The following is a 144,179-nucleotide window of genomic DNA, read 5'->3' as shown; positions in this document are numbered from 1 at the left end:
AAATCAGACTCCTCAACCCCTCCAGACACACGCAACATGCCCTCTCTGAGACAGGAAATTGGGATGGCTGGAAGAGCACGTTTCTCTTTTGAACAAAAAGTTCCTTAGTACAGACTAACTTTTGATTGACCTCAACCCAAAGCTTCGTCCAAAGTGTTGAGCGTAAGAGGGAGGGTAGGGAAGGCATAAGTCACAGTCTCATTTCAGGTGGTTAAAGCTCCTCTTTGCCTTGAACGACCTGAAACTGCATCAAACCCACCCTCACGTCCCCCCCCTCTCTCTCTCCCTCCTCTGTCCTGTTCCATCTCTCCGACCCTTCTCTCTGAGGACGCTCTCCCCCCTGGTGAAATCACTGTGATTAGCGGCGGAGCTGAAGCACTCTGTCAGCTGAGCGGGAGAGGACGGACAGTAAATACTAACTATTAGCCTCCCCGAGTGCTGGCAGGCCCCTAATCCAGCCAGGCCCAGGTGCCAGAGGGCTCATCAGGCCCCGCGTTGCTGTCAGCCAAAGCGCCAGTTTAGTGTGTCCCCCCAAACGTTACGCTGAAAGCAGCTCTGACAGGAAGGTACAGGGGAGCCAGCCTCTCCTGTCCGTCCGTCTGTCCGTCCGTCCGTCTGTCTGTCTGTCTGATGGAGGGAGAGAATGCAGGGTCCGGGGAATAGGGCAGTGTCAGGATTAATTGCCGTCTAAATTGCAAATTAATACCAATTTCTGGAAATGAATTGGTTCTGTCGATGTCCTTGTCTCTTATGTTCTCTCTCTCTCTCACTCACTCACTCACTCACTCACTTACCCAGACACACGCACACTCACTCACTAACTCACTCACTCACACACACACTCACTCACTCACACACTCACTCACTCACTCACTAACTCACTCACTCACAGACACACTCACAGACACACACACTCACTCACTCACTCACTTACCCAGATACACACACACTCACTCACTCACTAACTCACTCACTCACAGACACACTCACTCACTCACTCACAGACACACTCACTCACTCACTCACACACACACTCACTCACTCACTCACTCACACACACACTCACTCACTCACTCACTCACTCACAGACACACTCACTCACTCACTCACAGACACACTCACTCACTCACTCACTCACTCACTCACTCACTCACTCACAGACACACTCACTCACTCACTCACTCACTCACTCACTCACAGACACACTCACTCACTCACTCACTCACTCACTCACTCACTCACTCACTCACTCACTCACTCACAGACACACTCACAGACACACTCACTCACTCACTCACTCACTCACTCACTCACTCACTCACTCACAGACACACTCACTCACTCACTCACACACACACTCACTCACTCACTCACTCACTCACTCACTCACTCACAGACACACTCACTCACTCACTCACTCACTCACTCACTCACACACTCACTCACAGACACACTCACTCACTCACTCACTCACAGACACACTAACTCACTCACTAACTCACTCACTCACACACACACACACTCACTCACTCACTCACTCACTCACTCACACACTCACTCACTCACTCACTCACTCACACACACACACTCACTCACACACACACTCACTCATTTCATGTCTAACTCTCCTCTTTCTTTCTCTGACTCTGACATCCTCTCTCAATCTCTCAAGACACACTTTCTCCCTCTTTTAGTCCTCTGGTCTAAGTGTTTGTCTCTCCCTAACACCCTCTCTGTGTCCATGAGCCAGTGTGTCATTAGCAGTCCTGCTTTAGCTCTGAGTTCCTGCTCTGCCCTTCTTGACCCAATGATGAAGTAAGAACGGTATTTATTTTCCACACACACACACACTCACTTGCAAGACATGAATTGGTAGGATGAATATGAATGACTGATGACCGTGGTGGTTTCTACAGAAATGATAAATAACAAGACATACAGATATGAACAAAATATATATACAACAAATATTAACACACATGAAGAATGTTACGGCTATAACGTGAAGGTGGATCTGTCCCTTTAACTCCGTGCTGCGTTACGGTGAACATTCCATTTGCCCGTTAACAACGGTAACCATTTGAAATAGCGGAATAACTAAATGATGTAAACAATAATAATAATGAAAACAGTGAATGATTAAAACCCTACATGAACTAATATCTATACTATATACTGTTGACATGAAACAGACTAACCGCTGGTTGATAGCGGCAGCATTTTGAATAGTGCGAACTCTGCTAGATTATAGATAAAAGATTACCATTCCCCTACCATTCTGTGATTGGGCAGTGATCGGCAATCGGCCGATCATCATTTTGGTGATCGGTAATCGGTGATCGCCCCCAAAAATGCTGATCGGAGCAACACTAGTTATATCACTTGGGTGGTGTCTACACGAATACTGGCAAAACTGAGCTGGGAGCAGTTAGCGGGCGGAGCTAGGCTAGTGCTTCCCCCTTGTTGGTCAGGAAAAGCAGCGGTACGTGATGTGTTCATTCAGTTGTTCTCAGTCACTTCATCTAGGTTTACTTTGAATCATATGCAGAGTAGTCCCAGACCAAGGCACTGAGTTTGGTCCTGAGAAGTCATTAAAAATGGCCTGGTTAGAAGGGAGCGGAACCCGATGAAGCTGCACTGGGTTTCAAGGAGATTTTTAATTAATGACTGCCTTGCCAAGGAGAGTTGAGAAGAGCTGGAGTGTATTGAGCTTATTCTCCCTCACTCTCTCTCTCTTCCCCCCTCTCTCTCCCTCTCTCTCTCTCTCTCTCTCCCTCTCGCTCTCCCTCTGTCTTGAGTGCAGTAAGTGTCATACTGCGCCTATCACTGGTGGACTCACTTGAAGTCAAGAGCTCCCTTACAATACGTGTACGTGTGTGTGTGTGTGCGTGTGTGTGTGTGTGTGTGTGTGTGTGTGTGCTTGTGTGTGTGTTTGTGTGTTTGTGGGACATCAGCACTTGTTCAGTATTGGCCAGGTTGTGTCACTGGTAAGACTGTTTGTTCCACTGGAAGCGGCCGTGTTGGTGATTTATTCATGTGGAGGTCAGTGCATTGCTAATGGTTTGTTGCCAGCCCGAGCGAGGCCACAGAGAGAGCTGCAGAGGAGGCGTGGGAGGCGCAATTCTCATGCCAATTTGTATTGGTCTAATGTGTCACTGTGTCCCTCTGAGTGTGCTATCCTATTGGTCTAATGTGTCACTGTGTCCCTCTGAGTGTGCTCATTGAGTCCCTACCCAATGGCTGTGATTCCCTCCGTTTGCTGGGGAGACGGCTGCACTTCCACTCCAGTCTGAGGCCTCAGCTAGGCTCCCGCCATGGTCTCAGCTAGGCTCCCGCCATGGTCTCAGCTAGGCTCCCGCCATGGTCTCAGCTAGGCTCCCGCCATGGTCTCAGATAGGCTCCCGCCATGGTCTCAGCGACCCCCACTCAAGGGTCATGTGGTGAGACGGAGGAGCCCATGAGGAGACGACCGCAATTAGATGACACAAAGAGGAGAAATGTGCCTGGTATTCCACTGAGTGTGTTTGAAATTCAAACTTGAGCAAGAGAAAGAGTGCACACGGCATAGCTGAGAAATGTGCCATCTGGCAGGGATTTTGATAATAATATAAAGAAGAACTTAATTTCCATAACTGCTCTGGTCAGACACATTCAAGTATTCAAATACTTAATAAACTAAATTTAAAAACTCATTTTTGTATTTCTCAATTTTTCCTCCAACCCCTTGCAACTTGAGATATGAAGATAAGAACTGATATGTTTATGGTAAGGTAGTTGTAGTAGCCTAATAGTAGTCGGTGGTTGTTGGTTGTCTTCTTAAACAGATGGTCTGTGGAGCTCTGAAGTGAAGGGTTCATGTGGTTCACTGAAGCGTGTCAGTGTTTTTCCGTCTTAGTTCACAGTGGGTGTGATGCCGTGTTCTCATCGGACTAATCACAGTGTAAGTAGACTAATAGCTCAGTTAACGGACGCTTGTTTAAAGATGTATTGCTGTGTTGTAATTGGGGTTGGTTTTCTCGCTGTTCTGTGTGAATCAAACACACTCATACACACACATACAAGTGACCCAGCTCCCACACAGAGAAGTAGCGGAGGAGAGAGAATGACCGCTTTCCTTCTTTGTTCATGTTTTCAGCTTCACAGTAGTTTGCCCAGATCAGATGCTGGAGTTCACAGTGAAAATAGACTCTGGCTCTTCGGGCGAGATTGGAATGAAGTGGCGGCGCTGATCCACAGTCAGTGGCCAAGCCCAGATTGGTTCCTTCTGCTCTAAGTGAAGCTGATCCACAGTCAGTGGCCAAGCCCAGATTGGTTCCTTCTGCTCTAAGTGAAGCTGATCCACAGTCAGTGGCCAAGCCCAGATTGGTTACTTCTGCTCTAAGTGAGGCCCATCGATTCAGGTGGAAATCTCCAGCGCAGCCCTGCGCCACTGGCTGAGCCTCCACAATTACTGCCCATCAAGACACCCTGCTTATTGATCGGGAGGAGAGAGGAAAGGTTGAACCCAGGCCTCCTCCCCAACAACACCACCCCCCACCCCCAGCCTCCACTTCTCCATCTTTGTGTAAATCCATAATTCTGCCCAAAGCCCCCTGTGCAGCCTCTCTGGGAGGAGATGTGTCCTGTGAGGGCGTCAGGCTGGCCTGGGCAAGCCAGCTCATTGGGAGAACACACAGGCGAAACATGACAGATAAAAATACTCTCTGTTGTGGAAGTGCGTGGCCTTGAGGGACGGGCAGAATTGGACACCCCAGGAAGTGTGAAATGGAGTTTTTCTTTTTTAGCCAAGCCCATCTAAAACAGGGAGTGTGTGTGTGTGTGTCTCTGTGTGTGTGTGTGTGTGTGTGTGTTGTGCGGAGGGGTAGAATCTCTGACTGTAGGAAGCAAAGATAGCATGGTGGTCACACAGGGCTCTGGGGACGGGCACCAATTGTCACCGCGAGTCGCTGGTGCCTCCGTATTAATATCCCCTCCTCTCCCCCCACCCCTGGACCTCTGAGAAAGCACTCCCATCACTAGAACTGATCAAAACCGCTCTGGGAAAAAAAGCTCCTTTGTCTAGAGTTGAGCCTGAGCTTGAGCTTGGGTGGGAAAGCCCAGTGCTGGAGGACAAGAGCTGTCCCTCGCGTGGAGCTGCTTCTTGACTGGTCTTCTGTCACCTCGGTCCTATACATCTATCTGGCTCAAGCGGCTCCCAAGTCTCCCCTACAGGCAAGCCATCCTCTCATGAGCACAGCTGATGAATTATCTGTCCTTTTCTCTCTCCTTGTCATGCTCTGTAACATGTCTTCCCTGAAGCCACATAAACCTGAATCCATGCCTTTCTTCATGAACAGGTCAGATTGCAGACACTCTCAAATTGGCTTATTATATTTAGGCAGGAGTCTTTTTTATAATGGAGACACACCTGTACTTACGCGTATTCTCATGGAAATGGCACCATTTCATAACTCCCCCCCCCCCCCCCAGGTAAATTATAAGGAAACTCTCTGTTCATTCAGCTGTTTTCCATGCTACTGAAATGAGTAGATACTGATGTTTGGCAGCCAGGAGGAATTGAAAAATTGAAGAGCTCTAGTCTTTTCACAGATTCCTGGCTATGGTCAATTCCACTGTTTTGTGTTTATTGTAGGCATCTTACATTCCCCTATAGCCCAAAGCTGATGAGAGATGCTTCATCTTAATAGCATAGAGTGTCCCTTCGACCCTCAAAGGGACGTATCTGCAGGCGATGTTTAGTGCAGCGCTTTGGGGAACATTTGGAGTTATTCTGAAATGAGTCAGGAAGATCATTTGAAATCGATCTGGCAAGACAGCAACAGTCCCTTTCAGTGGGGGAAACCATCCCTCTTAGACATGTCACACTGGAAGAAACCATCCCTCTTAGACATGTCACACTGGAAGACACCAGCGCTAGTTTCATGGTCCTGGACAGATTGGTGCGGAAATATTAGTGTTCTCCTTATGTTTTGAGAAATCATTCACACTGAAGAACTCGGGACGAGGTCAAGCTCCAGTCAGATCTCTGTGGGCGTTGTATGTGTCAGAGCTCTGGACGTAAGCAGGAAGTGGTTCCCTCTCTGGGCCCATTCTGTGAATATATATATATGGATCGAATACAGCAGTTGTATCGAGTCCAGTTGTGCCCCGTCTGTAAAAACACTGCAGAATAGAGAGACTCATTACAGGTACAACCTTACAGGAATCTGAACTCATCATGCGAATGGTGGTGTATTAATCATGTTGGGGGGTGGGGGGTGTGAATGGTGTATCGCTGTGATCTGCCTCCTGTTCATCATTTATTATGATGACACATAATTGCATAAATAATAGTACAGTACGTTCAGCAGAATTTATCTCTTCATCTCACAGTATCTTTGTCCATCAGTGTCACCAGTGACATTCGTCATGTAAGACCGTGTAAGACATTTTTGACTTCACATTCGATGGTGGTTAGCAATTGCCTCCATCGTTATCCCTGAAGCTTGCTGCCGATTACATAAGCTAGGCGATGGCCTGCTGCCAATGTGTTACCTGCATTCCCTCTCTCTCTCTCTCTCTCTCTCTCTCTCTCTCTCTCTCTCTCTCTCTCTCTCTCTCTCTCACCGTGGAGGAGATGTGTGCTCTGAGCAGCTGGCAGCAAGCGGGCGCAGTCACGACAAACCCCAGGAGACGGGCACTTCTGTCTCCGTCGTCTGCTCCGTCTGTGTCGGCCTGTGAAGGGCCCCTCTTAGCAGGGGCGGATAAACATTCACTGTCACCACAGCTCACCCAGTCCTTCCCTTAATGAACTTTCCAATTAAACAAATGAGCGGTAACGTCGCTAACTCTCATCTTAAAACCCTATGCCATCTTGGATAGAAAATCCAATTAGGCGCTGCTTTACGGTAAGGGAATTTTCCCTTGCATAGTAATTGATGTGTTGCAATCAATTTGTGCTGGCTGGTTTTTTTTTTCTCCCTCTTGCTTGCTTTGTCTTTCTTTAACTTTCTTCTCTTCCTTTCCTTGTGTCTTTTTTGTCTCTCGTCCTCACACATCGATCCGGGGGGTGAGATCAAGCTTTTTTTATGCAAATGCGCGTGCGGCGTAAGCACTTCCCACCTTCCTGCGAACACGTTGGGGTTTCCTGTGTTCTGTGTTCTTTTTCCAGGGGATTCACACCCTTCGTTCCCCCCCCCTCCTTCCTCCAGTCTGTCGTTTGCGTGCTGACAGTATGCTACATACATGAGACACTGTCCAATTCCGTCTCCTGTTATTGGACAGCTGTGCGTCTCAGCTTTGGCCCCTGCAGTCGTCTCCTCTGTTGGCTGGCTGTCTGTGAGTCTGGCTGTCTGTGAGTCTGGCTGTCTGTGAGTCTGGCTGTCTGTTACCTGGCTGTCTGTTACCTGGCTGTCTGTGAGTCTGGCTGTCTGTGAGTCTGGCTGATCTGGGAGTTGGTTGAGCAGGATGCCTCCTCAGAGTTCTCCAGGGCTGATCCGCCTCTGTAAAGATTGCAGGGGTATGATGGCCATGGAGAGTTACTGCTCACAGCTCGTTAGCCTTCGCAACAAGAAAAGCTCCTGCGCCTCAACTAATTGAAGGTTCAAATAGGGCTCGATGTTGTGAAAGCCTTCAAGGTGCACGCATGAAACTCTTCTTGTTGGAGTTTGGAGAAGGCTTGTGTCAGGGCTCTGTGTGTGTGACTGGATGTCAAGGGTGCTCTCCTCTGTCCTCCAGCCTTCAGCCATCACGCTTCCTGTCCGAACTCCACTCCCATATTGAAGTGTGTGTGTGTTTGTGGGAGAATGTTTGTCAAGTCAAGTTTATTTATATAGCACATTTCATATGGCATACATAGACACAATGTGCTTTGTGTGTGTGTGTGAGTGTGAGTGTGAGTGTGTGAAGGGAACACATGCGAGGAAGATCATCCTCGTCTTCCCCCCCCCCCTCGTCCTTCTGCCAGGCTGTCTGTGGCTGAACCCGGCGGACCGTATTGTTTTGCTGGAGTGCGGCAGGGGCTTCTTCCCATGCCCAGCACTTATCAACGCTTGCTCACTGGCGGCTATGCAATCATGCAGAAGCTGTGCTCCATGATTTCGGCCCAAATGACTATTTGTCCCCCCAGGGGGCCTTGCCTTGCCTTGCCTTGCCTTGCCTTGCCGGAGCACCATCTTGGCTCTGGAACAATGAGTAACATGGATTTCAGTAGCTCTCCTACATAAAACATTCCCCTTTTGCAGCACCCGACTAGCTTGTCTGAAATGAAATTGCAAAGGGTACCAGAGGCAAACCTGCTATCAACCACAGCAGACGCAGATATTGAGCCGTGTGTGAAGCTGCATAACCGATGTGCTTTTTGCCTCCCCTTGGCTCACTAGGCGGAAGGTAGTGTATTTCTGAAGAAATAATGCTTAGCTCTTGTACCTCTACTCTTCTTGCCTCTTCTGTTTTTAGATTTCTTTTTTTGGAAGGCGCTTAATGAGTGGTCCTGTATCTGAGTTGTTTCGGCCCTGCCTGGCCCCCCTTCGCCCCACCCACTTGGTGTACCTGTGCCCCCCCCCCCCGCCCCCCTCTCTCTCTGCAGCAGGTGAGTTGGTGCTCAGGTGTGGTTGGCTCTTCCTGATTGACAGGAGAAAAAGAGGCTGCTCCCTCCTCTCCGGCGGTTCTCCCTTCCTCCAATGGCGTCTGGCTTTTGTTTTCCGTTTTGCTTGACACCCTTTAGACGCTGTCTTTCGCAACCCTTTTGTTTTTATCTTCCACTATACTGACGTTCTTGACATTCTTTATTCATCCTTCAATAAATGTCCTTATTATTTACAATCCGTAAGGCGTGCGGCCTCCCCTTCATATTGCCTGTGCTCCGAGCCAGGCGTGTGTATAACACAGTTCACCACCCTCAAGTGAAAGGGAATGATATGAACTCTGCGAGGACGTAATTACAGTTTAGTTCAAAGCGTGTGTGTGTGCGAGTCAGACACTGCTTCCCCCCAGCACCAGCCAGCGGTACCCTAAAAGGGAAACGACTCCAGGCTGTTAGCCAGATAGAATCACGGTTTACTTCCATGAGATATTTATACAGCAAAGCCTCAGCGCTTTGAAAGGATACATCTCTGGTCGGACTGTAGTCTGTGTAGACCCCCGAAAAGCAAAAGCTTAGGACAATGGTAGGAGTGATTTCAGGGACAGTTAGATGGAACATGATTTGGGACACAATGTGCTGTGAAACACCTGAATGCCATCACATCACATCACTGGTTGAAGCTGTGTCATCCTTTGTGTTTGTGTTGTGTGGGTGTACGGGCACATTGTGACAGAATTACACTGACAAAACGATGCATGCTCGGAGGTATTTGTGTTTGTACGATGTATAGGGATCCAGCAGCTTGATCTTGCACCTGGGGGGTTGTGGAGGAGTATAAGCAGAATAATGCCCTTTGTTTTACCGTCAAAACGAAGGGTATTATTATTATTTATTTTTGAGCTTTCTTATTTCTTTGCCATTTCCAGGGAGATATTATGTAAAATAACTGCATGTGTTGTTGTGGTAATCGTTTATTGGCCTCCTTTATACTCCTTACATTAAAGAAGGTATAACAAAAAGAAATGATTCATTTTATCACCTCCTGAGGTTTCATTCAGCTGACATAACTCTTGTCTTCCTGCTTTTCATGTCATCTGGGGAACAAGATGAGGCTTTAATAGTGCATTAATAGGTGGGAGTGTGTTGCCAGGGCAACCCCTGCAACCGATGTGTTATGATTAGTGAAGAACCTCACCTGCCTCTCCCATCTCCAGCTCTCCAGACCAGACTCCAATTCCATTAGGCCTTGATTGCTTTTCTGCACACGAGGTTAAGTGGAGGCATGCTGGCCCACGGGGAGATGGCAGGGAGGAAGAGAGATGGAGATGAGAGGAAGCCAGGAGTTAGATGTGGGAAATTACCCAAATCGAATATATCCCATGTATGTCATAATGTTAAAAAGGGCTTGTAAGCTGTGGAAGCACAGTTTCAGTAACAGCAAATCCAGTTGGTCTGGGACTTATTTATTTATTTATTTATTTGTTTGTCTACTCATTCACCCTCTCATGTATGTGAGAGAATATGGACACTGATCAAAGGGAAACACCCTGATCCATCCAGCAGAGTTTCACAGTCCATTCAGGAGGCTGTCATTCATGTGTTCTTCTTTTGTTGTTGTTGTTGTTGTTGTTTTGGGGTGTCAAACCCCTACGTGTGAGACGGCTAAGTGACAGGCCGCACGTTGAAAGCGAACAGTCCTTGAGCAGCAGCAGCAGCTTTAATGTCAAACACCTCCCATGCATTATTCAGCCTTTCTTGTTTAATGATAAAAACGTTTAATAATTCAGAGCCATGTGCAGGGGAAGGTGCTCCACCACGTATGGGCTGAGAGAAAGCACCCCGTGCCACTGTGAGTGTTACTCTCTGCCCTGGCCTGTCGGCAGCATGCCTTACATATTTTCATTTCATCCGACTACTTGTTTGTGTGTGATTTTTAGTCATCTTGTATCTTCAGGTTCAGAAGATATTGAGGTCTGTGGGGTTAATTAGCTCTTAGAAAGAGAGAGGTTGTGAGGTGTGTCCTTATGGGGTCCTCTTCAAGGTGCAGCATGAATGGGAAAAGAGATGGGTGTCTGCAGAATGAACTCAGTGAATGCAATTTGTATGCATTAGAAAGGACTATTGTTTCCATGGATGCTATTTTTGCTTTGTTCACAAACCAGTAAAAAAATATCTCTGGTAAAACCTTTGTATGTCATCATCTTCACCCCTTAGGAATATTTCTATTTTTTTCCCAAAGCGATGATGGAACAAGCCTGGTCTTTGCCATGCATCTTTTTTTTTTTTAGATGCTGATGAGAATCCTTTTACATCCATGGTAACACATCAGAAAAATCTCATTAGTCCTTTGAACCCTCTGAAACTCACATCTGTCATATCTTAAGAGACTTTAACCAATTAATGTAATGAAGAAGGCAGAGGGCGTCCGAAATCTCTGAGTCTGAGTGAGCCGCTCATCTATAGGTGCCAACTAGTGAAGAGTAGGCTGTGTTCACCTCTACTGTCTGAGTCTGTGAGCCGCTCATCCATAGGTGCCTATACTAGTGAAGAGTAGGCTGTGTTCACCCGCTCATCCATAGGTGCCAACTAGTGAAGAGTAGGCTGTGTTCACCTGCTCATCCATAGGTGCCAACTAGTGGAGAGTAGGCTGTGTTCACCTGCTCATCCATAGGTGTTCACCTGCTCATCTATAGGTGCCAACTAGTGAAGAGTAGGCTGTGTTCACCCGCTCATCCATAGGTGCCAACTAGTGAAGAGTAGGCTGTGTTCACCTCTACAGTCCATGTCCTTTTGGCTTCATCCTCCTTTTCTCTGTCTGTGAAGCGTGCAGTGCAGCGATTTTGCGAGGTAAAATTGATCAAATCAGGCGGAACATATTCTCTCAAGTATCTCAAACATCAACTCAACACTTAATTGCCCTCAACGAAGAGAGGGGAACTCAACTTAATGACAGAATGTAGGCTGATGGACAATGACACAGTCCACATGCTGCTTAGATACTTTGCCTACCAACTTCAGATGTATTCTTCACTTCTTAGCAGCAGATGTGCTTAAATTGTAAATGTATCACTGCTGTGTGGCATATTTCGTAAGTCCCTGACAGTTGTTATGAAGCCCCTACTCAAAAAGAGTAATCTACATGCTTCCACACTAAACAATTACTGGCCCATATTCAATCCACCATTTGTTGTCAAAATCATTGAAAAAGTAGTTTATAGTTAATCAACTAACCATCAAATGGCCATTTTGATAACGTCCAGTCAGGTGTCCGTGCTAATCACAGCACTGAAACAGCTCTCATCAAGGTTGAAACTCTCATTAATGACATATGCCTCAATACCGATACTGGCAAAACATCATCCCTAGTGTTATTGGACCTTAGTGCAGCCTTTCACACGGTCGATCATAATATATTAGTGAGTGACCGCCGCGGCCAGCCCACGAGTTGGGATGTGGGCTTGGTGATGGAGGTGGAAAAGAATTTGCAGGAGCAGTGGTTTCCGTTTAAAACAATGCAAAAATATTTATTTGGGGTCCAGGTTGATGGATTTAGCAATAGCAACAACAATAAACAAAACAAAATACTTTAAACAAAACAAGATTACAAACAATAAAATGTAGCTAAACAGTATTTACCTTGAGAAACAGCTCTACCTCACAGCAGGAGAGCTGTCCTTCTCTCTCACCCACACACAAGGGAACTGAGCTCCCCTCTTAAACAGGCCTACCTATTACCATTAATTGGCCTAATAGGGCTGACCCATGAATATGGGGAAGCATAGCACATCTAGCTCATTATTCACAAAACGAATTCATTCATGCAATGTATATTCAATAACATATGTCAATATGATCAAATGAACACCCATTTAATCCAATGGCAAATAACCTCAGAATACATAGTAATTACATATAGGAAATGTGGACAACAAACACCCCTGTAACAAAATGCCCCACTCCCTCCCCAAGTGGTACGATGTAAAAGTGCTAGTAAGTGTGTGAGTAAGTATGTTTAACCGGTTTATGGACGCTATAGAAATATAAATGGCAAATGGATGATGACAAAAGTGGGTACCCATTATAATTCAGCAACAGCAGATGTTTAGGAAAATATTACCATGTATTAACTATATTATATATATTTATCGCCGTGGGGGGGAATGTGAGGAGAGACATCCAGACACAGAAGGACTTAAAGTAAACACCTTGATGTCTTAATAGATTGCTATCTCAGTTTTATTAATCATGTGAAAGCAATAACTAAATAAGCTTTTTACCATCTCAAAAAGCAGCCAAACGTAGAGGCCTTTTGTCAAAACATGAGTTAACACTTCCTAAAAAGACCATCAAACATCTGCTAGAGTTCTTACAAAAAATGAAAATAACTGACCACATTACTCCAATAGTGAAGTCATTAGACTGGCGTCCAGTAAAGTCACAGAATTTAGACTTCATAGCACTGCTGCTTGTTTTAAAAACCACTTAAAAGGGACAGGACCAAATTAGCGCTCAGATATGTTTCAGCTGTACCTGCCAGACCTCTCAGATCACTGGAGAACAATCTGTTGGTAATACCTTCTGTCAGAACTAAACATGGTGAAGTGGCCTTTAGCTGCCATGCTGCTCAGCTGTGGAACCAATCTCCTGATGACATCTAGCTAATGTGCTCCAACTGAAGCCAGTTTCAAATCTAGACTGAAGACCCCACTCTTCATCGATGCGTTCTGATCAAATGCTCTCTATTATTTATTAATTCAGTTTTTCTATGTTCTTTAGAATGTACTTTCTACATTCGTTTAACTCTTATTTTATTCAGCTTTTATTCTATTTTATGGACTTTGTATTTTTTTTGTTTCATTATGTTCTTTACTTTCTTGTAATTATATTTTATCTTTTCACTTTTGTCTTTATCTTCCCTTTGGATCTTCCTTTTGCACATTGAATTGCTTCTGTGTATGAAATGTGCTAAATAAATAAACTTTGCCTTGCCTATAACCGCTTCCCATTTAGACAGCAGTGCGGCTATGGCTATGGCTTATTGTCTCTACCTTCTCTTCTCTTCTCTTCTCTTCTCGTCTCTTCTCGTCTCATTATCTGCCCCCAGTTCAAGGAGATGTTTCCTCATGTGTATAAGGCCAACCCCAGGCCTGGGGCTTTATGTGTAGCAGGTGATTCATGCCTCGTGCTACACAGCTCTTTCGCTGAGGATTTAGATGAAAACGTATCAATCAGGCCTATTGAGAGCGCCCCATATAACCCAGCTCTCCTCCTCCCTTTCTCCTCCTTCCAGCCTTTCTCTTCTGCCAGTGTGCTTCTCCCCTTGAGAAGCTGTAGAGTTCTACACAGGGCCCTGCTTAACACGCAACTCACCTCTGAAATCATCCTGGTTGAAGGTTTTTTTTAATAAATATCCTTTCTAAGGACCGTGATCATTTTACATTGATAAGGCCAGGACAACCTGTTTCAGGTCATATCGCAAACTCCCATGGTGGAGATGGCCTCGTATGTTAGCAGCTGCTGTAGATCAGCCAATGCTCAGGAGACTGCAGTATCGCTCTGGACACCAGCCTATAGCGTTCTTCTTCTCCTAAATCACCACAGATCCTGGAGAACATGGCTACACATTGTTTCTTAATGTACGTGTCTTACAGGGTTTGCTAATATAGGACATCGCCCCCCAGGCTATAAATCAGTGACTTGTGTTTTATAGGACATAACTCGTTTTTTGGTATGGGGATCTCTTACTTTACTCGTGCAGCTAAGAGAACATATATGGCCTCCATCTGCCAGTAGCACATGTAGAAATGGGTTTTCTAGACTGATAGTTGCTCCAGGTAATACCCACGAAGGAAGACCAGCAGCTCCAGTCTCATCTCCTTGCCAGTAGAGTGCATATTACATTATGATGCCTCCAGCAGCAAGGGAAGATCCAATTATTCCCCAATATTCCCACTTGGTAAATGCATGTAGTCTCGTCTTCTGATGCACTCCAGAAAGAGAACATGCAGACAGAGGCCCTTGCATGCCAATGGAAAGATGTTATTTGAATACGTGTAATTCTTATGTATGGTATCTGCTCAATAAGGAAGGCATTATCAGAGCGTTTGTTAGAATTTCATATAGGCTCGTTTATTGTGTTTTATGGTTTACGCCACAGGGGTGCTGTGCAATAAGTTAGAATGTGTGCAGTGCAATATTGCAGAGCTTCATAAATCTGAGAAGGAGAGACGACCTTTTCTAATTGTACTGTGGAAACAAATAAACTGGTCTTGAGTCAAATCTACTTCCTATTGGACCAACCCAGCTTCTCTTGTCCAATCCGGTGCATTCTTGCCCAGTTCCCATTGGGCATCATTTCCTATTAAATTTTTCATAATATTTCCTAACCCCTAACCCTTTTTTGAGGATTTCTGATCAATTGGTTTATTTACTTGAGCTTCTCTCATATTTTTTTTTCGTGTAGTCCTGTCTCTTTTTTTTCGTGCAGCCCTGACTTAATTAAGGTATCTCATTAAGAGCTTTCTAATTGGCCATAAATGTTAGCTTGTTCTCGCCCCTCAAAATTGTAATCAGGCTGGTGTGCTTGATTTAGGAAACCTGCTGGTGTTTAAAGTTAATGAGCTGGGAATACATGAAAAAGGTCTTCTGCAGTCAGACGTTTGGTTTTGAGTAGACAATAAACAACATGTTTACACACTCACAGGCTTATATCTCCTGAAGACATTTTAAAGCAGACGCATCCACACACAAATGAACAACTGCCTTGTCTTTGCATTGTTAGCATAAGAAGCTATAAACTGATGCTCAACCCTCTCAAGAATTATTCCCATGAAAAATAATTTAAGAAAAATTCATAAAGCCACCACGTCTGCCTTTTGTTTGAAATTCTGGTCACCTCCGGAGTCAGACGGGGGGGGGGGTGACTGAAATGGCATCAGAGCCAAATTAAAGTTCCTTAACAGCAGGTGAGGTGAACTTTAGTGAAGTGTGCAGTGTTGAAATTAACTCTCCTCCCTCCTCCTCTTCCCCTCCCAACAAAGGAACGGGCGCTGTCTGCTGCCCCCTTCATGGAGTTCTACAAGGATGACGTCATCCACTACATGTGCCCGCTGTCCCGTCAGAACAGCTTCTTTGTGCCCGAGGTCCGCCTGGTCGAGAAGAAGGAAGAGGGGTCGGACGATGATGGAAGTACGGATGTCACAGGTACAGTAGATGTCTCTCACTGCCCTGATTCTGGTTTTTTTTTTATCATCTGAACAACACTTTCTTTGGTATTATGTGCAACACACGACAACAAACTTCACAAACCACTCAATAATAGCTAGGCGCAGCATTAACTGTACCAGCGTGAGGTTCCTGTCAGTGGTGGAACAGGTACGGCGTGAAAAGACTGTTTGAGTAGATGTAGCTCAGAAATGTGTGCTTTTGTTCCTGTCATCCAACACCTCTATCCAGAATGACTCACAACTGAGGTAGCAGTCAATTCCAACCCACACACACATACACACACACACACATACACACACACACACACACGCGTAGAAACTTCAATGATGTATAGTGCCAGAAAACCATCTCCATTATTCTGTTAGAAAACGAGTGTTGGAAACAGACAGGGTAGATACAAGTGAACACCATTCCAGTTAGTGGGTGTGAGTGTCCAAAATGAGAGCATTTTTCTTCCCGTCTCCCACGCCGGCCCACTGTGCAGGTGGCATCACTTGTGTGGTGTACGGGCCACTGTAATTGCTCTGTCACGGCCGGTGCACGCCTCCAAGAGCGGTTAGCGCAGCAGCGGCGGCGGCTAGCACTGGGCCTCTGCTCTGATCGTTCTCTGAGGGATAGCGGGGCAGCAGACAGAGACGGAGGGGCCTGGTGAGCAGGTGGTGTTTTCGAAGATGCGCCGAAGGCGGCTGGGTAGGGAGGAAGGGTGTCGTGGGTGTCGGGGGGCCAGGAGATGAGCTGGGATCTCTAGACTGACTCATGGACGCGGCCGGCTTCTGACAGCGGCACAACAGAGGTGAAGAGTTCTGGCACGCTGCTTGGTATGCCTGTGACAAGAGTCCCATGACAAACAGTTAACATTTGTACGGGCTGGAACACAAAACACTCCTCTCTGTTCCCAGTGCCCAGTGTGTTGGTGACAGAGAGGTAGTCTGGTTCATGAGTCCTCTCTGTTCCTCTCTGTTCCCAGTGCCCAGTGTGTTGGTGACAGAGAGGTAGTCTGGTTCATGAGTCCTCTCTGTTCCCAGTGCCCAGTGTGTTGGTGACAGAGAGGTAGTCTGGCTCATGAGTCCTCTCTGTTCCCAGTGCCCAGTGTGTTGGTGACAGAGAGGTAGTCTGGTTCATGAGTCCTCTCTGTTCCTCTCTGTTCCCAGTGCCCAGTGTGTTGGTGACAGAGAGGTAGTCTGGTTCATGAGTCCTCTCTGTTCCCAGTGCCCAGTGTGTTGCTGACAGAGAGGTAGTCTGGTTCATGAGTCCTCTCTGTTCCCAGTGCCCTGTGTGTTGCTGACAGAGATGTAGTGTGGTTCATGAGTCCTCTCTGTTCCCAGTGCCCTGTGTGTTGCTGACAGAGATGTAGTCTGGTTCATGAGTCCTCTCTGTTCCTCTCTGTTCCCAGTGCCCAGTGTGTTGGTGACAGAGAGGTAGTCTGGTTCATGAGTCCTCTCTGTTCCCAGTGCCCAGTGTGTTGGTGACAGAGAGGTAGTCTGGTTCATGAGTCCTCTCTGTTCCCAGTGCCCTGTGTGTTGCTGACAGAGATGTAGTCTGGTTCATGAGTCCTCTCTGTTCCCAGTGCCCAGTGTGTTGCTGACAGAGATGTAGTGTGGTTCATGAGTCCTCTCTGTTCCCAGTGCCCAGTGTGTTGGTGACAGAGAGGTAGTCTGGTTCATGAGTCCTCTCTGTTCCTCTCTGTTCCCAGTGCCCAGTGTGTTGGTGACAGAGAGGTAGTCTGGTTCATGAGTCCTCTCTGTTCCCAGTGCCCTGTGTGTTGCTGACAGAGATGTAGTGTGGTTCATGAGTCCTCTCTGTTCCCAGTGCCTAGTGTGTTGCTGACAGACATGTAGTGCGGTTCATGAGTCCTGCGTGTAATCGGTGTCAGGGTTTCCGGCGGCTGTTTATCAGTGTCTGCAGCCCGGGCATAGGAGGCAGCCAGCCACCCTCACTGCCACAGCGCCTCTGCTTATCTCTGTCAGAGAGCTGCCCTGGGCTTCAGCCTGTGTTGGCCTGGCTCCAGGTGGGGGGGATGAAGGAGATCTCGTTATTTATGATGAGATCTATTAATCAGCTTCTGAGAGCACTCTGGTATTATTGACCACCTTTAGTAATGGAGTCAAATGCTCCTGAACCAAATCCAATGGAGGTCAATTAGATGGAGATGATTCATTCAAAAGCAGAAAATCAACTCATGTAAAGACTGAAAAAGGTAGACCATTCAGGTAGACCATTTTTTTCAGTCACAGGAAATATAATCTCGTGGCACAGCCGTACATTTATGAGGCCGCTTATCAAGCTAGAAGAATTGTAGATCACAAGCTTTCAGAGGTAGAGAATTGCCACTGAACTGTAATGCTTATTTCCATAATGGCCTGAATGGAAGCAAGTTAAGAATGACAGTTACAACAATGAATGTTTTGCGAATGTTTTTTTTTTGATTTGCAAAGAAGCAGTATATTTATTTGTATTTATGCAACACTAAGACACTAAGATATTAGTTTGGGCCCAAGTTCCGTCAGTCTTATGTTCAGCAGATTGCATCACATCAACACGATTTTCTGACAATCATGTTGCACAGTACACAAATAACCTTGGCATACCTGACTCACTCTGCCTCTGCTTGCTCACCGTTTGTGCCCAAAAGATCAGTACTGTTTTGTTTTCTTGGATAGTTTGGGTTTGTGTACAAGCTGTGGCAAGCTGTGGCAATGTACTGTATGTCCTTTGGGCTTATTGACTCGGGGAAAAGCACCAGCTTACATCCATCCTGGGCATTAGCCAACTGGCTGGAGTCAGAATATAGTGGCATTCTACTATTCATTTGGATTAGTTTTGCTTAATGACACTGCTGTCTGTGTGGGTAACGGTCCCACGCGCTGTGAATCAGGGTTCATGGTGAAGTGTCGAGAGGGCCAAGGGCTTCGTGACCACATGCAGTATGCCACTCCACTCCACTCCACGTCACTTCACTCACAGGTCACCCCTCACAGGTCACAGGTCAGCCCTGTTCAGCTCACTCCTCCAGCCCTTCTCGGCTCAAACATGGAGCGGTCGCTCACCTCCCATCTCAGGTCAACAGTGCTGTGTTCATGCCCTGCCCAGGCCTGTGTTATTTCAGCCTCTACACGTCATATATCAGATTTGTGGACTATTTTATGCGTGTCAAAACTATACGCACAATAAAGCACTGTATGGGGTCAGCAGCACTGTTTGTGCTTCTTCGTGTGAATGGGAGCCGTTCGATCCAAACGCCGCCCTTTCACCATGCGTGTTCCTGAACTCAGAGTGTGTGTGTGTGTGTGTGTGTGTGTGTGTGTGTGTGTGTGTGTGTGTGTGTGTGTGTGTGTGTGTGTGTGTGTGTGCGCGTGTTCCTGAACTCAGATTTATGTGCGGCTCAGGCGGTCGGGGGTGCGAAACGACTGGCTTGAGAGATTGATGGTTGACTGGGCGTGTGTGTGTGTGCGTGTGTGTGTGTGTGTGTAGTCCACTGCAGAGTCTGGCCCAGCCATCACTCCAGTGGGACAGCGGTTAAGCCCACGGAGCCTTCTCCTGGAGCTGCCCACCACAGCGCTCTCTTAATTAGAGTCCGATCAATCACAGCCGGCTGGCCAGCCGCTTCTGACAGGTGTGGGCTGTGACTCCGGCCGAACCATTTGGGAGATTGCTCAGGAACACGGCACGGCTCCTAGGCTCTGTATTACATTTTTTTTTTTTTACCAAATTCCGTTTTATTTATCACAGATTCTGTGTCGGTTTATACGTTCAATCAAAACATTTTCTCAGGACATAGGCTACTTTGCTTTTACACACATTTGTATATCTGTCTAGGTGGTAACATCTTTGACGTGCCTGTGTTGTGAGGCAGGCAGAAATGTTGCAAATAAACACTGTTTCCGTGACATGGATGCTGTCCACTGATATCGACTGAAATGTTAAATCATGACGATGGTGTCCGCCATGCAATGTTGCCGTTGTTTCTCTTCTTCGATGGCTTAGTTAATCTTTCACACACACACACACACACACACACACACACGCGCGCGCGCGCACACGCCCGCCCGCCCGCCCGCCCGCCCGCCCGCCCGCCCCGCCCGCCCGCACGCACGCACGCACGCACGCACGCACGCACGCACGCACGCACGCACGCACGCACGCACGCACGCACGCACGCACGCACGCACACACACACACACACACACACACACACACACACACACACACACACACACACACACACACACACACACACACACACACACACACACACACACACACACACACACACACACACACACACACACACACACACACACACACAGACACTCATTTCTAAAAAATTACAATTCATTATGCTGTGATGAATGCTGCCTATTTTATCTGCAGTTGTCTTGTTGATCCAGTAAGTCAAACCTCCATGCATCAACCAGACTTGATTGAGTCCTGCAGACTGAAGCAGAGCTAATTGTTTTCTATTAAGTGAAGGAGGTGCAACACGCACACAGCAGATAAGGAGAGGTGGAGGGACATTTCAATGGACCAGTGAAGGGGGGAATGTCTTTCCTCTCAGGAAATGTCTTTCCCCCTCAGGCCTTCCTATGGGGGATGGACGGTCAGCCAAATAAACTAACAAACAGACTATTTTCATTTGTAGTTCCACGTTGGTGGAACGAACTGCCTAGTACTACCAGAGCAGGGGCGTCCCTCTCTACCTTCAAGAAGCTTTTGAAGACCCAACTCTTCAGAGAGCACCTCCCCTCCTAACTGGCACCTGACTAGCGCTTAACTTGCACTTCAGCAGTTACATTCCTGCACCTCTTTTTCCTCTTTTCTAGGTTGTTGTTTTTCTAATTCTCATGTAAAGTAGTATTTATTGTTACACCATGCTTTTTTATTGCTCTTAGCTTGATTGTTCTCTCCCTTGTACGTCGCTTTGGACAAAAGCGTCTGCTAAATGACTAAATGTAAATGTAAATGTAAACAACTACTGGAAGTCAACAGCTCATCTCAGCACACTGAAACAACTCTCTTATGCAGTTTTATATGAATATCTTGTTCATATTAATGCCTTGTAGTCAAACTCACTTGAGCACAAGTTAAATATGTGCCTTTTGTGGCTCTGGAGGAGAATGAAGTGGAATCCCAGCCGTGTGTGTGAAGTACAGTGTGTGTGGGCCCGGAGAAAAGATTGAACAGCAGCCAGCAGGGTAGCAGTTTAATCAGATCTCCGTCTATTTATTCTTAATCAGGGCATAATTACATAACTATCAAGCTGCACCCTCCAGTGTAATTACATGGCAATTAGTTGTGAGTGACTCAGAATAACCAAGGTCAGCGGCAGGGGTGAAAACATTCTGTAGATGTCAAGGTGTTGGCGGGGTAGACGTGCGAGCTGGAACGTTCCCTCTAATTCAGTTATGCGGATGAAGCCACACTTCATTAAAGTGAGACCAAGATGATTTTCAAATGTAAACAGCCCCCACCCCCCCCCCAAAAAAAACAAACAACACACACAAACACACACACATACACAAACACAAACACACACACACATACACAGGTCTGTCTCTCTGTCTCTCTGTCTCTCTCTCACTCTCACACACAGACACACACACACACACACAGCCCAGACAAACTTGTGATTGCTCAGTTCTGATAATGACCCCAGCTCATTAGAGGCTCAGTGTGTGATGTGTGGAGTGAGGCATCATTACTCCACGGGGCCGATCCCAGATGATAAACCCCTGCGCATTTAGTGGCCGGCCAGATCCCGTCTGCTGTGTCCAGGTCGGCACGGCCGTGTCCGTATCTGCAGCTGCCTGGCTGTTTGTTAGCGCCAAGACGCAGACGTTGAAGAGGATTGGCGTTCTTCTCTCATGATCTCGTCTCCTGCCGTCGTTTCATCTCTGGGCAGCCAGCCCGCCTGAGAAAGCTCAACCTGCTCTGTCCGTCACTGGCAGCCTCTAATTACCTCCACCACTCTGCCTTAGAGCTGGGCTCCGCCGTCTCCAGCAGCTTTTTAAGAACAAGCGCCTTGGTTCTGGGCTAATAATCCCACAGGGCCCAATTTAGCAGCTAATTCAGGCAAATGTTATCTAAGAGACTTTCCAAGGCACAGTCTGCCTCAATTTAGGAGCTTTGTCATGACTTATTTCCACTTTTTCTCAGCGGTGAAAGCAGTCCAGTTTTTGTCAGAAGCCCTCTCCTCGGGGGTCCTCCTCCCCATCTCCTCTCAATAGATCAATTACGTTGGCAGAGCCCACTCCCCGCTTCTACGCCGGACTTGCCAGTTTTCTGGCACTGGTGAGGAAGGGGAAACACGGCATGGGATGGGCACCTGCTTTGTACCGCTGACAGAAAGGTGCTGGTGCTGAAGCCAGAAGGTGGGGTAGTTGCTGGTTGTGGGGAAGTCGTGAGCGGCGCGCGTGTACCATGGAGGCTGGCCTGGCTGGAGGAGAGGAGAGCTGGGATCCCAGGGTGTTGTTGAGGGCCATAAATAACCCGTGGAAGTCCTCATGCGGGCGGGCGGGAGGGCAAGCTCAGAACTGTTGAGAGCAAAAGCTAATAATTAGATCTGGGGGAAGAGGAGAAGGGGGTGGGTCCCTGTGTCCTGAATAAGCTGTGTGTGTGTGTGTGTGTGTGTGTGTGTGTGTGTGTGTGTGTGTGTGTGTGTGTGTGTCGCTCTCATCTGACCCTCATATAACACTCTTGGATGTGAAAATGAATGAGTGTTTACATCTCCCCGTCTGTGGTGGGAGATGGTGGTGAGGTGATAACCAAGTTGGGGAGCGTCTGGTCCCCAGGGTCAGGGGGTGTCTGGTCCCCAGGGTTCAGGGGTGTCTGGTCCTCAGGATCAAGGATCAGGGGGCCCCGTGCCCAGAGCAGAGAAGGATGGGTCTGGGCCAGTCGTCCGTCCACCCCCCCCCCCCCCCCAGCTCCTCTGCCTCTCACACCCCCAAACTCAATGCCCATGCACAACCATCAATGATTGATGCCCTTTCCAAAACACTCTGGGCCATATTCATCAAATGCAGCGGTAACAATATGACATCTCGCAAAACCGTGCTGCCTAGTAATGTAAGAGCAGGTTCGGGTTCCCATTGGAGTGATTTAATGCATCAGGGATCTTATTAGCGGCCCTTTCGTGAAGGTGAAAGCCAATGGAAATAGACTTGGTAATGAATGAATGTGCAAGATGAATGCTTACTGAACATCTGCTTCTGTCACCAAAAAACTAAACAGATGTCTGAACATCCAACAGAGGCCAACTATATTGTTTGGTAATGAACCTGTTTCTGTTGTCCATCAGCCTAAATCTACATTTCTCACACCAACCTTTTGTGGCAGGCAGCCTAGTCCGCCTCCAGCCTCCTCCACCTCTAGCATACTCATACAACTCATACACTCTTAATCTCATCCACTTGCCTTGTAGGTCAGTTGTTTAATTAAAAGAATAATGTATTGGTTACACCTCTCTTCTCCTCTCTTCTCCTCTCTTCTCTCTTCCTTGTGTGGCCCAACATGTCTGAAAGTGTTCTAAGGAAGGAAATATGTTCCGTTCCGGCTTCAGAGATTGACCTCAAATCTGTAATGTTTGTACGTATATAGTGTGATCGTGTGCTTTATTGAACTGCTCATGGCATAAGCAAATGAAAACAGATAAGCACTAACTTGCAAGGAAATAAAGGCTGATAAGCCACATTTAAAACTAGAACATTTGGTATGGTGGTGTGTGTGTGTGTGTGTGTGTGTGTGTGTGTGTGTGTGTGTGTGTGTGTGTGTGTGTGTGTGTGTGTGTGTGTGTGTGTGTGTGTGTGTGTGTGTGTGTGTGTGTGTGTGTGTGTGTGTGTGTGTGTGTGTGAACTTATTTTCAGATAAAAGATCTTGATTGTTTGAAACGCTAGCTCTTCTAATGATCTTGTGTTAATATGATTGAGTTTACCCCTATTGCTGCCTTTCGCCCGTTGCCGTCTGTTTGCCGCTCTTATGGAGAAGTTCATTCTCCTGCTGCTCTGCTGTTGGCTCTGCCTGAATGACATTTAGAGGTGTTGTGGTGGTGGAGGTGAGAGCGGTGCGCAGCTATGTCTCCCTCGTGCTAATCACTTTTGAAAAGGTCTCACGTATTTGCCCGCCTATTTTCAGTGCCTCCATTTATGCACAATGACTCCAGAAGCCGGGCGTAATTGAGATGCCACTGCTAATTTGCAGCGAGAGGCGCGGTAGGTGCCGTCATACCTCCTCTGCCAAAATGATACAGACAGGAAGTTGAGAGGGTCAGCGGCGTTTGGTGTAGGATAGGATCTAAAGGTTATTGCTTTTCCCAGAGACCATTTGAAACCTTTGGTTGGTAAACACGTCGACTTGCCTGGTTATTGGTGTCAGTGACACAACCGCATCTTGGCCATCGGTCCAGAGAAGTGTCATCATTACATACTAAAGAGAGAAAAATAGCTCTGCTTTTTTTATAGCAATGAGCAAAACATCCGCTCCTCAGGCACAAATAAAATATATTATAAAATATGTTAAAGAAGAGAACTTTGAAGTGTCATTGACAGTGGACAGCTTTGTCCGCACGAGGCGGAAGATGGGAGATTGTACAAAGACCTAAATAAATAAAAGGAGAGGGAGAGAGTGAGTGAGTGAGAGAGAGAGAGAGAGAGAGAGAGAGAGAGAGATAGAAGCTTGCATCCACTTCACGGATGATTTGTCTCTGATGAGGTCATTGAGGTTTTTGTATATTTCTTTTTTTCTCTCACTCTGTGTCTAACTCATTTCAAGAGACTTAAGTACATTATCCTCACATCGTTGTACCCGGAGTCCAGGAGGAAGTCTAACTCCTATGTCCAATGAGCTGCTGGCAGGCACACTCACCACCTCGTCCATTGAAACTCTGTCTGTTTCAGTGTTCTATTGAAAGGTTTGTACCAGCCGTGCTAACCAGCTAGAGGGCCAGCCGTGGGCAGATCATTTGTGACATGTCCAGAGAGGTCTTTGAAGACATGGCTTTGTCACTCCCAGACGAGGAGGTACAGACTTAATTGGCCACAGAAGGAAGTCCGTTAGTAACCTATTGAGCAAACTACACCCACCGTGTTGTTGTTGGGTAGGACCGATATATTGAATGCTGGCCACAGTCTCGCCCATCTTTAAGCACTGGCAGTTGGCGTATATATCCTGAATGTGTGTGAATATGTTTGCTCTTGACTGACAGACTGTATGTATGAATGTATCGGCTTGCTTCTTATTCTCTCTACTTCTCCTCCCTCCCCTGGCTGGGCTCAAGCAGACGCCTGTCTTTATTTAGCTAAGCTCTGCTCAAGGTTTCTTCCCGTTAAAACATAGTTCTTCCTTGCCAACGCCGCTTGTGTCCTTGCTCTGGTGGGCTCAGGCCTTGGGCTCCGTTGTTAGTCAGTTGTTAATGTTAATGCTGCTATGTACATGAATAAAATGAAATGAAATTGAATTCAGTGAGGCTTACAGAAACCTACCGTACATACCACAGCTGTCGGGACAGGAAAATCCCTTTTAAAACATTTAGTTTGATTGTCTCCCAAGATGGTCCGTCAGTGATGTTAAGTTTATATGAAGGTTAAAGCAATTATGCAGCATATGAATTTAGTATTTTCATTTCGTGTGTATTGCGAGTTTGAGGCATATTGCAATGCGTGGAAGTCATAAAAGGACCAGTATTTGTATTTGGCTCTAGCCAATAGCTCTGAGTCCTGTAGCCGAGTCGTTAGACTCTTAGTTTTGTTATGTAAAGTGGAGGGAAATTAGGAGCTGCGCTTGGCAGCCGTGTATAAGGACGTTGTGTGAACCATGAATAATCAGCACACAGTTGTTGAAGTAATCCATTAACATGAATTTCACCCCTTAAAACCCCAGCATGAGTCAATCCAACAAAATGATGGATTATTAGCTGTCACCAAGACTCGTTCAACACTCAGCACACACTCACATATTGTCTCTCTGTCACACACACACACACACACACACACACACACACACACACACACAATAGATCTTTTCAGTCCACAAAGCTGAAGTACCGCATCACATCTGATTGTGCTCGACTGTGAGTTTTCTACACACCTAATCTTTTCTCGTTTGACCGAGAGGAATCTGGACATTTATCAAATAATCAGGATTCGCATATCTTTGAAAGATGATATGTTTACTGGGCTGAAATGATATCCCAGTCAAGGTTCTGAGTGCAAATGAACATTTTGTGAAAATGATTATAAGAAAATTTAAACCGAAGTGACAAACTGACTTGCTCCCTGAAGGATTATGATGGATTCCGTAGGAGCTGGTTTGCTCTTTCATCTAGTCGTTGTTCTAAATGCCTGGGTTGGGCGGCCGTGTTTCAGCCCTGTTATGGGAGTTTACCAGTGTGTGTCTGGGCCCCTCGTGACCCCTCGTGAGCCCTCTGAAGGTCTTACTGGGCCCTTTCTTCAGCCACTCTCAATAGCCACCAGAAGCTTTGAGCAGCTGAATAGGGACCTGATGTCCTGAGACCCAACAGATCAGCTGGCATGAGGTTGAAGAAGGATGTGGGGAGGTCGTGGGATAGGCACACAAACTCACGCCTCCATGGCTCATGATTAGGGAGAGAGAACAAATGGCACTGAGTTTTTTGTTTTTATTTTTATTTATTTTTGGGATGGGGACGTGGTGTTTTCCTGTGGTAGGTTTGCTGTTCACATGGACAGCATATGCAACCAACAGTCCCTCTGTACCAGCAGTGATCATGTGATTGGGACTCTCCGTGCTGGGCTTGAGTCCCCCTCAGTGGGTATGAAGTGCTGAGTGTATTTGGCACATGGTTGTGGGAGTCTCCAGGGACTTGGAATGGATGGAAGTTTTTTTTATGGAGCAATTATGCTGCTCACCTGGCTAGCGTGCCAAGAAGCAGCAGAGATTCCCCCAATTATACTGTCTCGCATGGGGGTAATTTTGTAACACTGTTGGGCTCATATTCATATGAGGACTATCAGGTGCTTGCTAATTAAGTCACTCGGTAATTACTACAGCCAAAGGTTAATGAAGACTTGAGAAAGACAGGAAGAATAGGTGGGGAATAGATCTTTCTAAATGTTTTTCTGTATAAATCACATGCCATTGGTTTCAGATCATTGTTGAAAGTATATGCTATATGAATTTTTACTTCTGTGCGTCATGTATATGTGTGATTAAATTAAATAGGTGTCTTCAGGGGGTAAAGCTGAGTAGTAGGATCAACTCAGGTAGTCTTGAGGTACCATGGAGGAGATTTAAGAACTCTGACCTAATATCTGTGACGTTTTGGCAGAAATTGCTGCCATTTCTGATTTTCTCATGCTTGTGACTTGACTAGTGATTAGCAGTAACTTTAGCTCTCAACTCTGAAGGATGCAATCCTCTGAGCTTTGCTGATGTTAAAGGGAACCTTCGGGATTTTAGATTTTAAAACCAGCAACCGTAAAAAAAACGATAACCACTAAATAAATAGGGCCTAGGATGAAAAATGCCAAAGTTTGCCTTAAACGCTGTTAGCACACCTCTCCCGCCCCCTCTCCTCTGATGCTTTCAGGTGGTGACTCCAACAGTGAGAGCAGCTATGGCAGCCGCGCCGTCCCAACCGAGAGCAGGGAGACTTCACTGGCCCCCTCCACCATCCCAGAGGAGGAGCAGGAGGCGCAGGAGGAGCAGGGGGAGCAGGGGGACCGGGCCGAACACAGCGAGCGCGGGTCCGACGCCTCCGTGGGCAGCGGCTCATCCTTCGAGGAGCTGGGCCTGGAGGAGGAGGAGGAGGAGGAGGAGGAGGTGGTGGTAGAGGAGAAGAAGAGGGAGGACGAGCCGAGAGAGGAGGAGGGCTCGCCAAACAAGGCCGCCGCACCAGAGGAGAAGGAGCCTGCGGTCGACGGAGAGGAGTAGATGGAGGGAGCGGCGGGAGGGTGGGGGGTTGTGGGGGTTGTGGGGGGTTGTGGGAGATGTCCACGTTCTTGACTTCAGTAGTGGCAATGGATCGGTTTTTATGTCGAGAGAGATTACCTCTTTTTCTGTTTGTTTGTGTGTGGGTGGGTGGGGTAGCATTGGGAGGGGGGGGGGGGGGGGGGGGCTGGTTTTATTTTTATCCATGTGAGAGGGTGTGGATGAATCAGTAGCCATGCTTTCATCCTGACAGGCAGTACTATTTCTTTGTCAAGACTCGTGTAGAGAGAAGGGGCAAGAACCAGTCATTAGCTGATCAACTTAAAAGAACGAGTGAGGGTAAACGTGTTAAAAAAAAAAACTTCACTTCACTTTGTTAGTTGTTGGTTACAATATTGGACATGAACAAATTCTTGCTCAAAAAGGTTAGATTTGCCTAAAATATGTTAATGGTTTATTTTTTTTTTGCTGTGATGCATAATGTGGAACTGATTCCATCATAACAGAAAAATTAGCATCATTATACTATACATGACATTATTGTGTGTGTGTGTGGTCTAATTTTTGGCCCTGAATGAACTGACAATGAGTACAAGGCAGTTGTGCCCACCATAGACATATACACACACACACACACACACACACACACACACACACACACACACACACACACACACACACATATATATATATATATATATATATATATATATATATATATATATATATGTCTATGGTGCCCACTGCATCTGAGATGGACTCTGCTGCTACTGCACAATGTCTCAACTATAAAGAGAGGGTGCAGATCAGGTAGAACAAGCCTACACTTTACTGGTGGGAAGTGTCTGACTATGTTGCAGCATCTATTGAAAACATACCTAAATTAATATGAATAATTATAATAATTGTATTTTTGTGATTGTGATGATGAAGAGGTAATCAAAGCGTTATTATCAGACTGATTCTGAGACCCCCTGCCTTGCTCATATGTCTAATTAGTCAGGCCTTTAATGACGAAAGGGACGCAGAAATTAAGGGCTATTGTTTCGTTTTCCTTTTCTCTGGCTTTGTCTTATGTTAGCACATTTTATACGTCTCATGTATTGCCACAAGATGTCCATCCTGGAGAACGGACTCTTGTCAACCAGTTGCATGAAACAATATCTAGTATAATCAATCAAAAAAATGTTTGTAATACTGCTTTTAAGTATTTTCTTATTTTTTAATTTTCATTGTTGTATATTGTCTTTAATAAATATCTATTACGCTGAATATTCATTAAACAGGCATATCCAGAAGCTGTCTATTCCTGAACACCTTCTTCTGACTGACTGGAAGACTTGAATTCATTCCAAATGTTGCAGTGTACACACACACACACACTCCTCTGTCATCTCCAAACACAGCACAAAGAACAGATGGTCAGAGGTCAAAGCCTGAGAGCGGTTCTCCCCACCGATCTGATGGTTTGGCCGGGGATAGAGGGGTTGGTCTCCTCTGATGGCCTATAACCTGGGCCCTCAGCACGGGATGGTTCTGCCCTCTCACAGTTCACCTTTTGAGTTTTGGAGGCAGCCATGGGAGTTGGTTCTAGTTTGGGGTGTGGAGGGCTTCAGAAGTATTTGGAACTGTGTTGTGCAGACTTGCAGTGCAGTGTGTTGGTTGTAAATAAGTATGTTTTTTCCCTCTCCCTTTGCCTTCTGATATGTTTTTATAAAGTTGATGTTCAGATTCGCTCAATATTCTGAGATTCCAGTGGGCAAATTGCTAAATGTCTATTGCTAAATAATGTGTCTATTTCTCTATAATAAACATTTCTTTCCTTGTGATTTTTTTGTCTTGTTTGGTGATCCATTTGGTCGCAAGTCCCACTTTTAGATAAACGTATAATGAATGTTTTTTTTAAATGTAAAGACTCTGCGTGTATAGAGTTAACCGGATGACCCGTTCAATCTACAGATGTAATCGCCTAAAAAAAGGCATTTCGACCACACACTGTGAATTCTCTTTATAGTTCTTCTTCATAACTCTTGAAAGCCTTTGAGAGCCTCGCCGTCCCAAAGAGTAGAGTATAAATTGGCCAAATTGCCCTTCTTCTGCCTTCACTCACTGTAATACCATGTTGGTTATCTCCCTGTGCACGATAGCGCCTCTTACTCCCCCCCCCCCCCGAATAATGTGTTCATATAGGGAGAGCACACAGCATGGGGATCCACAAACAAAACAATCATGGTTATGCACAGATCATTTCCTCCTGGCCGTCCCTGAACAGCAGAGGCCCATTTCAAAAGTTCGATTCATGTAGGACACTGAGTTAGGTAGAGGGACCCATTCATACAATGTCTAAATGTTCAATGGCTGTTCAATGTTTCGATGCAAAAGCCTTGTGTCTTTTCTTTCTTTGTGGAAGTGGCCGTTCTTCAGGGCACCCTGAAGATGAGAGCGATGTTCCTGATGAGGTCTGGGATCAATACAGGCCACACAATGGATAAGTCCCTCCGATGAATACAGGCTGTTTCCTAAAGATGAGCAATTGTGCTGCTTTGAAAATCAATGAAGCTTACTTTGGCTTTGCGGCACTTATGTCCTCTTGTAGTAGTTTGGTATTGACTGTGTTAGCAATGCATAATCATTAGTGACTGCCTGGCAGACGTCTCAGTGAGGACTGTTAGCTCAACTGCAAGGAGAAAAGACTAAATTAACTTTACTCACACTGAAGTTTCACAATGCAAACTCGAGATTAAGCTTTATATGCTCAGGTCGCTGGTATGCAAGGCATATATTTTCCGTCGATTGTCGCGACGTGGACTCAGTTATGAGAATGGTGAAAAAGCCTCATATATGGAGCACCATAGTATCTAGGGAACTTCGCAATACATGATGCATTGTTTTGGCGCAGTGGGACACAATTATTAAAATTAACCGATTTGAAGGGGGAATGAAAGACATTCAAGAATGTCCGCCAGGAAGCTGCTGGGAAACGCAAGGCTTGTGTCTGTGTTGAAGCACTTTTGACAACATCAATGGACGTGCAGTTCGTTCACAACTGCCAAAACTGTTATGGCTGCTCAATGGAACCAGTCAAGTAGGCCTACAACTCCACTGTTGAAATGAGATCGTCCGTCTTCACAGACTTTTATCTTTTCTTTATATCGTGATCAGGAGAAAGCAAGGTTACACGCAGGTTAGGGCCTCACCGTGGCGAACGCATGTTTTTAAATCTCTCTAAGGAGTTCGATTATGAGGTGGACGTGGGCTTCATCTATCTCTGAATCATATTACAGGCCAATTGAGAGCTTTGGCTAACGTGTGCTGCCTCCCGATAATGCTGTCGGCGCACATGGATTGTAACCACTGCTCTGTACGTGCCATAATATTTTGTTGTGCTGTTAAAATGATTTCTCTTGCAAGGTTGTCTCGTAGGCCTGTGTGTTCAACTGGTAATTATAGCCTCTAAAGAAATACTGATCAGTCAGTGGTTTAGCACAGTTTCCTACTACGGAGCCTCTGCATGGGTAGCTCTCCGTGGTACTTACGGCGCCGGAGTGCAGCTCCAGACCTGCGCTGAGCTCAGTTCCCACAGTGCAAAGGTGTTGATTTTCTGTCGTTGTGCTTGGATTGAAAACTGAGTTTAGTCATACCCACGGGAGACAGGTTTAGGAAATCGCGTTCCCGAACGTGAAAAATTGTATGCACAGTCTTTATGCTACATCCCATAATTTTGCACTCTCAGCTGCTCGTCGGGGTCCTGTTCCTCCCGTCGGGATTTCTTTTCCTATACTGACCGGCGGACCATACATTATCCCTTACTAAAGTCATAAAAATGAGTGGCGTGGTAGTATATGGCTATAAGGCAGTCTATTTGGCCTATGGTGCAAGATGTGAATACAGCATTGACTGCGTCCACCTGTGCTTTTCAGCTTATCAGCTTTTCCGGTTGCAGGTTGTGAAATATTTAGAAGCTTAAATTGTGTATTTTAGGGAGGTAGTTGTTTTTTCACTATAGTCCGCTTGATGATCCCACACCGTTCTCTTTCTCTTCGCAACTGGAATGTGAATTGGGAGAAAGGGGAGAGGTCAGAACACATATCGTGTTCATTTGGAGGCCCGTGGTTACCCTCTTGGGGGGGAATACTCAATCTCCCTGGCAAGAGGAGTCATGTTAGAACTTGTATGTGGACCTGAAATAGAAAATGATTTATGTTCCTGAAATACACCCAGAAACCGTGTGCAAACGAGTCATTACGTCGGACATCTGTCATTCCGGTTACATACCGAGGGTTTCGCCACTTCATTAATAACGCATTTAAAAGCGACAACAGGATAATAGACATAGACCTTTTTAAGAGGTAGAGCGAAGATCGTTATTAAAATTAGTATTATTATGCTATTTGAAGTATACACTGGATTATCTGGTTGTTGGTATAGCAGGAAACTATTGTTTAATACATTTTTGTCAGTCTACCCAAACCTCATCAATCATTCAAGAAATTATGTGTAATTCGAATATCTGATCTCGAATTCCAGGCTGTTGATTTATTGGTCACTTAACTTAGAGGATATGTGGATGCACGGTACTCTTAGCTCTGACGGCTGTTCAACGAACGTGTAATCTACCTGTTTTGGGAAGACTTGATAACGCGTTATAATTGAAGAATACGTATCTTGGTCGCTGTGAAAATTATTTGCGTAAAAGGTTTTTTCCCGCCTTTCTACCACACAGATGTAACACCTCAATTTAACTCTCAGGTTGTGCTGAAGGCGTCGCGCGAAGCTTGCGGATGCAGTCGTCCGAACATTGTCAGTTTAAGGAAAGAATGCCTAGTTAATACTGCATAAAGATTTTGTCCTTTAATGAACACGAATGCCTATTAATAGTTTTGCACTTTTATTCTGTCAAGGAATCCTTTACTGCACGCCATTCACTTTCAGTACCACAGACAGCTCTCTGTGCGCGTGCAGAATCTCCGTGAAGCGCAAAACTTCAGCAGTTGAAAAAACGCACTGCTGCCACCAACATGCCGCGATATACTAGCAGTGCTTCAACAGAGTAATCTGTCGTATAACCACAGAGACTACCTGAACGTTTACCTACAAGATCTGAAAACTTGGATTGTTTTTGGAAGTGAGATACCAGACCTAACAGGTAAGAATAGGCTACGTACGTATGGACAGTATGCTTTAGGTTGTTTTTATTATGTGGATTCCACGGTATGTTGGCAAGAACTTGCATGGCGAGGTGTAATCAACACAAACCAAATAACAAAATGCATGGACATATTAAACAATATATTATGTTGTATTGTATTTTGAGTATGGTAATACCTTAGTTCTCAATGTAATTGCTCTTTAGCGGTAAGACATAGGCTACTCGTGTTGTACATTTGAACGGTATATCTGTTTAAAGCAAACAAAAGGTTAAGATATAGATGAAAGCTAGTGTATGGTCATATTGAGAGAGAGATTTAAAAAAAATAATAAGGTAATTATGTGCTAACATAAAAACAAAACAGCTTTTGTTGTGGCAGGGGTGTGTCATTCCAAAATATTTGTATAGGCACTGGACAAAACTAAAGTAATTTACGCGGAAACTCAGATAAGTTTGAATTGTTTACATCGAGCTGTGCTGAAATCATAAGTCTTATTTAAAGCCCGCATGTCATAACGTTTGAATGTGTTATCATTTCCCCTATTCACACTTTGACACAGTAACGCTTTTGGTGGGCGCGCAAAGCAACAGCAATTATCTGTTCCGTTTACCATGCACCTGGCACTGAAGTTAAGTTCGTTTTGGTGATGCCATGTTTTGAACAAGGGTGTTGCAAATCTAGAATATTCTTCGTCTGATTTGAGATGTATCAACATCGTGTTTTCCACCTTACAATTTAAACGTTAGGTCGACAGAGATTGGAGGCGTATGGTAATGTCTTCAATTCCTCAAAGGAACACTTACACGATCTATGAGTACCCTGTTACACCTGTTTATTATGCAACATTCTGACATGCAAAAGTGCATGCCACTCCAGGCACACAACAAGAAAGTGCAGAACAAATGCATCCAAATCAATCACATTTCATTAGTTATCAATTAAATATCTTAAATGTTGGTCCAACATGTAATCAAATAACGGCGTATCAGACTACTTTGAAAGTCTACACCATGTGCACTATAACTGAGCTCCCTCACTGACTTGATGGATGCTTTGTTGTGGAAGCGGTTCATAGTGTCAGTATGGAAGAGGAGAATGTATGTCTGGTTGAGTGGGGGGTTGTGCTTCAATGTTTTCTTTTATCCTCATGCGTGTCCATGGTCTCCTATTCTGAACAAGGAAAATGGTATCACCCTTCTGCTTCCTCCATATTTGAAATCTCGTGTGTTGTTTGCCAGCAACCAGCAGAAGAAGTGGCCTCAATCTAAGGTTTTAGTAACTGGTGTATTTAGTTACCAATCAATAACATACCATATGATTTTGACTTGCAATATGCAATTTTATTTTGTTATCACACATTTATCTGTGCATATAAGATGCAATGTTTTATTGCCTATACCAGTCTGTAAACTCAATTGGATAGTTGCTCTCGCCAAATTTGTGTAATTACTTTTCTTGTCTCCTGGTCTTGTCTCTTACACATTTGACCTTAACATAGAAATCAATGATAACTCAATCCAGGAATTCAACAGAGATTTTCCTGTTTTAAAATGATATTGTCAACAGCAACATTGACACACAATGTCATCTGTCTGTAACAGCTTGGGGTGGAAATCATCAGAAACCTTTTTTACCGGAAAATATTTAGAATAAAAAAGAGCTCTGTAGGATTCAGAGCTAACGCAGGACGTCTGGTTCCCGACAGCCAAGATTGTTGATTGTGCTTTAAATAATTCACAGCTTCTGCCGAGGAGCCGCATGTGCTCTTATCTTCTCCTCTTGAAGCCGGGGACGCTGGGCAAGCTGCAGCCCCATGTGCTACGCTCCATTGGCCCTAGTGGAATCAACTTCACCTGTCTGAGTACGCCACAGCACAGCACAGCACGGCACGGCACGGCACGGCACAGCACAGCACAGCACAGAACAGAACAGCACACCACACCACACCACACCACACCACACCACACCACACCACAGCACAGCACAGCACAGCACAGAACAGCACAGAACAGAACAGCACACCACACCACACCACACCACACCACACCACACCACAGCACAGCACAGCACAGCACAGCACAGCACAGAACGCCACACCACACCACACCACAGCACAGCACAGCACAGCACAGTACAGCACAGCACAGCACAGCACAGCACAGCACAGAACGCCACACCACACCACACCACAGCACAGCACAGCACAGCACTACCACAGCACAGCACAGCACAGCACAGCACAGCACAGCACAGAATGCCACACCACAGCACAGCACAGCACAGCACAGCACAGCACAGCACAGCACAGAACAGAACAGAACAGAACAGAACAGAACAGAACAGCACACCACACCACACCACACCACACCACAGCACACCACAGCACAGCACAGCACAGCACAGCACAGCACAGCACAGCACAGCACAGCACAGCAGCCCCTCCCCATGTCTGTGTAAAGCGCATTCACAGGGACGAGAGGAGGCGTATGGAGAGGGCCGTGAGCCACCGTGCCACAATCCCCTCCAGTCCATCCAGTGGTCTCACCTCACAGGAGCACAGCTGGGCTGACACATCTGGACACGTGCATGGTGGTGTCATGGGACATATTACTAGATACCTCCACATACACACTTCTGTGCACACATGCCGCGTGGCAGCACGGTGGGCTCTCCTCCTGCGCCATCACGAGCCCTGGGTGTCTGAGTGCCCGTGGGCAGCGGAGGTTGATTAAAACTGCCCAGCTGCTGAGCCCTGGCAGTGGCCGTCTGAACTGAACAGCCACAGGTCACACTGTTGGCCACACGTGGGGCCAGTAATGAAAACCCCCTATGAGTCCCTGTGGTGGCTCTGGAGATAGGGAGGACGCGTGGGGCGCTCAGCTGCCTGTTGAGGTGTGCTTGGACAATACACAGATCCCAATCCCATGCATCAGAGTCTCAGCCTTTGATGGGTAAAAGTGTGGCATGGAATCTTAAACGGCGTTGATTAGTCTCTGTGTGCCTTAACTCCTCTCTACCATTGGCCGTCAGCGGCTGATTACCTGGACATTCTTTCATGTCCTCATTATGAAAATAGGAGGTATTTCATACCGATGGAAGACGTTCGTTTTTTTCTTTGACTTGGCAGTGATCAAACTCTGGGCCATAAGTCTTTCAAGCTCGAGTCTTGATTGAGCGCTGAACAAAACATCGTGAAGCTTGCATCTCCCTCTCAGAGACGGACGTCAGCAGCTTAAGGTAATATGCCACCCCGAGTATCTCCACATCTACTGCACGCGCTCGCTCGCCCCCTGCACACACGCAGGTGCCCCTGAGCCCCATCCTGTCTTCATTACAGCATGAGCCGCCTGTGAAGACTCCACGGCTTACAGCCACAGCTTAATGGCCACTGACACACAAGATCTTATCCTGCCCTCTGTTTTATGAGCTACGGGCCGGCCCTAATCAAATGAGCTACATGATTAATCGCCTTGGCCATATCAAACAGTCACTGCCACTGACACCCTTTTACCTGTTCTCCGCGCCGGAGTGATTTTAAACTCCGTTCTGTGGGCTTGTCTGTGAGCAGACAGCATCGTCTGCCTTCCCTATCTGCACACCTCTGCTGCTCTCCCGGAGCAGATGGCGTCAGCCGTCGCTTACTGGTGTGCGATGGATTTTCTCGGGTTATCTGAGTGTGACGGACGTATGTGTGCTATTTGACAAATGCGTCGTGAGCCTGTTCCACCAACATCCCGGATACAGAGTTTTCGCAGAGACTGCGAGATGCGTTTACGGATAAAGCAAATGATTTCATTCTGTGTATTGGTTTTGGTTTGAGGTTTATGGTGTGATTGCTGTTACCTGCATCTCTCTATCTCTCTCATCGGTGCCTCTGGAGTACAATACAACATATGGCATGTTTCCTCTGGAATGCCGTATATGGCACTAATCAGGAAGCTTTGGGACTAGAACACCCCCCTGGGAGCTACAGAATAAGTCCCCTTTATAGGTGTGTGCATGTGTGTGTGTGTACATGAGAAATATAGATAGATAGATAGATAGAGAGAGAGAGAGAGCGAGAGAGAGAGAGCGAGAGAGGAGGAGGAGGAGGTAGCAAAACACCCTCTGCAATCAGCCTTAAACCATTTTTCCAGCAGTGCAAGGGAAACCCAGCATCTTGCCTCATTGTCGTCACAGATGAGTGTGCAATGAATAATGTATAGCTGTAAAAAAAAAAAAAAAGAACAAAAAAAAGCTCTTATTGGTGGTTAGAGAAAGGAAAGCACAGAGGCTTCTGCACAGGCTGTGCATCCATCAGCCTGTCAGAGCGCATCATGATAGCAGCGCTAATGAGATAGCAGACAGAGACAGACACAAGGAGTGAGTGGACTCTATGACTCTAATGAGCACAGAGACAGACACAGAGACAGAGACAGACACAGAGACAGACACAGAGACAGACACAGACACAGAGACAGACACAGAGACAGACACAGAGACAGAGACAAGGAGTGAGTGGACTCTATGAATCTAATGAGCACAGAGACAGACACAGACACAGACACAGAGACAGACACAGAGACAGACACAGAGACAGAGACAGAGACAGACACAGAGACAGACACAGAGACAGACACAAGGAGTGAGTGGACTCTATGAATCTAATGAGCACAGAGACAGACACAGAGACAGACAGAGACAAGGAGTCAGTGGACTCTATGAATCTAATGAGCACAGAGACAGACACAGACACAGAGACAGACACAGAGACAGACACAGAGACAGACACAAGGAGTGAGTGGACTCTATGAATCTAATGAGCACAGAGACAGACACAGAGACAGACAGAGACAAGGAGTCAGTGGACTCTATGAATCTAATGAGCACAGAGACAGACACAGAGACAGACACAGACACAGAGACAGAGACAAGGAGTGAGTGGACTCTATGAATCTAATGAGCACAGAGACAGACACAGACACAGAGACAGACACAGAGACAGAGACAGAGACAGACACAGAGACAGACACAGAGACAGAGACAGAGACAGACACAGAGACAAGGAGTCAGTGGAGTCTATGAATCTAATGAGCACAGAGACAGACACAGAGACAGACACAGAGACAGAGACAAGGAGTGAGTGGACTCTATGAATCTAATGAGCACAGAGACAGACACAGAGACAGACACAGAGACAGACACAAGGAGTCAGTGGACTCTATGAATCTAATGAGCACAGAGACAGACTCAAGGAGCGAGTGGACTCTATGAATCTTTCATCACGTGGAGCTGGAGTAAAGTGTAATTAGTGTCTGCGTGCTGCAGGAAGTGTTCTATCGCTCTGATGAGGGGTTTCCCCCAGTCAGGCATAGTAGTGTGTGTGTGTGTGTGTGTGTGTGTGTGTGTTTGTGTGTGTGTGTGAGTGTGTGTGTGCGTGAGTGTGTGTGTGTGTGTGTGTGTGTGTGTGTGTGTGTGTGAGTGTGTGTGTGTGTGTGTGAGTGTTCGTGTGTGTGTGTGTGTAGGAGGGTGGGTAGTTGAGTGCGGGTGTCTCGGTGGGCGTAAAGGTGATTTGGTGGTGTGACATGGACATATATGAGTTTTGAACTGTGAATCATAACCAGGTTTATCATGATGACAGCCCTCAGCCTAATCTCCCACTCAGTCTCGGCCAACAGCGCAGCGAGGCCATACCTCCACTCTCCTGCCAGTCCGCCTGCTGTGAGTGACAGCCTCCCTAATTGCTGTTCCGCTTGTTTTCACGGCTGCACTGAACCCCTTATTTGCGTGGCCAAGTTTGTCAGCTGACACATTTAAAGAAGCAGCTGCATATGTGCGCTGATTGGTTTGGTTAATAACGTCTCGAGCAGACGGCATATTCCACATTTGACACAGGGCACATTTCAGAGCAGTCAGGGAAAACAACGGCAGCTCATGTTTGTGTGGGGGTGAAGCTGAAGACAGGTACATCTCAACTCCTTATTATGTCCAGGAGTATTTCAGTCGAACTGACGACTACACTGGATGCCAGAAAGAGAAAATGTGTCTTTGGACCCTGTTCAAATGATTTTCTGGTGAGAGAGGCGGTACATAGTACACAGGCAGTTGTTAGGGAAGGATTTGTGTGGATGAGGAGCAAAAAAAAAAGACTTGTCAGGCTGCCACTGTGTCTGCAGGGGTACTGCAGGAGACTGATTACGAGAATTGAAGTTGTTAATTTCAGCTTGCATTGTTTTCAGATTGAATTGCTGCTGGGGCAGGCTTTGGCACAGCAGCCCCTAGAAGAATGTTTGGCCCCCCCCCAAAAAAGATGCAGTCGTTTTGCTCAGGCCACAGTGAAGAATTTGCCGCGTGCATAAACGGGCGACTAATGAAATTGAAATGACTGAATTTCCATGCAGATTTGATTTGAAAAATCGTATGAAATTCTCATGTCATTTTCATCAGGGCTGGGAGTTGCTGGTGCTGCTGCTGCTGCTGCTGTAGTTGTCCGCGGTGGGGCACAGCTATATCACATGGGCTCTCACCACATTTCAGCTCCCCCACCACGGTGACTCCATATCTGGAGCTATTTACAGTAGACGGGCAATGTGGACACACCTGCCTTTTCCCATTCACACGTTCACTTTCCTTTCCCATTCACACGGTGGCCCCAGTGCAGCCCTCTCCTGATGGGAACAGATCCAGGTTTGGAGCTGGTTAATAAGGGGGTCCCTCCGAGGCATTCCATGCTGCATATAGATGACCTCCACACGACGGAGAGGCGGCCTGAGCACCTGCACCAGCGGGGCTATTACCATATTAACGCTGCTCTTTAGATCTGGGAGCGATTGGAAATCCTCAAAACACATTAACACCTTGTGAGGGTCGCACCTCTTGCAATTTGTTCACATGGAAAATGCATGGATACACACACACACACACACACACACACACACACACACACACACACACACACACACACACACTGGACCGGACACACATCACATACATCGCACAGACACCCACACGCACCACCCCACCCCCCACCCCATACACACACACCACACACACACACACACACATGTGCACACACTTTTCTGCATTCTTTTGCACTGCATGCATTGAGCAGTCGAGGGAGCTGGCAGCCTTCGCACACTCAAATTAAAGAGACCATCTGGTGAAGTGGAAAACACACACACACACACACACACACACACACACACACACACACACACACACACACACGGACACACACACACACACACACACACACACACACACACACACACACACACACACACACGAACACACACATGAATGTACGCATGCGTGCACACACAAAGCAAAATCTTCCAGCTCTTTGAAGAGAACAATTAACATAGACTCTGGCCAGAAATCATTTGGAGAGATGTATGGCTTGACTTGAAGAACGCTACTAAACTCGTGTGGCCAGTATTCTCACGTGACACAGTGGAGAAGAGTGCTCTGGATGAACTGTGCAGGACACTGTAAAGACTATGTTTTTAGTCGATAGGCCTGTTCAATGAATGGTGTCTTAGGGGAGCTGAGAGAGCTCTGTGGCTTTTCATTTGAGGGTGTTAGGGGGAGAGCTGACTCCTAGATTCCTCTATGTCGGGTGATCGGCCTGAGCAGAGTAAGAGTGAGAGTGAGAGTGAGAGTGAGAGTGAGAATAGTAGAACAAAATCAGGAGAAAGGCAGAGAAGCAAAGTGGAGGAGAGTAAAGGGGAGTCTCCTGGCCTGCAGAGCGGCCTCTCCTGGGAGCTGTCTCTGACGATAAGAGAGAAGCTTTCTGTGGCAGTCAGGGAGGCAGGAGAGGAAGCTGTCAGGGAATTTTTTCACCCTTTATCAGGACTGTATTAAACCTCAGAATTAAGACACACACAAGCAAGGATATAATAAATAATTGACTTTTACTCTGGCAAAGAGGAGTGCAGTGGGTTCAGACCGCTGTTACCACATACACTGCCTCTCTAGTAAAATGCCTGACCCTTTATTCAAGAAAATATCACAGAACACAGACATGACACTCCCATGGTCGTATCCTCTCGTCCCTGGTTCCCAGAGATAAGAATGTTTACCTAAAACCCCCAAAACTCTGGGTCTTACAACAATAAATCAGTCTTAACCTAAATATATCATGACACCTCTGAGTTCCAAATCTCCCTTTCTCACAGATAGAATTCCTCTCCTGAGAACAAAAGAATCATCTTAGTCTTCCATTTAACAAACTAATATCACATATCATGATAATAATTATATAGCATATTTCTTTCACAGAAGCTTTCTGTGGCAGTCAGGGAGGCAGGAGAGGAAGCTTTTGTCAAGCTTCTGAGGAGCCACCAGGCCAACAGGATCGCTGCATATCAAAGCCAGCACAGCAAGCTAGCTATCTCTCCTCGTCAGCTGCTATGAATGATGACACATTAAGTCATATCACAGTAACCAGGTTAAACTAATACACTGTCAACTGTTTTCAATATCTATTTCAGAAAATGAATGTGCATTGTATAGAGGCATCCCAGACTCATGAAATTGTGCTGCATGTTACTTCATGACTATGCTTGTGCAGTAGAATTTGCATTGACTTTCGGCTGGAGTAACTGGAGGTGTTCCTTCTGGTGGTGTTGGAGAAGGGTGTAGTTATGAATTTGAAGTGTATAGACACACGGCTCATTTTTAGAACACTGATTCCCACTGATTGACCTGCCAAACATTCTGGGCATCCAAACTCTTGTCAGCTGAGGTGCTTTCAGACGGTATTCCAGTACAAACTGACCTGAGATCAGATGTGGTGCTGAGGGCTTTCAGACGGTATTCCAGTACAAACTGAGCTGAGATCAGATGTGGTGCTGAGGTGCTTTCAGACGGTATCCCAGTGCAAACTGAGCTGAGATCATCAGATGTGGTGCTGAGGTGCTTACAGACGGTATTCCAGTACAAACTGAGCTGAGATCAGAGGCTGTAGGACCTGGGACATGTGTGTGTCAAATAGCTCAAGGTTTCTCAGCATGAGGTGTGATCACACAAGCTCAACATTAAATGGAACAGAAAGCACGCCATTAAATATTCAACATTAGCCCTCTTAGCTGTAGCGTAGTGCTGAGCAAACAAACCTTGAGGAGTAATAAATCAACTTTAAATGACTGTTTGCAATTTGCGCCTTGGGTTATCACTCCGAGGTCTTACGGTCGTCTGCCACTCAAGGGGAGCTCTTGCATTCTGATGCACCCACAGGACCTAGCCAGCGCTCCACTGGCCACGCTAATGGACGGTTGCCGTGGACACTTCCCCGTGTGTTTACTGCGTCACGTTAACATCACGTAACAAACTTCTTTTCAAATAAAATATGGGGACTCTCAGTATTGGTTTGCTGTTGTCAACAAGCAGCTGTGTGTATTTCCCTCTTGCTCAAGGGAGTTTGTGTATCTCAGTGTTATCTCATTACAGGAATTACAGGGATGTTAAATGAATTAACATCTCTAAATGAAAACATTCATCACTGTTGACATTAATATTGGCATCAACCCATGCTTTATTAGAAATAGATACTGTATCTCCTCTGTATATTAGGCTGCTTAGCCGGCACTCTGGATTAAAGGGTCCTCTGCCAGAGCCCAAACTGAGGGACATCCATTAACCCTTTATGGTCAGGGAGAGTGGTGTGGGAGAAGCATGTTGTAGAAAGATACGGCCAATTTACAGCAGGCTCTCCAGTGCTCCCTCCGGAGCCTCTCGCTGGTCAGACTGGCCCACTTGTCCTCCTTGCCCACCCTTCCTCTCCACACTCCTCTATCTGGCCCTGGCAGGTTTCCATGGAAACAAAGCCTTGGGAGAGAGAGAGAGGATGGTGGAGGGAGAGAGGGGGGCCTTAATGAGTGCTAGAATGTGTCTCGGTCAGATGAACACATATATCTTAGTACAGTTTGTGTGTGTGTGTGTGTGTGTATGTGTGTGAGTGTGTGTGTGTGTGTGTGTGTGTGTGTGTGTTTGTGAGTGAGAGAGAGTGAGAGGCGTGAAGGAGAGAGAGAGAGAGAGAGAGAGAGAGAAAGAGAGAGAGAGAGAGAGAGAGAGAGAGAGAGAGAGAGAGAGAGGCCAGCCTCTGTGGGATGCCAGGATAGTGAGCAGTGAGGTTTACACAAAACCCTCGGGGCTTTGGACCAAATCCTGTGCAGGGGTGGATCTTGAGGAAGTTGACACTCCACTCCTACCTGTGTCTTAAGGTATGAAACACCAGCCCTGAACCTGAAAAAGCCTGCAGCCCTCTGTTCCTTAGTGCAATATACTGTATATCCATCAGAAGCACACAGGACAAAGGCCCTTTATATTTTTATTACATTTTCCCAAGACATACAAAATAGATAAGTTAATGTAGTATGTACCACTTTGCAATACCGGGTGCAGAAATAAGCAGTCATGGATACGAAAGCACTAACATATGAGTCATGACGAACTAAGTTATACAGTAACGCTTGACACGTGTATTTTTTTCATTATTTTTTTAATAAAAAAATTTCCAAGAGATAAAAATAAACAAATGAACATAATCTCTCAAATGAAATGTCTGCGCCCGCATCCAGTGATTGCACACAACATGAACAAAGAGTTTGAATGGCAGCTAGTGCTTTGTAGTTTTGCAGTATTCTGTAATGTTCTGCTGATTGCTGATCAGTTGTACAAGCATCCAGATGCCAGTTCCAGTGATTCACCTCTGGGGAGAAGTGGTGGGTGGAGTCAGAGTCTGACCATTTTGAATAGCCAGTCCCCCTGACCATCTCTCTGTGGCCCTAGGCTGTTTGACATCAGTCCATTTGCTCTTTGTGTCGGGCTCTTGTTGTCTCGAGGGACGGCACCAGTGCAAATGAGAGCAGCTGAGTGGCACAGTCAGGAGAGCTGTGAGCTGACAGCATTCAGGATGACCTCGTGTGTGTCAGCCATTCTCAAGTGGCCTTGGCTGAGATGCATGCTGGACTGCACGTCTGTGGGCGGATGCAGAGGTTGCAGCTGAGATGCGCGCTGGCATGCAGATGTTCTGGAGGGGGAAGCGCATATGACTCTCCAGAATAGAGACAAACACACCAACCCAGAGAAGATTTAGGGACACCAAAACCATTGGGGTTTATGCCACTTTGTGTGTGTGTGTGTGCGTGCGTGCGTGCGTGCGTGCGTGTGTGTGTTTGAGTGTGTGAGTGTGTGTATTCATCTGTTCCTTGGGTGTATGTGGGAACATGTTAAACAGGGATGACTGGAAGTTTATTTATTTTTATATGCGATTGTCAAGAGTGATATAAATCAGATTGGTTTCTGTGTGGTGCTTTAAGTGTAGTTATGTTTACTCGTCTGTGTGTATGTGTTTGCCTTTGTGTCTGTGGGTGTATTTGTGTGTGGGTGTATTTGTGTGTGCATCTGTGCAAGTGTGTGTATGTGTGAGTGTGCATTTGAGCGTGTGGGTATGTTTACTTGTACACTCTGTGATTGAACCGCTAGAGAATGAAGAATGTGGGGTCTGGACAGGAGGTGAGACAGGAACACAGTCACATGTGAGGTGAGACAGGAGCACAGTCACATGTGAGGTCTGGAGGACAGACAGGAGCACAGTCACATGTGAGGTCTGGAGGTTAGACAGGAGCACAGTCACATGTGAGGTGAGACAGGAGGACAGTCACATGTGAGGTGAGACAGGAGGACAGACAGGAGCACAGTCACATGTGAGGTCTGGACAGGAGCACAGTCACATGTGAGGTCTGGAGGTGAGACAGGAGGACAGACAGGAGCACAGTCACATGTGAGGTGAGACAGGAGCACAGACAGGAGCACAGTCACATGTGAGGTTAGACAGGAGGACAGTCACATGTGCCCTGAGGCCAGGGGTGAGGACTGGACACGCCCTCTGCCATCAGTGCCATTCACAAGCAGAGGGGGGAGTCACAGCCTGGACTGAAGCACCAGGCACTGGCATTGTAATCCTACAATTTCATATCTAAAACATGCATAGGGACTGAGGAGTTGTGGCAGACAAGGCAATCAAACTGGCAATCTCTCTTTCTCTTTCTCGCTCAATCTTTCTCTCTATCTGTCTCTTTCCCTCTCCATATATATATATCTGTATGTATATCCTTGGTATATGCACAATCTGACTGTCTTCCTCTGAAATTCATATTAGCTTCACTGAAATGGCTGCTTTGCAATTATAAAAAAAACATATAAAAACAACAGTTGGAAGAAACAAATTTGTATGTATGTAAGGCAGAAGGTCTCTCTGACTCTTTCCGTAATACCCAGCATCCTTCACAGACCTCAGGGGGAAAACAGCCTTATCATTCAGCCTCACACATCACTCTTGCTGTTTGCCAACCCGTCTCTCCGTCTGACACAGACTTGTGTGTATTACTCCACTCTCTGTGATGTACAACTGAGAGGCGCCACCATTATGAATTTCCCACTGAATGCGACAGAAGGATTATGGGAACGCGAGTTTATGAAGTATTTCCTCCTCATAAATACTGCAATAGCACACAAGAGGACTTGGCAAGCCAGTCAGCCTTCATGCATATTGCATACATCATTTGTCATTGAATGAAGTACCCAAGCAGTGTTTATTTGGCTCTTAGTTATGCCATTTCCATCAAGGTTTACTAGCAAACATGAGCATTTCTCAAACTGCTTTATAACCCAGTGTACATCAGATAATGTAAAATTGCACATTAAATAAAACAATACGAACCACAAATAATGATAAACAACAATTATTTGTCTTATACAAACAACAATGGAAGTCAGACGCACAGCTGTCCCTGTGTGTGGCAGTGCAGAGGCAGACAAAAGGCCTTATTGTGTTTTGAGCCACACACTGACTGAAGCTACTCCTGTTTGATCCACAGAGGCTGTGATCTCCAAAACCTGAAAAGAAGAAGATGTCACCGATGGAGATAGCCTCGGCCTGGGCAGAAACACAGCGTCTTTAAAGTCAGGCTGCGACACACACCCGGCAATCTCATCCCTAGAATAAGAAGGAGGGACAGAGGAGGTGGGAGCAGGACGAGACAGAGGCGACTGCAGTGAGGAGCAGAGGAGGAAGGACTGACCCGACCTGCCCGACCCGACCCGACCCGACCCGACCGACCCAGCCTGCCCTGCCCTGCCCTGCCCTGCAGACATGATGGCCGGGAGGTCGCCGCGGTTCAGAGTGGCGCCTGTGAGCTGGCTGCTCCACACGGAGCTGCTGCTGCTGCTGCTGCTGCTGGCCACACCCCGGAGTCGCTGGCCCTGCCCGGCTACAGCTCCGACCCCAAGCGCGAGATTGTGGTGGAGGGGGACCTGGTGATCGGCGGCCTGTTCCCCGTGCACCAGAAGGGGGAGGGCATGGAGGACTGCGGCCGCATCAACGCCCAGCGTGGCATCCAGCGTCTGGAGGCCATGCTGTTGGCACTGGACGAGATCAACCGTGACGATCGCATCCTGCCCGGGCTCACCCTCGGCGCTCACATCCTGGACACCTGCTCCAAGGACACCTACGCGCTGGAGCAGTCGCTGGAGTTCGTGCGCGCCTCGCTCACCAAGGTGGACGACAGCGAGTACACCTGCCCGGATGGGTCCTACGCCCTCCACGACGACGTGGCCCTGGCCATCTCTGGAGTCATAGGCGGCTCCTACAGTGACGTATCCATTCAGGTACGAGCTCACACGCATCCTCTGATGGGTTAGGGTTTATTGTTGTTGTGTTCATGTGAAGTTGCCATATATTTAACACAATCTTTTTTTTTTTTTTATTCGATTTCGCTCCGTGGTGCATGTGTACCACATTAAGGACATCCTATTATTTTGATAAGCGCCCCCACATTTCTTTTCTACAGCACGTCTAAATGTGTAGGAGAAATTAAGCCAATCAAAATGTTTCGCTCCCGTGATCAGCCCTGCACTAGCTGAATGCTGATGCGCATTAGGCCCCGTGGAACGCCGATCGGGCCCAGCGGGCGTGACGGAGCTCACGGAGAAGGGGAACATGATACCGACGGGATGGCCACATAGTAACAGGCGACGGGGCGACAGTGGTACAGGAGGTAGAGAAGTCGTTTAGAAATCAGAAGGTTGTTAGTTCAATTCCCTGTCGAAGCGTCCTTGAGCAAGACACTGAATACCCTAATTGCTCCTGATGTGCAGTGTGCCATCAGTGTAAATGTAAAAAATGTGTATACATCCTTGTAAGTCGCTTTGGATAAAAGCGTCTGCTAAATGACTAAATGTAATGTAAATGTAAAGCAGGCACATGTGGCTGATCCAACTGTACACTGAGGAGCCTTACTGTGCCTTACTGAGAAGCACGCGCGGCACGTTACCGTACCGGTCGCCCGTATGCTTGGCGGAGCTAATTTAGTGCGCGCTCCGTTCAGAGAGCCTCCTTTGCCGTCGGCAATTCACACTGGCAGTCAGTCTGTCAAACGCAGACATCTCACAGATGTTGGAGACCAGGAGGAGGAGGAGGGGGCGGTGGAGACGGAGGGATGGAAGCTGCAGGGGTGTGATGCGATAACTAGTGACAGCATCATTGCCTTTGCTTTGGCTCCTCAAAGCGACTTGATGAAAGCCCTGGCCCGTTGTCACAGTGGGTTCCCAACAATGGCTTTGTCGATATGTTGTACGTGCGAGCGATTCCGTAACACCTCAAGTGGAGTGCAGACCCTGGAAGAGACTCACAGAGACAGGGAGGTTGGCTACCAGGATCTGACAATGGTGTTGGCTGCCGGCGGACAGAGGCGCTGACTTACTACAGACACACAGTATCACACTAGAAGGTTAGGGAGGGTCCATGCTGGAAAAACCACACGGGCTGTTTGGAGATGACCTTTTGTGGACGCTCAGAGGCAACGGCAAGGCAGCTCCTCACAGGGCCTTGGCATAGCTGTAAGAGGTGATGACTGGCCTCTGTCTTTCAGCTTTACAGCCATGATAGCTGCAGGGCAGGGGCAGGGGGATGGGGGAGCTTTAATAATGCAGTGGACCACGGCACGCATCTCTGTGAGTGTGTGTGTGTGCGTGCGTGTGTGTGTGTGTGTGTGTGTGTGTGTGTGTTTGTGTGTATGTGGTGTGTGTGTGTGGTGTGGTGTGTGTGTGTGTGTGTATGTGTGTTGTGTTGTGTTGTGTGTGTGTGTGTGTTGTGTGTGTGTGTGTGTGTGTGTGTTGTTGTCTGTCTGTGTATATGTGTGGTGTGTGTGTGTGTGTGTGTGTGTGTGTGTGTGTGTGTGTGTGTGTGTGTGTTGTGTGTGTGTGTGTGTGTGTGTGTGTGTCTGTGTGTGTGTGTTGTGTGTGTGTGTGTGTGTGTGTGTGTGTGTGTGTGTGTGTGTGTGTGTGTGTGTGTGTGTGTGTGTGTGTGTGTGTGTGTGTGTTGTGTGTGTGTGTGTGTGTGTGTGTGTGTGTGTGTGTGTGCACGCGCGTCAGAAGGGAGGCTGTTACTTCCACTGTGTGTGTTCACTCTGTGATGTCCAAGCGGAGAGAGCTCTGTTCTGGTAGATGTGAGTGCAGAGCATAAGCAGTGGCATGAATCCCAGTCTTCTGTGACAGATGTGTCACTTCATGAATGCAGAGCAATGCCTCCTCTTCAGTCCCAGACTGCGTTCCCCCCGCTCCATCATCCCGCCGCCTGCAGTGTCATCTCAGCAGCGGCCCCCAGAGCAGGGGAGACGTGACTCTGCACTGAGCTGCCTCACAGGCACGGGGGGGGGGGGGGGGGGGCAGGCCGCCGCCTCAGGCTCTCTCTCTCTCTTCAGCCCCAGAGTCCAGAGCTCCGAGGCAGCCTCATTAAAAAGAACCAGCAGACAGGCTAACAGGTAGAACTAGAGCACAAAGAAAGAAGAAAAGAGACAGGGAGGGAGGGTGGGAGAGAGAGAGAGAGAGAGAGAGAGGGAGGGAGAGAGACAGAGAGAGAGACATACCTGTACTTTGGACACTGAAAGAACAATGCCACACAAAAAGGTTGACAAATAAGATATCATTTTTGTTAAGGGTTTTTCTCACGAGCCTCTCCTCGAGAGGAAAAACAAGTCCTTGTCTGACAGACATTTTGGAAGGTGTCTGTGCCCTCCTGAGTCTCGCAATGGCTATTATTCTGTCGGTGGATGACGCTGAAATGTGTTCTATCCTATGTTAGTAGTATTGATTTGGAGTCATTTCTCCTTCTGCATGTACCAACACACATCGTCGTTTTACTGAACATTTCCATGTTCAGTTTCAATTGGTTCCATGTAGTGATTCAATTTCATTTGAATCTTTAACCAACTGAAATAATCTCTTCTTCTTCTTCTTCTTCTTCTTCTCTACTTATCCGTCTTCTCTGAGCTCCAATCATTTTTAACGGTTTTTATTTTGCTGCTGCTTTCTGCTAGATGTGGACGATTTATATGTTACATTTCAACGCTGAATATCCTCACATCATTCTGATGCTAATTAACACTCCATGCTTTAGCTAATTCTAGCCTGGAAATTGGAATGAGTAGATTGGACAGACTGATTTGCTTGAGGCAGCTTCTAATGTATTCATACCCAGAGCTATCGTCAGGTCTGATAATGGGGCTTTAACTTCCTTCCCCCTCTGGTGATGGCATGAATAGAGCGATGTGAGACATGGCTGCCTGAGCCACCCGGCCCCTCTCACCTTCCCTGCACCGCTGCTGCAGAAGCAGCCACAGTCCAGGTGTGTGAAGAGCTCCTCGTCCTGCCTCCCTCTGCTTTTTGTGGAGCTAGAGGAAGCTGAGGAAGATGTTTTCAGATTGACATGGAAAAATATCTTAACGTACTTAATTATGCATATGAACAGAAACATTGTGCATACACTTGACAGCTGTACGACACTGCAGAGCAGACAGGTGGTGAGAGATCTTTCCTCTGACGTGGCGCCGAGGCAAGAGGGCTGTGGGTGCAACGCTGGGCTCCTGGGCATCGCCCCCAGGCTGCTCTGCCATTGGCTGTGTGGCTGTGAGGCACAAAGGCACCCACGTTGCCATGCCGACACAAACTGAGGGCGGTGCGGGGGCCAGTGGGTGGAGCCTCAGACGTCTGTCATAGGGCTCTATAGGTGTGGTTGAGATTCATCACCAGTACAGAAGATGAAAACAAATAACATTGTTATGTGATTCCATGGCAGATATATGCGCCAACTTATAGCCATCTGGAGACTTCGAAATATGCCTAGTTTAATTCAAATGAAATGAATGTATATCATTATATCAGTATATCATTAATGCCCTCATGAAGCTAATGTATGAATGTGAACACTGCGTCTATTAAAATAATAACCCCAACAACATTTATGGGCAAATAGCTTTAGCTTCCTGTGGCGCTGCATTTTAGTTGTAGGGTTAAACCGTTCCGAGTGTAATGTGAGAAAGTGTCGAATATGTACCTCAAACCACTATTTGCAGAAGGATATTGGAGAGAGTCCACTATTGCCCCTTCAAATGACGTATTCCTTCCTCTTGTCATACGTTACCCTTGTGTAAATGAACCAAAAAAAGTTGTTTATGTTGCATTAAACATTGAGGTGCTCAGAATAGACATAGCTTGCACAGTCGGGGTCTGAGACAGCCTTACACCATCAAACATCAGACACTCCATGTTAATTGGTAACGCTCTGTGTTCTGCAATTACAGTGAAGAACATCTAGCCCTGGAGCTTTCCAGTAATTAATTCATGGCTGAAAACTCCAGCTCTTTTCTGCTCTGTTCATGCCCAGACCTGGACAGGCTTCTTGTGATGAGAGTGAGTCATTTGCTCGAGTGTGTCTGCCACAGCAGCTCCGCTGAGCGCCCCCAGCGCTGTGTGAAGTGCCAGGGACTGTGGAGTGGAATTTGAAAAAATCCAAAACATTGCCATTTTTATTTGTTCCTTTTTTTTTATGTGAAGCTGAGTTCTTGGCCTTTGTCACTGCAGCCAGTTGTCATCACAAAGCTGCTGATTTATTTCCTTATCTCAGTGAAAAGGTGTGACAGCTACTGAGATCCTGGTGCTCTACTGTGATAAATCTGTTGCCATGACTGCTCGTAGGTTTTTAGTCCTGCTTTGACATTCTGAGTGAGACGGCATCCTTTTCACCTCCACTTAAATGCCTTCAAACTGAGATGTTTCACATTTCCTCATGCTCCGAGATGAAATTGGCTTTATTTTCTCTGCCATTCAAAAAAAAAAAAAATCACACCTGCAATTTTGGTTAAGAAGTAAAGATAGACCTCACAATCCCCTCCGTCGAATGATGGCTGTTTGCACTCGAAAGGTATCACTGTAAATTCCCCAGTATTTCGTGGAGTCACTCAATGTGATCAAAGAGCCAGAATGCACTTTTGTGCTTTAAAGATATTTATGCTCACAACATATTTGATTCACCCACATATACTTTGGTAACAAACAGGGGAATCAAATGCAGTGAATTATTATATGGTATTTTTCTTTGTGATCACCAGATCTGTGGTGTTTTGTATATTAATATTTGAATGGAAGAGAAAGAGCAAGACGAGATCAAACAGAAAAGTTAATGAGACTTCATTGACATGCAATCATCTATTCTGTGCATTAAGAACAGTGACTCATAAACTGATCTATAGTAGATTCATTTCGGTCGTGACATGGCAAACCCCCTTTCATGAGTTATGCATTGAAATGGACATTCATGGAGGCCCTTTCAGAAAAAGGTACAATAATTATTGGGATAATCACTAAGTTTCATGTGAATCCATAATTCATAAGTAAAAGTATAGAATGTGCGCCCTCCAGTAATAAATAATTTACAAGTGATTGGATAATTCAGGGTCTTTAGCAGACTTTAATACTGGAGTCTCTCTCACAATATACATCCATTGTGAGTGTCAAAGTTTTTCCCTCTCTTGCATTCACTATGAATCCCTTCACAGTCTACACACTGGAAAAGCACAATGCACCTTACTATCCACAGTTTCACTCAAAGGGCCACTCGTTCCTAAATGAAGATATCCGGGTGACATTGGTAGTCGAGCCGATTGGAAAGTTGCTCTGATATTATCCATATGCATTTGCATTCTCCTCATGTGGATGTGTGAAACACAGAGGAGGGAAGACAGACAGATGGAAACGGGTGCAGTTGGTGCAGTTGTTGCTTTGCAGTGCTGGACTGGTAGTGAGTGAGTCCTCGGCTGGGTGGCAGGTGACTGTGCTGCCAGAGCTGGAGGTTGCTGCCTCCTAAAGAGCGTCTTTAAGTGTGGTCGTCCAGCGCCCCCCCCCCCCCCCCCCTGCCACTGCTGGGTGGATCAGTGTTTGAGAAGAGAGATGTTCTCCTCCTGCCAGCCACTGCTGGGTGGATCAGTGTTTGAGTAGAGAGATGTTCTCCTCCCCCTGCCACTGCTGGGTGGATCAGTGTTTGAGTAGAGAGATGTTCCCCCTGCCAGCCACTGCTGGGTGGATCAGTGTTTGAGAAGAGAGATGTTCTCCTCCTCCTGCCACTGCTGGGTGGATCAGTGTTTGATTAGAGAGATGTTCTCCCCCCGCTGTCTAACCGGGTCACTCCTCCACCTGCTGGAACACACTAAGGAGGTTGCTTAGCAACCAAACTCTACCGAGCTGAGCCGTAGACGGGATCTTTAAAGTCGTTGTGGCGAAACCTGTCGACCACACACACCTCTACACACGATGGAGAGGCTCGGCTTAAACGCCAGCATGGTAGTGGGCAGTGGCGTGTGTGTGTTGTGCTGTGTGTTCTTCGCATGGGCACATGAGTTATGTGCAGCGAGGCCCCAGCCTGCAGCTCGGGGGATATTGTGTTATTGCTGCAGGAGCTCACTGAGAAAGCCTTCTGGGAAGAGCAGATGGGCTTTTCATGTTGAAAAAATCATGACATCTCCATGAGGTAGGGCTGCTGTGATCTGGAAGAGAGGCTGTTTATTCTCTCTCTCTCTCTCTCTCTCTCTCTCTCTCTCTCTCTCTCTCTCTCTCTCTCGCTTTCTCGCTTTCTGTTAGTCTTTTCATGTGTACTAGGTCACAACCTCAACAAAAAGCTGTCTAACATCTAAGCCGAACAGCAAATACATGGCCTGCATATAGAACATAAAGATGCTTGTGCAATGGCTTGATGCATACTTCATGTATAGGCTGAATCATCCGACTGTCTTGAGCACCACATGCACCCGGCTCTTTGTGTATCCGGTCATACTTACAGGAACCTCTGCCACATGGCAGCAACTGAATCCCATCTCAGCAGGAAGCGCAGCAGCAGCAGCAGCAGCAGCAAGCATAACTTCTTAGAGCACTCCAACACCATTTCATGGAATTTTCACATCAAAGGTTCTAGACAATGAGAAGACCACAATAGTGATGGTGGTTACTGTGCTGCACCTGTTGTCTACCACTGGTCACTGCTTCCTCTCAGAATACTAATGACTTGGGCTTTCTAGCGGTGGACAGTTGCCACTCTCCACTCTCTGTGGTCTGAGACAATGAGACAGTTGCACTCTCCACTCTCTGTGGTCTGAGACAATGAGACATCCACTAATATGTGGCCACTGAGCCTGCACTGTCTGTCCACCAACTGTGGAAAGCCACTTATTCATCAGAGATGCCCCTCTCACATATAACAGAAAACCCTTCCTGATAGCCCAAACTCTAGCTCTCTTGATGGAATCTGGAGGAATGATCGCTCTGACTTCCTTAGGGAACAGTTGTTCCTGGCCCTACATTTGTTTTGTTGCACCAGGGACATGAAGTACCTCAGCCAATCATTGTAGAGCTTGAGCCTGTGATGTCATTCACACATGCGGGAGGACAGATGCATTCCAATGCAAACTGCCACTAGCCACTTGTAAATCCACACCCCTAACAAACTCAATACAGTGAAAGCAGTATAACGGGTATAGCACAAGGGTTGTAGTTTAATGCTTTATTTGACTTTTGTAAAGATTTGGAGAAAGCATTGTTAGCTAGCTAACTGGCTATATCAGGCATTGAGGGTTACTCCAAGCAGTGTTGGTGGTAGAGTGGTTAGCATGTTGTTAATTAGTTGACCTGGGTTTGATTCCCAGTCAATTAAATAAAATAAAAACCAAAGAGGAAGTGAGGCAGGGAGTCTCTGAGCGTGGTGGCCTACACGTGGGATTGTGTTTAATGCAATTTACATGCGTCACTTCAATGGAATTGTGTATGTACTGTATGTATAAAGTAAGGTACCACTACAGTGTGCTTAATAGCTTTACGCTGTATCTTTAGACCTTTTGTTCATATGTCCTTGTACTAAAACCTTTCCCATTCATATAAGTGTGTCTCTGTCTTGAGGAATGAGCACAAAGCACTAAATGGTTATGAAAGTATAAGCTGGGGTATAAGGAAGGACAGAAATGGTTCAAGAAAGGGAGAAATGGAAAAGACATCAAAGATATCCTTTCCAGGCCTTTCCTAACTCACATAGCAGGCAGCCCAGTGAGGCCATGGAAGTGTATGCTGCTGATATGTGTAGATTAGTGAAAGAAGCTTTCCCAGGCTTTGAACCAAAGGCCACTGAATATATATGAAACGCACACATTTTTGGATCAAGAGCTTCAGGTTAAGTGTCATGAGAGAGGGGTGATGGGGGATGGGGGGGATCTCACCACCCAAGTGGAGCGTGCCTGTCAGGCTGCTAAAGTACTGCCACCGAACCCATCTCCACTTGGGTTAGGGTCTGTCAGGCTGCTAAAGTACTGCCACCGTCCGAACCCATCTCCACTTGGGTTAGGGTCTGTCAGGCTGCTAAAGTACTGCCACCGTCCGAACCCATCTCCACTTGGGTTAGGGTCTGTCAGGCTGCTAAAGTACTGCCACCGAACCCATCTCCACTTGGGTTAGGGTCTGTCAGGCTGCTAGAGTACTGCCACCGAACCCATCTCCACTTGGGTTAGGGTCTGTCAGGCTGCTAAAGTACTGCCACCGTCCGAACCCATCTCCACTTGGGTTAGGGTCTGTCAGGCTGCTAAAGTACTGCCATCAGGCACAGCTCAGTCAGTCAACACAATCTCAGACAGTAATGTACCTCTCCACGAGGATGTACAAGATCAAGATCAAGGACACTGTTAGAGCCTTAAGCAAAGACTTAACTGATCTGAAACGGACACCCAACGTCCACAACCTGAGATCTGGCCATAGTGCATACTCTCCTGCCCGCTCTCAGAGGTCCCCTTACCATGCGGGAGGCGTCCGGGTCGTCCCACAGCAGCACAGAGGCAGGCTCATAGTTTTTCACGAACCAGTCAGATGGGTTTTCGCCGTCGGTCACCGGACTCATATCACAAGTGTCCTGCATGCCATGGTATGGACAAACCCAGAGAGTTTTCTCATGCACATCCTGTTGGGCACTGGTTCAAGCATTTCATTTAACAGTGAGAATTTAAGAAAGACACTCCCATCATTGAACAGAAGGTCTCTCAAAAATAATTGTATTGAAGTCGGTGACTGGGCAAAATTTGGACACAAATGGTCAGCCAGACCCTCCTTGTCTGCCGGTATTCACACCTTTCATATCTAGGTAGACCCCATGCTGCTCACCTTTCCTATCACCTATTCTGTGCACCACAGAAATGACACCAGACAGCTGTGCTGCATTGATCTCTGAGTGCACCACCATACCTCCCTTTTGGGAAATGCACTGTACAGTCAAGCTGATCCCTTCTGCTGCTAAGCTGTATGCACCAAATGGAGACAGTGGCCTGCTTGAGCCTTACTAGATGGACTGGGATGGGACTGCACTCGTCTCGCACGCACACTTGCAAGTGCAGACGATGGTCTCAGGCAATGAGATCAGTGCAGATAAGACCTGTCAATATTATCACAGTCTTTACTTTTGTTTGGCAGCCTTTCAGATTCCCAGTTTAGTTTAGCACAAAATTAACACAGATTCAGCACCACCAACCAGAAAGCGTGCCTACCGCCCCTTTTCTCATATACAATCTGTGATCCAGTCAAAAGCAGATGGCATGCTGGCACAAGACATCATAGAGGTTAGCCATAGTCCATGGTGCGGGAAAAAAGATGGGAATTGGCATTTCTGTATTGACTACAGGGGCTTAAATTCAGTTACGGTTAAGAACACACACGCTTTGCCCAGAACTGACGACTTTCTAGATGCGCCGTCCGGTTCTTCTGTGTTTAGCATCATGAATCAGGTTACTGGCACGTGCAGCTTGATGAACAAGCCAAAGGGAAAACGGCATTCACCACCGGACGCTCTCTCTATCACTCTCTCTAAGTCATGCCTATGGGACTGGTCAATGGACCTCCAACTTTCCAACATCTTATGCAACTGGTACTACAGGGGCTATTCTGGAATACATGCTTGGTGTACCTTTCGATGACATAATTGTCTACAGTAAAACTAGAGTATTTGTTGCACTTAAAAGAGGTGTTTGACCGTCTCAGACGCCATGTGACCCAAGCAAACTTGTATGGGTCAATCTTTCAGATTCCAGATTCTTTCAGAGTGCCGCGACGCCTTCATCCACCCTCAGTGGAAATTGGGGTGGATTACAACCTTCAAGACCAGCTAGACTCCAGGGCCAAACCTAAGGCAGTTCACCATAATTGCCTGAAGCCTTACCATTCTCCATGGTCAAACACTTTGGTCCCCACCACTCCTGAGCACCACGCCGAGCCCACCGGTGACCCTCCACAGCCCACCGCACTTCACTCAGCTTCACGGCCTTATGTTTGCCAGGCTCCACAGGCTTGTGAGCCTATGGCATGTGGCCCCACATCTCCAGCAGTGGACAGGGCTCCATCTTATATATGTCTGATCTCATCTAAGGAAGTGGTATAGATAGAAAATATGAGGGGTCCAAGTACCGATCCCTGGGGTACACCAGTGGAGAGGTGATGAGATTTTGATTGTTGTCTCTGTCAAGAAACAGTGACTGAACATCCACTGAGAAACAATTGATTGTTTGTTTTCCAAACAAAATAACAGAATGACACATAATAACTAAAATGGACATTTTAAACTAACTTCAGTGGGGAAATCTTGAGTGTATCCTTCTGCATGTCGATATTAAGTTGTGAGACATTTAAAATAGATGTTTAGCAGTTAATTATATCAGCTGATCTTCTCTACTACTACTGTAAGGGCAGCCAAAATGTTACCAATGACGGAAAACACCGGGTTTGTACATATCTGAACCTTGGGGACAGTGGTAAATATAGCAGAAAATACAATTAATCTGACTATGATTAAATGACCTACAATATTACCAAGCAGTTGTTAGGGGTCATGGCATGGCTAATGAGATGTTATATTATAAACCTGAATGCGTGAGACAGAACACAACCTAACACCTACAATGAATGAATGATACAAATGGTGTGATAGTGTAAGACAGCAGGGAAACAGGAAATCCCGTAAGGTCAAAGATAGGAGATGAGAAGCAGCCGAAAGAGATGAAGAGACAAAACACTCTAAAGTGCTTGGTTTTGTACATCACAACTCATTGCTATGCATTTGCCACAAGCCAATTCCTTAAGGCTGCATTCTGTCCCCGATGCCCTAAGATAACATTACAATGGGCTAATCAAATTATGCAACTATGGCAGGTACTTCATTCAGGCTGCTGCCTGATCACATCATTAGGATCAATTCAAGACCAAATATGAATATGTATCATTTATATATGCATTTGCACATAACTCGAGGTCCTCTCTGTGACAGTAGGGGAGGATGGCTGTAGCAAACAACTAAGAGCTAAAGAAATGTAGGATATAGTTATTAGTTTCCAGGTTTAGAAACTGTGGTGTGAGCACTGACTTTTGATCCCCTGGCCAAATAGGTGTCTATTTTCCAGATTGAATCATTCCCAGAGTGAACTTTGCCTTACACTACTAATATACAGCAAGCAGGCAAAGGTTATTGCTTCTCTAACTCTTTTATTGGCTATGCCTCTCAATTTGTGAAGGTGCTCATCTTCATGAAAATACCCATAGTTTTAACTCAATAGCTTCAGATATTCATATGCTCTCTGGAACAACGTCAATATGTCATTCCTGGGAATGCAGAAATTGTGGTGACACAGTGACATGTATGCTGTCCCTGGGACGGAATGAATGTGTTGTTCCAGGACCTACTCATGTGCCGTTCCAGGATCTAAAAGTGCTGTGAAAAAAGCAGGCCATTCCTCTCCTTCCTGATACCCCAGCTTTAACTACCATTTACAGCTCTGTGTTCATTCCTCAAGACAGAGGTACATTGGTATGAACAGAAAGGTTTTTATTACAGGAAATATTAACAAAAAAAAGGTCTAACAGTACAGCGTAACGCTATTAAGCACACTGTAGTGGCACCTTACTGTGTACATAGTTCCCTTGAAGTGGCCGTTAAAAGCCACTAGACTCATGGACTCCCTGCCTCACTTCCTATTTGTTGCATTAGGTGGGAATTGAACCCAGCATCTACTACTTACTACGTAACCACTATACCACCAACACTGCTTAGAATTGCTGTTCCCTCAATTCTTAATATAGCCAGTTAGTTAGCTAACAACGCTATCTCAAATTCTTTCCAGAAGTCAAGTAAAGCATTACACAGCATGAACCTACAACCACGCCGCTATACTCGTTGTACCGCTTTCGCAGTATTGTGTTTGTTAGGCGTGGATTTACATCGGCAGTTTGCATGGAATGCATCGGTCCTCCCGCATGTGAATGACATCACAGGCTCAAGCTCTACAACGATTGGCTTAGGTACTTCATGTTCCTGGTACAACAAAATGATGTAGGGCCAGGAACAACTGTTCCCTGCAACCCTGAAGGAATATCCCACAGCAGGAGTTTGAGCTGCTCCCTGCTGCTCCCTGAAGTCAGACAAACACAGTTGTGGATAAGACACGCTGTCTGGAAATGGCGTTGATTGCAGCTAATTAAAACAAAAATTAGGAGAATCCTTAAGCTTACCGATATTCTCACAGACTGATGATTTTTAGGCAGTGAATGTGGTTCAAACTTACCGCTGTAATCACATAGAGCTAACTAACTGAAGATGTAAAGGGGTAGGGGTAGACTCACACATCTGCAGCCTGGCAGGAGGAAACAGAAGAAATGTAAACCTAGAGCAGCTTCAATGAGAGTTTTCCTCTCCAGCTGTTATCTGCAATATGCGATTAGTCTGAGGAGATACTCTCAATGATAGCACAACAGATACATTTCTGGAATTAATGCATTCAAATGCGTCCTTTCTTTTTCTAGTAAGAATAAGGAGACTGGGCTGTCGGCTAGGTAAGATAGATTTGCATTTCATGGTTGCAGAATGGAATGAGGAATGAGACAAGGTTGAGATTAACTGTAATATTAATGCTGGATTTAAAACCACTGATAGATAGAGGTGGGGGTTGGTGTTAAAGCATCATGCAGTGTATATTTCTGACATTTAAGACTCCTTTTTACCGCTCAAGTACTACACTAAACTCTCAGGAGAGGCACTTTGGGTTCTGTGATTTTTCATCAATAGGCCACTTCCATGTCCTCTACACAGGAGAAAACAAGATCATGTCAGGCGAAAGGAGGTTAGGGAAAAAGCATACATTTTATTCTTTAAAGAAAGACTAAAGGAAATACAAACTTTTTAAAAACACCTCCTCTAAAGTAAATATGTAGCACCTTTAGCATGACTACTATAGGTACAAATCTTTTAGCATTTCTGAATGTCAATGATTGTTGTATTGCATTCAAAAAAGTCTCTCATTCTCTGCCATCCCTCTGTTGGCAGCTACCTGCTAGCAAGATGAAATGGGCTGTCAAGACAACTCATGTTAGATGCAGGTGTTTTTATTTTTGGATTCTGTCTTTTGACAATGAACCCATAGTTAAGATCACGTCTGTGGAGGATGGAAACCTCAAGGGAAACCTTTCTTGACAGTACACCCCCCCCCCCTCCCTCCCACACACACACACTCTTCCATTTACCAGAGACAACCCTTTCTCTCAGAACTATTTCTATGGAAACAAACATAAAAAAGTATGATCAGCCAGTGTAGCTTTTTTTTGTCTGCCTTGGGAATGAAAAGCTGAACCAACACAGGCGGAACAACACAGTAGGCTATACTGTAGCTGTGTGCAGATGAGATTCCGCTAATACCCGAGGACGCATTTCTCGAGAATTTTCTCACATTTTCTTCTTCACAGATTCATTATTGCTGAAGAATGTACACATTTGTATTATCTCTCTCTCTCTCTCTCTCTCTCCCTCTCTCTCTCGCGCTCTCTCTCTCTCTCTCTCTCGCGCGCGCGCGCGCTCTCTCTCTCTCTCTCTCTCTCTCTCTCTCTCGCGCGCGCGCTCTCGCTCTCTCTCTCTCTCTCTCTCTCTCTCTCCCTCTCTCCCTCTCTCTCTCTCTCTCAAGAAACTGATCATCATTAATCACTTTAAGCTATAACTACATTTTAGTGACATTTAATTACAAAGTACACAAGTATTTGTATAGAACTCTGTCATGCCATGCCCTCAAACAAGGAAGGAGGAGGAGTTAAGTGTGTGTTCCTGTTCCAGTCTGGAATGTGGTAATGGTTCTGTGATTGCAGGGTATACTGCAAAGAAGACTGCACTGATAGTTAAGAGCCTGGACACTCCATCAATCTAACGCTATAGTAGTGTACTGTAGTGCTACTATATTATCACATGGATATTTAGCTCTAGCTGGTTGCAATGTCCGTAGATAGTTTACAGATTCTATTCAGAATCCAGTATGCATTTTTATCAAAAGACTTACCACTGCTTTGTATGCTCACACAGTGTCAGGGCCAAGCAGTATTACCCGGTGGTATTACCTATTTTTGGATCCGGTTACAGGTTCTGTTGTGCCATAACTCTGCATGAGCAGGAAAAAAAAACAGATTGGTTTAAGATTTAGAAATCACAAATTCGAAAATATAGCCTAGGTATTTCACGTGTAACAAAAAAAAGACCCAGCCTATAGACTACAAAGAAAAGTCATGAATCAGATTTGAATAAAATCCGATTACGATGAGCATATTACACTATTTGCTACTCCTGTAAATATGATCATGACCTGTCACTCTCTATTCTCATTTTCACATCAGGGGGTGAATTGCTAGACAGGCAACAGCACCAGATGCTATGAGACAGCCTTGTGAATGTGGAGTCCACAGTGACTCCATGATCTTATTAGCCAATCAGAAACATGACAATGTGTGAGGCAGGCTGTTTGAGTGTAGGAATGAGAGCTATGAAATGCCTCTGTGACCAGGCAGGAGCTAATCATCGGGATGTTAACGCTTTTTCGGCTTATTGCACTTATTTCCCACAAACCACTCCTGATTTACTAAATATAGTCTGTTTGTTTTTTGGGGGAGGCAACAATGTTTCTTATTATGTCAAGATAAAATGCGCACACTCTTCATATTAAATATCTGTTTTAAAGTGTGGATGTCACTGTTTTAAACTGATATCGTTACACTTTTCAATCAGTCTGACAATTATGTCGTGATAGACAAGTGTGAATCTTTTTCTGTTGATGCAGGTGGCAAACTTGCTTCGTCTGTTCCAGATCCCTCAAATAAGCTATGCCTCAACTAGCGCTAAACTGAGTGACAAATCTCGGTATGACTTCTTTGCTCGCACTGTTCCACCTGACTTCTACCAGGCCAAAGCCATAGCGGAGATCTTACGCTTCTTCAACTGGACCTACGTATCCACCGTGGCCTCAGAGGGGGACTATGGTGAGACAGGTATCGATGCCTTCCAGCAGGAGGCTCGGGCACTCCAGATCTGTATTGCCATTTCGGCCAAGGTGAGCCGCTCCATGGACCGCTACAGCTACGAGAATGTGATTCGCTCTCTGCAACAGAAGTCCAACGCCAAAGTAGTGATCCTGTTCACACGCAGTGAGGATGCACGCGAGCTGCTTGTGGCTGCCACGCGCATGAACGTCACCTTCATCTGGGTGGCAAGTGACGGCTGGGGCGCTCAGGAGAGTGTGGTGAGAGGCAGCGAGACGGCAGCAAACGGGGCCTTCACCATCGAGCTGGCCTCCTATCCTCTTCCCCAGTTTACCGAGTATTTCACCAGCCTGAACCCTTACAACAACACCCGAAATCCATGGTTCCGAGAGTTCTGGGAGCACAACTTTCAGTGCAGCCTCCACAACGTGAGCTGCGCAAAGCACTCCCTCAAAGACAGCAAATTCGAACAAGAGTCGAAGATTCATGTTTGTAGTGAATGCAGTCTATGCCATGGCACACGCCTTGCATAACATGAGACAGGCTGTGTGCCTCAACACCACTAAGGTCTGCAGTGCTATGAAACCAGGCAACGGCCGCAAGTTCTACAAGGACTACATTCTGAAGACCAAATTCGATGGTGAGTATCTGTGTGTGGAACAGGGAATTATCCTGTGGTCTCGTCTGCTTGTACTGTATGGCTGGGTTACCTCTGATCAGTAGCACAATATTCACATAAGTACCAAGAGGGAGTGACCATTTTTTTGAACATTAATTGTATTGTAATATTGTGAAATATCATATTGTAAATATTAGGGTTAGGGCATTAAAGGAATCCTGAGCACACATCTCTCCATGTTTTATGACTAACTGCTGTTCTTTTGAATGGAGCATGAGGGCATGATGGTGGAGAGTGAGGTGCATCAGATGCAGACTGGGTGCTGTAGATCAGTGGGTCAAGAGAGAGCACAGATAACTAGGGGTGGGAATCTCTTGGCACCTCACGATTCGATTCGATTCCGATTCAGAGGTCAACGATTCGATTCTAAACCGATTATCGATTCTAAACCGATTATCGATACTAAACTGATTATCGATTATCAATTCTAAACCGATAAAATGATTATCGATGCATCTCGATTTTTAAAACATTTGAGTTTGCTACTCAGAGTCTCAAATCACTTCCTACTTTGTGTTTGATAATTAAAGAAAGTCAACAGATGAATTACCTTCTCTATTTTTTTATTAGAGAAAAAGCTTTTCCTTGTCACAATTATGACTTTCTATGAACAATGCAATAATCGATGCTGCTTGCATTTCAACACAAAACGGATGTGTAAAAAAAAAAAAAAAACATCAAATGCAGAATCACTAGCAAAATCAGGTCCACCATTATTTCCACTTTTGCCATTAGGAAAGGTATACCACCCCGGCCTATCAATGAGCCTATTCTTGGATTTTTGATGTGTTCCTTGTGCAGCATACAAGACACAGTATGCAGATAGATATAATACATGCATCTGTTTATATATAGATGTAACTATTAAAATGCTATTCTGTATTTGTGCATTTTACATACTTTAATACAAGATGGGTTGACAAGATTATCAGGATTATCTTGTTGCATTTGCCTTCCTCTGATGATTGCACCGCCATACAAGATTGATCGGGGCGTCTAAAAGCCTCTAATTCATTCCTCAATAGCCCCTCAGCAACTAACAAATTGAATAACATCAGTGAGAACTACACACAAATAAACGCCTGCAGGGAATTTTGGATTAATTTAGGTTTTTTTTTTCATTTTGCGTCACATGATAAGGTTGCATTATAGCCATAATTATCATGCTTGCAAACAGCCTTGTCACACTCCAGGCGAGAAAAAGGATTTGGCCCCAAAAACATGAATATCTCCGTCACAGACATCAGTGAGGTACTTAGCAGGGGAAAAAAAAGCATAACCTTGTCAGATGCTATCCTCTCAGAAGCAACTGCCTTGAATTATGCATGCTCCCTTTTGTGTGTAGCACATTCTCCATGTTCAGAGGCTTTTGTCTAAATCCTTTAGCATTACCGCAAGTGGGCCAACACCCCCATCCCTTGTTTTAATACTATAGAGCTTGGATTTACTGTTTGACGCAGCAGCAGCATCTCCACACATAGGTCCCTGCAGACTATGCTTACAAAGACCATTCCATCCTTGTATGTGAGATGTTTGCTGGGTCTCAGACCTGCCAGGCTGGTCCAGCCATCCATCTCAAATAGCTTCATGCTGGATGCAATCACGTTTGACTGAATGGATATAGAAAAGGCAAATATTTTCTAAGATGATTGAGAGAAAAAGCAGAGGCCATGATTCTGTTTTTGTTGACAAATTAGCCTTAATCTTTCTCCCAAACGGACTTAATTTTCAGTAGTTCAATATGTACAAACTTGAGAGGGAATTATTTTGCTGGTGGAGCACTACATAAAGTTATTCGCCGAAAGTTTGTACGCAAGGGAAGTAATCGAATTTATTTGTTCCAATTTAAACTTGGGAAGAGCTTTGTTTGAAAAAAGAGACAGAAAAAAGAGAAGCTAGTAGAAGGCAATGAGAACGGATTAAATCAAAGAGTGCGGACAGCTCTGTGAGCCTCCTCTCTGGCTCCTGTTTTTGTAAACCTAGGTGCAATCCATTGTGTCTAATGCTTTAGTCAAGCAGTCCTGGGAATATCCAGGGCTGTTTAACTAATCTTAGTTGTTAGGTGTAAGAAACACGGTGTCCCTCTTGATCATGTCTGTTTTATAGACATTACTTCACGTATCTGTATTGTTCCTGAACTACAGTAACCCGATTCACCTACTGCCTGAATTGAACTAGTAAAAAAATAGTTAGTTGTGTGTGTTACTCACTAATCACTTATCAAGAGTGTAAAGATTGTTTTTTTAGGTCAGAATGAAGAAGTAACTGATGAATTCTCCAAACTCCAAACCTTTTGATGTGTTTGATATAGTGTGTCTTACTGACGCCTGTGGATCTTCTGTCTTCACATGCAGCCCCGTTCCGACCAGCAGCCAGCGATCACGTTGTTCGGTTTGATGCCGTCGGTGACAGCTTGGGCCGCTATAATATCTTCCACTACCACAAGGAGGATGGCAAGTACATGTACCAGAAGGTGGGCTACTGGGCCCAGAGCCTGACCCTCAACACCAGCCTGATTCCATGGGAGAGCCAGGCGGTGCCCACCTCCCAGTGCAGCGACCCATGCCGCAAGAACGAGATCAAGAGCATGCAGCCGGGCGACGTGTGCTGCTGGATCTGCATCCCCTGCCAGGCGTACCAGTACCTGAGGGACGAGTTCACCTGCGCGGACTGCAGCTTCGGCCAGTGGCCCCTGGCCAACCTGACGGGTTGCTACGACCTGCCGGAGGAGTACATCCGCTGGGAGGACGCGTGGGCGGTGGGCCCGGTGACCATCTCCTGCCTGGGCATCATGTGCACGCTGTTTGTGGTGGGGCTGTTCTTCAAGCACAACGACACGCCGGTGGTGAAGGCGTCGGGCCGCGAGGTCTCCTACATCCTGCTCCTGGGCGTGCTCATGTGCTACGCCATGACCTTCATCTACATCGCCAAGCCGTCGGCGGCCGTGTGCACGCTGCGGCGCCTGGGCCTGGGCACGTCCTTCGCCGTCTGCTACTCGGCGCTGCTCACCAAGACCAACCGCATCTCGCGCATCTTCAACGGCGTGAAGGGCGCCGGGGCGCAGCGGCCCCGCTTCATCAGCCCCACCTCGCAGGTGGCCATCTGCGCGGCGCTCATCTCCTGCCAGCTGCTGGTGGCCATGGGCTGGCTCCTGGTGGAGACGCCGGGCGTCCGGAAGGAGGTGACCCCGGAGCGGCGCAACGTGGTCACGCTCAAGTGCAACAGCAAGGACTCCAGCATGCTGGTGTCGCTCACCTACAACTGCGTGCTCATCATCCTGTGCACCGTCTACGCCTTCAAGACCCGCAAGTGCCCCGAGAACTTCAACGAGGCCAAGTTCATCGGCTTCACCATGTACACCACCTGCATCATCTGGCTGGCCTTCCAGCCCATCTTCTACGTCACCGCCAGTGACTACAGGGTGAGTTTGTTGTTTTGGTTTTTTTTCTTGGTCCAAATAGCAGGATTTATTTATAACCTTCTGGTGCTCTTTACTGACAGCTGGATGGATAGTATGAGCTGCCAGCTCTGCCTGCGGTTGACTGTGCGTGTGACAGTTGTACGGAAACATGTTTAACAAGGAATTTTCATCTAGGCTTTCCAGAGTGAAGCTGATGGCAGCTTGCGCTCCAGTGATACAACAGTATCTCTTTGGTGTGGTTGTTTTGGGGTTTCCAAAGCTGATCTCAGATCATTGTGTTTATGAAACGGTTGCCATGGGGGGGGAGATCCTTTGCAGTATGTTTGTTTGATTTCCAGCAGAGAGTGAATAGCATCAGAACTGTTTCCGAATGAAATGAAGAAACAATATTGCTAAAAATCTCTGTAGTTTAAATAATATATTGCTTTAAATAATGCATTACTTGAAATAACTGAGAATTTTCTCTCATGTATTTGCAGTATCCACATGAAGTGTGAGTTTGCCTTACTGAATCTTTTTGTGTGGTACCTGCAGATTTAGATGACAGATAGAGAGATCCCTTTGATGGGCTGTCTTTAGTACTGATAAAAGGAGTAGCTTGCTTTTCATGTGGCTGGGAAATGTGTTCCAGTAGAGAACAAAGGACCGGGAGACATGCTATCCTGGCAAATGACTGGATTATATGAGTGGAGCGACAAATTCTGACGGAACGTCTTTGAAAATGGTTACTTCGTGGCCACTGCCATTCATGTCACGTTGAGGAAATACATTTATGTTTTTCAGATTCATATACAAGACCCTAAAGGATTTCAGTACATTAAAAGCTATTCAGAGTAATTTAATAACAGCCATAGCTTGGTTTTGAATCAATTGTATTTATCATACTTTTTACAGCCTAGATGTATGTATGCATGTATGTGTGTGTGTGTGTATGTGAGTGTGTTTGTGTGTGTGTGTGTGTGTGTGTAAGAGAGAGAGAGAGAGAGAGAGAGAGAGAGAGAGAGAGAGAGAGCAAGTGAGTGTGTGAGCATGCATGCATAAGTAGGTGTGTGAGTGTGAATTTCTGAGGTGGGGCAGGTCGATGGGCAGGGGGTTTCTACAGCCTCGGGGGAGCGTGTCTGAGGGGCAAATCAGCTGTTGCACACAGCCAGAAAGGCTCACTATCACATCCTGTGGAAGCTTAACGTCTGATAATGAACACTTGAAGCCACACAACTCAGCCTCATGAATACTAAGAATCTTAATACCAAATTTGATATTAAAGTGAGGGAAGAAGAATGACTAGAGAGAGGATGGGGGAAAAGACAGTGGAGGACTATGATAAGAGAAAGATAGAGACAGAAAGTGTGTGAGAGAGAGACAGAGAGAGAGAGAGAGAGAGAGAGAGAATGAGAGAGAATGAGACTCCCAAGGGCCCCATCTTTTGTCCATAGAGGTATTGGCTCCGTGGAGGTTGAGTGCAGGCATGAGAGGAGGTGGGGAGGGAGGGGGGGGAGGTGGAGGAGGAGGTGGTAGAGGCACAGGATGTTCCTGGCTGCTCTCCTCTCCTCTCACTGAGGGCTGTGTGGACTGGAGTGTGAAGAGGAAGGACTGAACTCCAGCTGTGGCCTGTGCTTTGGGACTAAGGTGTGCCCCGGCAGTAGCAGTAGCATCAGGCTGGCCTAGAACTCATGCACTTGAAAGGGATTGGAAAGAGGTAGAACCTATAAATAATCACTCGTATCAGATCTGCCAAACAAGGACAAATGAACCATACCCAACTACTCATACTCTAAATACCTTTTTGAAAGAAATGCAACAAAACCTTGATATGACCCCTGTAAAGTGTGCATTTTAAAACCATGTGTCTAACCCTGTGTGATAGCTGTGTCAGTGTTAAAACCATGTGTCTAACCCTGTGTGATAGCTGTGTCAGTGTTAAAACCATGTGTCTAACCCTGTGTGATAGCTGTGTCAGTGTTAAAACCATGTGTCTAACCCTGTGTGATAGCTGTGTCAGTGTTAAAACCATGTGTCTAACCCTGTGTGATAGTTGTGTCCATTTTAAAACCATGTGTCTAACCCTGTGTGATAGTTGTGTCCATTTTAAAACCATGTGTCTAACCCTGTGTGATAGTTGTGTCCATTTTAAAACCATGTGTCTAACCCTGTGTGATAGTTGTGTCCATTATAAAACCATGTGTTTAAACCCTGTGTGATAGTTGTGTCCATTTTAAAACCATGTGTCTAACCCTGTGTGATAGTTGTGTCCATTTTAAAACCATGTGTTTAAACCCTGTGTGATAGTTGTGTCCATTTTAAAACCATGTGTCTAACCCTGTGTGATAGTTGTGTCCATTTTAAAACCATGTGTTTAAACCCTGTGTGATAGTTGTGTCCATTTTAAAACCATGTGTTTAAACCCTGTGTGATAGTTGTGTCCATTTTAAAACCATGTGTTTAGACCCTGTGTGATAGTTGTGTCAATTTTAAAACCATGTGTTTAAACCCTGTGTGATAGTTGTGTCCATTATAAAACCATGTGTTTAAACCCTGTATAATCGTTGTGTCCATGACCAAGAGACAAAGGAGGGATTCTTCTACTAAGAGAAATGACATCCGTCTCATTTTTTTAAGGAACCAGTGATTTGATGAAAAATGAATATTGATGGAAGTCAAGGGCTGTTTTTCATATTTAATGTCTAATATATATGCAGCTCCAGAGTGTCTTTAAGTATGAAAACTGAATATCTAAGAGCACAGCACCAGTAAGGCTGTGTGCTCTGACTCACTCAAATACTGACTGTTTTTTTCTTTTTTTGATCTTGTCAAAAAAAAAAAATGGAATAATTTTCTTGGTTCACCTTGTCCTGTCTGTCTGCCTGCCTGCATTTCAGGTATTTCAGTAAGTGACATCTGGCATGTCATAGCTTGCCTGATGCGTTTTGAAAGTCACTGTCTGTATCGCATTGTGATGCCTGGAGGACTAGATTCTAATTCTATCATCTGGCATAACTCAACTCGTTTGATTGACACTTGATGTGAGAGAGACACACTGGTGTCAGAGTACTTCTAGTCACAAGGATGGGTGTGATAGAAAACACCCTTAAGGAGAGAGACAATGGCACCGGGTATCCGCTCACAGAGGCTTACGCGCGTTCCATGCTCCCATCCAGATGCCCTTGACTGAGAAATATTTATGAGTGTTCTCATGACATGCAAATGGAATAAACACACAAAATAGTCGGAGAAGATAAGAGTAGGCACAGACGGTGCACAGACGGATGGCTGAAGACAAGATGGCACTCATCGAAGGGCATTTTTAAGGGTGATTCAGAATGTAATTTTGGACAAGGTGTTCCAAAGCGCAGAGAAGCACTCAGACTGAAACACTCTTATGAATGCAGTTCTGGGCGGCTTGTCCAATATTTGTTCCTTGTTGAGGAAGTAACAACCCTTACTGGAAAGTCAGACAAACCCTGAGCGTATGGCTCCTCGTTAGAAAACATCCTCTGCATTATTAAAAGCACTTACACATATTCTTACGCAATACCGTTCTCTTAGAAATGGCTTGGGGTCTATTTTTAGGCAAAAATGGAAACAACTTGAAACAACTATGGGTTCAAACCATGATCTCAGTGTTAAGAGAGCGAGACACTCTCCCCACGAGGCTAAATGGTCACAGCTGCAGACCTCAGCCCTGCTAGAGTGACTCTGTTGGGTTTGCCAGGGAGGCTGAGTAGTGCATTACCCGTAACTTGACCGACTTCACTCGGGGAGTTTCTGTCAGCGCTGTTGGTCAAGTTCCATGAGATGAGTGAAACTACCCCTACTAATTCGTTCTAAAAACGTTCTTGTAACGTCCCCATTTAGTTGTTGGAACATTGATTTTTGTCCGTTTTTTGTCACGTTTTGGCAGCCTTATTTAGAAAAACATCACCAAAAACATTTCAATTTCAATTAACAGGCCTTTTCTTAACGTTCCCCATTACATTCTAAAAACGTAATCTTTAGGAGAATATTGTCTTAGCATTTCATTGCATTTGTAACACTGACTTACATATGGCTTGGTTGTTGCAAGAATCTTTCTGGATGGACTCTCTGTGCGCTACATAGTCTAATGCCTATATTAGGATGCAGGGGAACCACCTCATTTACTTACCATAGCTACCTGCTGAGCACTATGCTCCGAGGAGGGAATGCTGGGAGATGAAAATGATAATAAAAACTAATGGCTAAAATAACAGAAAATCTCCTGCTGAGAAACCTGCATTCAGTAGATACAGAATCACTGATCAGTGTGGTAGCTTATAGAACCCAAAACACAAGACATATTCTTTCCTGGGGCTTTGAGGGATGCTAACAGTTCCCACACCCAGTACAGGTTTGTCTCCAGACTCACTCCCACCGTCCCTGTGCCCTGCAGGTGCAGACCACCACCATGTGCATCTCCGTCAGTCTGAGTGGCTCCGTCGTGCTGGGCTGCCTCTTTGCTCCTAAGGTCCACATCATCCTGTTCCAGCCGCAGAAGAACATCACAACGCTCAGAGTGGCCACCACCCGCTTCAGCGTGACCACGGGACCTGGGTTCCAGCTTCTCACAAGGTAGCGCCTTCATTCGCCACAGCTTTGTAGTCATTGTAATCATCACCATCATTGTTAACATCAAAATGCAACATTACAGCTGCACCCACCGGCATCATCACGACCACCGTCATCGTCATCCCCATCACCACCACCATCATCATCATCATCATCGCCATCATGATCATCATTATTTTTCACAATTGCAATTTAATTTTAATTCCTTTACCATTTTTGTTTGAAATCTCTAGTCATGAGTGGAAATCTGTAATAATCTTCATTAAAGACTGAATGACTATTTAAGATCAGTCAGAATACTCCCTATACATGACATAAGATTCTTGGTCCGCCCCATGGGATATATTGACACAGCTCGTCTCCAACCACTCACCATCAACGTCATATTTTCAGAGGCTACCTCTCAACCCACTCTGCCATCAGCTGCAGTCTTGCTGAGGAAGCTTATTTAGTCTGTCAGGACCAGCGTAGACATAACCACTTAATTACAGTTTCAGAGTTGTCTTTGCAGTGCTGTCACTGAACCATCACAGACCAACATATATTCACACACACACACACAAGACTGAAACTGTATCCTTCCTTCCTTCCTCTCCTCTCTTGCTGTCCTTTCCCTCTCTCTTGCATTATGGATGTGCCCCCTCTCCTGCCCATAATGTGCCATTATGGATGTGCCCCCCTCTCCTGCCCCTCTCTCAGCGGCAGCCTCCATCCCTGTGCCAACGGTGTGCAATGGCCGAGAGGTGGTGGACTCCACAACGTCCTCATTGTAGAAGCTGAAACCATCTTCCTCTGCCAGACATGGTATACAGAGTTATAGAAGTGCTAGTCAAGAATCTGGTGTTATTTTATTGAAACGGTTAGACCGGAGACCATCCTGAATTATGTTGTCCTCAGCGTGCTGTGAGTACAATGTCCCCAATTCTGTTTTTCTTTTCTCTGACTAGTAGATATGATAAATGAGATGCCAATAAAGATCAGTATACCCCCTTTCTTATTATCAAAAAAGGTCAATGATTATTTGAGACATGGAGTCAATTATAGTAAATCTGTTCAATGTACAATATACAAGATGTTTTTAATGTAGATTTTGGTGAAACCAGTTTGTGCTTTTCTTGTAATTTATGTAAATAAATAAAATGTGTTTTTTATGAATATGAGTGAAGTTTAGACTGTTGCGTCTTTCTTTTGGTTTGCTGGTATGTCGGGGGAGTGCTCTAACTTCGGTCACTGTTTACTGAAATCTGGCTATCTGATAGATAGAACATTGATATTCTGTTTACTGAAACCTGGCTATCTGATAGAACATTGTTATTTTAAAGCCCGTTGGCTAAATTACTAACTGGAAAAGTGCAGCCTGTTTCAGTAAAGACAATATCTTCCTCTTATAGTTCTTATTGAGTGGCTTTCATTGCTGGTGAATAGTGAAACCTGGGACATTTAATTAGTCATTTTCATCCCCACAAAGGCCGCTGGAGGGGGATCCATGAGAATCTCCTTCAACACTCCGCTTCTGAAAGCCTCTCAAGTGTTGACATTTTCAGTCACTTAACAGCCTGACATTTTCTACAAGCCACACTGGTCTGCCATGGCTACATCAGAGCAAGTTAATGATAGAAAAGTTAATGATTAGCAAGAGGGCCTCACCCTCTCCGTAGCACACCTCAGATTTGGCACCGGAGCCAAGGCATTGGAAACTGCTTGGGTTCTTCCTGTTTAGTTCAAATTCTTAGTCACAAGTTCGGAGTTTTTCAAGAGTTCATGCGTTTGACTTTATAATGCTTTGTGGATCTGCCAAGCCGCCTGACCAGCCGGAACCTCACTGGCCCGTTCACATCGGCGGCGGCCACCAAGGCCAAAGGGGAGCTCACACCACACTGGAGGATTACACACTACGACATAACTGATTTGGCATCCGGAGAAATCTAAGAACATGCATACCTGTCGGTGAAGTCACTGAACACACTGAAGTGTTAGGCTGGAGCTCCACCTAGTGGGCATATGTAGTTATAACAACTCCTGGCCGGCTGGCTGAACAAATCCTTTGATTCTAATCCTGATAGAGGTGAAATCTTCAGTGAGATCAAATTTCCTGATTTCAGTCTGTTTGGATTATGTGATATATTATTAGCTCACAATCTACATGTATCAGTGTCTACCCTGCTAATGAAGCCAGACATTAACATGGACATGCCTTGCAGTAGCATGAATAGAAGGGGGGGGGGGGGATCGTACACATATACTACTGGTCAACCACTGGTCAACCACTGGTAAGACCACAGTGCCCAGCTGTCTGAACATTAATACATCACAAGCAAACCCAAACCAAGTCTAGCTGTCCAGCACATAGCAATAGACAAGGCATGTTACTTGTGAGACATATCTCTCTAACTTAATCATCTTGATCATCATTTCTACTTGATCTAAATGATGATCTTTTTTTTTGGGTGCAGAGCAGAATCTGAGGTTTGCGCCTCATTTTGAACAAGAAATGCTTTCTAGGTTCTGGATCTCGTTAGTTTTAAATTGTACATTTCTTTTACATTAGTGTTTTGTGTTGACCTTGATGAATGGCCAAGCCCTCTATACAACATTACCCGTCTGTATTTCTGTATTTGCAGGAAATAGAAATTGGTAGTACAAATGATGAGACACATTAAACAGATTTCTTTTCAAGAGACCTAATGAGGTATTTATTTAAAAAGACAAATACGGTCGACTACATCATCTGTACAAGGTGACATAGAGTAAACAATGTTACCCCGTGCACAATGCACAGTCAACATACAGTACAGCCCCATTATCTAACCTTGTTGTTGCTCAGAAACAAATCCATAAAAAGACTAGATAAAATCTTGCCATTGTGAGAGCTAAATGCATTGATTTGCATGCAGGCATTTGCCATATGCAAACAAAGGCGTGTTTTTTTTCAGACTTTACGGCTTTTGATTGGACACAGTCTGTGGGCTTGAAGACCCAGCAACTAAATCCAAAAACCGGAAGTAAGTTTCTGAATTAAGTTAGCTGCAACAGCCATTGGACAACCCTATTTTCAGGGCATCCGCCATAATAGTGTTCGGAGATCACCATTCTTCCTTAAAGGTAGGTGTGCATTTCAGCACATATCAGACTGCATATGAATCGCTATGTGCAGCAGAACTACATTACTGTTACGGGTGTAGCTCTCCGAGCTAGCTGAACGTCGCTTAACAGCTTGGTAACTCGGAAAATATGTAATACAAACGATAACATTTAACCAGGGAATCGTATCATTCGTGTGTTACAGAAAACTTCTTTAGGAAATGCTTATCAGTTTGTTTAGCTTTGGTGCAGTTTGCCTGTACGTATAGCTGTCAGTGCGGTTGTTGTGTAATGACGTCATACCGTGCAGGTCCAGACAAGCCCAGCTACTGACCAATCGATTCATATATTACGAGAAATCAGTAAGTCATCCTTCCTCGAGTCCAGCCAGACACGTGAAGAACCAAAGACTAAATATAGATAATACTGACACATAGTGCCACACCTTTTGGTAACTTTGTTATTGACATTATGTAATAGTAGGCCTAACAAACTCCAGAATTGTTTGAAGGATACTTTTATGTAAGAGTGACAAAAGAACAGAACTCGAAAGACTATGTGGCTGAAGACTTCCATTGAATTGGCAAAAGACAAACCTTGACACGAATAAAAGACATTAGCTTCATACTGTGAATGTCATGAGGTTGAATAAGTTCATGGCATGGCAGCTGCATACACTGAATTCAGCTAATATGCAAACATATGGTGTGAAATATGACAGATGGCACAGCAAATGACATAACTCTCTTTTACCACATCTGTTGCTGACTAGAAACCTTTTATTAGTTAAATAATGCCACCAGCTTTAGTATGTGACACAAGCCTTGTAAAACCTGTAGGCTATACAGTATGATCCCTTAGTTGGCCTGTGTATGATATTGTTAACCTGAGCATCACTATGACAATCTGAAGCTGACATCAAAACTGATGGTATGACATGGCCAAAACATGTTATCTACTGTTGTCTATTGCATTTCACATGTGATGAGCCATAGTCAACTAATGCTTTATATGGGCACAATGATATAGGCTTAGTTACTGAAAAAAAGAAAGAAGCATGCCACCAAAGAGAAAAGCAGCCGCATCCTCCAAGGCTCGGGGAAAGAAGATCAAGGAGGAACAAGAGGCTCCCAAGGACGCCTTCCAAACTGCCAAAGAAGCTTTGAAATCAGCAGCACCACTGGAGAAATCTCAAAGGAATGTTGATAGCCACTGTGACTTACCAGCTGAGGTGAGTGTGCTTCTACTGTGTGGAGGCTCTACTCTAGTATCATCTTTTGTTCTGGACAGAAGACATCTTCATGGAGATGGGGACATTTAAGTCACATGATACAGAAAAAGCATTTGTGTGAAATAATCATGGTAGCGCTTCATCACAAATGTTCATTTCAGATATGCGTGCATATACATATCCAGTCATTCAGAGTTCTGTATACTGATACTGTCCTTGTTGCCGAGCAGTTTCTATCTTGAGTGTTTGTTGGGCCAATTCATGGTCTCATATAGTACAGGCTATAAGGTGGTGTATTTTAAGGTAGTGATGAGAAAGCTAATCAGTGATCTTTGCTTGATCTGCTCCTTTACAGGTAGTTGAAGACTACGATTGCATGCTCAATCAGACCAATATTGGCAATAATAACAACAAGTTCTACGTCATTCAAGTCCTAAAATCAACACAAGGGTACATTTGTTGGACAAGATGGGGGAGAGTGGTAAGTTAAATGCTTTTTTCTAGAATATTGTTTTTTTTTTTTACAACAAATGAAGGCGCTAGAGAAGAATTCCTTAAAGAAAGTCTGAAGTTTGAGTCACTGAAGCCTGTTGCCTTTCTTTTACTAAGGGGGAGGTAGGTGCCTCCAAACCTGGTCACTTCCCAGAAAAGGAAAAGGCAATAAAAGAATTTGAGAAGAAGTTTAAAGAGAAAACAAAGAACAACTGGAGTGAGCGCCAGACTTTTATCACTTACCCGGGAAAGTACACCCTGATTGAAGTGGATGGGGATGATGATGCTGAGGTGAAGGTATGGACCCTGAGTCATTTGGCTTTAGTGGTGAACCAAAATCTATTTTTGAACTGGTCTTTATGAAGAATGGCTATTTACTTGTGTTAGGAGACCTACTCTGTGTTTGGTTCCTCTAACGTTCTAAGTCATTGTACAGGTGGATACTGTTGATGCGGCCCAACCCAAAGTGCCAAGCAATGCCCTTCCCTGCACCTTGGATGTTCCTACGCAGGAGCTGATTGACCTGATCTTCAGCAAGCAAATGTTCCAGGAAGCCATGGAAGCCATGAACCTGGGTGGGAACCCTCTTTATTGTTTTAACGGGAACGCCATGGAATGCCATGATCCCTTTATGACAACACCCCACCTACCAACCCCACCTACTACCAGTTTAACAAGCTTTGAACTTGGAATTTTGAAATGAATGTATTCAAACACTGCCTGTGTGTGTGAATGTTGCCTAAATGCAAACATTCCATAGGTCAAGTGCTCCTTTACAATGCAGTTGATTTTTCTTCTTTCATAATTAAGTCACTGCAATTTCAGCCTTGCTATTCCACATAAAGCTGGAAAGATAGTAACAGTGTTACTACATTGTAAATGTACACGCCAGCCCCAATACCACAGTGTGCTGCCAATAGTTGGTTGGTTGGACTGTAACAGAGTTACCTAATCAGCATCTGGTCGAATAGCCAGCGTAAAAATTATTAATCAACATTAGTGTTGTACCATATGTCACCAGGGTAAATGTCACTATATATCACTATTAGTATTAGTGAAACCAGAACCTGAGTAAGCTTTTCATATTGTGTGTGTAGTCTACTGTCGCTTAAGATTATGAACAAAGGCTGTTAATGCTCTTTTGCCTTCCTACACTCCTATATAGCTTCAATGGCTTTACCACTAAGTTTCCTGATTGGTCAATACAGACAGACCAAGTCTTAGCTGTTGAGTACAGAGGCCAGGCGAATGGATATTTTTTTCTCTATTATCCTGATTTCCTGTCAGAATGAAAAGCTAGGTATCTAAACTATTCAACTAAAATCCCTCTTACAGTTGACAATGTTCTGATGTAAAATCACACAGACATCAAGAAGATGCCTTTAGGAAAGCTCAGCAAGAGTCAGATTGCGAAGGGCTTCGAGGTGATAGAAGAGCTTGAGGCGGCGGTGAAGAGTGGCTCTAACCAGAAGAGCCTGGAGGAGCTCTCGTCCCGCTTCTTCACCATAGTCCCCCACAACTTCGGCCGATGTAGGCCACCCGTCATCATGGATGCCGAGGTCATTGAAAAGAAGAAGGAGATGCTCCTGGTAAGATGGTTTTGCCCCTGCCTTTTGTTTATCAAGAGCTGCCTGTCCAGTTAGTGGAATGTTAGAACCATTGAGACACTATTTGGCCCATGTCAAATCAGGAAAAAAAGCACTGGAAAAAAACATAAACCTTCAAAATCATAAAAATCTTTTTCTGCTCGTCAGGCAAATCCTATTGATAACCCAATTCTTCTTTGTCTGTTTAAAAATGTTTAATGGAATGTTTATCTGACATCTGTAATAGGTTCTTGCTGATATTGAAGTGGCCCAGAGTCTGCAGGCAGAGTCGGGGAAGCCTCAGGAGGTGGAGACGGTGCCTCATCCTTTAGACAAGGACTATCAGTCTCTAAATTGCACCCTCAGCTCATTAAAAAGCGATACAGAGGAATTTAAGGTAGGAATTCACATATGTATATGTAATGATATTTTGTCAAATTAATTTTGATATGGTCATGGGAATGTGAGATCTATAGACACGCCATTCCAATCACCTGGCTGTTAGCTAGTTAGCTAGTTAGCTTGGTAGTTTTAGACAAAAACTATAAAGCCACTTTAGTGGAGCATTCAAGATTTTTTTTTATGGTTTCTACTTTGTGGGTAGATCCAAAAAAAGTTTTTCTGTACAGGGATATTGTTGATATTATAACCTGTTCGAAATGTCTAAATGTTTGCTACTGATAGCTGAAACACATAAAGGTCCTCTGCAGAAATGACCTTAGGCAGTGTAACAATTATACATCTTATTTAGGTCATTCAGAAATACTTGGATGCCACAGCAGGACGCTACAGGAATCCTGAGATTGTGGATGTATGGAAAGTGGACAGAGAAACAGAGGTGAGGATTGGGCTTTTCCACAGGCCACAGCATTTCTGTGCCACGTGGGCAATCAGGTGGGTCACTAACGCCACCGCAGGGCAATCAGGTGGGTCATTAACGCCACCGCAGGGCAATTAGGTGGGTCACTAATGGCCGGAGGGAGAGCTGTTGACCTACCAGCTGATTTCACCAGGTGGCACCTCTTCAAGCAGGGGACAGAATTAGCCACTTTGGACAGTGTTTGAAATGATTGCCTGTACATTATAGGCACCTTTTGGTTTACATTCAATCAGTTAGCATCTCACGCCTGAATGTTCACAGGCCAAGCGTTTCAAGAAGCATGACCATCTGGAGAACCGGCGACTTCTCTGGCACGGCACCAATGTGGCTGTGGTGGCTGCCATCTTGAAGGGCGGCCTGCGTATCATGCCACACTCCGGAGGCCGCGTGGGCAAAGGCCTCTACTTTGCCTCTGAGAACTGCAAGTCAGCCAGTTATGGTCAGTGAACAAATCTTAAGCAATCACACCCTTGACACGTTGTTCTGATACTGGGAAAATCAGGGATAGGTATTAGCTTCAAGCTTATTCTCCACTACACATACATTGCTCATGTCAATTAACTAGCATTCAACTTGCTGCAAATACAGTTTCAGATGATGTCCACCAGCCCTGTTTTCATGCTCTCACAACACATGTCTCCATCACAGACTGACCCTGTTTTTGTGGCTTTCATATGCGTTTCACACCACCTTTTACCCAGTAAATAGACAGCACCATATATTTCAATATATCGGCTATACGTTGTTACAGCACTCACACTTTCACTGCTGTTTGCCCCTCCACCCCTGGCTCATTGTTTACAGAGGTGAATGAGATTAATTGGGCTGATGAACAGATCACTTGTTGCTGTCGGCTTGCACCATTTTTCATATCATCTAGTACAAACAATAAATGGCCCACATATTTCTTCACAAGAACTGACAGGGGAGCCATAAAGAAGCTGGTAAAAATCTGTTGTACAGATAATATATGTACGTGGAACATGGAACACACACACAACTCTCATATTGTCACACGCGTCTTCGTGGTGCTTGAGGTCCTTAAGTCAACATATTCACTAAATATTGTTACGTTACTGACACTTTAGACATAGCAATCAGATATGTTATTTTTGTATGAAATGGTCTGTGATGCCATCCCCTTGATGTGAAGGTTTTTGCTCTTTGCAGTCTCTACTTCCCAGGGCTTTGGATTGATGTTCCTCAATGAGGTGGCCTTGGGTAAGGAGCATACCATCACCAGTGATGACAGTTCCTTGAAAAAGCCCCCTCCAGGCTTCGACTCTGTTGTGGCCAGAGGCTCCCAAGAACCAGGTGGGATCACATGACCATACTCCTTCTCCCCAATAGCAGACATAATTTACAGTGATCCATCCAGTTCCCTAGTTGCCTGATATGGATGTGATGTGGCATCCCCTGGGCCAGAGCCTACAAGCCTGTGCTCCAGTACACCTCCCACCAATCACAGATGCTCCAGTACACATCCCACCCAATCACAGATGCTCCAGTACACCTCCCACCAATCACAGATGCTCCAGTACACATCCCACCAATCACAGATGCTCCAGTACACATCCCACCCTAACCCTAACCCACCAATCACAGATGCTCCAGTACACATCCCACCCTAACCCACCAATCACAGATGCTCCAGTACACATCCCACCCTAACCCTAACCCACCAATCACAGATGCTCCAGTACACATCCCACCAATCACAGATGCCTGGATGGGCCTCATCACTGACTCATGTCATGACCAAAGTCAATGTGACATCATTAAGTAGAGAAGTCAATCATTTCAGTGGTATAATTGATCTCGACGTCCAAATCGAATGTTGTCCATCCCTTTGTCTTATCCTGTAAAGAAGCTTCATTCCTCAGACACATGCATGTGCACACTGTCTTAGGGGCATTGTGCAGATCTAGAGGAAGTGATAAATTAGCCATTTATTTACATGGCACTTGCTCAGGTTGCACATTCTGCCGAGGAAGTATGCGAATGAGACGCCTATTGTTGCTTCACGTATAGGCAGTTCCAAAGTACAACACTTGAGCCAATAAACTGACTTGTATTTAGAGTTCCAGTAGAATCACAGAGAATCACTGTGCTGACCGCCATGCTGATCAGCTGAGGAAGCATGCTGTTCACAAGTATGTCTCTGATTGAGTTCAGATAAGATCACTGTCCTGTTGAACAGGGCTTTAAGTGCTTTGAAGGGATGCATTTCTTGAGGTAACTAACCCCTATATAACAAGGCTATGATGCTGAGAAACATGTCAGATAGAGAAAATGACATCACTGCAGATGAGGCTCATCCACTCATACATTGGTCAGCTGATCAGAATCAGAATCAGAATTCTTTTAATGGCCAAGTATATTTACATATACAGGAAATTATCTTGGTGGTTGGTGCATAGGACATAAAACACATAACATAACAACAAAATAGCAAAAACAAGAATAAAAGACAAATACAGAATATTAGATAATAATAAATAATTGTGAATTGGAATTGGCAAACCCAGAGTCAGTGTGATGCAGGGGGCTTGTTTGTGAGCACCACTGCCGTGGGGAAAAAACTGTTCAGGTGGCGCGGTCTTTATAGCCCGGAACCTTCTGCCAGATGGGAGTCTTTGGAATAGGTGGTGACCGGGATGGGAAGGATCAGCGATGATCTTGCATGCTCTCTTGCTGGTCCTGGAGTGGAACAGGTCTAGGAGAGACGGCAGGTCGCAGCTGACATGAATTATATCCTTGCTAGTCTCTTAGCCACCTAGGCTCATCACAGGCACTAGTAGAACCTGGAGAGCAGCACTAACCGTTTCAGTTGATAACAAGTGTAGCGCTCCCTTCGCTACTCTAAGTGATTAGCTAAGGGAGAATAGCTTAAAGTTCATATATATCTAGTTAATATTATGGGTCCCTGTTCCCTTGTGAATATAAATAAAACCCAACACAATGGCTTTATCTAGCGAATTATTATTATTATTATTATCAAATATCATATATAATACAAACAAACATTTAGAAAACTGATTCATAAACTCATAGTTGCCGACAAAAGGTCGCTTTCAAAATTAATATACACGTTGATAAACAAAACATATACCCACTCCAACAAAGCTACAACTAACCTGGTAGGCGGTTAGCTTACCTGTTAGCTAGCTACAATGTTAAAGCTACCCCAAAACACACCCAATGTCCCCAACGTTACCGTAGCAGGTAAACACTCTCCTAACCCCCAAACGTAGCAGGCCTGGGTCGTCGCTAGCGTGCGTTGTGGCCGAAAACTTACTGGCCGCTTCACTATAGTCAGCAGCAAAAAGAAAAGACGTCACTCTACCTTGGGGTGGATGAATATTCGCCGACCAGTATGTGATTTCTCCGGTCAGTATGGATTCTCTCTGGTTATCGTCAGTGTCCCGTCAGGGATTGTTTTGCCAACAAGCCCAATAGTCCACACAACGAACGCAAAGTCCTATGGAAAAAACCGTGTTGCCTTCCTTGTCCTCCACGTCATACCTGGGGTTTCCTCTCTCAGGATTACAGACGCTTTCTTCCCTCTCCCGTTCTCACCCAATCAGCATTAATTAGATCCTCCACCAATCAGCACTCACTGACATAACTGGTTACTCGCCAGACTAGCACAGAAAAGATTAATAAGCAGTGTGGTATTTGCAGTTCCATACATTAAGCGAAACATATCAACAGCAGCAATAGAAACAATAAAACACACAACAGGTAGCAAAATAAATATCTTATGACAATAAACATATGTATTTTTAACCCTGTTACACAAGGATAATCCATATCAGGAATGCTGCCTCCCTGCCCTCCTCTCTTTCTGTCCCTCACCTGGGCCAGTCTCAGCCAGAGGGCTCTCCCCATTGGAGCTGAGCTCTGCCAGTCTCAGCCAGAGGGCTCTCCCCATTGGAGCTGAGCTCTGCCAGTCTCAGCCAGAGGGCTCTCCCCATTGGAGCTGAGCTCTGCCAGTCTCAACCAGAGGGCTCTCCCCATTGGAGCTGAGCTCTGCTCAGGTGTTCTCCCTGTACAAAGGGAGTGGCAGGCTAATGACGATAATAAGCAATCATGATTGATATTTTACAGGAATATACAAGTTGGAAATGGCATTATTTGACTTATAATAAATACCACAATACATTTTAGTGGTCTACATCATGGGGAAGTCTGAATATTCCCTTTACTGCCAGATCATAATGAAGGTTTACTGTAAATTGTAAATTGTCCTGTTTGTACATTTCTGAGTCCATTTCTATAAATACATTTCTGAAATATGTAATCACCATGCTGTAGGGCCGATGAAAGACTGCTGTCATTGTTGTTGTTTTCTTGTTGTTGTTGTTGCCTTCATTCAGATCCTTCCAAGGACATCTCCATCACTCTGGATGGCAAGGAAGTGGCCGTTCCTCATGGCCCTGCCATACCGCAGTCTAAATACGATGACAGCTACTTCTCCAACAGCGAGTACCTGGTTTACCAGGAGAGCCAGTGCTGCATGCGCTATCTCCTCAAGCTCAAAATGTAGCGAGCGCTCTCGTCCCAACACAGGAGAATGAGGAGGAACATCTTCAATTACCTGCTCTGTTTTCCAGTCCTCTGTGCCTTGCCTCTTCATATCTAATGATTATGATCATTATTTTTTATTTCATTTAGCTACTGGCTTAAGTGCAATATTTACCTGTGTTAGCTCACTATGTCTTCCAGCAAAGCCTGGTGTGTGTGAAGGATGAAGAGTTATGTATCTCACTGACATGTGTTCTCATACTGCTCCCTGTATAGTCAAACTGAATACTGAGCAAAGCTTACAAAGTTTGATGGTATATGGCTGCTTGATATTTGTCTAGCCTTATGCTGAATGAAAGATAGTTCTCTCTCTTTTTTTTTGTAATTTGTTGTGGTACAACAAGTTTGCAGGAAGACCTATACGATTGTATGCATGGGTTTATGCTTAAGGGTTGTGTGATGTATAATAGAGTTGAATCAACCTGTCCCCTGATGACACCTGAGATGTCTGGTTCACAGTGGTAAGTTCATGGGGTACCAGAGAATGCTTGTTCAAAGAGACCTGAAGATGGCACTGTTGAGGTCCATTAAACTGTTAAACCAATGTGATGCCGTCTGATCAATCCTTAAAACCAGGACTGGATTTTTAGCACAGGAATCACATTCTGCAGTCTACATCAAGCTATGTTTTCAGTTTAGGAACTGTGGAGCAAACTCCATTTAATGTGTGTCTCTGTGTAACCTCATCTTTCTCATGTGATGTCAGTGTTGGGGCCAGTGGGGGGAGGGAGGGGGGGGGGGGGGCAGAGCTCTCACATGTTGCACTGTAATAGCATTCCTCTGGCACCAGGACATTAGGTCATAAAACATGTTTTTCATGCACTTACCAAATGTATGCATTGTACTGCACAGCGCCGGAGTAGACAAAATGATTACGTGACTGCTGTTGATTAGTGTGGCACTGTCTTTGAAGTTGAGATTAATTAGTGATGAATAGAGAATATCTATGTAAAGTTAGTATTTTCATCAAATTCGTCGGCCCCCGAAGCAGGGAACTCACAAAAAATGGCTTCCATAATAAATTTGCAGTCATGAGCTTGAAATTGGTATCAGTTACTTGGTGCACTCTAGGACCCAGGGGACATCTGGCTGTCAAGGGGACAGAGGAGCATGTGTCTATCTGAGAGAGGAGGAAAAAAATCACCAAGGCACACAATGTGTGACAGTCACTGCCATACACAGTGGTGATCGGTGAGGGAAGAGACGACGAGAGATGAGGGGAAAGGGAGAGAGAGAGAGAGAGAGAGAGCATCTTCACAGGTCCCCCACACTTCCCCAGGGTTGCAGGCGTTCTCCTCGCTGGTGTGAGTGTTGATCAACACAGCAGTGGGCTTCTCCTCCTCCTGGCTTCTAACCTTATCTGAGCCTGTCAGGCAGAGCCTCACAGATACCAGCATCAGGACAGGCTTTGTGTGCCAAACCATCCTAGGCTGCTGCTGCTCAGGCCCTCACCGTGTGCCTGGCTGAGGGGGCCATCCGGCAGAGCCGTCCTCTCTGATCTTTTATCACTCCAGCGCAGGTACGCCGCTCAGCTCTGTGACCATACGGCCAATGGACTGACCTTGGGAAGTTTTCTTAACCTGGAAAAGAATTGGAAACTTCACTCTTAAACAGTAGCTTTTCTGGACATGCGGAACCTTGCAGTGCTCTCAAGGGATAGGAGATGGGAGAGGTAAGAGAATGAATCCATCTACGTGTTCCAGTAGACACCAATACAGATTACGCCTTGGCCTTCAGATTGTTGTTTACCAAATAATACAAATATATACAACATAATATACAAATGATCGTGCAACATTCATACTGTGCTTCATTCACGTTTATGTTGTACACTGATAATGCATATAGAATAGAATAGAATAGAATAGAAAAGCCTTTATTGTCATTGTATTTATACAACGAAATTTTGAGTGCTTCTCCTGTTGGTGTGACGAGGGACAACATATAACACAACAACAACATATAACATAACAATACTACAACTATCCAAAAACAGTAGGAACAGCCCCCCAAAATATATATATATACATTAAGAGTAGAACAAAGTGCAGTGGCATAGACTAAAGTACTACAATAAATACATCAATTAATACAGCTTTGTTTATGCACATGTGTAAGGTGACTGAGATGGTATGTGACTTGTAGTCAATAAAGTGCTTAGTGTTTAGTATATATAGAACATACATTGATAATACATATAGAAAGGATATTCTCATTATGATTCTCACATTGTCACATGCTATTCACTCTTCCTTTTGGAGTATTATTTTGTATGAAATGTGAAAAGGTTCAAAGGTTTCCTTTTGAAGAGGTTTTTGTTTCTCTGGTCAATATGTTGTCACAAGGGTCTGTTGTATTGAGCAGATGTGTGGTGGCAACTGGAAAGCTAGAGTGGCCTTGAGAAAGGCAGGTCATGGGTTGGAATAGGATGACCTGGGGACAATCATGTACGAATCATGTACGACCACATCACCGAGAGGAAGAGACCAACCTACCCACTCACATTATTGGTTACAGAAGGTCAATGACCCTTCAGTGCGAAAACATATTATTCTAGAGCCGGGTGAAAGCAATTGACAATTGACTGGAGAGGGAGATAGGGTTGTTTTTTCAGTTCCCTCTTGAGAGACACAGAATAGAACACCTACGGTGTCTCCCTCTGGATTTGGCCTTGATGACAAGATAAAACATGGGCCCATTGATCAACCTGTGGACCCTTATGCATTAGAGTGCCGTATTCTTCACGGAGTTGATCTAAATGGTAAATGGTGCTATGAGCTTGAAGGTAGCACAGCATTTGCATTCACAGAGTTCTGAAGGCCGCATGCTTTTATTGTTAGAAATGATTCAGAGGATGAATATCTTCGAATATCAAGCCAGTATTAACGTGTGAAACAGTCAGCCAGAAATCCAGTAAGTATTACATATTTTTGGCAGTAATGTTCTAGATGATGAGCTAAACATGAGGCCACACTTACATAACATAGATATTATGGCTTTAAAAGACAACAAGCCCTCCACTGTCCCCTTGCCTGGCCGAGATCATTTACATTTATGAAGTACAAGTATTTTATTCGTCACATACAACAAATGTAGTGAAATGTAAAAAGGTCTATGCTCCACACTGCGCAAAAATAAAATAAAATAAAATAGAATAACACATCAGAGTTCCACAGAAACACTGGCATATATCACATCAGAGTTCCACACAAACACTGGCATACATCACATCAGAGTTCCACACAAACACTGGCATATATCACATCAGAGTTCCACACAAACACTGGCATACATCACATCAGAGTTCCACACAAACACTGGCATATATCACATCAGAGTTCCACACAAACACTGGCATACATCACATCAGAGTTCCACACAAACACTGGCATACATCACATCAGAGTTCCACACAAACACTGGCATACATCACATCAGAGTTCCACACAAACACTGGCATACATCACATCAGAGTTCCACACAAACACTGGCATATATCATAGAACAGAATATATAGGTACCATGGATTGTTCATGCATAGGTGACATCGTAAATTATTGTAAATTATTCATAAATTAATTATTATAAATAATGTATTTATTTGGTGTGCAAATGAAGGTCAATAAAACACCGTGACCATAATTAACTACTACAAAATAATAAGAATAATGAGTAATTTTCATGTCATGGTAGACTTCAAAATAGCACCCAATGCCAATGAAGTATCAAAGGTATCATTCTTATCTTGTGTAACAGTAACTGAACTCTTCTCACCCATAACCATGTTGTCCTGCTCAGGACATCTATTCTGCTTGTCTGCCTCATTCAGCGTCCAATTTCATCTCACATTGTGCACTTCAAACACTTTACGTCTCTCCTAGATTCTACACCAAAATGCCAAGTGTATTTCAGCTATGGAATGGTACTGTAAAATACCCCATACCATCATTGAAAATACGCAAAGTAAAGATCTGCTCTAAGGAGAGCTGTCTATTATACTAGACGTTAAATCTCTTTTCATATAGATAACCACACTTTTCTCTGGCTCACCTGGTCCTGTAGAAAGGCTTTGCTCAAATGGAAGTTAAAATATATATATTTTTAAATGGTATCATGATATTTGATTCATTGCCAGTGGTGGAAAGTGTTTTCATTTAAGGTTTTTTTTTATTTCCAGGTATCCATCCAAATAAGTGTTGAGCAGGGGATGTGGAGAGGGAAGCACTGTGATGGGGGCGTGTGAGGCGCTGGCCATATTCTGAACAATGGAGAATGCTGGGGCCGGTCCAATGCAGAGCCCCGTGACCCACCCCTCAGTGCCAAATGCCACGTCCAGCCTGTGGGTGCCCACGCGCCCCACGCCCCCCAGCATGGAGGTGGTCACCACCTCCGAGTCCCAGATCAAGGACCTGGTGGGGCTCTTCTGCATGGTGACGCTCAACCTGGCCGCCCTGCTGGGCAACACGGGCGTCATGGTGGCCATCGCCAGGGCCCCGCACATGAAGAAGTTTGCCTTCGTGTGCCACCTGTGCGCAGTGGACCTGCTGTGCGCCGTGCTGCTGATGCCCCTGGGCATCATCTCCAGCTCCACCTACTTCGGCACGGTGTCCTTCACGGTGCTGGAGTGCCAGGTGTACATCTTCCTCAACGTGTTCCTCATCTGCGCCTCCATCCTCACGGTCACGGCCATCAGTGTGGAGCGCTACTACTACATCGTGCACCCCATGCGCTACGAGGTCAAAATGACCCTCAACCTGGCCGTGGGGGTCATGGTCCTCATCTGGGTGAAGTCCATCCTGCTGGCCTTGGTGACGCTCTTCGGCTGGCCCGCTTACGGCCACCAGAGCTCCATCGCGGCGGCCCACTGCTCCCTGCACTGGAGTCACAGCCGCCTGAGGAAGGTGTTCGCCGTGCTCTTCAGCGTGCTGTGTTTCCTGCTGCCCGCCGTGGTCATCTTCGCCGTCTACTGCAGCGTCTACAAGGTGGCGCGCACGGCCGCACGGCAGCGCGTCGCCATGCCCACCTGGGCCGCCAGCGCGGCCAAGAGCCGCTCGGACTCCATCAGCAGCCAGACCACCATCATCACCACCACCACGCGCAACCTTCCCCAGAGGCTCTCCCCGGGGCGGGTGTTCGGCGGTGGGAAGGCGGCCCTCACGCTGGTGGTCATCGTGGGCCAGTTCCTCCTCTGCTGGCTGCCGTACTTCGCCTTCCACCTGCAGCTGTCCCTCACGGCTCCGCTCCAGAGCCCCGGGGACATCGAGGAGGTGGTGACCTGGCTGGCCTACTCCTCCTTCGCCGTCAACCCCTTCTTCTACGGCATGCTCAACCGGCAGATCCGGGAGGAGCTGGTGAAGCTGCGGCGCTGCTGCACCAGCGGGCCGGTGGACCTGGGCGCCTCCAGCCACGAGGGCTCGCTCCAGGAGAACTTCCTCCAGTTCATCCAGAGGACCAGCAGCAGCAGCGTGGAGAGGGGCTCCAGCTGCACCCCCTCCAGCCGCAGGAACACGCTGGACCAGGGGGTCAGGATCCCTGGCCAGATCCCAGAGGAGTACGGCTAACAGGCTGGTTGTGACATGTTGTTTTTGATGTCACTGAATGCCAAGGTGCCCACCAACGTTTTGTTGGGATTCGTTCAGACAACCAATCATAGGTCACACAGGACATCACAAAGTTTGCTTCATGTGAATTCTTTTAAAACTCTTTCATGAATCTGACTTCATATGTGAATTATGTTCAGAGCATGTTGTGGAGCGCTATAAAGCAATTCTACATTGAGGACCTCATACTGTAAAATCTCTCATTCACCCAAGGATGAAATGTGCTGTCCTATATAAGACACCGGGACCATTTGATTTTTTTGTGCATATTATCATAACCTTTTAGAGCATTAATATAGCCTGTAGAGTATACTGTTCACAGACCAAACTGCCAGCTAATATGCAATTCCCCTGTAGTAACACTGTTATTCATCCATAACAACTATCAGCTCTCATTATGTTTACCTCTGAACGAAGCTTTTCTTCTCTGATGAACTGAAGTTAAACATTTGATTCATTTAAACTATTACCACCTCAGTGTTCAATGACTAACCAAACACTGTACGTATCGCAAGGGAAGCTGTTTCTTAAGGAACATTCAAAATGTTTCTTTTCAGACGTCACCGTTGAGATGAATTGAAACAAATATTATGAACCTGCTCTAAACATATGAAATGATACATGTTTTATTTATTGATGCCTTTGTCAAACACTTTATCTATTATTTATTAAACAAATATAAATGAAAGACAGATATGTAGTATCCCTTATAAATGTCAGCAGCCCCCTTGCCATCTGTTCCCTATCACCAGTGCTGTTCCCACTCCCACGCTGTAGTGCTGAGGGCCTGTTTAGGAGGATCCCTGACTTCAGAGGTGACGCCAGCAGTCTGACTACTCCCCACTGGCCTTGAGCGCGACCAACTGCCTAGCTAGGCTCTGCCTCGCATCAAAACTCTGAAAGTGGAGGGACAATGCAAGGCCCCTCTTTCTAGTTTCAGCAGAAGTGTAGGGCCTATGTTGCAAATCAGTCTCCCTGTTTGCATGTGTGTGTGTGTGAGTGTGTGTGTGAGTGTGTGTGTGAGTGAGTGTGTGTGAGTGAGTGTGTGTGTGTTCATGTGTGTGTGTGTGTGAGTGTGTGTGTGTGTGAGTGAGTGTGTGTGAGTGAGTGTGTGTGTGTGTGCAGTGTGTGTGTGTGTGTGTGTGTGCGTGTGTAGTGTGTGTGTGTGTGTGTAAGCTGCTGAGGGACAGAGGAAATCATTAGCGAGCAATGAAAGTGCCCTGAGAGATAGTACTGTGTCATTTTATGGTCCTTTCCTATTTGTGTAGCACCCCTGGTAAATAGAGACCCAAAATCTGGAGCATGAGCGTTTGTCCACAGCAAACATTGATGATGGCCTTCTTGCACTCTTTCTGGCGTCTTCAGCCTTACCTCAGCATACGCGGCCGTTACATAACTTGGGTTGTATGCTTTGTCCTATGGTTTGCATCACCTGTGACCGGTACACAGTGTAGAGGACAAAGCTTAAACTGGTGTGGGACACACACACACACTCTCACTCACACACACACTCTCTCTCTCTCTCTCACACACACACACACACACACACACACACACACACACACACACATTTCCCCTGCAGATTACTGGTTCATCCAGGGATTTACCCTCCACAAGCATGAAATGAGAGAAACCCTCACTGTGATCCTGGATTATCAGACAACTTCACTATTCACAAGTCTCTCTCTCTCTCTCTCTCTCTGATGATTTAAATGTTTTTTTCCTAATTCAGTACATAATTCATAAGTCTTACTTTCATAAATGTGTGCTGCTGGGGGTCTGCATGTTTAATGGGTTTACAGGGACCATCTAAACATGTATAGAAATGTTTCTATTCTATTCTAAAACCTATTGGACCGGAAAATCTCCATGGGTTTTTGGATTGTGCCTTGAAAGCTTCTTTGTTTTACCACTCATAGAATACTGAATCATCATATAGTCAAACAATACATTTTACTACATGTTGCTTGACATAGGTTTTTGACTTACACAACTTTAATTGACAGTGGCTGTGACAAAACAAATTAACTGGTTTCCCCCAAAAATTACCTATTGTTTTTGTGTGGCTTTGAACTTCAAACTGTGTGTGACATTTCAGTTGTTGATTAGATCTTGTGATGTCCAGATGTAAAAGGTTGTTGTTGTTTTTGTCAGTGTTTCAGACAGCTCCTTGGAGGTGATTGATCTGGACGCGAGTGTTGCTATGGTTACTGGCTGCTGTTGTTTTTTGTAAAACAGGCATCTAAGCTTTGGGTTCACCTCTACAGGCAATAAAACAAATTGAGACATTTTAGACACCAGGAATTGTGTGTGTGTGTGTACGTGTGTGTGTGTGTGTATGTGTGTGTGTGTGTGTGTGTGTGTGTGTGTTTGTGTGTGTGTGTGTGTGTGTATATGTGTGTGTGTGTGTGTGTGTGAAAGAGAGACTGTATAATGTGATCAGGCATTCATAAACTTGAGTGTCCCTATCAGGATCAAAACAGAGCCAGACCAAAATAGCAACTGATTGGACAGGAGACATTGTGCTGAAGATTAAAGGCAAATGATTAAAGGGAGAGATAAGCAGTGGATGACCACACAGAAGACTTGAACCAGCCGATCCGTTTAGGGAGCAAAGCCAAGTAAAGCCATTCTGATGTTCCACGGCTAAAGAAACAGCTGGAGAGGCAGGTGTGACTGGCGGAACACTGCACTCTGAATTCGCATATCACATCCACTTAAGCCGCGGGGGTAGCCAAGGGGAAGCTCTTCTATCAGGCATTTGTCTGAGAGTTTTAAGTGGATCACCGTTTTATCTGGGGTGCGTCTGTTCATTTTTCTGCAAAACTGTGCTCATGGAGTTAATCATTCTCAGCCGCGGGTTAGTGTGTACTGTACTCTGATCTTACAGCTTTTAGACCCTCAGTAGCACGCGACCTTCATGTGCAGACGTCCTTCTTGGCAAGATGTTCAACTGAACCCCAAGTGGGCCCTTTTGCTCAGCTAATTGTTTCTAATTAAGGAAATGAGTTGAGTGCTCTTATTATGGCCCAAACTCTGCACACGGTTCAGCTTGAGACTGACATTGAGCTGTATGTGGGCACCGTGCAGGTAGATCAAAGGATCACGCCTTTAATGCACTCAGAAGTGTCAACAGACTGAGACCAGAAGAGAGTGTATTTCTCCATTAGAGTGGTAGACACAACAGGGAGCCATCGGTATAAGGTGTATTTCCCCATCAGTTCCTTCAATCAACACAACAATCAACACAATAAATTGCATGCAACAATGAACACAATAAATTGACCGTCTAGATAATATTAATCTAGTAGACAGTGGTAATAGGCTATCAATAGCACATGTTGAATTGTACTGCTCATTGTCACCAGATGTGATCCACCATCACTTCCTGCGTGTCTTAAAGCAGCACAATGGAGGAATTGCCAATCGGTAACGAGATGCTAGCGGCTAAACCTAGCGAAACCTGTTGAAATTTGATTACTTTGACATTATGACAAACTAGTGAGTCAACAACTTTTCTAACACAGTCAAACATTCAGCAAGTGCAACACAAGACAAAGCAAGACAGCAAACAAGTGACTTACTAGTCCGGCAGAGAGTAGTACCCGGGCGGCTTCCCGAAACCTACATAGCGCAGTAATATGCCTACGGACCCTGGTATGGCAATAGCACAGAGGCCATTCTCCATATTAAACGTAATTGTAGCGCCCCCATTTTTTTTAAGCTGTTATTTTAAGGTAAAATTGCTATTCCTAACCCTAACACTGAAGTACAATTGCTACATAGCCTACTGTTACTTTAAGTGATATTTGTGCGTTATAGACACCACCCCAATCATGCCATGAAACATGTAAGGTTTCTACCGGTGGTTTTCCTAGTGTTTCAGTATATTATAAATGTTTCTGGTCCTTCAGTAGGTGAAGCTGGGTGGCCTGTTGAGCTCAACTGCCTCAAAATGTCCCTTTTAATGGTGTGTGATATTATCAAATAACAGCTTTGGATGTGAATATCAGGAGTTAAAAGAAGAAAGCAGATTCCTGACTGGGTAAACTGACTCCGACCTGTCCCAACCTTTTCCCCTGGGCTATCTGAGAGGGATTAGCATTTTTTTTCCAGCAAACTGAAAAAATCCTTCCCCACGAACACAGTCAAGGCTGACACCGACTATTAATAGAGCAGGGAAAGTCATCTGGTAATGGGTCCAAAGGTTGAAGAAAGCAGATTTTCCTAAAAGCACATTGGGAAATGTAGTGTGCCTGTGCAGGTCAGGAGAAGCTGTCATCAGTGTATAGGCGGAGACACCATCCATCCACACGGCTTCCCCCCACCGTGGCTGTTTCTGCTTGAACTCTCGGTGGAGCCTCGGTGACTGACGTGGTGATGAGGTGCGGAGCCCACTCATGGAGATGAGAGCCTCGCTGAGGTCAAGCAGGACTGAAGCCTGAGCGCACATTAATGGAGCTCGACGCTCGGTTGCTAGGGTGCCACAATGCATAGACTGACAGTGACCAGTCTCCAAAAAGGTCACTGACACATGGAACTGACCAACCACAATGATTGAAAAAAATGGGTTCTAAAAAAATTTCTTTCTCCATTTCCCCTTCCCAATTATTTCTTTTTTGACGATCTGTCCTTTGTGCTTCTTTTTAGCTCGAGCTGATTTGTGATGTGTGTGTTATTTACATGATAATACTGGAATACAACAACAACAACAACAACAACATAAAGAAGAATACTTGTGGTAACCCCTGACAACGATGAGAAATAAAGAGAATACACAGAAATAATAACAGCCTCCAGAAGATGGAGGACAAGACGCATAACCACAAAGGGGAAGGGGCGTTTAATGAGGAGACGTGATCCATTCAGAGGAGCGGGAAGTGGCGAGGAAGCTTTGGACAGCGCTGAATCGGTGGATGCTATTATCTTTTCGGCATCTGCCAGGTGATGGAGAATGTTTTGTAGTCGTGCCGAACACAGGAACCGATGGCACTTGAACCCTATTCAACCCACTCATAAGCTGCATGATTGAGTCTGTGTGTCCTTGCTCTGACCTTTCACCTCTACACAGTCTGTCATTTGCTGAAGCAGAGATGGAGGACTACACAGTGTCTACACACAGCATTTCATCAAAGATTCAACATTACAAATTACAGTCACAAAAATGAAAACGCATATGTTTTAGTATTGCTCTATCTATGCCATCAACAAAGTAGGATTGTCATTTTGTAGGGTGGAAGGCAGTCTTGATGTGTATATTGAGGTCACAAATGGAAATCAGTGTGTGTGTGTGTGTGTGTGTGTGTGTGTGTGTGTGTGTGTGTGTGTGTGTGTGTGTGTGTGTCAGAGAGAGAAAGAGAAAGAGAGAGAGCGAGAGCGAGAGTGAGAGTGAGGGAGGTGTTTTTTACAGGGCTTGTAGATAGCATGATCAAATATTGAACCTTATTCCAAGCTTGGCCAGCAGAGAGTGCTGTGGAGCTTAGGATGAGGTGCAGGCTGAGTCGGCTTTCAGTGTGGAATAGCCAAGCTGCCACAGACATAGAACCATCAGCCCTATTAGGATACACAGAAGCCGAAGCACTTTGCTTTTGATCATCTAAAGAGGGATGTAGTTGCAGTAAATCACCGCAAAAAAAGGATTTTAAACATCATGACTTAGCAGAATGTAACTACATTTGAAGCAATAAACAGTGTTCTGTGAGAGATGTCTGATATACTCACAAACTCCTCCTGCACCAGTAGAAGTATTTCACCATCCTCGAGGTACATGCTCAGCCGCATTATGTTCAGGACACTAATTGCTTTCCACAGTCTGGTGTTTCTCACGGAAGCCCTAATGAATTATTGGAGCGGCTCGGCGGGCTGTGTCGTGAGTGACGGCAGCTGTGAGCACAGAGTGGCACATTCTGGAGGGCAGTGGACTCATGCTTCCACTATGTCCCACTCTGGTGTGAGGGACCTGGCTCTCTCAGAGAGAGAGACGAGTGGAAATGACCTCTGTGAGACTAAGCTGCAAGTCACCTACTGGTCTCCTTAGTTGCCTTCCCTTCATGCCTGATCACCAACGCCTCAACGCACGCAGCCATGGACAAGACGGACTCTCCGGTGGAGACCAGGATTGACCTGGAGTGCATTGAGCAGCAGCTGGGGACGGAGCTCTGGGAGCAGCCAGGGGTGTACCCGGCCGCAGAGGCAGAGACGGCCCTGGAGGAGCAGAGTGAGGGACAGGGGGAGGAGGGCACTGACGGAGACACCACGTCCTCTCCCAGCAGCGTCCAGGTTCTGGTGAAGGACAGGGACCCTAAGGGGGTCAACAAATGCCTTAAGGTAATGTACCTCACCTCCCACTGTAGCCAATAGCCATGGCAGTAACAGAATAACAGTGTTGTATTTATTGTCTAAAAACATGGGGAATTAAGGTATATTGCTGACACAACACAAAACAGAGCCAGGGTTATCTTTTAGCCTCCTAACATAGGATAAAGCTTGTAACTTGGTAACTTGGTAATTATGAGAGGCTGAATAGGCACTCGAGGTATGGAGCTATAGTGCCCTCTAGCTGCAGATTACAGCACTACAGGTTTTGGTCTCATTTTTTATGTGACTAGATTTAAAATGATGTTTCTGATCTCAGACTCGGTTGGTTACTTACTGTCGTGGAATAAGAAGCCCCTGATCTGGGGAATGTGCACTGTGTCTCTCTCCCTCAGTCAAGCAGTCTCATCACTGATAATCATCGCCTCTTTCTTTGGCATTTCCATCAGGAACAATCACTGTAAATTCTCTAAGGCAAGTTAGAGAATAGTTCTTTGCGATTCTGTGATCACGGCGCTGATGGTAAACACCTGTTCCTACAGGTCACCTTTGAGGACGTGATTGCGGAGCCGCCGTCCGTGCGCAGCTTTGATAAGGTCTGGCTGGGGAGCCACGCCACGTTTGAGGTGTCGCGGCTATGGTTCTACCGTCTCATATCTCTTCTGCTGGCTGTGCCCGTGTCACTGATTGCAGGCATTCTGTTTGCCATCCTCAGCTGCCTTCATATATGGTGAGCTCAATTTCAATGAGAGTATGAGATTAAACAGAGCTTTTTTCTTTGCTCTTAATACATGGAAATAGAATGCAAATGGAAAAAACTCTTCAGCTAGAAATGCTTTTTTGCTGCATGCTAGTATAATGAACGGAGAGTTTTATGGGTTATTACAGAAAACAAAATGGAAAATGAAATATTTTTGGGTGAGAGACTGTATAATGGTGAAACGTGAGAGACTGTATAATGGTGATAATTAGACGGTGGAATTAACAATAGCTCGTTAATAATCGAACAGAAACATGTGTGGTGACGTGTTAAGAGCGTGTTTCTCTGCTCCTTTATCATGCCTGTTGTGATGACAACACTGACTGACATTGACTGTGAATAGAAAACAGGCCTCGGCCTCGGCAAGATTTCCATTCTAATTGCATTTCAAAGCCACATCCCCTGGCGACTCAAACACACCTCTCCTCTCCTCTCCTCTCCTCTCCACTGTGTCCAGGCTGATCATGCCCTGTGTGCAGCTCTTCCTCATCAACATGCACTGGATCAAGGTGGTGTGGGGGAGCGTCCTGGACATCGCCATCGCTCCTCTCTTCAGCAGCGTGGGCAAGTGCTGTGGAGCTATAAACATCCACCTGGCCAAGGACTGAAGCCCTGCACCCCCTCTCTCTCTCTCTCCCTCCGTCTCTCTCTCTCTATCACTCTCTCTCTCTCTCTCTCTCTCTCACACACACATACAAACATACAAAAACACACACACACACACATACACATACACACACACACAATTATGTTATATAAACCACATTTATCACGTATCAGAAATCCTGTAATTAAGTGAGCTAGTTTCTTAAATTGTCAATCTTAGTGAGAAATGACTGAGCCATGGACATCAAACACACTGCTAATGTCAGGCTATGCCTCTGTAGATAAGAGAATATTAAATAACATCGGCCATCATCTGCTGACTTATTCATGGACACTTTAAAGGCAAAATGTGATCAAATGTCTAACAGATCTACTGTACTTTGAGACCATTCTTTTTGAACCACTGCAAGACTGTTAACTTTTGAACATTTCTTGCCGTTCAAGTGTGACATAAAACTAGGGGCTGTCCTCTGGAGAATGACCCTTCTCTGACCTCCAAGTGCAAAAGCCCATTAAAGAAAGTTTGTGAAACACCTTTGCAACCTCTAACTTCCAGTGTCAATTACACATTACATACGCGGATGCACACACACGCACACACACACACACACACACACACACACACACACACACACACACACGCTCAACCATACACAAGGGAAGTTCTAAAAGGGGGTGAAAGTGAAATTGACCCAGCTGACAACAGGTGGGTGGTCTGATTGGGTGGTCAGTGGAGCATGCTGACCAGATAGGAACAATGGCCAGTCCAACTTCCCCATCAGACACGGAGAGAATAGATCGAGCTTGAGAGGACCAGGCCTGAAGAAACCCCTCCAGATATCCTCCCGAGCAGACATGTCCTGGTCTAATCGAATGAATTTCATCCCATTTCATTCTGTTATCTGTATTGTTTTAGCTCCAAGACGTTTACATTTGAGATTTTATTTAATCCACACATTTATTTTCTGTGTGTGTTATTACTTAAGATATTGTTGTGTGTTAACTTAATGTTGACTTACATTATTGGTCTTTGTTTACTGAGGGCTAGATAGGTGCTCTATACCCTTTCCCAAGGGTCCGTGACATTGTTTTTCAGTAGCAATTCAGTGTGGTAGGCCTCTGGGTTCTGTCCTTAAGGGAGTGCTAAGATTGTGAAGGCACATACAGTAGAGCTACCCACAAACTATGTGATAGTTCTGTCCAAAGGACATACTGATTACTATGACTTTGCATTTTGTTTACATTTTGTTGGTGGTGAAAGTGTTTTCATGACATCTCTCCTCACTCTTTGACAGTTCACACACAGAACAGCAGGGATAGAAGTAAAGAATGAAAGCATCTATTATTATATTAACTGTTGGAAAATACGAAATAATATCAATGTAAAACAATAATAGCAAAATAAAATTCTGATAATGAATCTCTCTGTCTCAGTCTGCCGGTCTGTCTGCCTGCCTGTCTGCCTGCCTGTCTGGTTATTTGTGGCTACTAGTTAAGAGACAAGAGCGCCTCTTCCCAGCTCACTTTACTGTATTGACATAAACAGCAGACACACACATACGCATGCTTATCCTGCCCTCTGGAAGATATTTCTGTAGCCTTCTCCCTGCGGGGCCGCGCCCCACCCTCATTCACAGGCCCCTGGCAACGTTTGTGTAATGAGGTTAGCTCAGCTCCGCCTCGGCCCATGAGACATTCCTCCGCTCCCCTCGACTCCTGTCGTCTCTCCTCAGTCTCATCGAGACCCTGATTATGCCCAATTTGCCTGCATTAAAATGTAATGTGATCCCATGAAACCCAATCAGTGGCACTTTGACACAGCACAATTACTGTTGCTATTATTGTCACGATGACACGTAATGTTGCTTAAAAAGGAATGAATTCATCAACCGTTAAGGATAAAGCGTGTTCTGACTAAACACGTGTGCATGTTGCCTCTCACTGACAGACATGCGGTGCACATCCATGCTGTGTGGTCAGGTAACATGCATCAAAGGTCTATTAAGAGAGCGGCAGAGGAAGTCTAAAGATTGAGTTTAATAGGTGGTTTAGACTTATCATGAGTTATGTCTCACTATGGTCTCGGTTTATCCAAAACCGCTATTTTAAGACCAGGCTCATTCCAAGCAGTTAAGATAAACCTAAATATATTTTTAATTCCTCCTACCTCCAGATTTATACTGTCTCTATCCGGAAATGGCCTCTTCTTCGGATACTGCTGGCGTCCTCCACTTTATAATGTAGTGGTATATGACTTCTTTCGGGGCTCAGTAAAGTTTGTTCAGGAAGAAGAACGGGTCTTTCTGTCACCAACTCTTCATTAAAAGTGCTGAAAAGGAGTCTGGTTCATTTTAGAAACAAGCAGTCCAGCAATCCATTTCATCTACAGCTCAGGGCACTTTCATTTATCACTGGTCCAATGTAGCACCGTCAGACACGACAAAGCACTAACTCAGGGAACAGTCAGCTGAAATCAAAGGGACATTTCACAATAACGTCTACCTGAATAGACCGAATACCTCATCAAAGTTGTGGCAGAGAGTTTTTCATGAAACCCTCATGTTTCATAAAAACAGTGTCTGCCAAATCAGCGACGGCAAATCAGTGGGCGGTCGAGAACAGATCATCAATAAGTCCAATTTCAGGAGGATCTGTTGATGAAGAAATATTGTGGGTGTCGTATTCAACCGAGGTTCCACATAGGTGGGGGTGAATCATTCATCAGTCTTCGAGCTGCTGCATATAGGCCTGTCAGGGATGCCACTGGCTCATTTCTCAAACCTGGATATCGGCAATCACCATTAAATACCTCAGGTTTTATTATACAAACCTTTTAGTCTTCAGATTTACTTTAGATAAACTTCAGATTTTCAACCTCAACCTGAATGTTCTTCCTTTGGGATGAAATAGTGACTAATGAAAGTGTCTGTATAATAGCCTATATAAGCCTGCTGTAGTGTGAAGGATAGTGACATATGCATTAGTTCCTGAGTCTAGGAGTGGACTGTCACCTGATCCCCTGACTATGGAGAATCCACATGACTTTGATCAACTGTGGTGTCAGGCTAAGGCTAGGGCCAGGGGAGGAGGTGATGATGATTCATATAACATCGACTTAACACGCATGGAACTGCTGCTGATCAGGATCAGTCAGTGTTAATCACTCTTGTAATAGATCAATCACTAGGAAATACACATCTCCTGAGCCTATTGATATTCATCTTCTCTTCCCCTAAAAAAAAACGAAATTGGCCCTTTGTTTGGAAATGGACTCCGTGAAATCCATGCACAAATTCATCTTATGTTCCCTGACAAATCCTCCAGAAATGTTAATGTCTTCTGTTTCATGGTGAATCTGTTGCAGTTAAGGATTGTCACGGTCACAAAGGCAAATTATAAGACTGAATTAAAAATAAGAATAGAGGTGAATACCAAATTGCAAAGTTGAATCATTAAACTATACCAAACATTGAAGAATAAGATAATGGAAGCTGTAGGGAAATATGATTGCTTTCATCAGATACAAATACAACTAAATATCCTTTGCAAATGGAAATGGAAGCCGCCCCACATACAAATCCATGAAATGCTGCTGGATCATTGCGAAGATCTGTGATGCATTGTCTGGATTCTTTTAGGGAGAGAGCTTCCACTGGTAGTGCCGTGGCCAAACAAAACTTATTTTAGGGAGAGAGCTTCCACTGGTGGCCAAACAAGACTTCTGAGCGGAAAGTAATGCCACTGTGCAACTCCTGCCTGCTCAACCCAACAGGACAGTGTGAAATGTGACACAGCCATGGGTTCCCCTTTAAGATGTGCTTTTACTCCTTCTCTCTTTCCCTCTCTCTTCCCCTCTCTCTTTCCCTTTTTCTCTTTCCCTCTCTCTTTCCCTCTCTCTTTCCCTCTCTCTTTCCCTCTCTCTTTCCCTCTCTTTCCCTCTCTCTTCCCCTCTCTTTCCCTCTCTCTTTCCCTCTCTCTTCCCCTCTCTCTTTCTCTCTCTCTTCCCCTCTCTCTGTGTGAGCCCCTATGTCTGAACTCTAACAGGTCCCTTGGGCGGAGACTATACAGGAGCTCTTCTGACAGGAGGCCTGCCTTGAGCAGCTGTCCACTGGCATTCCACAAGTGTCGTCACACCAGTGTCACACCAGTGCCGAGAAGTAGGGGGGGGGGGGGGGGGGGGGGGCAGGGGTCCACGGGGTCTGCACACACACACACACTGCTACCCAGCGCTTCACTCTTTCACTTCTCTCGGTGCCCGGATCCCCACGTCTCTCTCTCTCTCTCTCTCTCTTTCTCTCCCCGTTCCTCTCCTCTCCTCTCCTCCCTGCTCCGGGCTCACGGCCACGCCATGGCGGACCAGTACAACATCCACGAGGAGAAGTACGTGAACGAGAGCCACACCAAGGAGATAGACCTGGTCAACCGGGACCCCAAGCAGATCAATGAAGATGTCGTGAAGGTACGCAGTGGAGACACTTAGAAACGTTCTCATACATCATGGCCTCCTTCTGTGGCAGACAGAAAAGACGGTAAAGAGTCAAAAGCTCATGGTTGCCAAGGGCTGCGGACCACTGTGTATCTGAGGTTTGTGTGATATGTGCCAAAAATAGCCCCGAGGCCTACTTCTCCAGCCAGCTCACGGCACGGTAGGGTTTATTTCTGGAAAGGGGGTAAAAGGGTGTGTCAAATGGATTAGGCCATTTCATATCTAGTTTCCCCATTTTGTTGTGGTGTTTTCGATTTTGAAAGCAAAGCATCAGAAAATAGGAAAGTTGAGGGTTCAACTTAGCCATGCTGCTACTAGTGTCATGGGGAAGATGTTCTTTGGATGAGTCATACCTTGAATGTTCTACCTCCCTTGAAGCCTGTTAAACTGCTCTGAACAAGCAATCACTGTAATGGGGGAGTTTCTTTTGGCTACCATGTGTACTGTTTAAATATTTTAAAGCTTCATAATGCTTGTGCCACAAGCTACGTTATATCCGAGACATTAGGCATATTGTGCTGAAGAGTTACAAGGATATTACAATCCATGCCATTTTCTTATTCTTGTTTGAAGTTCATGTGTGGAGTTACCAAAGCAAGTTAAACAATTTAATTGACCTCTTTATGCTGCTGCTCATCTCCAAAATAAATAATTGATGGTATTACTGAACAATATTTGTGGTAAAGTTAGTGTATGTTGTTTGTGAAACTGTCATGAGAATGCATATGATGCAACAGTGCCCCCTGCTGAAATGCTTAGAGGTGAACTCTGAGGGCGTGGTAAACGGATAAAGCTTGCAATGCTACCTGATAAAACAAGTGTGAGATTTTGTCATCTGAAATAGACATTTTTTTTATTTTTAAATCTAGAACTACCATCGTAGTTTATTATGGACCTCTAGTTTCTATACCACTAAGAAATACCAAAAGAAAACAGTTTTTGCCAATCTTGTCTGTCAGATATGTAATATGTTCTACTGATGCCCAGGTGGACTTTGAGGATGTGATTGCTGAGCCAGACGGAACCCACAGTCTGGATGGAGTCTGGAAGGCCAGCTACACCACCTTCACCGTCTCCAAGTACTGGTGCTACCGCGTGCTGTCGGCCGTCTTCGGCGTGCCGGTGGCCCTGATCTGGGGCTTCCTGTTTGCCTGCATCTCCTTCTGCCACATCTGGGCCGTCATGCCGTGCATCAAGAGCTGCCTGATCGAGTCCCAGTGCCTGAGCCGGATCTACTCGCTCTGCATCCACACCTTCTGCGACCCTCTCTTCGAAGCCTTGGGCAAGGTCTGCAGCAACGTGCGCGTGGTCGTCCGTAAGGAGGTGTAGGAGCCTCGAGGGGGGGGACAGCGGGAGTGTTTACAGGTCTGTTTGGGGGGCACAAACAGCAGCAGTGCATCCCTCTCCATGCTCCTTCTCTCCCAGCATCCTTCCTTCCTTCCCCCTTTTTCTCCCCATTATGCCTTAACCCCCCCCTGTGCAACCTGCCCCTGACATGCCTCAGATCTTCTGTTGCCCTGTGATGGCCCCTTGGTCAGTCCCATTAAGTGCAACTTGAAGCTCTGGGACACAACCACGCGTGGAGGCCATACTGAGAAAGAAAAGAAAAGCTCTCGTCATTGAGGTGACAGGACTTGCAGCAGTGAGCGTGACTCTCTGTGTGAATGACAAAACAGCATGCTGACGACAGACGCTGTGCTGTCGTGTCAATTGTCTGTGACACCCCGTGAGATTGCTTGAAGACACAGTATGATGACATGATGCAGTATCAGACGATGTGTGTTCTCACTTCTTGACAGTAGTCGTTTAGCTAGTCCCATGTAACCAAGACTCTTACAGTATTAGTATAAGAATGAAAGCAATGTTGTCTTTTTAACACTGAGGCAGAAACACATGATTCTACCATTCAATTTCCTTTTGTATATTTAAATAAATGAATTCTAAATATGTGATCCTGATCCATCTTTGATATCTTTTCACAGTGACATTTAAAACATTCATTCATGACATGCTGACTTTTATTATTTTGTCATATTTATTTTTATTACACTTCTGAAAAAGAAACTTTACCATCCATAGACTTTGACTCAATTGGCACATACATTTTTATTTTCAATAAATAAGAGCTACATCTACACAGTTTTAATTATATCACACTAAATTGAAAATGACCATATTGTTTTCAGAGAAAAAAAGTCAGTAGCCTAATAAAAGAAAAGGTGAAATGCACACCTTACAAACTTAGGTGAATCTTTTTTGTAAAATAAGTAACCGACGTAATAAAAGAATCCCAAAACATTGCTAATACTGTCATATATTATATGTGGACCAAGGTTTCAAGTCTGTGTGTTAAGGCAATTCATTAGTCATTTCATAGTCCGACAATCTATCTTTATACAATACAGATAAATAAGAATAGAAATTGTGTGATGTCATATTTTTCTGTGAAGTGTAAACATATTTCTATATCTTCTGTGTGCTTATAGCAAATCTCAGAGGAATCCAAAAAGGCCGATTTAGTTCAGAGTTGTGATAACATGTCTAGTATAAATATTGAAATATATTACACAGATTCTTCTATACACATTCCTTCATCAGCTCCTACATTTATTTCATGGAAAAAGAATGTGACAAACTCTTTCCTTTGCTCTCTGGAAAAAAGAAAACAAGAATTAGTGAGTAGACTTGTCACATTTGGTCTATCTTGTAATGTTTGTACATTCCAATGTGTGACGTGGTGATGTCACGTATGGCATGGGTTCACAAGGTGAGGCCAAACAGCCGTGGACACTACAGACACGTCATGAGGCCACATGTGGGTGAAATGCATTAAAGAACCTTCTTCTTCCGTGGACTAACAGTTTTTTCTTCTTAAAGGCCCTTGCTTTTTACGGCACAGAGAGATTGGGGCCCTTGTGCGGGACATGACTACAGCACGGCTTGAAGCAATTTACAAGGGGGTCATATGACCAAATCAGAACTGGAAAGTTCACCCACATGTGAAGACACACACATGTCCAGAGACCTACCAAAATATATACTGTACACACCCAATCAATAATTGCTGCCCCCTCCAGGAAAGCAATAAAGAAAGAAAAATCAAGAATGTCACCACATTTGACCACACTAGTTACGGTAGGTCTCAGACCAGGTTTACGGAACGCAAGAAGATGTCACACAGACGGGTGAGAGGATGGGTGAGGAGGTGGCTCGATGAGTCGGGGGAGGGGAGCTGCAGGGGCGTGACTCCCCTCGGCGCGTTTGCCGTGATGGGGCTGACTTGGGATGGTAGTGAGGGAGAGAGAGCACCTGGAGCTGGACCAGGAGCTACACTACGTGGTGGAGGTCTGAGTGATGCTCCGCTGGCTGCTGGTGCTTTTGATGACGTACGTGGAGGAGTTGCTCTTGCGGCTGGAGTCCTGGTCTCGCTCGCAGCGGCACTGCGCGGACTTCAAGTAGTTGGCCGGGCAGCAGAGGAGCGTCTGCCGCAGGTCGTGGAACAGGTGGCCCGCGAAGAACATGTAGATCCAGGGGTTGCAGCAGCTGTTCAGGCTGCCCAGGAGCATGGAGATGATGAAAGGCATGGCTAAGACAGGAGACAGGGGACAGGGAGACATTTCACAGACCCTACATCAATGTCATATTTAATGGTTCATTTAAAATCATTTTCTTTACACATGTCAAGCCAAAATTGTCACGCTATCCATTCGCTCCTCAGACTAGTACTGAGTTGTTAGACACAAAGATGTGTGCAAGGCATTGGCTGCTCATTTGGCTGAGTCATTAGGGAACGTTACTGAAATGACAAAGGACGTTGAAATGCCCCTGATGCAGTGGCCCCGGTGTGGTGTATCCCTGTGTGGCAGCACTCCATCGTGCCTGTGGTTCCTGGGGGGGGGGGGGGGGGGGGGTGATGTGACATTTACACCGCAGTCACTCCGACGCTCAGCCGGCATTTGTCACAATAGGTTCAGATGAACAAAATTGGTAGGTGACCCACATTTGACCTCTTCCTGCTGTTCGCTAATTTAATTTCCGTTTAACCATCCCTCTCTCTCGCCACAAAGTTATTACACCATAATGTTAAAGGACATTCAGATTGATGACATTACACAGCTCTTCCACTGATTATGAGGTTATGTACTGGCTGATAATGAAATTCTACATGGGGCCTTTAGAATACATATAGCAAATACAAAAACATGTTAATTCATCTCTTGAAGGAGTTATTTAGGAGCTATTAGTGATAATCTATGACCTCTCTATGCTTTCCACGCAATAATCCATTGTTAATAATATCTATTTTACCTATTGTATATTTACTTTTATTCACTTTTCAATCTTAATTGATAGATCATCTGTTAATTGGCAGTAATAATAAGATATTGAAAACAAACAACATTCCTTTAACATTCTTCTACCAGGCTGTTTGTGGCAATCTGTTGGTGGCAGCGGCATCAGAGCCAGCGAAAATAAGGAACTTTGAAACAAATTGATGAAGAAGGCATGGCTCTGTGCTGGGGACGGCTCTGGAGTCCCTAGAGTTGGTTGTGGAGAGAAGGGTGTTGCAGAAGCTGCTAAAACATAATGGACAAGACTACACACCCCTACACAACCTACTGGTCAGACAACAGAGTGTCTTCAGTCAGCTCTACTGCAGTAAGGACTCGTACAGGAGGTCCCTCCTGCCCGCTCCAATAGCCTTCTACAATGAGTCCCATACGTGCCAGGAGAGGAGGAAACGCACAAAGCACATTTTACACTCAATTTGCAAATTAACAGAGATACAGTATCTTGTCTTAAAGTTAAATCCTGATTTTATCCTAGATATTATTTTATCCAGTATAGTAGTTGTTGTATATACAGTATATATAAATACACCACTACTACTATACTAGATACAATTATAAATAAATACAATTAAATCAGGATTTCACTTTAAGGGATATGTATATGTATATACAATATATATATATATTGTAATTCTGTGTCTTTTTACCTGCCTGTGTGTGTTTTGTAAGTTATGTGTTTATTGTAATTTATGTCAATTGCTGCTGCAGCACTAAAAATGTCCCTTTGGGGATAAATAAAGTACTCTATCTAAAAATGTCCCTTTGGGGATAAATAAAGTACTCTATCTAAAAATCTCTGGGTATTCTTGAGCGTAATGACTACTTTGCATGATCACCTGCATCGTCAGCCCTCATATGCTGCTAGATGTTAAATTGAGTCATCACCATTTATGCGGTTTTATCCTTCATGTCCTGGACACAATCCCTAAGGACAAAAGGAAAATAGCCCCCACAAATTGCAGGTAAATCAGAATAAAAGGTGGCAAGGGTATTCCAAATGTCTCCTTGCCTGGAGCTGTCAAGCATTATGCTGACAAATGACTGTAGTCTGACGATGGCTGGAGGCTCCTTAGCCACTCTTGGAGGAGCTGATGTCTTCACTGACATTTCAAGTCATATTTTATGAGGGTAATGTGAAAGACGACGTGAAGGTTCATAAACAGAAGTCTGTACTTTGGTCCAAAGTCCACATTTGGCCTTGGTCATATTTGCCATGACCAGTAGTGTGTACCTGCTCTGTGTACTTTTGAAAAAGGAAGGCCTCACATACAGACAGTTCCCTGACAGACCATGTGATGGAGATCATTTCCAAACACTGTTAATGACTTAAGAATATAATAATCAAGTGCCTTGTATTATTAATTACCTTATATGAATCATGTGTAAGCAGGAACATGGCTTTTCTGTGTTTCTGCGTGTATGTAACTTAGAATATTAGGTGCCACTTAGTCTGCAAAACTTCCATCCTTGCCTCGGACGTCAGAAATCCACCACGTGGTTATCTCTGCTGAACGCTCAACTTCTGTCTATATAAACCTTCACTTTCAGCCTTGTGCTGGGAGTGAGCCCGATTGCAATTGTTGTTTGTCTAATAAATATACTTATATGCAGCTCCGGAGTCCTGAGGTAACTAGGGTGAATTTTCACCTATCACCATGGTATACACACAATGACTGCAAAAATGTCACCCATTCTAGCACGAGTCATCAAACAGACTTGAGAGTGGATCCTAAAAATAAGCATACCTGTGAACCACAACCATGGGACTTTTTGTTTGACTTAAACCATCGTCAGCGTATACAGAGATGCACAATATACAGGGGCAGGACTGCAGATTGATTTGGTTTTGTTTGAAGCCCTTTATAAATATAGTGACTCATCTTGAAGGAGAATGGAAAGAATCAACACCATGACAAGAGGATGAAATAAGATGAATGGATGGAGCGATGGATGTTTGGCATCTAACCCTCTTCCCCCCCCCCCCACTTACAATATGAACTAGCACTAGGACTGGAATCCTACAGTACACAAACTGCCACATAGTTAATAAGTGTGTGTGTGTGTGTGTGTGTGTGTGCGTGTGTGTGTGTGTGTGTGTGTGTGTGTGTGTGCGTGTGTGTGTGTGTGTGTGTGTGTGTGTGTGTGTGTGTGTGTGTATGTGTGTGTGTGTGTGTGTGTGTGTGTGTGTGTGTGTGTGTCTGTGTGTGTGGATAGACAGCAATATTTGATGTGTAGAGTATGCGTTGTGTGCAAGGATGTGTGCACATTCCACCCATACAAGTCCACTCTCTCGTATCTAAACAGTTAATCGCTCAGAAACTGGAGTCAGCAACTCAAAGTAAATAGGGAAAAGAAATGCTCTTGTTGCTGTGATCAAATATTTTGCTTCAGGATGCTATTCTAGCCTCCTGTTTCTGCTGAGCTTTAGACTTAGGCGGAAAACAGGAAGCCAACGCAGGAGCCTTGTCTTTTCTGTTGGGTCTGCAGTTTGATGCATTAGCAGACCGGGGCGAAATCATTACCCTCTTCAGATGTTCCTTAGAGAGTTCGTAGAAACTGTTTTCACGGCATATACCGTTTGACAACTACTTGCCAAATGCGCCTTAACATAAGGTATTTTAATGAAGGACACAAAATATACAAGATAGCTTTTTTTTATAAAAGGCAGGACTTGAATAACGCAGTGTGGGGCCTCCCCTCCCTAACCACATGAATCACTCGCTCAACTTGACTTTGTGTGTTTTCCATTCCAACATGTCCTTCTGGGTTTGGGCTTTTTATTCTTAACCCACAGAGAGAGACTTGATCATTTCCTTAAGTTTCTCACGCTTAAATATAATATCTTCTCAACTGAGGTTCGTTTGAAAGGCATGTCTTTGCCAAACCCACCGTGGATAGGCACTGTTGTGCTGCACTAATTTACCACAATTCAGTGGATGGATGCACTTTGGGATACCATTTAATCTTAAAACTGGGGGTTTTGTGTTCATTTGAGAACTTATTTGTTAGAGCCATTGAAAACATAATGGCAATGTTGGCAACAGTTCCTATTCTCAGGTCTTGAATATGGTCTAAAACTGCACACATAATGATGGTCTCATTATGTGCTCTTACCGTTGATTGGTTTAGATTCTAGGTTTATTCAGTGTATTCCTGCACATACTGTTAATCTACCACAACAGAATTGGTATAGATTCTAGGTTTATTCAGTGTATTGCTGAACATACTGTTAATCTACCACAACAGAATTGGTTTAGATTCTAGGTTTATTCAGTGTATTGCTGAACATACTGTTAATCTACCACAACAGAATTGGTTTAGATTCTAGGTTTATTCAGTGTATTCCTGCACATACTGTTAATCTACCACCACAGGATTGGTTTAGATTTGGTTTGCAGCTTCCAGAGATTTCTGTGAGATTCACTCCAAAAACACACATAATTATTTGTGCCTGCAGTATATGAGATGAGGCTATCAAATAATTACACTACAGCCTTCATTCAATTGCAATGAAGAAAACTCATTATACACTTAAACAATTGTACTCTTGATAACAGTCTCATTATTTAATAGCAAAACCTTGTGATGTCAATTGTCTGTGGCTAATTTCCTGCTTCTTTCACATAACTTTTGGATGGTCCCTTCTACAGTATTATATCCAGCCTTGTGCTCAATAGGGATCTTAAAGTTCACCATGCAGGCTTCAGAGGTCACAGAGGGGTGACCAAGATGTTTCCTTTCCTCACTCCTGCGGTTTTCTCTCAACTCTCAGGCAGCTAAAGGATCAGTGAGTCAGGCAGACCAGACTAACATAAACAACTAGACAGCCACTCTGCTACAGGGATGGAGAAAGGGGAAGGTAGGTTGACAAGGGGGATGCACTTTGGTCATTTTGCTAACAAGAGGGATGACCCCCCCCCCCCCTCCCCCAAATCACCTAACTGCCAATATACACTAACTGCAAAAGAGATTCTAAGATGTCTTAACATGCAAAGTAATTGACAATAAAGCTACTTTGACTTGACTTTGACATAAGAGGCAGTTGGAGTGTAAGCAATGTTTAACAGTATGTGTTTCAGACTGCAAATGGCATAAAACTGATACAGACTTGGTGCATGATATGGAAAATAAATGGTAAGGCCTCCTGCATCCTCCAGGCATACAAGGCGGAAGGGTTATCATTCAGAATGTGTCAAATTCAAAGTTTCAAACTTCACTAATCAGACCAATTTGTTTAAAAGTGTGGAAAAATTAAAGGATTGGTATTATTGCAGCTATCTATCCTGCTGCGAGCATAATGGAACTCTGTTGATGTGGACAGATCATTTATTTCAAGACGTGAGCATAATACATACTGAGGAGGGGCAACATTTGGTGTTGTCATGGGGATTCAGATCGATTAATGAGGAAAATGTGAGTTTGTGTTCACAGCGCATTAAATGATTACGACCGAACCCCTCGTTAAAAAGGTTCCGTCTGATGCTCAAACGTACAGTGACCAGAAGCAAACCACTCGAATTGTGACAGATGTGAAGAGTTTAGGTGCCGTGCAAACGGCGCGGTTCACTCGATGCCTGATGACACCAACCAGTAGGCTACGCACTCAGCGGCTCACACACCCTCCAAAATCTCTAGAGGCTCTGGTATTGTATTAATAGGCCTAGATCACAGCAATTAAATCACTAACGTTATTAGCGTTATTAACGTTATCACATTGCATTTGCTATGGCGGTGTGACGAAGCGCGAGACTGAACCTTTCTGATCAATATAGGGGAGAGTGGGGTAAGATGAGCCGGTGGGTAAGTTCACCCACCACCTGTATCAGGGCAAATATACACAATGTTTGTCGTGTGGCCCTACATTTAGTTGCATTCTCCATTTTCATCTCCCCGCGGAAGAAAGAACTCCGTGGATGAAGTGGTAGCCTGAGCCTATTTCTTCACACACACACACACTTTGGTTTTTGCCTGTGAGAGTGTTTTTGGCATATCAGGTATAATCAGTCTCACATAAAAAGTAATGTATCTACATTTTGAAAAGTTATATATATAGATATGTTGATGAACTGACAGTGTGTAAAAACGTGAGTGAAACAGCACAAGTGTCTGGGTTGCTAGACTAGGCACTTTCCCCAAAATGGTGGCTGTGGGGCTAAAGTGGGGCTAAATAAGCCAGAGCGTTGGGGGTAAGATGAACCAGCGGTTTACACGAAGTTACGTCAAATACGTGGTTAAATTAGTGTTGCATCCTAATAATGAATAACTGACATTATAGCCTATATTTCATATTTTAGATGTAACATAATAGCGGTCATGCCACGTAGGCCTACAGAAGATGAACAGGTAGGTGCTCCATAGTGCTTGAAGCCCTATAGTTTTAGTTTACCTCCTTATGGATGACGCGAGGCATCGCTCTTAATATTCAGATTCAATATTGGGTGTGTATATTATGTATGAAGCATCGCTCTTAATATTCAGATTCAATATTGGTGTGTATATTATGTTTAAAGCATCGCTCTTAATATTCAGATTCAATATTGGTGTGTATGTTATGTTTGAAGCCGAACACATTTGCAATTATGCCAAACATAGGGTTGAGAGTCTACACTGAAAGTGAAAAACAAATCATCTGTGGATGTTCTTGAAAATAATAAAAGTTTCATTCAATTTAATATGTCTTTTTCTTAAACAAACCATCTCCAGGCTTCAGAACTGTAGAAACATAAGTTTTAGGCTAATATTTATTTCCTGAACACCAATAGAATGAGCAAAATGGGGGATATTATCGTTTAAAAATATGGTTAATATAATGTTTTTTCTCAAATGGCTCGATTTACCCTGTCAGCTGGGTCAATTTACCCCTAACATGGGCGAAGACCACTTTTGGTTGGGACCCCATATTGTGTTGTTTATTTGAGCTAGGCACACTGCCAAGGTTTGAATTGATTGCACACATCCTGACATTGTGTTGCATGAATTCGTTTGATTTCAGCCTCATATTACCTAGGCTACTGGTCGACTGCAGTAAAAAAAAAAAAAAAAAAACAGCCCCACTCTTCCCTATACCTCCAAGACTCTTGACGCAGGCTACGTCATTTCCGGTAAGTAGGCCTAATATGTATTGTCAATTTAAGACGCAGGCCAAGCCTCATTAATTTCAGTCCCACACCTATCTCAATGAACAAACTAAAGGGCGCACAAACTGGGTTGTATGCATTGCACATCACGTACACCACATAAACGGACGGTAAAACATGTAAACATGTTTAATTATACTGCTAGAGATTTGGTGTATATGTTACTACAATCTCTACGATAATTTCATTAAAGAAACCCGAATCTATACACATTCGTTTGTTCATCCTATTTGAAACTATGGTTAAGCAACTCAGACAAGACTATGAGGAACAATGCGTATACAAAAATAGAATACATTAGGAGTCAATGTTACAAAGATTTTAAGGAACTTAGGCTAGATATGAGCAAGACTTTTCAACGCTCAATATGCGCACACACGCTCCTCGAAACTGCTGAACAGCAAGATAACTTACCCTCCCTCGGAGCCGCTGGATCCCACGCAGACCACATCTGCACGAAGAAAAACGGCGTCCAACAAACGATATAAGCCAAGACAATGACAAAAGTCATTTTCACGGTGGTGATCTTTGCTTTTGAAATCAGCTTCACGCTACTCACTCTTGCAAGCACGTTTCCTTTTGATGTCTTTGGAGTAAGCGTGATACAGTGGTCTTTCTTGGTTTTCATTCTAAAATTTTGCCATATTTTAAAGCTAATTAGTCCATAGCAGATACTCAATATAGCTACTGGTATTATATAGATGGTTAGGCTAATCCAAGTGATGTATGCCTTGGCACCCCAGGGCTGCACAAAGTCACCCCAACAGTCATATACTCCGGGTCCAACTTCTTTCAAGGAGAAAATGCACACTTGAGGAATACTGAACAATAGGCTCAGGACCCATGACAAAACGACATAAAGTCGGTCCTTTCGCCTGTGCAAAGAACGGAGTGGCAGGCAGATTGCTAAACACCTGTCTATAGACATCAATACAAGCATATAGGTAGATGCAAACATGCCAACTACCTGCAGGTATTTGACTAACCTGCAAAGAATATCTGGTCCATAAAAGCGAAAAGTTATGTCCCAAATAAGTTGAGGCAAGACCTGAAATATTGCAACTACAAGATCCGCAATACTAAGATGCTTCATGAAGTAGTACATTCGCGACTGAGTGTGTTTGGTTGTATGAATAGCAACCAAGACGCAAAGGTTACCGGCTAGAGCTAGAAATAAGACCAGGGCGAGAACCGCCACCTCCACCTTGGCCGCTTCTTCATTCCGCTTCAAGGGGTTCACTGTGTGGTTCCCCGCTTCAGTCGCGTTACTGAAGGATGCGTTCTTCCATGTCTCGTTGACGGACCAAAAGTCATTCAAGATATCCTCCATGATGTCCGAACCGTGTATTCAATTACTCTTCATGGAATAGCTACAAAATATAGTTAGTCCTCAGCCATGGTAGGGCATATGCAAAAAGCAGTATCCTTATTCCATGCAGTCAAACAGGTGTGAAGACAGAACGTCCGACCAGTGTGTCCCACCACCGTTCGCGCAAATGAGTCTTTTTGTTTCTCTCCAGTCACTTGAAGCGTCACTTCTTCACTCCATCCCGCCAGTCAGAAAAACAATAACAATACTGGATCTTGGATACAAATGGGGAAATCGTTTACAATGAGTGGCGCATCGGCAATCATCAGTGAAATATAAAATGTAATGTAACCTACACAGAGACACTTTTGTTATTTTCAGAGTGTCTAAAATCACCTTCTAAAAAGACTACACCTACAGTACTCATTGTGCGCCTATTGGCACTCGACTAATTGCAGTGAAATGGCACACTTGCCAGGGACGGATAGGTTTTGAATGAAAATAAAGCATCCAACTAACTCCACACCTTGCCTCCAGAGACTGCACAACGTCGCGACTTCCCATTCACGCATACTTGTAGGGGACTACGCAAAAGAGTGAGACTTCCACATTATCTCCGCTAGGTGTCCTTGTGCGCCACTGAAGGACTCAAACGCCGTGTATTATGGTCACAGGTCCAGTCAATTGCTGACCAAATCATATTTTAAAATTACTTTTCAGTCGATGGCCTGGGAATATTAATTTTATGCAGATTAATCTACAGCCAAATTGAATTGTGATCAGACAGAACAATACATTTAGTGTGAGCTGATTATGATGATCAATCATGTTCCTTCTGTCAGTATTCCACTGGCCTATTCACCATTAAAACATGACTCATCGGCATTCAAGTTTCCCATTTCGTCATTTCATATCTGCTTTTGTGGACAGAAAACGAGAGATTTCTACCGGTAACTGGGATTAGATATTGTCCCTACGCGTCACATGAACTAAGGTAGTTTTCAAGAGCAAATTAAATATAAGGTTAGTTTTACCATCTGCATATCAGGATCGTGTCGCTATGGGCCGACGAAAACTTATTTGTATGCCCCTGACGGACACGATCGCTATTGTTTGCGTCATCATTACATCTCTGCAGACAGTCTCCACCCTGGAGTTAAAGAGAATTACTGAAAGTCACTGCTCTCCCGAAATAGACGCAGACCTAAGAAAGGGGAATGACGATCACCCTTGCAGTGGAGCGCACCAGCACTACGGTCCATCTGTCAACATGTTTTCCTCTTTAATCACACCTTCGCTGATTAATGACCCAAAAAATAGGTTTGAAAAAATTATGTTGGAAAGATATCCCTATTAGAATCAAATAGACTGACCGCATGCAGGGGATCCGTTGAATTCCATAAATGAACATTGAATGAAGTTAATGAAATCCACACAAATAACACAAAAATGAAGTCCACTTTCACGATGTGTGGTCACATTCCAGATATGGTTCAGTGACTAAATAAAATGCAGATAATGGAAAAAAGACCCGAGAAACACCTCAAATATGTGTGAAGGACCTCACACATGAGCTTTCGTAGCATAGCCGCTTCTCTTCTGACACACAGCTGTGGAATTCTCATCTCACCTCAATGTGTGATAAGCTGCATTTCAGAACACACTGCAAGGTGACAAATCTCTCAACATGAACACCTTTCTTTTTACAGCCCAAGACAACTACATGCAGCTCCATAAATCCATCAGTCATTCCCTCAAGCTTGTACTGATGAGAGTAGCACTTCCACAGAAAGCTGTGAAATCTCTTTAGTGTGCATTGAACCACATTACATTTAAATTTGAGGGACCTAATAGAACATGCCTTTTCCCCTTCAACTACAAGATACTGGTGTTCTGCAATACACAACAACTACCTTGGAATTGGGATTTAGTTTTATAAACAGTGGGGGACTTACCGGATTCGTCCCACTCATTTGATTTAGCCTTACAGATGACAAGATAAGTATAACATGTTTACAGAGGACTGCCCACTGTGTTTGCCACTGTGAGAAAGTTCGAGCCAGCACTGACATGCCAAGTGGCTGCTAGTATTCCTGCTACTGGTACTAGAAAGCATTAGTACCGAGGCAGAAAGAAAACACATCCCTAAAGAGCTGAGAGATCTCCCACCTCAAAGGCCTGTAACTTACAGACGTCAGGCATGGGTCAGTGGGGCACATCATAAGCAGCCTGCCGCTCTTTGGTCTGTCACGGTGTCACAGAAGCACAGGCGACATCTTGTTATCCGACAAACATCCTGTTTGGGCAAGAGTGCTGTGGCTGTCCAGCTCTCTCAAACAATAACAGGACACGGCCTCCTCATGGGCCCCTCTTGTTTCCTCTCTTTCATGTGTGGCCTTGAGTTCTACAGAGGTGTGTGTCTGACTTTAGAAACATAAGGCATGTGTGGCCTTGAGTTCTACAGAGGTGTGTGTCTGACTTTAGAAACATAGGCATGTGTGGGGTTGAGTTCTACAGAGGTGTGTGTCTGACTTTAGAAACATAGGCATGTGTGGGGTTGAGTTCTACAGAGGTGTGTGTCTGACTTTAGAAACATAAGGCATGTTTGGGGTTGAGTTCTACAGAGGTGTGTGTCTGACTTTAGAAACATAAGGCATGTGTGGCCTTGAGTTCTACAGAGGTGTGTGTCTGACTTTAGAAACATAAGGCATGTTTGGGGTTGAGTTATGTGTCTGACTTTAGGAACATAAGGCATGTTTGGGGTTGAGTTATACAGAGGTCTGACTTTAGAAACATAAGGCATGTTTGGGGTTGAGTTCTACAGAGGTGTGTGTCTGACTTTAGAAACATAGGCATGTGTGGCCTTGAGTTCTACAGAGGTGTGTGTCTGACTTTAGAAACATAAGGCATGTTTGGGGTTGAGTTCTACAGAGGTGTGTGTCTGACTTTAGAAACATAGGCATGTGTGGCCTTGAGTTCTACAGAGGTGTGTGTCTGACTTTAGAAACATAGGCATGTGTGGCCTTGAGTTCTACAGAGGTGTGTGTCTGACTTTAGAAACATAGGGCATGTGTGGGGTTGAGTTATGTGTCTGACTTTAGAAACATAGGCATGTGTGGGGTTGAGTTCTACAGAGGTGTGCGTCTGACTTTAGAAACATAAGGCACGTGTGGCCTTGAGTTCTACAGAGGTGTGTGTCTGACTTGAGAAACATAGGGCATGTGTGGGGTTGAGTTATACAGAGGTGTGTGTCTGACTTTAGAAACATAAGGCATGTGTGGCCTTGAGTTCTACAGAGGTGTGTGTCTGACTTGAGAAACATAAGGCATGTGTGGCCTTGAGTTCTACAGAGGTGTGTGTCTGACTTTAGAAACATAAGGCATGTTTGGGGTTCAGTTCTACAGAGGTGTGTGTCTGACTTTAGAAACATAAGATATGTGTGGGGTTGAGTTCTACAGAGGTGTGTGTCTGACTTTAGAAACATAAGGCATGTGTGGCCTTGAGTTCTACAGAGGTCTGACTTTAGAAACATAGGCATGTGTGGGGTTGAGTTCTACAGAGGTGTGTGTCTGACTTTAGGAACATAAGGCATGTTTGGGGTTGAGTTATACAGAGGTATGCGTCTGACTTTAGAAACATAAGGCATGTTTGGGGTTGAGTTCTACAGAGGTGTGTGTCTGACTTTAGAAACATAAGGCATGTGTGGCCTTGAGTTCTACAGAGGTGTGTGTCTGACTTTAGAAACATAAGGCATGTTTGGGGTTGAGTTCTACAGAGGTCTGACTTTAGAAACATAGGGCATGTGTGGCCTTGAGTTCTACAGAGGTGTGTGTCTGACTTTAGAAACATAAGGCATGTTTGGAGCTCCAGGAGTGTCTTTTCTACTGTGGCTTTAAGTGCATTAAGAAAGTTCAAGCCAGCACTGACATGCAAAAAGAAACATACTGGTGCATCCGATTAGAATATTTTCAACAGAATTCTAAAGGGTGTTTTCCTCTCAGTATTAACTTCAACATGGCCATTCAACAGGGACAGCAATCCCCCCAAATAAAAGAGGAATCAAATTATCCTGATCGACTATAACTCCCAATGTACTGTTATCGAGAGCTCTGTAATCCGGTGATTATGCACATATTCTTATCGCACAGGCCTCATTAGGGGCCTAGATCATGTCAGCCAATAATAATTAGGTTTTCTGTATTGAGACTCGCTGCCAAGTGAGTAACAACAACCTAACAAAACATTTGGTCCCTTGATGGGATTTGGAGAAATCTAAATGCACAGATTTGTTTTATATTCAACAGATGTTGTTTCATGCTGACTCACCTGCCAATGGACCCCAGATGAGAAAAAAAAGATGTTTGAATCAAATAGCTGGCTGCATTAGGCAAGGGCCCTCCTGGAACACATGTGCCTATGGATAGGCTTTTCTTACTCTATCTTGTTTGAATTACAATTGATGTGTGTCAGGCAACCCAATATGCTCCTTGTGTTCAATTTCACACAATTCACATGAAGGGGCAATAATATGTGACTAGACATGGCAATACAATGGTTATGTTCAAAGCCCCAGATGCTACAGTATAGCCAACTGTTAGTGACCTGACCTCATCACCATACAGGCTAGTGATGTAGTGGACTGATTGCACTCCGAGAAAAGGGAGGCCATATAAATCTATTTGAGAGGCTCCACATTTTGCTGCTAAAATGATTATCAAACACAGTCTCCATTGTGAAAAACTAGGTGTAGCTTTGCCACTTTAGCTAAAAGCATCCTCATAATGAAAAAATGTAAATGCAGAAAGCTGTGAATATGGCGCTTGATGGTGGGCTTCCTATTTTTTATCAGTGAAAAGAAGCACTCAGCAAGATGAAAGGTAATATGACGCAAGTGATGCAGCCAAGTAGCGCTTGTTTAAACATCCCTCTTTATTGTCTCAAGAGCGTGTGTCAACATGTGGGCACGGATGTTATCCGTCCAGCCGAGTACAGAATCAAGCAGCCGGCACCCGCAAAACCTGGTTATCGCTTTCTGTTTTCCGATGATGCGCGGTCGATGACTGCACGTGCCTCGGCTATTTGGTCTGTACCTGTCCAGTCTCAACAGACAACGAGTCTGACCAGGAAACAGCCACAGCTGTCCATGTGGCCGTGGTCCCTTATCAACACTCTCTCTCTCACACACACGTGTTTGCCTCTCTCCCACAAATCTTTCTTCAGCAGAACAAATTGCTGGTCATTAACTCTTACACAATTAGATGCAGTCAGACAAACAATTTCTGCCCTAAAAGCTTCCCCATTTTTAATCTCCATTTGCCGTTTTCCCCCCATAAAGGAGGTACTGATTTAATAACAAACTCACAAAAGCCATGAATCTCGGTGGCGGTGAGGATCAGGTCGACCTTCAGTCCACTCTCACCACTCCCCACCACTCCTGGTGGAGCCCAGTTTGAGGACTGGGAGCTTTTGTTTGGGGAATGCAGAGTGGCCCTCACAGCCAAAGCCTGGGCAAGGACACTCAGCGTGCTTGAAGAGACAAGCTGTACTCCCTGCTAATGGACAGAGTGGGCACAGAGCTTTCTAGCCAAAGTCCATGAACTTTTTGCCTTTGGACATTTGCCATTTGTGACAGAGAGGAGGGGTATGTATTTTGTATTTGAGGTGATTGACAGTTCAGTTTGTGTGTGTGTGTGTGTGTGGGGGGGGGGTAGACTGAAGTTGCTGCAATAACAATGAGAATGGAGTTCATAACATACATGTCAATGTAATGTAAAGAAAACAACAATGAGAAACACTTCTTTGAGTATTATGGGTCATCTCTCAGTCATTTGGAGCCTAGTCTGCACATATTCCTGTTCTTAATGTCTGTTTTTCTCTGTATGTTATAGATTTAGAGTTTAATCATTTAGGTCTGTTGCCTGCTCTGGTCCCTGAAGCCAATAATAACCCCCTTCAGGAACAGATTCTTTGGGAACACTTTGACCCGTCCACTATATGATGATGTAAATGGAGCTCAAAGTGAAGGTCACTTACGTTAGAAGCAAATCGAAAACGTAACCTAGGGGTCCACAGAGATATTGGTTGCATTCAGCCTTCAAGGTGTAGCCTGCCTCACCCACCTGGAGGCCACGTGATTACTGGCCAGGTCTCTTGTGCGTGGAGATGGAGAGAAGTGGACTTTCATTATAAAAGTTCACCAAGGTGTAGCAGTAGTCTTCGAAACACTTCTAAAAGGGGACTATATTTCCACAGGATTTCTCGTTATTGAAGTTGAACCTCTTATTTTAGTTTAGCTTGCTTTGTGGAAGTAACACAAAAAGTGTGAGAGTGAAATTCATTTTTTTTGTTTGGTAGTACACTGAATGAAAGCAAAACGATTTGCAATGGAAAACGCAGCCTGCCTACATGTTGCATTGGCTTGAATTTCCATAACTTCACTGATAGAGTGATGCTTCCGGTTGAATCCTGTGTCAGACACAATTTAATGACCTCCTTATCTCCTGTGATCTTACTCTATATGAGTATCCACATGAATAATTCATTACGTGGTGAATAATGACATGTAATATGGCAACTCTGGTGGAGTCAGAGAGATTTGTCACTGCAAAAGTGCAAAATAAAATGTCCGACTTTCATTTGTCCATCCCAAGAGTGATAGCCATTGTAGATAGCACAGAAATACAAAACACTATCCAATGAATGTGTTTAATCTTTTGACACAGTAACTTTGTTTATGCATTACTTGCTTATGCTTTCAAATGTAAGAGTTTTTATTATGCCAGAAGGAGTGAATGGTATTTATTTTTGCGAACCCATTGAGGTCACTGGATTAGTGTTGTGCACTAAGTCCCTCTCTCTTGGAGCCTGTGGCCAGTGGACCTGTTTCCCATGCTCAGATCCAGGCTCAGGGAGTAGATTGGTTACACTGGCAGGACCGAAGAAGAAATACCTTTTTATGATTTTCAGAAGGTCACTTTCAATGGAGTAATTACGTATAAAATTGTGTACAAACCTTGAAAAGCAGACGATACATTGCATCATCAGAACCATGATGGAATAATTGCACATTCCTTTTTTCAATTAAGTTAAAGCTGCTGGAACACATTTGAGCTCACAGCTGATCAGATCTGTAAACCTTTTTATGCAATTGTAGGAGCACGTTAGGTTATCAGACATCACTCCCCCCCCCCCACTACCTCAATCCTCCTCACCTCTCCAAAAGGTTATTCTTTAATTTGTTTTTGGGGGTTAGGAAAATAGCACCAGGATTGCTCATAGATGCCAGATCAGAGGATTTATATCAAAAATAAGGGTTTTGTTTGTTCTTGCATACGGTTCCCTCTCCGATTTAAATGAACTGGGATAGCCAGAATAACAGCAAAGCATCCAAGAACAAGAAGATCTCCACCATAATCCTTGGATCTTACAAACTGCCTGTCTTTGGAGTTGCAAGATGGTATTTTTGAAGAGAGGCTTGGTTGTGTTGTGCCAGTCAGTATGCTGTGGCTCTCTCTCAGAGACAGCAAAGAGAATAATGGAGTGGTGGCTGTTCAAAATGTGGCGTAGTTCAGGAGGTCCATGTGTACCAATTATATTTTACATTTTCTTTGGGGCGGGTGGATTGGAATTATGGTGGTGACCGGTCACCTCATCTTTATTCAAAAGAACATGAAATGCCAGTCTGTTTAATCTTACGTTCTTAAAACACATTTAATCCTCTTACTCTGTGAAACATAGCTTATTACCCAGATACAGCCCATAGGTAAAGCAGTGCTCAAAGAAATCTTGCGGAGGAGGGCTTAAGCTCTCTCTCAGCACTTTTTGTCCAGTTCCCCATTTCAGTGGGAGTCATTATCAGCAGAAGAGGGGAAACTAAGCCAAACCGCCCCTGACAGCTTACATAACGGGTAAGACACAACCCCAATCAGTAGAGTTAGAAAGACATTCTGGATAATTGTTGTAGATGTTATGTTTTTCTTATAGAGTTTTAATCAGGGAGATCAACTCTGATTAATCTTCTTTTACATCCCAATTAGAATGAAGGTAAAATGACAAAGACACTTGGATGAACACACAGACATCTTGGTAGACATCTTGGTAGACAACTCAGATATGCAACTAAGCAAAACGGAAGACTTGTTAGTGCTCTGCAATAGTTGCAAGATGTCCCAACTCTGATGGATGAGATAAAGAGGATGGTGGAAGATATGATACGCCTGAGGTGTGTGGAGCTGGTGTCTGACTGAAGGCTTCATTCTCAAGGGGGCAGTTTCTCAGACAGGGTGTAAATACATTGTGACAGTTGTTGTGCTCCATCCAGAACAGGTACTCTAAGACTAAATAGTGGCTTTTTTTGTGAAAAACATCTTAACTTGTGATTATTTATCTTTTGATAATGGCAAATAGATATTTTGCTAGTGTGGATTAGTGAGTTTCAGTGGAGTGAGGTTGTTTTTAAAACCTTAATGAATCCAGGAAAACCTAAAACAGTGAAATTATAATCTGCTATCTGTAAATATTTTTTAAAAGTCTATTTGGATAAAAGAGTCTGTAAAACACAAAACCATAGCCATAAACTCACCTGATGAAGGAATTGACAATGTTGTTGGTACCCCCTGGTTTAAAGCTCCCTAGGAAAGGTGTTTGTGTGTTTAGAAACAGAAAATGTATTTTATTTTGATAAATGTGACCTGCATATCACATAAATTAAATTTAGATTAGGATAAATCTAGGTCTCTTCAAATCCATTATTCTAAATGTATTCTGAATTGGAGCTAGTCTTGGTGAAATGTGTAATTTTAGTTAAAGACAAAGCTCCGTCCATGTCTCTGTGAAATGTGTCATTTTAGTTAAAGACAAAGCTCCATCCATGTCTGGAAAAAAAACACCCTGAGGGTTTCTACCTCCTGACTTCCTGAAAGATTAAAAATGTGGTTCCATTTCCCAGTGTCCAGTCCACTTGTGCTTGTACTTATTACATTCTTAGGACTGGGTGTTTTCAGCCCGCTGGTGTCTTTGGTCTGTCCAACTAAACACACTGTGCAAGCCCTTACATGGCCGATATATATGTGAGGGGCGACAGTGGTACAGTAGGTAGAGAAGTCGTTTAGTGATCAGAAGGTTGCTAGTTCGATTCCCTGTCGAAGTGTCCTTGAGCAAGACACTGAACCCCTAATTGCTCCTGATGTGCAGTGTGCCATCAGTGTAAATGTAAAATGTGTATACATTGTGAGTAGCATTGGATAAAAGCGTCTGCTAAATGACTAAATGTAAATATATCTGTAATCTTGTGTGCCCCTGGTGCATACTGTCCTCATGTGGAGGGTCTGTGAGTACTTCCCCAGCATGAATGCCAGTTAGCAGGGCTGGAGTGGAGTGCCATTCTTCATCATGTTAGTGTATGTGGCACCTGACCAGCTGCATTGTGGTGCTATGATTAATTACTAGCACTGTGTCACTCGGATGGACAAACACGGCTTGTGGGCCAGGGGACGTGAGTGACCAAGAATCAATTCAACAGGTCCCCACCATTTCCACTGATATGTCAAGTATTCCCTCATTTACAGGAAACTTGGCAACCTAACTACATCAGGAGATAGCTCCATGCAGGCAGACCATAGGCTGTGCTCTGCTGACAGTTAGGTCATAGAGAGAGCAATTTAGTCCTTTACCATACAGACCAGATCTACAGTGGTAGATACAGACCAGATCTACAGTGGTAGATACAGACCAGATCTACAGTGGTAGATACAGACCAGATCTACAGTGGTAGATACAGACCAGATCTACTGTGGCAGATACAGACCAGGTCTACTGTGGCAGATACAGACCAGGTCTACTGTGGTAGATACAGACCAGATCTACTGTGGCAGATACAGACCAGATCTAGATACAGACCAGGTCTACTGTGGCAGATAGGAGGCAAATATGATGTGCTGAAAGGCCACTAAGCACTCTCTAACTCAAGTCTGCTCTGAAAGTGATATGGTGGGCTAGCCCAACTCCATCGCATATTCCTGCAGAGACAAGGTAGGAACGCTAAAAAAAAAACAGTCCATTATAATACTGTTCAGCATCCCCAATAGCTCATAGAACTGTGGTTTCAGTCATAACCTATTCTTTGCAGGTAGTGTTCAGAAGGTTGTTTAAAAAAAAAGATTGATTGAAATCATCGGAATGTCTTGTTAACCCTCGCTGGCACATCCCTCTGTTGTCTTTAACTTCAGACCACATTCCTGACATGTTCACTCTCATCTTTCACCCATCCATCCATCCATCCATCCATCCTTTTGTTTCCCTGTTTCATTTGTTTGTTCATTTTCTCTCCCTTCCCAATCGCTGGCCATGTTTATTATCACATGGTGCTTCTCTTGGTTCTTGATGTACTTCCCCTAGGAACACACACACACACACACACACACACACACACACACACACACACACACACACACACACACACACACACACACACACACACACATTATTGTTCTCCTCTCTGATTACAAGGCTAGTTTGGCCTGCAGCAATTATTCATTGCTCATCCTGAAGATAAGAATCCAGTAAAAATTCAATAAAGGGCACATGCATTGATGTCCAAGAAATAACAACTATCATTTGATTCTTTGAACGGGAACTTCAAAGGACAGGAACACTGAAATGTAGAAATGAAATAAATATGTGACTTGGTCTGGAATTTGGCTATAGTTTCTGTAATTCAGAATAATACAATAATAAAAAATGGCAAAGATTGAAACTCTCATATAGCCTATTACCTGTTTTTAATTAAAATAATGATAAAAAAAATTGTGCTTGCACTAACGGGGTTCAGGCTCTGGGCTCTGTAAAGCGCCTAGAGACAATTGTATTGTTATGGCGCTATATAAATAAAATTGAATTGAATTGAATTAAAAAACAGAAGTTGCATAGATAATATTTTACCAGTTAAACATATGTATTTATTTGATCAGAGCTCTTGTTTAGAATGAATCAAATCTGGCTGGGTCAAATACAGCCTCATTATTGGCTATGCATCATTCCATTCTTTGGATCGGTTCATGTGAGCCCTGTGTCCTTTGTATTCATTATTAGGCTAGATATCCCTTCTAATAAATAGGCTAAGTGATAGACCCTGAGCATATTATATAGTTATATATAACTTATAGTTAGTATAGTATCTATGTATATATAGTTAGAATAAGTAAGTCTAATATGAACTCATCACCAGGTTAGTTAGGTTAGGTAATTAACAGGCTAATATGCTCTAAGAGCACTGCCACACTTAATTTGCCCATACTTAGTGATTCAGGGTTCTTGTTCTGTTTTTTTCCCCTCAACAAAAGCAGCCTTGTGTCCTTTCTAGTGTCCTTGTCCTTTGCTGTAACGCTGCGTTCCCAACACTCTGGGAGCCAACGCTGTAACCGGTTATTTCACTGAAACACAACAATAAAAAAAGGCAAATACATGTAGGCATGAAAGCCATGACCCTCTTATGGACTTCTGTGAACGCTACACGTGCTCTTTTAATGAGTAACAAACGATGATGTCACATGGGGTTTCAGTCCATGCAAAAGTAAACATTGAAAAAAATAGCCATCTGTTTTGTGTCCTGATAGCAGTGACAGTATCATCACTTTTTAGTTCACTATTGTCAACCAATACACAATGCACAATTCAAATATTCCGTAATGACCTCTGCCGACTCTAAAAACAGATACATCTGTTTGGATTAAATTATAAATGTATAATAATTCCCTTTAATAACTACAGTACTATTTCATGATCTTTGAGCACTGTGCTGCATAGTCCTACTGTAGATACAGCAACAACATTTTGAATGTGCATGAGTTCACAATTGAGACATTGGTTGTTTTTTTTACACTGCTCATGTGACCTGTAATTATTGACAGAATAATCTTTATCTATAGAACATTTCAAACTCCATGTTACGAAGTGCTTCTCAGAGGCAGCAATAGAGTGATAAAATCATCAGAAAACAATTAGGTAGGCTATTATTTAAAAAAAACCGATACAGTGGTCCAGCAATACAGAGTAAAACATTTTTTTTTTAAATGCATATTCACGTGAGTAAACAGACATTCACAAATATTGTACCCACTTTACTGCATAAGCCCATTGTCCAGGTGTACATCAGAATCCAACCACACATTAGCCTGTCACTTCCACCACTTGAATCTACAGGCCATATGATTTGCACTGTGGTGCAGGTGTTCTGACAATGGACTGCAGCCACAGAAATGAGTGGGGTTAAGCTATACAGGACTACCATCTGTGTGCTCAATCAGACACAAGTATCATAGTGACCCATGAAAAAAAAATCTGCAGCACTCATCATTATATGAATATTTCACTGAGTGAGGGTATTAGGGCTAACTGTTAGCAGGTCTTAGTTTCCTGTTAGAAATTGTGTAAGCTGCCTAGATATCAAAAATAATAAATATCATAAATACTTTTCTGTTTAATGAAGTATGAAAATGTTCTCAAAAAGCCCAACAAAGCCCTCCCTCTTGGAAAGCTATTTTCCTCACCACTGTGTTACATGGCCAGTGGTTTTAGCATTGCCATTATTTTCATTCTAATTATTTTAAAAGGTATTAGAGTTAAGGTGAGCCAATTGAAATCCCTGTTACAACTGCTCAAAGACTCTTTAAATGGTAATACTGTGAAACTAGCGGCCCTGAAGCCATTCTCGTGCTAATCTGATATAGTTGTGTCAAAAAGAACTTCATCTTTGACAAATGAAAGGGTTACATATTTTTTGAATGCCTTGAACCTGTGCTATAGTGCCTAAAGGAACAAGAGAAAGAAAAACATACACAGCGCGTTTCAGAGCGTCAATACTGCCGTCGCTTAACCCTTAGCATGTGTAGCCCAAGGGTTAGCTATAGTACATAGACCAGCGGTAGCACTGATGAATAGAGATTGAACGGGCTGTTATGAGGGGAGACGGGGCTCTCCTCCTCCTCCACCACCTGACCCCCCCCCCTTAACAGGGCGCTCCAAGGCATTTAGCACCCAGCTGGAGTGCTGATGGCAGACCTGTTTGGTATGTGCTCAGTGACACGGGTCCATTCCGTGCCCCTGCATAGAGCCAGAAGTAAACAGAGCAGGAAGGAGTCTGGTGTGTGTGTGTGTGCGTGTGTGTATACGTGGGTGTGTGTGTGTGTGTGTGTGTGTACGTGTGTGTGTGTGCGTGCGTTTATACGTGTGTGTGTGTGTTTGTGTGTACGTGTGTATACGTGTGTGTGTGTTGGTGTGTATGTGTGTGTGTGTGTGTGTGTGTGTGTGTGTGTGTGTGTGTGTGTGTGTGTGTGTGTGCGCGCGTGTATGTGTGTGTGCATGGGTGTGTGTGTGTGTGTGTACGTGCGTGTGTGTGTGTGTGTGTGTGTGTGTGTGTGTGTGTGGTTTTGGATATTAGTTGTTTGGAGTGAGAGTGAGTGAAAGATTAAATATGAATATAAGGAACGAGAGAGAGTCAGAGAGACAGAGACCGACAGAATACCTTATGTCTGTCAATGAAAAATATTCATCTCATTCTAGCATTCACTGAAAATGTGGGCGTTCGTTCTTACACTGCCAGTGAATACCAATTGAAATGGGCAGCAGAAATATATAATAGTTAGGAACATTTCAGCCAAAAGGATGCAGTCTAGTTGTCCCCATGGAGAGGTCTGACAGGGAGGCTGTAAGGGTGGGGGTGGGTGGGTATCTCGAAGGCGGCAATGCTAAGTTTGAGGATAATGAGCCTCGTTTGGGAGCGTGCTAATTAGACCCACAGGGCTCAAACTAAATCCCTAATGGTATATATATATACTGTATATATATATAGATCAAGATCTGCTACTGCTGTTGTCAGGTCTAAAGGCCTAACACACCTGACGAGCAGAGTGTTGTACCTCCGTCTGAAGAAGGCTGGGGGTAGGGTGGGTTGGAGCTAACCGGAGGAGGTTGGACACGCACAGGAGCCATGGGGGACTCCTTGGTGTCTCTGGCCAGGCTGGAATGCTGGAGCATCTCACAGCTCTCTGGTTCAATACTGAACCTCACCCTTCCTTTTAGGGCCTCTGAGGTCCAGTGCATGGATTGGATTCTAGTTCTAGAATGGAGAAATACATTTGCAGTAGATGCCATGAAACTGCAAGCAGGTATAGTCTGGCCCAGACAGTGGCTGTGTGCCGTCTCCAGCTCTATGCAGGGGTTAGGGGGATGGGCCAGCATGCTTAATGAATTTGACCACCACAAAATCTGTTGTGGGAGAGTACATTCTATTAAGGCATATGCACCCAAAACTTCTGAAAATCACAAGTGGTTAAAGCCGGCACTTTATGAATGTAATGTTCTCTCCCAGCGGACGTTTCCATTTTAGCCTTCAGTATTACAACACACTCAGTGTTCTGAACTCATTCAGCAAAAGTGCTGATGATACAATTTCCCCCCCCCCGAGGTTCTACTACCCTCTTTACAATCCCCATGACGACCAAAAGGTGCTGAAATCAGATTGGCTCATTAAAAGCCAGCATCGCTGTTGAGCGTTTTACACAAAGTTTCAGAAAAGAGAAAGTGAATTATGATGACGCAGAAACAATGTGGTGTGCGCAATGCAAATCAGGTGTCAAGGCCTGGCCAACAGTACTGCTGTTTCACTTGTAAAATATCAATGAATATTACGCACACACTCCCCCTATGCGCCATGCTGTAGTAACCAGGAGAAGGTGTCAGTGTAAAACCTTGACAGTTTCCCTTTAGGCACACCCACACACATACCTGACTGCAGACCGCTGGGAGAGGTTATTGATAGTGTTAGGTAGAGCTCTTTCAAATGCCTGGGAAACATCAATAAATAAGTTGAAACTCATGGTTTTTCCGAATGTTTCTCTTGCAGCGACCGCATAAATCTCTCCAGACTACAAACAGCACCTGACCAACAGATCGTCGGGGGCAAAGCGGTTATCGGAGTCATCTCACCAAGCAAGAACAACCTCACAAACCTCTGATTTATGGCCTTTTTTCATCTGCAGGAAAAAGACGGTTGTCAAGGTCAAGGTGGATGAGTTTCAAATTAAATTAAGATTCCGATGAAATATCAGGTCTGCAGAAAATCATAAAACCAGACTGCTTCCAATCCTTATCCCTCCTGACAGAACTGTTGGTGGGGAAGTTTTCCCGGTATCCAAACAGCGCAGGCAGATTGAGGAGTGAGTGGGTGTCATCACTGCCTCACTGGTTCCGCACTGTTTAAAATTCACATTATTTTTCTCAGTTATTTATAATGTGAATTTTAAACAGTCCATGATAACACTGTGAAACCAGTTATGCATGTGCAGGCCACACACGCAGGGCGCACACACACACACACACACACACACAGAGACACAGACACACACACACACACATACACACATTCTTCAGCTGCCTCCCCTGATGCACGCCCCTGAGCTGACTGATCATAGAGAATTCCTACAGTGACTGTTTATGTGCCCTGCATACAGACCTGATCAAACTCTGTACATTTAAATTCTTTTTTTTTCTTCTTTTTTTTTTTTAATCAAATCATTATGAACAGACATAGACCTACACTGACACTAAATGTAGTGGTGCCATCATTCTGTGTCATCATGTGAAACAGAATATTCATCCCTAGTTTCCTTAGCAGAGTGGCTGTAACAGGAAGCCATAAAAAATACCATTAAGACCCTTATTGGACTAAAAATAGGCCCCTGTGGTAATAAATCCAATGGCTCTCTGGGAACAGGTTTTTCTCCTCAACTCATAATTTGGACCCTTTTTCCAAAAAAAGAATTCCATGAAAGGTATTAAGCAGACACACTCTCAAGACCTGAGCATTGCACTGTTGAGAAGAAATAAAAGCAAATAAAAGTGCATTTTAATCAAGTTTTCTATCCAAAAACAAACAGTCTCCTATTTTTTTAGCTGATAAAGATCAGAATGATATGACTGTGTCCGTGAGCTGACATTCACAAACCCGGAGGAACATGTCAGTTTTGATGGACTCCTCTGAGTATTATTCAGTGTTTCATGATACATAATCCACTAAATAACTGAATGCACCAGCTGTGCACCCAGCCAAAGCAAACCCCCGAGCAATCCAGCCAGCAATTACTGGAGTTGTCCTGGCAACAGGCTTCCAAACTCTTCCAACACCAGAGCACACCTCAAAACCAGACATCTGTGGTCAGGACAAAAGTGAAAAGAAAAGAACCTCCATGCAAGAGTTCAATGTGAAAAATGATGAGGATGTTTGCATAATTGACATACTGGACATAAAAAAAATTAAGAGAGTGTTGAATAGGTTAGACAGAGGTGCCGAATACTGATTTGAAGTTCAGAGGATCTGAATTAAATCAGGTGTCCACCCTCATGTGCTGTCGAGACGGAATTTAATTGTGCAAAACTAATTTTCCTGTCCACTGCAAAAATGTGAAGTCTTTTAGCTGGTAGGAAAATGGAATTGCCAATCCCAAGTGAAATGTCCAGTTCATGAGCCTCGAGCTCATCTCATAGTTGAGGCAGAAATGTGAAGCCGTTACGAGGCAATACTGAAACCAACAGCATCATCATCATCCAGGGCCAAATTTCACTGCGGAGACTCTGTGGTGCCTGACCCCTTGTAGTGGCCAAAAGACTATGGCCGAATGGTTGCACACACGAAGATCTGTGTGAAATCGCCAGTTTGAAGCCAACATCCTCTGATGGGTTTATGTTTATTATGGGAACAGAACAGAAACCCTCTGACAAGAGTGAGAACTTCCTTCCTTCTCATTTAATTGGTTCCTTCTGTGCTAAAGTCTCATTCAGAACTAGTGGTTATTTCACATAAGAGCCCATCGAATAAAGAGTACTTCCCTTCAAACTCAACCTATTGTTGATACGAAACACAGGCTGAACCTTACTATTTAGATTTTTACACTTTTTGAAGAGCCAGAAAGACACTAACAGCAAGAGGGTCATGAGCATTTCTAAACGTATAGACAATGGCAGAAAAGGAAATAATGAACAGTCTTTTATTCAGATTAGTCTAAAATTAATCAGAATTAATCATCATATTTTAAAATCTCCCAGTATGCAGGAGGCAAGAAACCCCAGTCTTTTACAATGTGTAAAGTATTATGCATTGTGCCTGTGTACTTCCCTGATGATGCAGCTGCAAAAGAAATCAATGAATGTGTTCCAAGCATCTTTTACATCAACAGCCATTTGCATGATACATTACTGTAATAAAGATCATTCCAGGAGTCTGAGACGTTGAGCTCTCTCATTGTGAATGTGTGTGTTTGTGCTTGAGTATTAAAAGAAAACAACGCACTTGTCTGAAGAACTGCTTATGTTTAAACATAAGGCACATCCAGGAACAAGATAAGGTTAAACATAAACCAGCATGAAGCCGCCTAGGACCACCCAACCACAGACACAAACACAAAGTCAGAGAGAGAGAGAGAGATAACTGCCAAGGGTATGGCCAGAGTTCCCTCTTATTAAAGGAATATATACCTAGCAAGGTCTGAAGTGAATCTCCTGTTCAGCAAATGATCTTTTAAAAACACACCAATACATTCACCAGATGTAATGCATTTGGCACTCAAAATAATGTTAGGGAATAGGTGCCTCTTGAACCAGTCAGGTAAATATGAAAGCGTGTGGCAGGACAGGCAGGTCAGAAGAACCATTTTTTTCTTCAAAGAGGTGACTCACTCTGAAGTCGGATTTCAAAATATAATAAAGAAATGTCAAAGCAGACCTTGGACGTGGAATGGTAGAAGATCATTTAAGAATGCATGTACATGTACTCAAGCATACATCTCTCAACCGGTTTCCACGTTTCCCTAACGTCAATAAAAAACAGAAACCATATTTCAGTGGGTATAAATGCCCTGAACAACTATTTTGAACCAGAAAGATTCCTAGTCGAGATATAAAATGTAATACTTCTACAACCAAACCTGGTCAAATCAAAGAGCACCTGTGTGTACTCCATGTAATAATGCTCTCCCTGCGGTCCTCCCATCACTGATCTGGCTAAGGACTCCCCATCATATCTGCCAAAACACCTGGTCCCACTTATCATATAGCAGATAGCAGACCAGATGTGGCCAACACAGTCTTTCTTTCCATCTTCTCCTCTCCAACACACAGACACTTATGCACTGACACAGGTGGTGCACTCACACAAACAGTCACACACACACACACACACACACACACACACACACACACACACACACACACACACACACACACACACACACACACACACACACACGCTGCAGGAACAAACTTGAGAGAACAACACAAATGATGTTACAGATATGACAACCTGGACGGTCAAATCCCACTCAGCACAGACAGGGAACGGGAGCACAGGCTGTGCAATGGGGGCACCAAATTGAAAAAAAAATGAATCGCGTCTGATTTATATCGGAGTAAGAGAAAACGTTGCACTACGACTGCAAACAACAAACAGCCATTTGTTCCGAGCCATTGTGTCCCTAAGCTGGAGGGACTGATAAGGGACCTATATCATGGAGGTGATTAGTAACACTATGGGGTACAACGTACACTAGCCAGTAAAGCTTAGCTCCCAGCCAGAGCTGTCGGTTATCAACAACAAATCTTTATTTTGCATAGTATGTGCTCCTGCCTATCAGTAGTAATAGATTGTTGGTATGGTTTATGCTTTTAGGGCACCATTCCAAACAAAACAAATCACTCTGTTTTAGATTTATGGCCATCTGCTGTATGAGCGAGGAAAATGTACCGTAATGATTCAAGCGTGAAAGTAAACTTGATTATGAACTACAAATCACTCCTAATGCAGATAGGGATTCTCTTTACTCAGCTGGATAGAGCCTCATCGGGTGTAGTTGTAATGGCAGAAGAGTTCATGGATGTTAATTAACATTTGAATAGTGAATGGAGTTGGGCAATTAATGACTTGTGAAACTCCGTGGGTATGCCAGTAATTGGTTGGCACTCCAACAAAATAGATCGGCACGACCAGAGTATTGTCTCCTGCTCTCTCTCTAACTCCTTAAGTCCAATAACACTCTCCGCAGGGCGGTCATGGAAGGTGTTGATAGTGTTGATTAGATCACTAATGAACCTCTAAAAATGATGTCAGAAAAATGTCATCTGAGTAACTCTGTGTCTCCCTGGCATCGGGACCGAAGTGACTAATAAGAATGAAAATGTTGCTCCACAATAGAAGACAGCGTGTGTGTGTGTGTGTGTGTGTGTGTGTGTGTGTGTGTGTGTGTGTGTGTGTGTGTGTGTGTGTGTGTGTGTGTGTGTGTGTGTGTGTGTGTGTGTGTGTGTGTGTGTGTGTGTGTGCGTGTGCGTGTGCGTGCGTGTGCGTGCGTGTGTAGGGCGCTAACTCATTAAGGCAGCAGCATACCACAGGCAGACCGCTGAATAACCCCATTCTAAGAGGGCTATGAAAGGACAGCTGTGCCGCCAGGCTGAGAAAAGGGGTCCTACCTCCTCGGAAAGTGAATGAGCACATCGGTGCATTTTTCCATGATGATGGCACAGCAGCTGACCAAGCTCCACCAGTTGGCTATGCAGCAAACCCCCTTTACCCCCCTCGGACAGACATCCCCTGCTTTCCCTGGTACGTACCCATCAACCCTTTGGACAATTTCCTTCTCTTTGTACCTGTAGAAACACACTCTTTGTGTCTCTTTCTCTCTCTCTCTCTCTCTTTCCCTTTTTCAGTTTTTTCCCTCCATGTTGCGCTTCATGACATGGCGACGGAGAGGGGTGAGACGTGACGTGACGAGTGAGCAGAGCCACCCACAGACACATCTGTCATCAAGTGGCGCGCCAAGGGGACGCTCCCTGTCACCTCCCCCGTGCCCCGGATACCCGCTCACCTCAAACAGAACAACAACGGCTCCAAAAACAGAAGCAAAAGCGAGGACAATCAGCCTCGGCTGAGCCCACCCGTTGTCAAATTAGTTTCGCGCCAAATACTTCAAGGCAAAGTGGAAAAAGAAAAAAAAAGGGAAAAGGCAAAGTGAAAAGAGAAAACCATGCCCAAACCATCTTCACGGCTCAAAACGAGAGAGAAAAAAATTATGAAAAACATTTCAAGACTTTTCTACCATTTTCACACACACACACACACACGCGCGCATATATTTGCTGTTGCAGGGGACTACGGTGATGTATTTATATATTTTCTGTCTAAGCTCAACTGACTTACACTGGGGGAATGAAACTGGGGTTGTTTACAACTGGTATTAAAATGCATTTTGGGTGATGGGAATGCAATGGGATAATGCTTGACCACATGAAATGCACTCGAGACGCATTTGAGGACGGGTTGTGATCCGATCAGAGGTGGACACGGACACATCGTGACCGCACTGAACACAAGCGTAAATGCAATTGCATTGTCAATCCACATATAGCAACTAAGTGGGCAGAAATACGTAATCGTGCAGGACTGTTCCTAACCAGTAGGGTTTTAAAAAAAAAAAGCAAGCAAGCACAATAACACAGCTTCACAAATGGCTACCATCTTCTTCTATCTTTTTTTTCCCACACAAATGAGAGGAGGATGTTAAAGGAGCTGGACACAGCGATTGGATCTCAATAATCGGATCTCAGTGTGGACATTGGGGGCCACATTAACATCAGGTGTAAATGTAATCTGGTTCAAATCATATATCTAGATCCAATCTGGGATATGAGACGCATTTTAAATTCCAGCTGTAAATAGGCCTAATAGATACTTAAGAGTTTAGCGCAAAACAATCCAACTATCCATGACACAGAATTGGCTCACTTCACAGTCAATGTCTCTCTGTGTATGTATGTGTGTGTATAGACAATCACAGTTAAGGTGATTGCATGAGAGGAGATGGCAGGAAACAGAGTCTGATAAAGTTTCCGTCAGGCTGCTAATTAACCTCCTGCTCTGCTCTTGGGTAGGTCGAAGGTCGAAGGCTTCCTGCATCTCCTGCGGACTCACCAGCCTCCAGATGAGTGACCGTGCAGCACTTCAAGAGATGGCACAAATAATTGAATCCTACTTTCCTTGATGGCACACTTCACTGGGAGTGTGTTTCTTCAACATGTCTTGCCTCTCTGTCAATTTTCTACACTTGTACTACCACCACCTTACTAGAATGAGCCTGTGATTAAGTGCTGATACCGGCGGGAAGGGATCTTTTCTGATAATGACCCAGTGGGTACTGAAAGAGGAACCCCTATGGTAGGATGAGCGTATTCAGGCACACTCAAAGACGCTGCTGGTTCAGAGCTCATTGAGCGGATCTGGCTTTAGAGATGAATCACTGACACAGCCAGAGACACGGCCATTTACAAAAAGCTTTGATGACCAGTTGGCATTCTTCTAATACTGCTGAGCCCAGAGAAGCATGCTGACGATCTGGTGGAGTTGGGTTTGATGAGGTCAATTGTGCCTGTGAGTCTGAGTCATCCTGCTGATGGTCTAGGAACATCTCACTGGCAAGGACGCTTTTACAAACAAACAGGCTTAATGAAGACTATTGAATATAGCCACATGGATTTCCTGCAAACAGCCACTGATCTTTTTATTTTCCAACAGGAAACTCTTCCAGTGCACATCAAGGGGCATCGTGACGGGATGCAACGCAGGCGATCGCCCGGGGCCCTGAGCTGGAAGAGGGCCCCCGAGGACAGCTGATTATGTTAGTCCACAGCAACAACAATTCCGTGAGAACCCCCTTGAAATTTTACGATTTTTGGGCAGGAAACCACAATGACAAGTCCAAAACCCCCCTACGGGGTCCCCATGCTATTAGCTTGCTAGGAGCGTCAGAACTAGGTTACAGCATGGCAACACTGTGAAACACAACTGCCTGTCATACTACTCAAAATGAAGGCGCAGAGATAGGTATGGCAACGGTTTAATTTGTCACTGCAGATAAATGGGTTGTCAACTCCAGGAACAACAACATCTAGCTAGCCAGTGACTTATTAGTAAGCTATAAAGGTTGGAAACGATGAAGTGAGGAATTTGCATTCTTGTCCTAGCTGCTACATTATTTCCAACACTGTCATGTGTTTTTAATAACATGTGTTTAATGCGTAAACGGCAGGTGTTGTATGTACTATGGTTATTCAGGTTTCACCGTGCACAAAGCTTTAGCATTACCTTAGGATGTAGCCAAGGCTGTGGATTAAGAATTTCATGAAGCTCTTATAAATAAGCATATTGGCGGATGTGAACTGTGCTAGCATCGTTCTCTCCAAACCAACAGAAATAAAATTCTGTACTTTCAAACATTCACTTGAACGGATACCCTTTCTAGATGTGTAGATGGTGGGGGGGTCAGGATGCTCAGACTTGCACGGAAACGCCGTGAGTCCCTAGAGACGCCCCTGCATCATAAATAGACATTTTAGCCCATAGATGCCAGACATGCCATACTTTATGATTCCAAGCCTATACAGTCTGATATTTGCTTCACTTCTGTTTAATGTTTTAGGGGGTGATGTATCCTTATGCAGAAGATAGCAGACACAAATAGGGTCATGAAAAACCTGGAATTAAAACTTCTAATCAGCTAAAGGCCCTGCTGAGGTTTTGGATGAATTTAGTTGGAGCCGATCCAACACTGGAACCCAGTGAAAGCCAAAGACAACAAACGATAGGGAGAGAGGACTGTCAGGACTTCCAGGCAGGACAGTGGATACCTTGAGAAAACAGAGGATCTAAGACAAAAGAATCTCACCGAGGTCACGGAGCCGTGTGCCTCCAGAAGAACACATACGAAGGCACCAGAAGTCTATTATCACTAGGGTTGAGCCTCCTTAATTCAACCTGATGCAGTTCCTGTGAAAGGTCAAAGGAGATGAAACAGAGCCGTGTTAAGCTGCACACAAGCCGGAAGGTGTGATATTATAGTAGTGCTATCTGCTTTCTTATTTCTTAACACCCTGCTCTAACACCTGTGGAAGTGCAGCACGAGAAGCGTGCCATAGTCTGCAGTCAGGAGACTTGTCAGGAGGACTCGTCAGGAGGACTCGTCAGGCACCCGAGCAGAGCACAGGGAAGGACTGTGACGCACAAGAGCAAAACATTATCCTTTCGAGTCCGTTCCTTTAAACCAAGCGCGATAGATAATAATAATAGATAAAAGTGATTACCACTCCAAACACTGCTATTTGCCACACAAAACTCTCAGAAACATTCCTAAATGAGGGATTTATTTCGGCTGCTGGACTCATATCTTTGAGTGTCAGTGTAGGAAAAAGGACGTGACTGATTTGCATTGGTTATCAGGATGCATAATAATGACAGAGGGGGGTTCAAAACTTTTACCACACACACCTTTGCTCAGTAGACATCTGTGAAAGGAGGTCTTCATTGTTGATACAAGCTGGAAAAAGGACCCTTTGAACTCAAAGTCAAGGCTGAAAGTTCATTACTTACTACACAGGCTTTGGTTCATCTACATGGCTTATTGGTGAAGCTTTATCATAATAACTTGTTTTCTGTCACTAGGAAGAGAGAAAGCATCTCATTTCCCAAGTGACCTGTTACCTCGGGGTCAGAGCACTGCCGAGTGGACTGTTCCATACCGTTCTTCTGCTCCTTGGGGTAGAAACCACTAGTCACAGGAAGGGGGTGACCAGAGAAGACACCAGCCATTCATGTTTTTTGTTTATACACACAGCACAGCAGAAGGCAACATGAGCTTTTTGAACTTGAGTTCAAAGGTGGGCTGGTGAGCCCATTGAGCTGAGGGCATAGAGGTGCAGCAGGAGTGATAACCCTTTCTAGAAGGTCATCATGGGGACACTGCATCCACTCTGAGCAACACGGGGCTACCATGATTCAGTAGTTGCAGCACAGAGGTTAGGTGTGGGTTTCAGACCAGACTGGCTGGTTTTGGATCATTATAGATACTCTCTTTCAAGATCAATAGGACGTGATGGGGAGTATTCTGACAGCTCACAAAATTCTCTCTCTCCGACAGGCAAGCAGCCCCCGTCAAACTGTCCGTGCCATACTGGGTGACTCATGGAATTATGCATTTGGTCAGCCACAGAACTGAACAGAATAATTCAATTTTAGTGTTAAGCCAGTCCTTTGTTTTTCAGGGGATTAAAAAAAAAATATATAAAAGTAAAGCGCTTGGTTGTTCCCTCCAGAGTGAGCTGAAATATGCACTAGTAGGTTTGCTAATCGGCTTTGAGAGTTCACTTCATGTGCTGAAACAAAAACAAGAACACAATTTGAAGTGATGGGCATTCATAAAATGCACAATTAAAATGTGCATTCAACCAAGGCACAAAGGCAACTTATTTCAAACAAATATCCATAATCCATTTTCTTAAAAATGAGCATGCATAAATGAGCATGCATGTGTCTCCATTGGGGAGTGGTTAACTTATGCATGTGTGTGTCCCTTGCAAATCGGACTTGTGTGTGAGTATGTATGTATGTATGTGTGTGTGTGTGTGTGTGTGTGTGTGTGTGTTTATGCATGTATGTGTTGTGTCTTGCTGTGGCACTCTCCTGTTTCTGGAAGAGGCGATAACGCCGCCTGCTTCACTGGATCCCAAACGCCAGGAGGGAGATGAGTCAGTCAGTCAGTCAGTCAGTCAGTCAGTCAGTCATCACTGGCCTATGGTTTCAGGCAACCCATTGCAAGCCCCTGGGCTTTCCCAGTGTCGGATGGCTGGCTCTGCATCACAACACAGCCAGACAAAGCCAGGTCTGGCACTCACTGCTGCAGGCACTCCCCCGGATGCCTGTTTAAGTGTGAGAGAGCGAACCCCTCCATCCCTTGCTTGGGGTTGGCGTGCGGGCCCCCGCGGTGACCGTGGGGGCCATGGAGCGGTAAGCGAACCACCGAGGCTTCTCGTGTCACCGTCACCGCCATTCCCCAATTCAGCTCTGGTTCCAATTAAAGATGAGGTCCTTGGAACGCTGCTGAGCCTCTGGCCTGGTCTTCTTCCGTTTCTCTCCCTGGACGCCCTTCTCCCCTCCTCTGGTGCTCGTTCTGTGGACCTTGAACACATTTCATTATCCCACCGTACGCTTTTCAAACAAATGCAGGATCAGATTGAAAGCTGTTTACATGGAGCCACTCAAGCATGATTCCAAATGACAAGGCACCTCAGTTTCCCAAACTCCCCTCAGTGGAGTGGAAGAGGAGGAAGAGGAGGAAGAGGAGGAAAGCCTTACAATCACAAATGGGAAAGAAGGACAAATAACCATCAGGAAACCAAAGCAGCAAGCCCCTTACACAGTGCTGATGATGGCGACTAGGGTTGTAACACTGATCAAGGGTATTTCACTTTGGCTTTTGCAAGCTTCTCACATATCCTTTCATCCAGGCACTGGCCTTAGAGAGTCTACACTCCCACTGAGCTCAAAGCAGGCGCTCCAATCAACATCACGTCTCTACTCGCCTGTTCATCACCGGCAGACATAGGGTGAACCTTCAGTGGCGCTCCGTCCCCAAATGGAGGAAAGTCCTGTTGCGTTTTGGACACTGACGAACAACGGTAAATGACCTAAATGAAAACGTCCTACCCTTTCATACACGTCTTGATCCGTTTGATAGTGTTCCTGCAGCTTAAATGGAGGAGCATTAGGCTAGCAATGCAAATGGCTCATGGGGTCCATTCCCAGGTGCACATTCTGATAAAAAAAAATGTAATCTTTCCCTGCACTGCTGTCACTTTGGACAACTGTATTTGTAATGCATTTACAACTGCTCTTGAAAAAGAAAAATGTGAAACGCATTTTCTATGAGGCTTGTTTTCAATTCCAGCATTTGCAGATACCTCACATTTCACTACCGACAAGAGGGCAGAGCCTAGCCACCAAACATCATTTGTGGATCTTATGCGGCTTTGATTACTTGTACCTCGGGTCACATCAGATGAGAATAATGCAATTTGAATAACAAGGCCCGTGAAAAAAGGGCAAAGCAAGCCAGCAGCTGGCCAAAAGTGGTTCCAGCCCTGCCTTCCAGCCCTGTCTTCTGTGTCTTGTACCGAAGCTTTATGGAAATGCACACCTCAGTGATGCACAACACACTACATGAAACACTAATGTGGGGGGAGGTGGGGGGGGGGGCTCTCCTCTCTCCCACAAACACACTCCACTGCCTCACTCTCCTCACCTCCACAGTTAACCCCCAAAGACTGAATACTGACCCCTCGCCAACAGTGCAAATGGGACAGACCAGCTCCCTTGGGCTCTGAAGCTGTGATTCTTGCACATCCCCCACATGACCGGTGTAAGATAAATTCAGTTCAATTTTATTTGTATAGCGCCATAACAATACAATTTGTCTCTAGGCCTTTACAGAGACCAGAGCCTGTTTCAAGAAGAGCAGTCAGTCAGAGACGGTCAGCGAAGTTAAGCAGGGACCGAATGCACTGTGCTAAAGGCAGTTTGAAACTAAGTTTCAAGAGAAACATTGTTGACAGCAAGAAGTTCTGATAACGGACAGGGCCAGCATTTAGAAGAAATCATGGGTTATTACTGAACCTGGATCGGACCAGATGATCATGCCAACAGCTCGTGGTCAGCTCATGGGTACCTTGTGGGTACCTCGTGGACCCAGAGTGATAACATGGATACATCACTGGGCTGGGCCTTAAAATACTGAACAATTTCTGAAGCTGGCAGAACGCTCGTTCTCCAGCTTTCAATGTACTTGACTGTACTGTATTGACTGCTGTATTGTATTGCTATTTGCCAGTAAAAACATATCTTGTAACAACAAAATGCTTCGTATGGTGGTTCCTCTCTAAACCAACACGCAAGACAAAAACACTCTTAAACCGGTGATGTGCAATGCCTGCCAATACGGTCCTGTCTCGGACCAAATCCACTCTTCTGCTTTCTCTTAATCAGCGTCTTCCAAAGGGTAAAGAACACAAACAAGCAGTAACTCATTTATCCTATAAATTGAGAGGGCACAAGCAGGCAGAGACTGTGCTTCCTGGTTCTTCCTCTGATTAACGAGGCCACTGCTTTATGTAACAGGGGGGAATGCTTCCAACACAAGCTTCGCATGCGGAGTTCTTCGTTGCCGTTTATGAAATGTGTATTCTACGGCAAACGCTTAATCTTTCTCAGCTGTGTATACCATAATCTAGGTTCATTGTCTGAAGTGGACAAACACGAGTGTGGGAAAGGCTTTAGGATTGGACAATCTATTATTCTCTCGCTGACAATGTACGTACACTGGACTGGGCAGAGGACCCCGCTCTGGAACTAATGCCCTGAGTGAATTGACATTGAGAGTCTGCACCCAATTCAAGGTGCCAAAACAAGACGAAACCCTTGGTGAATAATTCATTAGAAATGATAGTTTATTAAAAACACTGAAAAATGTACATTAACAATGAAAAGAGGACTAAAAAAAAAAAATACACATAAAACACAAAGCCGGAGATGAAGAGTTATTGTTGGCTGACTGATCCTTCAACTACTCCTAAGTTCCAGAGCGTCCATTTTCATCTGCGGCAGTCAGCGAGGCCTTCCCAGAGTTTCCACCTGAGGGCTTTCCTGGTCTCTAGAACACAAGAAGGAGAGTGATTTTTACCTTCCCTCACTGGCTTGGCACAACTTCAATGCACAGAGACATCTAATGCATAGCCATAAGGAAAATTAATAAAAACACTCGGTGAGGGACCGAGGCGGCCGCCCCACGTTCTGGGATGTGTGCGACTGGAGTCGGTGGTGAAAAAAACACAGTGCAGGAGATGGTGGATTCTTATAATCTTCTTATTCTTCTTCACACTCAATTATACGAAGATGCCATCCGACAATAACTTCAGATGGCTGGAATGACCACTGGATTATTGCGTCATGACCACAGGAGGTCAGTCAGTTTGCCCCTAACCCTCACACAAAGCCTTAGACTCTTACAAAACAAAGGGAAGCTGTGGTGTTTTTTTTTTTTTTTTTCCCTTCCAATATCATTTCAGATTTTCCATGAGCACAGCAAAGTCGAAGTCTGCCATCTTAAAAACACAGAAGAGCAGTAACAAGAGACATGCTGTTTGCCATGAGGCTTGTTGGACTCTTAAACACTATTTAGACTGGACCGCTATTAACCGCGCTCAATGCGAATGCATAGCAAAGAATTTTGGCCGAGGCCCATAGAGTAGGTCAGAGGCTGGTCGGCCGCGCAGCACAGAGCCATCGGAGCCCCTCCAGCGCACAGCCTCTCAGGCGAAACAGACACTTCTCTACAGTTACTGGGACAGAATCTCCAGGGACCTGACAAGGGAAAAAAAAAAGGAGTGGGGGGGGGATATTGGTCCAGGCCAATTGTTCATCGAGCCAGCTCTCCTCATTTACGCCAAATAGAAAGTAAAAAAAAAAAATGCTTCTCATTTATTACCCAGACATACATCCAGCTTTAATCACTGCAGCACCTTTAAGAGTCATTCTTCTTCGACCCGATCCTCTATGTGTAATCACTCAAAATGTATCCCATCCTGAACTCTTTCACCCCTCTTCCACGTTGGTAGACATGTTGCCTCTCTCTCTCACTGTGTGCAGTATGACACAAGCTTTCCAAGAAAAACTTCAGAATTAATTAACACCAAGGGTAAGCGGCTTTCAGCTCGATAACCACTATATAAATAATTTTCTGCGCTCTCCCTCGTGTGGGAAATTCAAAGAGACTTGACGAGTAGCTCCTAACTCAAGGGGGAAGAGGCAGAGTTAGAGCGTCAGAACACGAGCTCAGATGACCACCCATGGTCCTCCTCCAGCATCAGAGCACACATCCAGCAGCCAGTTAGCCCAGACCTCTTAACCATGTGAGGGCATGGAACTCTAATGGCAGTGGACATCAAAATCAATGGACAGAGAGCATCAAGCTGTAGTCTCTCTGATTCCAGCCATGAAACAAAGTCACTGTTTGCTGATGTGTGGATTCAACCTGACAGAATTTAAGAGAACATTAATTGAACAATGTCAATGATCAAGTATATGCTGCTCCAATGGAAAACTGTGAGTTACCAGAGAAAATACTTATGATGTGCCTTTGTACTCTGTGAGCAGAAGAGACCAGTTTACTGGAAACCCTATAATGCAACCCAAAACAAGTCTAGGAGGGAAGCACTGTGGATACACTTGAAATGATCAAAACACAGTTGGCTGGAACAAAAAAAAGATGTAGAATGAGACTTTCTTAACAATGTTCATATTAGTTTTTTTTTTTTTCAGTTTAAACCTGACTGAAAATGTTCTGCAGTCAGCCTTGCCATTTCATGTGCCGTGATCATTGAATGTTTTATTGTTGCTAAGGCAAAACAGGACCCTTTGGAAAAAAGCCATATTTTGGAAATGTAATGAAACTGTAGAAGTTAATTTACATTTGCCATCATCCATTATTCAACTAAAGAAGTATACAGTATTCAACTAAAATGCTCCTGTATAACACAATCTCCCTTCCTATCCAAAGCCATTAGGGAATGGAATATGCCTCCAATCGATTTGAAAACCTATTTTATACATTTTTTTAAAGGAAATCAATCATGTCTGCAAACTTAAATGCAAACAGTTACTAGGTTATTTGACCTGATGCCACACACTTTATAATCACGTATGGCTCATTCATTTCTTTACTGAAAAATGACTGTATGGTAGTAGTAGGCAAATCTGGTACAAAGACTATCTTCTCACTTGGTCGCACACAGCGCCTGACCAAATTAACAACATAATCCAAACTAATAAACTACATCAAATATGGATGAGCATTTCTTACCGTAAAGCCTTAAAAAACCAAAGGCTGGCTCCATTTAATGCCATTGTGTGTTTTCAATCAACATCTTTCCATTTCGTTCCAAGTACACTGAAACAAGTCAAAACGATTTTCTACGGCAAACATGTTGCTGTCAGTACAAAAGGAGGTTGGTTCAGAGCACTGGATTTGTCTTGTCCTCATAACAGCCTTTTCTCTCAGGCACTTTGACTGAATGTTGATGGTTTAAAGATGCACATCGATGCATTCCTCAAAGAACCTTTTGCTATTGATTCAGGCATAGACGTCTCCTTCCACGAGCCCTTACACTAGAGTTTGAGTGATAGAATCTCCACTTTCTGGCTGCTACGTCGGAGGCAAATTAAGCAAATTATTCAAAATGAGATCAGATTAAATTTAATCCGTAAATAGGATTTAAAAATGGGACATTTCTGAGCAATGTAATGGAGTCTGCCAAACAATGATTTGTTCACATATCCTTGGTATCATTTAATATTTATATCACAGCAAAATGGCCATGGAATTATTCAACAAAAGACAGAATTTATCATATGATATTTATCATATGATGAAACAACTCATTTTGGGCCTACATTTATGATGCTGCATTTGCATTTTATGTGTGCATATAAAAAATATTTATAGTCTCGACTACAAATTCATTTCCGTAAGAAAATGTGAACTTAATAGCGCCGCCGGAGCAGTTGTACATTGCCCTTCACCCTATGGAAGTGTGACCCTCCTACCGCATGCTGGATGAGTATGGAGTCAGACTAGTTTCTTCCCAAATAAATGTCACGTGATTCACAAATGTATTTTGCGTTTCCCAAATAAATGTCACACGATTCACAAATGATTCACAGACTGATGAACATGCATTGACAACTGCTCGCCATTTGTGAACATCCCTGCATTTGTGTGTGACTTTTTCAGAGTTTCCTGATGTGGCTTGTTTTACAATTGTATTTTTTTTCCAAAAGGGCATTCTCTGCAGCCTATCAAATGTCTCTGACAATGTCAGGCAATCAAATCAACATAAATGTGAGGGTATGTAAATAAATGTAACAGGACATACATTAGTGAATCTCGTGACATTTGTGAATTAAAAAAAACTAATCTGACTCTTTAGATGACCAATAAATATAATCTTATAAGGTGCAGGGCAGGGATTCTCTAACACCAATGACCCACTGACCTTGTGGCACACGTGGGCAGACAACACACTCGGCCATTAAAACATTAATCAGTCAATGTTGAAAATGAGTTGATATTCATTTATTGTGAGCAAAGCACCTTATCAAGATCTAAAAAGAACTTGATTACCTTGTTCCTCGGAAGAACAACTCTCCACAGCGAGAGTTGGCAATTAAGAATGTTTTCTAATTGTAAAAATGCCCATTCTGTTTGAAACATAGGACTTAACTAGTCATTTAATGCGCTACAAATGATGGAAAGTAGTCGTCCTCACAGGTGTGGCAGCTGGATTTCTTTCAAACCCCAGTAACATCAAAACAGAGTCGGCTTAAAGGAAGGGCATTCGCCCACCTCCCATCATGAGTTATTGTGTTCCTGCTCGATACTCAAAAACAAATCATTTGCATAATAATATGTATTCACAATGCTGTGTGATCACACAATCGCACTATAATCACGCAATGTGTCATTAGTGTGATTCAACAATCACAATAATAATACAACTTAAGACGTTTTCACATAATTCAACTAAACTAGGCAAGAAGCTGCAATTTCAATTAGACCAAACTCAGCGAGACTATGGATGGAAATTGACAGTTGGAAGGAACCCATCTTTGTGTCTTTCCTTTCCACTTTCATTAAAGTGCATTTCAGACACACCTCTCCTTTAAAAGAAAATCAGCATACTTTGCCGTTCATATGGTAAATTCCATCCTGGATCGCTGATAAAAATACCCACAACTAGCTTTGTTGCACAGCTAGGGACTGTGCCAACTCTGATCAGAGCAGGCGCCCAGGCCTCACTGAAGACCGCCAGACTCCCGAGCACTTAAAAACCTTCTGTTGTAAGAAACGATGAAGGACAAGGCCACATCTAAAAGCTGAAAGGAGTGGAGCTCCTCAGGCAGGGGAGGGGCAGGTGGACGACTGAGAGCTGAACGCCCTCCTACGGAGGCTCAGTGGGTGGCACAGAGAGTAATCAGGAGTGATGGAAATGAAACCATGCACACAGGGGGAGGAAAGCAACAGAATAAAAAAAAAAAAAAGGACAAAACAGGACAAGGACAAGGGGACATAAACACGGGAGATATGACAAAGGGACGAAAGCATGGAGGAAGAACAGCGCTGCAGCAGCACAGGGAGAGCTGCCCACCTGTGACAGGTACACCGCTGCTGGGGCCCCAGTCAGACACACACACGCATGCAGGCACGCGCACGCGCCACGCGCACGCGCACGCGCACGCGCACGCGCACGCGCACGCGCACGCGCACGCGCACGCGCACACGCACACGCACACGCACACGCACACGCACACGCACACGCACACACAGGCATGCACACACACACACACACACACACGCATGCACACACACACACACACACACACACACACACACACACACACACACACACACACACACACACCACACACACACACACACACACACGCACACACACACACGCACACACACACACACACACACACACACACACACACACACACACAGGCATGCACACACACGCATGCACACACACACACACACACCATGCTGAAGGGGAGGCCGGAGGCGGCACAGGCTCCATCATATGTTTACATC

The 144,179-nt window shown here is 44.7% G+C and overlaps 8 protein-coding genes across 10 annotated transcripts in view; 6 read left to right on the top strand and 2 right to left on the bottom strand.

The window, feature by feature from the left end:
* Positions 1-27,803, top strand: part of tex264a (testis expressed 264, ER-phagy receptor a) — a 72,773-nt gene extending 44,970 nt beyond the window's left edge. The window contains exons 3-4 of the mRNA XM_012833118.3: positions 15,604-15,766; positions 27,348-27,803. Of these exons, the coding sequence (XP_012688572.2) occupies positions 15,604-15,766; positions 27,348-27,691 (507 nt within the window). The 3' untranslated portion in view covers positions 27,692-27,803. The remainder of the gene's footprint in view (positions 1-15,603; positions 15,767-27,347) is intronic.
* An 18,173-nt stretch (positions 27,804-45,976) lies between these two features.
* Positions 45,977-70,281, top strand: grm2a (glutamate receptor, metabotropic 2a). Its single transcript, XM_031568427.1, is given in 6 exon segments — positions 45,977-46,057; positions 46,060-46,488; positions 61,311-61,994; positions 61,996-62,149; positions 64,543-65,609; positions 70,015-70,281. Coding segments are annotated over 6 exon segments (2,598 nt in total). The 3' UTR covers positions 70,198-70,281.
* A 2,874-nt stretch (positions 70,282-73,155) lies between these two features.
* parp3 (poly (ADP-ribose) polymerase family, member 3) lies at positions 73,156-82,591 on the top strand. Its single transcript, XM_031568433.2, has 11 exons — positions 73,156-73,292; positions 74,301-74,502; positions 74,858-74,983; positions 75,112-75,291; positions 75,431-75,569; positions 76,360-76,583; positions 76,828-76,977; positions 77,332-77,418; positions 77,722-77,899; positions 78,631-78,774; positions 81,840-82,591. Exons 2-11 carry the CDS (start codon positions 74,329-74,331, stop codon positions 82,007-82,009), a joined length of 1,572 nt encoding a protein of 523 aa, XP_031424293.1. The 5' UTR covers positions 73,156-73,292; positions 74,301-74,328; the 3' UTR covers positions 82,010-82,591.
* Positions 82,592-82,804: 213 nt separating this feature from the next.
* On the top strand, positions 82,805-88,631 carry gpr61l (G protein-coupled receptor 61-like). The gene is made up of 2 exons (XM_012832754.2): positions 82,805-83,719; positions 86,225-88,631. The coding sequence occupies exon 2, from the start codon at positions 86,313-86,315 to the stop codon at positions 87,606-87,608; it is 1,296 nt and encodes a 431-aa protein (XP_012688208.2). The 5' UTR covers positions 82,805-83,719; positions 86,225-86,312; the 3' UTR covers positions 87,609-88,631.
* A 5,100-nt stretch (positions 88,632-93,731) lies between these two features.
* On the top strand, positions 93,732-95,399 carry LOC105904651 (caveolin-2-like). Its single transcript, XM_031568585.1, has 3 exons — positions 93,732-93,974; positions 94,442-94,692; positions 95,180-95,399. The coding sequence occupies exons 1-3, from the start codon at positions 93,732-93,734 to the stop codon at positions 95,328-95,330; spliced, it is 645 nt and encodes a 214-aa protein (XP_031424445.1). The 3' UTR covers positions 95,331-95,399.
* Positions 95,400-99,508: 4,109 nt separating this feature from the next.
* On the top strand, positions 99,509-101,766 carry cav3 (caveolin 3). Its single transcript, XM_031568440.2, has 2 exons — positions 99,509-99,787; positions 100,802-101,766. The coding sequence occupies exons 1-2, from the start codon at positions 99,677-99,679 to the stop codon at positions 101,141-101,143; spliced, it is 453 nt and encodes a 150-aa protein (XP_031424300.1). The 5' UTR covers positions 99,509-99,676; the 3' UTR covers positions 101,144-101,766.
* A 139-nt stretch (positions 101,767-101,905) lies between these two features.
* On the bottom strand, positions 101,906-112,906 carry oxtra (oxytocin receptor a). Of its 2 annotated transcripts, XM_031568436.1 has the most exons (3): positions 110,718-112,906; positions 103,124-103,400; positions 101,906-102,465 (listed from the first exon to the last, which is right to left on the bottom strand). In XM_031568436.1, exons 1-2 carry the CDS (start codon positions 111,631-111,633, stop codon positions 103,147-103,149), a joined length of 1,170 nt encoding a protein of 389 aa, XP_031424296.1. In that variant the 5' UTR covers positions 111,634-112,906; the 3' UTR covers positions 101,906-102,465; positions 103,124-103,146. The 2 variants fall into 2 exon arrangements, with proteins under 2 accessions (XP_031424296.1, XP_012688667.1); XM_012833213.2 differs by having other exon boundaries at positions 101,906-103,400.
* Positions 112,907-138,625: 25,719 nt separating this feature from the next.
* Positions 138,626-144,179, bottom strand: part of rad18 (RAD18 E3 ubiquitin protein ligase) — a 55,492-nt gene continuing 49,938 nt past the window's right edge. The window contains exon 13 of one of the 2 annotated variants that reach the window (XM_042707905.1): positions 138,626-139,181. The gene's annotated coding sequence lies outside the window, so the exon portion shown is untranslated. The remainder of the gene's footprint in view (positions 139,182-144,179) is intronic. The other variant, XM_042707904.1, reaches the window with a different exon arrangement.

The sequence above is a fragment of the Clupea harengus genome, chromosome 5 (genome assembly GCF_900700415.2).
Source record: "Clupea harengus chromosome 5, Ch_v2.0.2, whole genome shotgun sequence".
Taxonomy (NCBI): Eukaryota; Metazoa; Chordata; class Actinopteri; order Clupeiformes; family Clupeidae; genus Clupea; species Clupea harengus.
This window is presented reverse-complemented; position numbering and strand designations above follow the sequence as displayed.

Bases quoted from the DNA above. Each gene is read 5' to 3' on its own strand.
- parp3 (XM_031568433.2), top strand. From the start codon at position 74,329: ATGCCACCAAAGAGAAAAGCAGCCGCATCCTCCAAGGCTCGGGGAAAG. The intron at 75,292-75,430 runs GTATGGACCCTG...GTCATTGTACAG, and splicing joins ATGATGATGCTGAGGTGAAG to GTGGATACTGTTGATGCGGC. The intron at 77,900-78,630 runs GTCAGTGAACAA...TGCTCTTTGCAG, and splicing joins CTGCAAGTCAGCCAGTTATG to TCTCTACTTCCCAGGGCTTT.
- gpr61l (XM_012832754.2), top strand. From the start codon at position 86,313: ATGGAGAATGCTGGGGCCGGTCCAATGCAGAGCCCCGTGACCCACCCC.
- LOC105904651 (XM_031568585.1), top strand. From the start codon at position 93,732: ATGGACAAGACGGACTCTCCGGTGGAGACCAGGATTGACCTGGAGTGC. The intron at 93,975-94,441 runs GTAATGTACCTC...CTCTAAGGCAAG, and splicing joins GGGTCAACAAATGCCTTAAG to TTAGAGAATAGTTCTTTGCG. The intron at 94,693-95,179 runs GTGAGCTCAATT...CACTGTGTCCAG, and splicing joins CTCAGCTGCCTTCATATATG to GCTGATCATGCCCTGTGTGC.
- cav3 (XM_031568440.2), top strand. From the start codon at position 99,677: ATGGCGGACCAGTACAACATCCACGAGGAGAAGTACGTGAACGAGAGC. The intron at 99,788-100,801 runs GTACGCAGTGGA...ACTGATGCCCAG, and splicing joins TCAATGAAGATGTCGTGAAG to GTGGACTTTGAGGATGTGAT.
- oxtra (XM_012833213.2), bottom strand. From the start codon at position 111,633: ATGGAGGATATCTTGAATGACTTTTGGTCCGTCAACGAGACATGGAAG. The intron at 103,401-110,717 runs GTAAGTTATCTT...CTCCTGTCTTAG, and splicing joins TCCAGCGGCTCCGAGGGAGG to CCATGCCTTTCATCATCTCC.